The 144,179-nt window shown below is 42.6% G+C and overlaps 2 protein-coding genes across 4 annotated transcripts; one reads left to right on the top strand and one right to left on the bottom strand.

The window, feature by feature from the left end:
* Nucleotides 1–30,291: 30,291 nt before the first annotated feature.
* HMGCLL1 (3-hydroxymethyl-3-methylglutaryl-CoA lyase like 1) lies at nucleotides 30,292–95,897 on the top strand. 3 transcript variants are annotated; one of them, XM_056856492.1, is made up of 9 exons: nucleotides 30,292–30,393; nucleotides 43,660–43,737; nucleotides 46,280–46,387; nucleotides 55,201–55,296; nucleotides 59,693–59,841; nucleotides 68,509–68,572; nucleotides 71,655–71,843; nucleotides 91,759–91,884; nucleotides 95,771–95,897. In XM_056856492.1, exons 1-9 carry the CDS (start codon nucleotides 30,292–30,294, stop codon nucleotides 95,870–95,872), a joined length of 1,014 nt encoding a protein of 337 aa, XP_056712470.1. In that variant the 3' UTR covers nucleotides 95,873–95,897. The 3 variants fall into 3 exon arrangements, with proteins under 3 accessions (XP_056712470.1, XP_056712471.1, XP_056712472.1); XM_056856493.1 differs by lacking the exon at nucleotides 46,280–46,387; XM_056856494.1 differs by lacking the exons at nucleotides 30,292–30,393; nucleotides 43,660–43,737 and having other exon boundaries at nucleotides 46,325–46,391.
* A 12,662-nt stretch (nucleotides 95,898–108,559) lies between these two features.
* Nucleotides 108,560–132,413, bottom strand: GFRAL (GDNF family receptor alpha like). The gene is made up of 9 exons (XM_056856169.1): nucleotides 132,299–132,413; nucleotides 126,519–126,668; nucleotides 125,271–125,378; nucleotides 121,148–121,213; nucleotides 118,535–118,862; nucleotides 117,054–117,304; nucleotides 114,163–114,258; nucleotides 109,250–109,331; nucleotides 108,560–108,704 (listed from the first exon to the last, which is right to left on the bottom strand). Exons 1-9 carry the CDS (start codon nucleotides 132,411–132,413, stop codon nucleotides 108,560–108,562), a joined length of 1,341 nt encoding a protein of 446 aa, XP_056712147.1.
* Between the last annotated feature and the right edge of the window lie 11,766 nt (nucleotides 132,414–144,179).

Below are 144,179 nucleotides of genomic sequence, written 5' to 3'. Positions count from 1 at the left end.
GTGTTTCCATTTATCATGGCATAATTGAGGGCTAACTAGAGAACTCCAGACAATGTTTCTCTTGTCTCTCTTTCCTGAGTACCACAAGAGAAGTTTACATTAGTTGTCTCTCTCTAGTGCATTTTTTTGTCCCTCTTCCAAATTGCTCGGAGCATCATACAAAGTTCTCCCTTCCTCACTTTGTACTCACCACAGCCCTATGAGGTAGGTTAGACTGAGACAATGTCTTCCCTAAGGTCACCCCCATTATAGCCCTACACTGTTACCATGGCACCACACCGGCTCTCTGCCTTATCCTAAGTTCCCAATGGGCCTAATTTCCAGTGGGCCTAATTTCCATGTAACTGCATTAAGCCTCTGCTACAACGTCTGGGAGATTTCTGGGGCAGGAAAGGATTTTGGGGGTGGGGGTGGGCACAAGCATGTTGGCATCATATGACATCACTTCCAGCAAAAAGTGACACCATTACATTGGTGGTGACACTGTAAGGGCGAAAACGCATGGTCACTTTATCCTCCTTTAATCCCTGTTTCAGCCAGGGTTCAACCAGGATCGAACGCATGCGTTTTGCCTAATGTGCGTTCGATCCTGGCTAAAACAGGGATTAAAGGAGGATAAAGTGACCATGCGTTTTCGCGCTGAGTCACCAAAACTCTATGGTTCAATCTAATTTCTCCCAGTTTTTTTCCTGCCAGCCTTTGAGATGCTGGCGGGCAACAGGGAAGATTGCTGGGAGGTTTCCCATTCCCACCATAGTGGGAGACCTGGCAAGCCTAGGCAGGACCTGGGGAGGGTGATGTGTGACCCAGAAATGACATCTCTTATGGACAATAGGAATCTCTATGATAATAACCATAGAGATTGGGGGGGATAACTACAGCATAACCCTAAAGTTGCTTCACTTCCGGGTCAGATACAATCTCCTCCTTTCTCCAGTAGAGGCAGGAAAGTGAGTACACTAGTTGGGGAATGCCCATTGGAAGCAGACACTTTGTAAGCCTACCATGCACAGGAATTGTGCCTTATTCATCTACCTTCACCATTTCATATTTTGTCCAGGAGGGGAAAGGAGGAGAAGATTCCAATGCTTTCTATCCCACCATTGCAAAGAAGTGGCAACAACTTTCTCCAGAGCAGTTGCTGTTGGTCCAAAAGACAAATGGTTCCCTATCCCAAGATAGTCATAATGACCATGAGACTGATGGAGGGGAAGGCAGAGTAGTTGCTTCTTTTCCTTCTCTCCCTTGGAAAGAGTGCAGGAAAGCAAAGGTTATGGTCTCATGGAAGTAAGGCTCATTGAACCTTACTTCTAGGTAAGAATGCACAAGATCAGGATATATCCACTACCTCCCCCCTACTGAGACCAGCACTATTTTTGGAGCTACCAAATGTGAAGATTGTGGTGCGCATGAAATTGTGCTTATATCCCAACACAATGTAACCGACAGAAGTGAACATTTTTGTCAATACAAAATGAAAGCCATCCTTTACAGACATTAAAGCTCTAGCTCTGTATTATTTTTTTTAACAATTTCTGCCTTTGGGGAACCAATTCCTTATTATTTTTTCTGTTGAAGGATTATGCATTACAAAGCATTCTAGGACATCATCATGGGCTAGACCTTTTGAAACTCCCTTTAGCTCAATTGACTTGAGATTGAGCCAAATAACACAACAAACACTCTCCTGAGCTACATATTGCAAGAGAAGTCTGTTAGTAGTGAACATGCTGTCTTTTGGGGAAACTTCTGATCTTCTTATAGAGGATCCTCTTGTAAGGTTCTCTGGAACATAGTTTGAAAACCACTGCATAGTTTGAAGAACAACAAATGTGTGTGTTCTTCATTGGATTCTCCTTTAAATGGCCTTGGTTGCATATTCTGCTGAGTGTCCCCCAGAAGCTGCATTTTTGGGAGAGCAGTTTTGGTCTGTAGCACTCAACAGGACTGGAGGAAGAAATTTCCTCCATGGGTGGAAATCATTCCATCTGTGGAAACACTCCCGTGATTCCGAGGCACAGTTTCAGAACTTTTCAGGCAGGCAAATTTACATATTTAAATTTGGAAGGTTTGAATCGATGAACATAAGAACATAAGAAAAGCCCTGCTGGATCGGACCAAGGCCCATCAAGTCTTGCAGTCTGTTTACACAGTGGCCAACCAGGTGCCTCTAGGAAGCCCCCAAACAAGACGACTGCAGCAGCCCCATCCGGCCTGTGTTCCACAGCACCTAAGATAATAGGCCTGCTCCTCTGATCCTGGAGAGGATAGGTATGCATCATGACTAGTATCCATTTTAACTAGTAGCCATGAATACCCCTTTCCTCCATGAACATGTCCACTCCCCTCTTAAAGCCCTCCAAGTTGGTAGCCATCACCACATTTTGGGGCAGGGAGTTCCCCAATTTAACTATGCGTTGTGTGAAAAAATACTTCCTTTTATCTGTTTTGAATCTCTCACCCTCCAGCTTCAGCAGATGACCCCGCATTTTAGTATTATGGGAGAGGAAGAAAAACTTCTCCCTGTCCACTCTCTCCAAACCATGCATAATTTCATAGACCTCAATCATGTCTCCCCTCAGCCACCTTCTTTCCAAGCTAAACAGCCCAAAGTAAAAACTTCAGCACTATATTGATAACTTTTTCATCCAAATTTGAAATAAAAATACTAAGTTCTCCAGTCCTGTGGAAGTTTACAGGTCATCCCTGTTCATTTGTATCCTGATTATGAATGTGCAGAAATAAAAACATGGCGGATTGTCCTGTATGTGTTTTGTGTTTTGTTAGGCTGCTACAATTCTGAAATGAAGATAAGATTGAAATGAACAACAAAGTAAATACCATATTAGTTCATGGGTCTATCAGCTGCAACCCTTAGGGGCAAAGTTTCCTTGGGAACTATCTTAATTCTTTGAAAATACCTTGCAGCCATGATGTTTCCTTGTGCTCCTGAGGTGGATTGACTCATATAAACTCAGGTTGCTTCTACTTAGCAATGGAATCAGCATATTTATATTTGTGTGCCAGGCATAAAACAATCCCTGAGGCACCATTTTGGAGATGTACTCTTGTTAGACTGTGTGCATGTCTGGACACCCACCTTTGGATTTTGGTTTGTTTTACACCACTAGTGCTATTTATTTTCCAGAGGGGGTTAGTCAGGATTGCTGAGCTAGACGTGGATAACGTTTATATGGGGATTGTCACATAACACATTGTAAACTTTTGTAGCTGACTGTTGGGACATTTCAAGAGGATGGAAAGATGGGATGTACTGGAATAGTGTTTTGCAAGATGGACAGGAAAGAGGGAATGGAGTAGCATTAACAAAAAGGAGCAATTAACCGTGAATACAATCCTAAACATACTTGAGGATGTCCTACCGAGAGCAAAAGATATTGCTTAGAATTGAGCCTGGGGAATATTTACTGCAAATTAAATGTAAAATAAATGTTTAGATATTAATGGCATTTACAAAATCATGCTGTTTTCACATAAGGACCACTTTTAGACAATCTTTAAAAGCATTTGAGTTTAGGTTGTGTTGAGATAGTATCACTTTATTTACATAATACACAAATACGCAGCAAAACCAGTGGGTTGGATCCAAATGATCTGTTTCATTAATAGTTGAGGCTTCGAAACAAGGATCCTTCTGCTGGCAGAATATACATTAATTATTTAGAAAATTTCTATACCATCTCTCCAGAGAACGGCTCTCCAGAGAACTGCTCAAGGCAGCTCACAAAGTAAAATTAACAAAAATATAAATAATAAAAAATATTAACAATTGAAATACATATTCAAAAAGCAAACCCAGTACTAAAAATCCACCTAAATGCATACAAACAGCATAGAACAGCTTTAGGAGATCTCATAAAACAGTTCTCAGGCTAGAAGCATACAATAAAAATGATTTTAAAAATCAATTCTTTAATTCAAAGCCTGGGTAAAAAGAAACATTTTGGCCTGGCACCTAAAAGAAAGTCAGGCAAGCCTCAAGGGGAAGGACATTCCGCAGGCAAGGTTTCACCACAGACAAGCCCAGTCTCTGGTCACCATCTGCCTCACCTCAGTAGCAAAGCAAGTCCTGTGAGGAAGATCTTAGTGGACTGGACTTTACAGGAGGAGATAGTCCTCTAAGAACTCTGGCCCCAAGCCATCTGGGGCCTTAAAGTTAAGAACCAGTAGGACCTTCCCCTATTGGTGAATTTAGGGCAGAATCAGGGGGCATGGCACCATGACAAGCAGCACTGCCACACAGCACTAAGGAACCTTTTCCCATTGCCATGTCTAGGTCTGGGGGGGAGGGGAGGTGCTGCACCAGGCTGCAGCCTGAGCCCTAATGATGGTAGCTTGAATGAGGGTGGATTTCACTCAGTGTAATGGGAGGGCAAACTTATTTGCCTAGGATGCTAAAAAAACCATTGGGCCAGCCCTGGTGCCCCCTACTCCCAACTTGGCCAGCGTGTTGAGAAGGATACCATGATCAATGACATCAAAAGCTGCTGAGAGGTTCCGGAGAATAACAGGGATGCACTCCACCTGTCATTCCGCCAGCAATTCAGGGAGACCAAGACCATTCCCATCCCAAACGCAGATCTGAATGTGGATTGAAATGGGTATAGTTTTCCCCAAAACCACTTGAAGCTGTCTAGCCACTACATGCTTGAGCACCTATATCCCACCATGCCCCTGACAATAGTCTAGCTGCTGCATTTTTGAAAAGCTTTTATTTTCTATTCCTGTTCTAATTATGACCAACATGGATTTTTCCTTTTTCACAGCAGCCGCACAGCTGGTTGACATTTTCATAGAGCTATCCATTACCACTCCAGGATCCCTTTCTTGGTCTGTCACTGCAAGGTCAGATGCTGTCAATGTATATGTGAAGTTGGATTTTTTGCCCCAATATTCATACTTAACACTTGCTCACATTGAATCTCATTTGCCATTTTAAATGCCCATTCCCCCAGTTTGGAGAGATCCTTTTGCAGCTTTTTGCAGTCTGTTTTGTCTTAACTACCCTAAATAATTTGGAACCATCCACAAACTTGGGTACCTCACTACTCACTCCTAACTCCAGGTCATTTATGAACCAAGCTGAAAAACACCAGTCCCAGTACAGATCCCTGAGGGACCCTGCTGTTCACATTCCTCCATTGGGAGAACTGACCATTTATTCCTACTCTTCTTTCTGGTTTTAAAGCCAATTTCCAATCCATAGGAGGACTTGTCCTCTTATGACATGTCTATGAAATTTGCTCAGGAATCTTTGTTGAGGGACTTCGTCAAAAGCTTTTTGGATATCCAAAATAATCAGTGTCTACTGGCTCATTCCTGTTTACACATTTATTGACATTTCCAAAGAACTCTAAAAGGTTAGTGAGACAGGACTTACCTTTGCAGAAGCCGTGTTGGTTTTTATTCAGCAGAGCTTGTCCTTCTATATGCTTGACAATTTTACCTTTAATAATGCTTTCCATCAATTTACCTGGAACGGATGTTAAACTAACCAGTCTGTAATTTCCTGGATCCCCCCTGCATCCTTTTTTTAAAAAATGGGAGTTACGTTGGTTACTCTCCAGTCCTCTGAAACAGGCAGATCTTAGAATCATGTTACATATCTTAGTTAGAAAGCAATTTCACATTGGAGTTCTTTAAGAACTCTAGGACGGATACCATCTGGTCCCCATGATTTGTAAGTTTTGCAATTTGTCTGTAGTTCTAGAACTTATTTGGCACCTCCACATCCTCCCTTCCTGAAAACATCCATTCAGGAACAGGCATCTGCCATGTATCTTCAGCAGGGAAGACAGATGAGAAAAATTAATTTAACTTCTCAGCAATTACCTTGTCCTCATTTAGTGCTCCTTCAATTCCATTGATACCAATGGTCCAACTGCTTCCTTAGTCAGTTTCCTGCTTCTGATGTATTTAAAGAATTATTTATTGTTGGTCTCGATGCTTTTAGTGATATGTTCCTCAAAATCCTTCATTGCATCCCTAATTGTGTGCTTGCATATCCTTTGTTCACGTTTGTGTTTGCTTTTGTTTACCTCCTTTGGGCAAGCCTTCCAGTTTCTGAAGGAAGCATTTTCTCTCTCTAATAACGTCCTTCACCCTGCTCCTTAGTCATGCTGGTGACCTCCTGGACTTTGTGGTATAGCTGTGGTATAAATTCTAACTGGGCCTTTAGTATTTGTGTAACCCCTGCAAGACTTTTCAAGAGATTTGACCCTCTTGGATGTTCCTTTAAACTTCCTTTTTACCAGATTCCTCATTTTAGAGAAGTTTCCCCTTTTGATGTCAAATATAACTATGTTGGAATTCCCTGGCACTTTCCACATACATATGAATTAAATTTGATGACAATAAAGTCACTGATACCTATCAGTTCAACCACATCCACATCTTGCACTAGGTCCTGGGCAACACCACTGAGGATTAAGTCCATGATCACATTCCCTCATAACCAGCTGTTCTAGGACAAAGTCATTTAGGGCATCTAGAAATTTTACCTCTTTATCATGACTGAAACAATGCATTTATCCAGTCAATATCAGGGTAGATAAAGTCAACTATTGTTGCAACTCCCTCTCCTTTGGGTGAAATCAGGGGAGTTCATTCTCTACCTCAAGATCACCATGAGCGTTTTGGCCAATGGGCCTATAGCACATACCCAGTACTAAATTACTTTTGGGGCTTTGTATTGTTGCCCTAGGGCTGTTGAAATTTTTTTTTTTGGTAAAATTCGGATTCGGCAAAATTTGGCCCGTTTTGATTCGGGAAATGCCAAAGTCCAAACTCCTCCAATTCGGATCCGTGGAATTCGGCACGCAATTTGAAGTTCGGGAAAAAATTCGGCCGTTTAAAGCCATTAAAAACACATTCACGCCTTTCCGCAGCTCCAGGGGGGGCATTTTTGGAGGTAGAGGTCCCAAAGTTTCAGCGTAGCTTGAGGGGACCCTTCTTGCAAGAACCCCCAAGTTTTGTAAAGATTGGGTCAGGGCCCCCCGAGATATGGGGCCCGGAAGGGGTCCACCCCAATCTGCCCATTGCAATAAAGCCATTACAAACAAATTCTCCCTTTCCGCGGCTCTGGGGGGGCATGTTTGGAGGTAGAGGTCCCAAACTTTCAGTGTAGCTTGAGGGGACCCTTCTTGCAAAACCCCCCAAGTTTTGTGAAGATTGGGTAAGGGCCCCCCGAGTTATGGGGCATGGAAGGGGTCCCCCCATCTGCCCATTGGAATAAAGCCATTAAAAGGGATGTACTAAAATGAATGACAAGTCACCCCATTGGAATCAATAGGAGAGCCTGCCCAGCCCATTGAAGATAATGGGAGAGGGGAATGTTGGTTGACTTGCATTGACTCCACTGAAATACATTACAGGGGATGTACTAAAACGAATGACAGGCTAGCCCATTCGAAACAACAGGAGAGGCTGCACAGCCCATTGGAAACAATAGGAACCAGCCAGAGAGAGACTCACTGACCCACAGTTAACTCCACACGAAGTTGGCAACTGGTGAAAACAGTAGAAAGCACAGTCCCACACAGAGGCAATCAAGCCCACCCCCCAGCAGAACAAGTAAACCCACCCCCTTTGGCTTCCCCCCTCACACACACGCGCACACACACACACACACAATTCCCCCCCCCCCACATACACACACACAGGAAAAAAATTATAGAGAAAAGCCCCCAAATGGGTCTTACTGTGGATGTCTTCTTCTCTTCTATCAGGAGCAGGGACTGGGAGTCAGGACTCAGGAGTAATCCAATACAATTCTAGCACACTCACACTCACGTACTCTCTGGCCGGGAGGTTTTGGCTTAGATTTGCCACTCTCTAGATGCACATTAAGGATTACCTGCTCCCATTCATTCCAATGGGTGGATGGGGGGGACCCCATAACTCGGGATTAATTGCCTTTTAGTCAGACTCCCGGGCCGGGGTAATGGTACAGCCCAACACGAATGTGTTTTTAAAGGGTGTAATGGGCAGATGGGTGGGGGGAGCACTTCTGAGCCCCATAACCCGGGACCCCCTGCCCTAATCGTCACCAAACTTGGGGGTTCTTGCAAGAAGGGTCACCTCAAGCTACGCTGAAAGTTTGGGGCCTCTACCTCCAAAAATGCCCCTGCGTAGCCGCGGAAAGGTGTGGATGTGTTTTTAATGCCTTTATTCCAATTGGCGATTTTGGGGGGGACCCCTTCCGGGCCCCATATCTTGGGACCCTCTGACCCAATCTTTACAAAACTTGGGGGTTCTTGCAAGAAGGGTCCCCTCAAGCTACTCTGAAATTCTGGGACCTCTATCTCCAAACATGCTCCCCCAGAGCCGCGGAAAGGCGTGATAATGTTTTTAATGCCTTTATTCCAATTGGCGATTTTGGGAGGGACCCCTTCCAGGCCCCGTATCTCGGGCCCCCTGACCCAATCTTTACAAAACTTGGGGGTTCTTGCAAGAAGGGTCCCCTCAAGCGACGCTGAAATCTTGGGATCTCTACCTCCAAACATGCCCCCCCAGAGCCGCGGAAAGCCGTGAATGTGTTTTTTTAATACGTATTTTTTATTGAATTTTAATAATAAATGGGATACAGAAGGAAAGGGGCAAGGGAATAAAAAAGAAAAAAGTATATACATATATATATATATATATATATATATATATATATAGATATAGGTAGATAAATATATAGATATTATACATAATTAATATATCTAGTACCGCCCCCTTATAGGGTGTCAGAATACATTAGCTTATTCGTTAGCTGTGTTTGATCTCAAATATGAATCTGCTGAGTCTTATAAGGTTTTGTTGTCATCTTTTAGTTTTAATATATTCGTAGAAGGATTTCCATTTGTCTCTTTGGTTTTTGAGTTTCTTTCTATAGTGTTTCAGTTAATTGTGCCATTGTTATATATTCGTACGCTTTGTCAATCCAAATCTCGATTTGTGGTATTCTATTTGTTTTCCATAGCGATGCTAGAGCTATCCTTGCAGCTGTAACTAAATATTTTAACGTATCTTGTTGGTCCTTGTCGATGCTATCTGGGGTTTTATTCAATAGATATAATTTGGGGTCGTATACTATCTTATGGTCGAAAATGCCTTCTATGTTCTTATGTATTTTCTTCCAAAATGTGAATGTGTTTTTAATGGCTTTAAACGGCCGAATGCTGCTAGTTGCTTACTAACTGATGGTTATACTGATGATTCAGAGCCCCTGAATTTGCCGAATTTATTCGGCGATCGCCCTGAACTTGCCGAATTCGGCTCGTTGTTTTCCTGCCTTTTTTTAATTTGGTTCCATCCGAACTAGAAATCGCCAAATCGGGGAAAATTCGGTTGTTTTTTGGTTCGGGACGAACTTAATCGACAGTGCTATGTTGCCCACAGTGATTCTGTGAAGTTGGCCTTTTTAAAGCTTTCTAGATTGTTAGACACTATGCCATTTGTGATGTACCCAGCAACATCCCCTCCAGTACATCCTTCCCTGTCATTACTATAGAATTTGTATCCAGGAATGATTGAATCCTACTGGTTCTTTCCCTTCCACTGTGGCCTGATCACTCTTTTCAAGGAATAGCCATAGCTGACTTATCAGTTAAAGCGGATAAAAAGCACAACATGCCACAAGAAAGATCTGGGTCTCCAACTGTAGGCCAGAATCTAGCAGCTCAATTGACTGAGTTCACTGGTTTGGGCCTGCACATGATAACCCTATATCCATAATAATAATAGTTTATTAATATGGTCACTGACCAGCAAAAAGCTTATATCCATACTTGGACATATTATATGGATTTCTTGTGATCTATACACTGGAGCAAGCTCAGAATTAGATGTAGGATCACAATATGGTATTATGCTGAAAGTGAATCCTCAGACTTGTGACATGCCACTTCTGAATCAGGGCCTCTGCAGAATTACTTTTTCAAGTATGTTTCAAAAGGGACAGCTAACCCATTCAAAAATCGGGCTGTTGATGCTTATATTACTCTTGTTTTATTTTAGGATTTATTGTACTTGAAAAATATCTTTGTGGCATTCTATTTTTCAAAGGGGTGACAGCTTTAACATATTTTGCAGTGTTTTGTTATCAATTACTGAACAGATTCAATTATGATTTGGGGGGTAGTAGGATTATGCTTGCAGATGGTTTCTGCTACTGACTGGAATGTTAAGGGGGCGGGGAGACTGTCATTAGATATAATACTCATTCCCATGACTTGTAGGGTTTTAACTCTGTCAAAATATCTTATTGAAACAAATGTTTCTGTTCACATACCCTTTTGAGAGGAACTGTTTCAACTGTATACAAATTAATTATCAGGCCTTTTTGAAAAATAAGCTTCTAATGGGACAGGAGCATTTTTCCATGGAAACATAGCTGGTTATTGCAGTGCCAGGGAAACTTTCTGCAGAATATAGAATGGCATACATAACACGTTTGGAAAAAAAATGTCATTTGATGTTATATGAGTGTGATTATTTACATATATATTATAGCCACTCTTCAGAAGCCGAACAAATATTCTTTAGTATATTAATGTGGTTACTTTGAACGAAAGCCCATTCAGTGACTGCATTTATCTTTAATTAAAGGCAATGGTGGGCCGGCACAGATGTTAAAAGGGCTTTGCTCAGAACAGTGTGTTGACATCAGATGAAAAAGGGAGGCCACCTGCTAGCTGCACTCTTGGCATTTCACATGATTTGCATTCCTGTGGCCTGTTGCTCTGCGTGATCACTCTCAGCACTTCACAGCCCCCATGAGCTGTTTAATATCATGGATACCTTCCAGTCAAGGCAGGCCATCTCGCCTGCTAATGTCGTCCCTTGCAAGGAAGAAAGGCCAGTCACATTTCTATGGGGAAACAGCAATGTTTTCACTTAGTTTGTGCTCCTTCAAAGAGAAGGAAATACTTGGATAAAAGGCTGGATTAAGATAAAAATAAATCCATTATTGCCTAAGAGCATTAAATGGAGCATCTTTTCCTCCCCACCCCTCAACCGGAAAGACAGTGCTTACCATTTGAATCTTAGCATGGATAATACAAGTCAGATTGGAAGTTGCTCTCTGAGCCATTCCAAACAAACACAGAGGATCCCCACATTTGCCAACTGTAGCCTTGTTGCTGTGCTTATAAGGATCCCTCTTGATATGATGTTAACTGGAAACATTTTTAACTATTTTATAAGCCACTTTGAATCACAAGGAAAGATGGTATATAAATGTTTTAATAAATAAAAAATATTCCTATATTACTCTTCTTGTAAGTCAGGTACTGACAGAAGTGGTACTACTCAACAAACTCTGGTTTATTAAATTCTGATATAACAACAACCACTATGAGTATAAACTCTGGTTTACAAACCAAAAACATTCTCTAGTTTGAAATCTGTTCATTGGACCATCATAGTTCAGATGTCAAACTAAATATGGTCTGATTAAGCTATTGTTTATATACCATGGTTTATTGCAATGTCTGAATGCAGCCTTAGTCATTATCCTTTATCAGATCTGGGAATATTACAGAACCAAGTTAAGAGGAAACAGCTCCTTTCTATTTCAGTAACATATGAATTAGGTCTAACTCTAAAGAATCTATAGCCTGTCCATTTCCCCTCTTCCTCTTACTTTCCTACCTTTATTCACTTTCCTATGCTAGAGAGAAAGACACAGAGAGAGACAGTGAGAGAGATCCCTCACTATGCAAGAAAAAATGGCGAGACAGACTTTTCATAGTTTATTATAGTCCTCAAAAGCGTGAAGTCTGACTACTCAAGACATTGAAATAGTCCAGCCATAAGAGTTCTTTCCCACATACGAGACAGACTGTTCTCATTAAAGATGTAAAATTATTTTAAAACAAGAATATTGGTGTAAATTTTCCAAACACTTTGCTCTCCAGCTTCACTCACAGTAGTTACCATGAACAGAGTGAAGTGTGTTCTTAAATAGGTTGGAATTTTGAACTCGCGTAATTTTTTACCCAGTGAAAAGAGACAAAACCCTTAAGGAAAACCTCCAGTTTGATTTTTGACTGCTATTTTGAGTAAGGAGAGAACTTTTACTAATAAAAGGAGACACTATGATACAGTGCTAAAACACTTCCAGATGAGATCATAACAGTCGGTAAGAAATACTAGTTTTCAGTAGGGTGTGAGGGACAGATGGAATGTGACTATGCTGTGTTGTTCATGGACATGTCTTGGAATAGGGGTAGACTTGGAGGAAGGAAATTGAGGTGTGGGGAAGCTGGGAAATTCTGTTACTTTTCCTACCAATAAAAAGTCCTATGAAAACAACAGGGCTTTCAAGCTGCAATGCAGACTTCTGTCCCATGCCAACATGAGGGGTTATTTTCCGCTTTCAAGTCTCCAGTAATTTTTTCTGTAATTTCAGTGGTATCCCATTAAAGAAATTAGGGAATGTTTGAGAAGGGCCACTCTTTTTAATTTTGGAGCCATATGCTGTGAAGGTGCAAGGTATGGAAAGTGCCCTGAAGGGAGAAGTTTTACCTTTCTGATTTTTTCTTCCCTCAGGTATATTGACGAATTATAATTTATGTGGTAGGTGTTTTGTTAATATTCATTTATTTGAATTAGCTTAGCGTGCTATGTTGAATGTACAAAGAAAAATAAATCCAGGAAGAGAAGCCTTGAACACAAAAGTCTGCCTAATACTGAATCAGACCACTGGTCCATCAAGGTCACTATTGTTTATTCAGTGTCCAGTGGCTTTCCAAGTCTCAGGGAAAGGTCTTTCACATCACAGCCTGTTCCTTTTAACTGGAGATGCTAGGGACTGTACCCGGGACCTTCTGCATTCAAGGCAGATGCACTACCGCTGAGCCATGACCCCTCCCCTTGATCCATCTAACTGCTCTTAAGCTCCTTTTCCACCTATATATGGATGTTTCTGTATGTACATGTTCCTAAACTGGATCAGGAATTTTAGGCCTTCAGACAGAAAAGTGAGTCTAACTGATGTGTACATCATGAAGTAAATTTCTTTTATATGAGTATCTAGACAACAGGCTCTTTTTAAAAAGGTTCTTGTATTGTCCTGGCATTCTAACTCTGGGAAATAGTTTCTTCCTTTCCTTATGATAAAGTAACACATACAGGCCCATCAGTGAACCAGAACTGGAGTCAGTAGTTCAGTGTTTGTGTGTGCATGTATCATATTCTGGTGACACCATCTTGCTGCTATGGTCCTCAGATCCATGTAGGTGTTCTGTGATTATACTTGACAGATCCCAAGGTTCTCCTTCCTGTTCCAGTGTAAATATTTAGAGTAATATAAAATTTTGGAGAGTTTAAAAATGCAGGCAGAAGTGGAGCTGAGAAGGTGCATATTTAGTATGTACTCTTGAGTATTTCATTTTAAAAATCACAGCAAGGGTTGTGATGAGCAATGAGAGCTGGAGGACCCAATGCACACACACTTAAGTTCCTTATTTATTTAAATTACTCTTTTACATACCTTGTCCAGCTGACTTCCAATATACAGCCTCAAGAAAATGGTGAATAACAGACTGGATTCTATTTCTAGAGGACAGGAAGATTAGAAAAGGCTGGTTTGGGTCATGGATTTCATTATTTTTTATGGACAAAAAAATCCTAGGACAGGGCTAAAAATGAAAATATAACGATTCATCTATTAAAAGTGTGGGACCAATTAAAATGGATACTTAGCCCTTCTCCACCTGGTTTAATGTCACTGACAGAAGCGTATATGGACTTTTTGAGCAGGATCAACAATGACTTCCTAATCTACAAAGACCTGACTAAAAAAGATGGACAAACCAAGTCCCTGCAAGAATTACACGAGAATTTTAAGATTTCTTGGTACGCCTGTCATCAAGTTATTTTGAACTAATGATCACCAAATCACAAGACCATATTTTATCAAAAATATATTGATCACTTTTGACTTCTGAAACATGTTACGAAATGGACTTATTGCCAATCTCCCAGACTGGTCATGGCAACCCAAACAGATCAGTGCAGCCGCTGTTCCAAAGCACGCGCCTAGCCCCGAGCCACGGGGAAGGCTCCCGCGCCCTGCCAATGAAACTGACATGCATCCGCAAGACAGGCAGGCGAGGACCGAGGCCAGGGCAACCGCTCTCCAGCGAGCCAGAGAGACTCTATTTTCCTGAGTACATCATTCCTGCAGACGCCATCTCGAAGCAAGCGGCAGCACATGTAGCAGTCATCAGCATTCCCCCCCACCCCTTGCTTCATCAGCATGAATGATAGGATCAGAAGAGTTCGAGATAGCACCTGAGACTCGCTCCCCTCCAGCTATGCAGAGTGAGGCGTTCCGGACGCAGCAATTAGCGCCTTTATGCAAGATCGTTAATCCAATCTTCCAGAGATTCTCGGCCATCCCAAAGTTGCACAATTCCATGGAAATAGTATAGTTTTACTAAATTGGCCATTGCCCAACCCCGATAGCCAGACATTAATCTTTTGTCACCTTTTGTCACAAGGGAACCACGGAGGGGTAATTCAATCACCCGCCCCCAGAAAATAGTATATCTGGGGTCCCCACAACCCATAATGTTACCTTAGGTCTTTCCCTGGCACATTTACCGTCACTCTGTTGGTTTAGGTTTTGCGCAGCCTGACCACGCTCCCTCCTGCCTCGCTGGTCGAGCCCCCGGGAACCCCTATTCCTCGCCCCTCTCTATTTCTCTGTATTTTAGTCTACTGGAACTCCGGACAACTCCAGAAAAGGTATCGTATAGCCTGTCAACGAACTCCTGCCAAATCGGCGGTCCTTATCTCTCCTCCCTTTGATTCTTAGATTCTCTGTGTATGTTTGTGTTGCACCATTGAATGCTTGAAAACATAAACTCTCTTAATTTGGAATCCTTTTGTCTCTGTCATTACTCTATGGTCACTGAAACGGGCTCTGGTATACATAGGCTGCATCTCGCTATATAAATAAATATTGTAATTTGCCACTTGCTCAGCTAATTTCCCCATTTAAAGAGCATTTCGGCTAACAAACATCTCCAGAACAAGTCAAGACATGTATGATCAAATGGATGCAAAATATGTATGACTTAATCATATACTAGGGTTAGATATAAACATGATTTAACAAGCTACTTTGATAGATTTGATGTATAATTGTAGACTTAATTTTATAGATGGTGACACTGTATAGGTTTTACCTGAAATACATGTCTGTAATAGCTTTTTAGAAGACTGATGTAGTACAGAATCGAAATGAAGCATTATTCAATCTCAATTTTAGTTAAATATTGTATCTTTATAAGATACTGTGGGGTGAGAATCAATGGATGGACCATCCTGGGCACGGACACAAAATTCAAATGTTAAGTCTTTTCTACCTGTCTTTCCCCCTTTTTCTTTCTGTATCCTTTTACAAAAAAATAACAAATAAAAAAAAGAAAATGGTGAGTGGATAAAGTAAAATTATTTTGATATATATAACATTTTGATCTACTGTTCTCTTTAGTTTGGAGGCCTAATAATGCCTGATCAGCTAGATTAGAGTTGCCAAACTCCAGGTGGTGTCTGGATATCTCCCGCTATTACAGCTGATCTCCAGATGACAGAGATTAGGTCACCTGGAGAAAATGGCCACTTTGGCAATTGGACTCTATGGCATTGAAGTCCCTCCCCTCTCCAAACCCCACCCTCCCCAGAATCTCCAGGTATTTCACAACCTGAAGCTGGCAACTCTAAGGTAGATGCATGTATATGTTAAAACATTCATGCGCACAAATGGATGGCAAGGATTTACGGAATAGTTGCAAGCCTCGTGCTGTCCTATTGGATGAAGTCACTGGATAATTTTTCTGTTTCTTGCATGCTTTCATACTGTTTTGCAGATTTTAGGAAACTATGTTTATCTACAGTTACTAAGCAGTGTGCTTTTCAAAGATCAGAGGAAGCTTAGTTGTGAAGAAAGCAAAACTGTGGTGTCCATCTTTCTCTTGCTATTACTTCAGCTCATATTCAAAGATGGATTAATTCTTTCAATATAAATATTGGTTACCTTCTCACTCCATTTCCCAGCAATACTTTGCCATATCATGAATGGCCTTATCACTTTTTAAATGGAATTGTGTTGTTTAAGTGCATTGTCCCAGGATTGCTCTCTTAAGGACAAAGGTAGATGACATGGCATTCCCAACTTTGCCATGGGGAGGCACCACCATTTTAAGCATGGGAGTTCCCCCTTTCAAAAATACTATGGGGGCCCAATAGTGCAAGGCAGATGGTGCAGATGCTATTTCTTGCCCCTCAGCTACTGGGTGCCAGATGGCCAGATCAAGAAGCAATAGGTTAATTCCTGATATGGCAAGCCACTGTTGGTAAATGCAGAAGAAGTGCAGTAGGACAGCTCTTCCCAATACACGTTCCCTTGTTTACAATGTGCAGATATACGTCTGAGTTATTGATGTATTTCTAGAGGTGTGCATTCTAGAGGTGTCCAAACCAACCTACCCCTAAAACCTTTTCTGTATTTTCTTTGGTGGGGGGACCAGTACAAAAATGACAGCAATAAAAGGGAGTCAATAAAGTGGATCATGTGTAATGCAGAATTCCCCCCCCCAAAAGGTGCACAACTCTACATGTTTCTACTGTCTGAAGAAATGAGAAAAGCTTCTTGATATTTGTTTTCAAGTTACACATCCCCAGACATAAATTTCTCAGGATTTTTTGTTTGTGAAACACAAGAATCACACAATTTAATTATAAAGTAGAGGATGTATTGTATGGATCTTATGGCAAGAGTTTTCAATTTTTCATCACTTAATTTCCTGTGGTAAATGAATTTGAAAATCAATGATCTGAATCACTCAAATATCTCAATTATGTAGCTTGCTGTAAGACATGCTGGGTATCACTCTGGTCCTTAAATAATCTTAAAATTATTGAGTACAAACATTAATGTGAAACTGCGATTAATCTGTGCATTTTAGCTGGTATTTGAACAACATAGCAGCAGGCCTTCTTTCCCATTGCCAGCATTATTTCAACATTGTGAGACCCTGCTGAACAGGGTTGTCAAAGTGTTATATCTCTGCAGGAAAGTTCCTTGTATCTCCTTCCACAGCAAGTGGGTCTGTCAAATATGAATAATGACACCAGGACAAATCCCGTCAACTTCCTTTTCCCCTCTCACAGACATGTTTCTTCTTTATTGAACGCCTTCAACAGTTCATCAAACTGCTTTCTAAACCTTCTTTATTTTTTTACTGAATTAAAAATGATACTGTTTTGTCTGTAAGGGTAATGAAAAAAGGGCTTTGGGGACCTAATCTGAGTAGGTGGCCCCTCTTCTCTTCACAGTGTCAGAAGATAGATGTCATGTGTTCTTTTAAAAACTGTCTGCGCAGGAATTGTCTTGATTAAGGTCTGGAAATATGAATCTTTACACTAATTTATAATTGAATTAATTTAAATTACAATTGAATTTAAAAATTTCAGTATACGAGATCATCTAGAATATAACACATGCTGGCTCTAAAATGGACTTATACACAAACAATGCATAGGTTTTTTATATATATAACAAAAAAGAGAAAAATTATAATATACATAAAGCAGGAAAAAAGAAAACATATAAAATACAAAAATACACAAAAAAGAGCACATTATAAAACCATCAGAGTTAGATTGTATAATATAAATTGCAAAATATACAGTGCTCTAATACCCTCCACCCCCTAAACAGTGTTCCCACCACCATTGGACTTCCGGAGAAGTGTTTTGACAGTATCTAAAATTACTATTATTATCTCCATTGTATATATAAAAAAACATTAATCTATAATTCATTAACTATGCTTGTAAAATTCATTTTCGCCAATTTATCCCAATATGCGGCGGCCTTTAACCATGACAAACAATGCATAGTGACCCCATTAGCCTATACTTGAAGTTGGGATTTTTTTGTCAAAATGTGCATCACCGTAAACTTACTAATATTCAACTTCATCTTTCACATTGCTACCCACTCAAGCAATTTGTGGAGATCCTCCTGGAGCTCTTCACAGTCATCCTTGGTTTTCACCATCCTGAATAATTGTTTTTTGTGTTATCTGGCCACTACAATACTCACCCCCTAGTTCTACATCATTTATGAACAAAGTAAATAGTACTGACACAAATACTGATCATTGTGAAACCCTACTGCTTACTTCCGCCCATTGTGAGAACTGTCCATTTGTTCTTACTCTTTCCTTCCTGTAATTTAACCAATTTTTAATTGGTTAGAGAACCTGTCCTCTTAGCCCATGACTCCTGTGTTTACTCTGGTCTTTGGTGAGGTAGCATGTCAAAAGCCTTATGAAAGACAAAATATATAATGTCTAACAGGTCATCATTGTCTACATGCTTGTTCACTTTCTCAAAGAACTCCAAAAGATTGGTGTGGCAGGACTTCCTTTTGTATAAACCCTACTGATTTCCCCTCAGCAGGCTTTGTTCCTCTATGTCAGGGGTGGGGAATTTTTTTCCTGCCAAGGGCCATTTGCACATTTATAACATCATTCGGGGGCCATACCAGGTGTAGATCTCCTGGTGGGGGGGGGGAAAGGCTAGGGTTGCCAGGTCTCAGGCCACCACCTGGAGGCTGGCAACCCCAGGGGAGGCCACGCAGAGAAGTCCTGGAGGGCTCCCCCGGTCCTCCCCCCCTCCCAGCCGGGAGGGCAGCCAGCGGTGGGCCCCGAGCGAATGAGGCGCCAGGGAGGTGCAGCCCGCGGTTGATCGGCAAGGGAGGAAGGTAGAAAAACAGAGAAAGAGGAAAAGGGAGAGAGGGAGAAAGAAATGGAAAGAGGGGGAGAAAGAAAGGATGGAAGGAGACTGACAAAGAGACAGAAAGAGGGAGAGAGAAAAGCCTTCCCCTCCACACATACCCCCGCCGGCCCCACATGACCTGGCCCCAGGCTGCATGCCCTCCCCGCCCCAGAGTCCACAAAAAGCCCCCTGAAGCCCCATCGGCTCCTGCACGCATGCTCTGCCACCGGGAGCCACGGGCCTCTTACCCAACAGCCGACAGGCAGCAAGAGGGGCTTACAGTGTGCCCCGGTGTTCCTGCATGCTGTGGCTATAGGGGGCAACCTTTCCCCTCCTTTTGCCGACCAACAGCCATCAGTCGGCGAGAGGAGGTCCAAAGGGCACTGCAGCACCCCTGCAAACCATGGCTCCAGGAACATCCTCAGGGAGGGCCGTCCTATGCCGCGCCTCCACGGTGGGGCCCCGGAGCTCCCGAGGGCCACAAAAAATGTCCTCGGGGGCCGCATACGGCCTCCGGGCTTGATGTTCCCCATCCCTGCTCTATGTGCCTAATAATTCTATTACTAATAGTTTGTGAGTCATATAGAGACAGCAGGAAGGCTGTGTACCTGTGGGCCTCGTTAGGGCATATAGTTAGGTTTATGTTCCAATTTGCTTCTCTAATTCTTTGCTGATGCTTTCCCCTGGAATTAGACTGTAGCTATAAACAAGGCAAGGCATTTTGAGGTAGTGGTAGTGTATATCCACTATACTATCCACCAAAGTAGAAATGAAATATCCCCGTTCATATAATGCAGAAGGGAAGTTTGGAAGTATTTTCTCTCATTTATTTCCATTCCTTCAAGTGAATGAGGAAACACAAGCAAATTCGCAGTTCTACCGGCTGAACTCAGGTGCTCCTTCACTATCAATAGAACCTCTGTTGGTGACCTCATGCAAGTTTTTGAACTTGGGAAAATAAATTCAGAGTGATTTATGATTACATGGTGAGTTCTTCAAAATTGTGTGTGTGTGTGTGGGGGGGTTGTGTGTATGTGTGGTTTATTGGTGTATTTTATTTTATGTTGTGAACTACCCTGAGCTCTGCTTTGGCAGGGGGATGGTAGAATATAAATAAATTGTTGTTGTTTTTGTTAGGTGCCATCTAGTCACAGCTGACTTATGGCGACCCCAGTGAGGAGCTTTCAAGGCAAGTGAGAAGCAGAGGTGGTTTGTCATTGCCCTCCTTTGCAGAGTCTTCCTTGGTGGTCTCCCTTCCAAGTAATGACCCTGCTTAGCTTCCAAGATCTGACAAAGTCTGGATATACCATGCCACCTTCCCTTCCATTGGGGAAGGGGGTTACAGTGTTAATTTGACTAAGTAATTGATTAAAAGGCATTGACTAAGTAATTGATTAAAAGGTATTGATGATTTAATCACAGGACAACCATGACTTAGAAGTCTTAGTTTTAGCTGTTGTGTATCTATAAGAATGTCATGCTAGCTAACAAAAAATATTAATACATAGCTTTAGATACCTACATTTGTAAATATTATCTTGAGAACTCTTACCCCCACCCCTTTTGGAAATTGGTTGGTGATCTCTTTGTAGACTTGATCTATATTATGTTCATCCCTGACATAAACAGCACATAATAAGGGATTTATTTTTTTCTATTCTTGTTTTGTCCAGTCATTATTTGTTCTTTAGAAAATGCCTCCAGTAAGTTCAGCCCTTCATGGCAGGCATTCAGGACATTTTAGTAAACACACAAATCTTTCTAACATATTAGATCCTGTAACTGTAGCTTGGATCCAGACTAACATATCCACAGGCACATGGACCTCTGCCCGCAAAATATGATTTTCTTCCCCTCCTACCTCAGTGGCATTTTGGGCTGTTGTGGGAGACAGAAAGTTGAAAATTTGCACTCCACAGATAGAAGTCCTTGCTTTTGTGGAAACATCTGTCAGTATCCAATGACTTACCCTATTAGTATGTCTCAACTGTGTGGTAAGTGATACTGAGGAATGTGAGGGTTTTGTGTGTGTGTGTGCTGAGGATTGTATTTAGTCTATAATACCTTGTGACAATACTCCCATTAATATTTGAATACCTTCAAAATAAATGACCTTATGAGGAATGAAACACAGTGTTCTTCCATCTGAGACTGGCACAACAACCCTGAACACACTTGCTTGGAAATTAGTCCCATTGAATGCAATGGGATTTAGGTCAGCAATCCCATGACCCAAATTGGCTCTGAATGTGAATTTAAATGCTGTTACAGCTGGCTCCATGGCTTACTGTTCCATTTCATGACCACATCAATCTTCAGAGCAAGATGAGGAAAGCAGAGAAAACGGGGAAGTTACCACATTTTGAGGAGATGTTTGACCACAAGATGGGACGATCAGACCACAGCTTTGTCGCACAGTCCTGCGTTGCACATCTTGAATTTGGCATGTGATCAGGTAGATGTTTTTGGATTATGTGAATTAGTTTTTTATTTTTTTTATTTTTTTAGCAAATGCATTTCACATCATGGCTTTAGGGATCTATGGCATGATAAAATTTTAATCCTGTTCCCACAAGTCATTCCCATGACTAAATTCATAATGTGGGAAGGATTGAGACGCATGTATAACTATGAATCAGATACAGCTATGCCAAGAATCTGGGAATGCTTCAGAATATTCATCAGACATGTATAAATTCTTCTCACATTATGATTTCAGCCATGGGAATAAGTTGTGGGAGCATGGAAGTCAGAACTAGGAAGTTAGAATCCAATTTTGTGAACTGCAGGAGATGTGGGTGGATGTCCTGGTGCTGTCAACAACAGCTAGAGACAGTGCAGCCTGCAGAGCATGTGGGTAGGCTGAAAGCTTCTCAGTTACTGGGTACAACTAATAGGAAAACTGCTAAGTACAAAATCCTTTTCAGGAGCTTTAAAGAAAAGACTCTGGGAACCACTGAGATAGATGTGCTATCTAGCAAAAATAAAACACAGCAATAGAAGAACTATCCTTGTCAATCAATGATACGTATCTGAAATATTTACAAATCACCACGGAGAGGAAAGTATATACAATTTGGAGAACACAATTTTAATTCTAAAGGTTTTTTTAAAAAACCACTTTAAGAGACACTTGTTATTCAAAAATAACTGAAGTACACATGCCCCCTTTGTTGGGTAAAAGGAATAGCAAGCTTTTATACTTATTTTTGTACAGCACAACAACTTACGGTAAAACACCACAATGAGAAATATAAAACCCTTTAAACCTAAAATTTATAGGCTGAAAAATATTTTTATAAATGTTTAGCATGCTGTAGATTGATTTTAAAGCAGTTAATTAAAAATTATGTTATTACAGCACTGTTCCATTAAACAAGGGGAAAACACCGTAAAATATAAAGCTTTACATTCAAATGTAAACTAAGCAAAAACTGAGAGGTCATTTGGAGATTTGGGCTGGGTTGTTCCCAGTATGTGGGTGATGCCCAATTCTGTTCAGTGCTTCCAACAGATCCCAGTGAGCCTGTGGAAACCATGAACTGGTGCCTGGAGGCAGTTTGGGGATGGATGTGCACTAATAAGCTGAAACCTAATCATGACAAAATGGAAGTGCTACATGTAGAAGGATTGCTTCCAGGCCCAATTTAGGGTGCTGGTATTAGAGCTGCCAGGTCTCCTGCTATGGTGGGAGATTTTCCACTGGCAACTCTCCCTTCTTGGAGCAGTGGTGGGCAGAGGGGCGAATTGCCGGGGGTTTGCCTGCCACCACCTGGCACCTTTATGCATCAAAATCAGTTTACGAATCCTCATTTATTATATACAGATGATTGCAAGTATTTTATTCATTGCAATAATGAAAAGCTAGTGGTAAATAATGGAAAAGGGAATACAGTGGGATTTAATTCTGAATAGAGCTACGGATTGCTCCCGGACTGTCTTGCTAGTCCACCCACAACTGCAACCTTCATTAGCTAAATCAGTAGAGAAATTAGCTAACTAGGGGCCAAGTTGTAACAGAGTGCAAATCTTAAAGAGTGGAGGTGAAAGTTTACATTTTAATGCTGTTTTAGTTCTTGTGTAATACTGAAATAGGGAATAAAATAGTATTAAAACTGGCTATTCCTTCCAATGGTGAATGGTAGTTTTTATTCCCCTTCAATCAATATTCATCAAGGGTGCTAACTCCCAACAACATAGATCATTTCAGTCTTGTTGAGCACAGGAAAGACTTTCAAATTCTAGAGCAGGAATGTAAAACATGAACTGTGAACTGAACAAAATCTTGGTCCCATTATCCTACAACATTATCCTCCACTTTTGTTTATGACAGCACTCAATAAGCAGATGTCTCATGCAAAAAACCTCCAGCCTGCCTGCAGCAAAAAAATAATAATTTGCCTGTACTCTTGAGTTATCCCCAGCCCATCAGCTAGCGACTGGCTTATTTCCTGAAGCATGGAAGTTCATATCCCTTGTATTTATTTTAAATCCTACATAATAGACCCATAGATATTTTCATTATTTATAGAACGGGTAGGGGTTTTTTGCGAACTTTGTTATATCATGCACAAAAAGGGGCCAGGTGTATTGTGCACTGTGCATAAAATTAAATTAAGTAAGGTTGTATGAAAAAATGATATCCTTAATTTGAACACTGATTTAAAAAAACACTCATATTTTACTTATTTGTCATGACTCCATGTGTTAGGAATAAAGGAATTACTTGCTTTGTTAACTGTATGAGAATATAATTCGCAGTTTGTTTTCAAAAGCTAAATCACTGTTTTCAGATATCATTCCTCAGGAAATGTGTTTTCAATTATCTCCCACCCCTTTCGTCTGAGACTAACCACACAACTTATTTTAACAAGTCATACTAATTTTCTCATGAAGATGTCTTCTTAAAAGCCCCCGATTCTACACTGCCAGTACATGACTTCTGAGGTACAATATACCATTTATTTCATTGCAAGCTAAAGTTCCATTTTGGACTCATGAAAAGTAGAAATCAGTATCAGTATGACTCAATAGATGTAAAATAAACTTGAACACATTTTTTCTTCTTCTACCTTGTTCATAACATGCACAGAATATTTTGGTTTAGGGATGGGTTCTGTCGAGGTACTGAAAACAAGAAGGTTCTGATTTGCAATTGATTTCCATATTAAGGAAGTCAGTTTTTTCTCTCCTTCCAGCAACATCTCTAAGCCTGGGGAGGCCAGCCTCCATACCTCTTTGGTTCTTTCCTACTTTTTCTGTTCTACTCTAAACTAAAGAAATTAGTCATCTATGATGTGTGTGTGTGTGTGTGTATGTGTAAAGTGCCGTCAATTCGCAGCCAACTTATGGCGACCCCTTTTTGGGGTTTTCATGGCAAGAGACTAACAGAGGTGGTTTGGCAGTGCCTTCCTCTGCACAGCAACCCTGGTATTCCTTGGTGGTCTCCCATCCAAATACTAACCAGGGCTGAACCTGCTTAGCTTCAAGATGCCCTCCTCCTTAGAGCGAGAAGGCCTGGTCTACAAAAAGAAGGTGGTAAAAGTGTTCTTGAACTGTACTGCTTTAGAATGTAGGTAGGATGGTAGCAATACTGAATAGTAGTCCTCAAGGTAAAAACAAAACACACACCCCTCCATCTCCACATTAAAAACTAGCTGTCAAAGAGAAGCGTTGCCTTCCCCCTTACCTTTTTCATGGCTTAAATGGTCAGCTCACCCTGTGTCTAGAGTAGGGAAGGGACAAAAAATTGACTGACGTCTGCAGAGACCATTTCTAATTAAAAGTTCCAGCTGTCTTGTGCCCATTTCTTGGGAAGAAACGCCAAGGGCGCAGCAGTGACCAGTACCTTAATTAGTACTTTGCTTTTTTGGTTCATTTCCTAGTTTCTGTAACACCTTTAGCATTGTTGTGATATGTATTCCCATGCCTCTGTGCTCTTAGTAGATGGGAGTGCTTTAATAAGGATTCCCTCCCTTTAAAGATATGAGACTGTGTAGAAATTTCTTACTGACATGCCTAGCTGATCATCCATTCCTGGATATCAAACACTTGGCTGACCTGGGGATAATGGGCAGGGAATCAAGAGCATAACAAACCCCATTTTCAGTGAGTCAGACAACTGATGGTGAAATGGGGGAAGGTAAGAAGTCTGGTTAAGGTTCCCTATCAGTGGGGGCCAATCAAACACCCCCTCCCCCGGACACACACACACACAGATACCCAGCAGCTTGGTTACTTACAGCCTAGAAACCAGGGAGGAGGAGGGCTGAGTAACTATAGTATCAGGATAACAATAGATACACTACAGACAAAGGGTGAAAATGCATGGTCGCTTTAGCCTCCTTTATTCTGTTTCAGCCAGGATCGAACGCATGCGTTTTGCCAAACGTGCATTCAATCCTGGTTGAATCCTGGCTGAAACAGGGAATAAAGGAGGCTAAAGCGACCATGCGTTTTCGCCCAAAGAGAGACTGTCACTCAGTAAGCTTTGTGGCCGATGGGGAATTTGAACCTGGGCCTTCGTTGTACAAATCTAGCATTTTAACCATGATGCTGAACTGGCTGTCACCTACTGAATGTCCAGAGAGGAGGAGGAGAAGAAGAGTTGGTTTTTATATGCTGACTTTCTCTACCTTAAGGGAGACCCAAACCGGCTTGCAATCACCTTCCCTTCCCCTCCCCACAACAGACACCCTGTGAGGTAGGTGGGGCTGAGAGAGCTCTTAATAGAACTGTAACTTGCCCAAGGGGAGGGGCTGTGACTTAGTGGTAGAGCATCTGCTTGGCATGCAGAAGGTCCCAGGTTCAATCCTTGGCATCTCCAGTTAAAGGGATTAGGCAAATAGGTGATGTGAAAGACTCCTGCCTGAGACCCTGGAAAGCTGCTGCTGGTCTGAGTAGACAATACTGACCTTGATGGACCAAGGCTCTGATTCAGTATAAGGCAGCTTCACATGTTCATGTGTTCAAGCTCACCTAGCTAGCTTCATGTGTAGGAGCGGGGAAACAAATCCAGTTCACCAGATTAGCCTCCACCGCTCATGTGGAGGAGTGGGGAATCAAACCTGGTTCTCCAGATCAGAGGCCACCACTCCAAACCACCACTCGTAACCACTACACCACTCTGGTGTATTGGAAGCCATTTTTCTCTGCACTGGTGAGGTGGTACTAAGAAAGAACACCAACATGAGTGACAAAATAAGAGTTCAACATCTGGAGAAGTCACTTGGCCTTTTTTCAGACAAAGTCTGATTCGGATGCCAGGTGAGGGGGAGCCAGAGTTTAGCCACTCTCGCTGTTAGTCATCCTTATACAAGAATCCAGTCTCTGAAATTAGCTAACAGAACACCAATTTACTGGCATGTCTTGCAGAATATGTTGAAGCACTGTCTTCTCATTCCCATCAATTTAGATCAACCAGACGTAACATATGCGAGGAATTATTTACATTTTTTCTCCAATAAAACTGAGTCAGTGATGATAGTTCTCTTTTCCCCACAGATTGCATGCAGTATTGGTAAGGCCTCTTGTTTTCTCTTTTTCTGTGGAGGCTGGACTGTGTTATCCTCCTTGTGCTTGCCAAGACTGTATCGCTTATTTTTGTTGCTTGAGACTGACCATATGTAGCTTTGATCCCTGCTTAGTAGGAACCTTGGCCATTTGCCTATTTTGGCATCTAATTTCCTTGCTTCATTTTCTCTTCACTGTCATCAGTACCCGCCCCCCACCCCTCCATGCAACAGTGCTTGCAAACAATAAATCTATTTTTACCCTGCTGTTCTTGGCTAGTGATTCGTAAGAACAGAGTGAAAAAAACACACCCACTGTTTTGATCATCCTGTCTGTAATTAATGTATGACAATGATTTCTACTTAAGAAATATCTAACTGTACAGAAACATCCCCGTCTACTATAATTCAAGAAGTGTTACACTACGTTGTATAATACAAACACACAAGAGGTGCTCATTCTACTTAATAGGATGAACTGATGGCATTATTTTTTAAAAAGCTATTCTGTTTTTCCCACATATCTTAAAACGATCTACAAGAAAGTGAGCCAAATCCTATTATTCGTTCCAGAAATGTATCAAACCCACAAATACTTAGACTTCCAGAAACCTGGTATGTCACTGGAAATAACAAAGTCCTCGCTTATGTTTTGGTGTATTATGTTTAGATAAAAATGGAATTGCAACCAATAAATTAGGCAAAATCAAATCAAGGAACAGAATCATGTTCTTAAACAGCTAGATTATATGAAGCCCATACGGACCTTTCAATAAGTGATAAAAGGGCTGACATTCGGGGGAACTTTCCAAATCATTTTGACAAAGGCTTTTAGAGGTTCAGCTCACATTTGATCTTTTTTGTGCCATGAAAATGGAAATCAATTATCTGACCCAAAGTATGTTCTGTCCAACTGGATAGAGGATTTATTTATTCATCTTGGGGTTTATACTCTGCTTTTTGCCCTAAAAAGGGACCCAAAACAGCTTATGCCATTCTCTTCTTTTTCATTTTATCATTACAATAATAGAAATAAATTATGCTGAGAGAGATAGACCGGCTCAAGGTCACTCAGTGAGCTTCTATGACAGAGCAGGGATTTGAATCTAGGTCTCCTGGATTCTCAACTGGCACTCTAACCACTATACCACATGGCTCTCAGCTTTCTTTATTTCATTTAAAATAAACAGGGAAAAAAGAACAAGGGGAATAAACTCACAATCCAGCAACTAAATATAATTAAAAAAAGGGGGGGAAGTATACCTAAAGTGGAAACAAAAATATAACAACAGTGGTGGTGGATCTATATATCAGTTTCTATAAATGGTTTCCAAATGTCTAAAAATAAGTCCATATGCAATTGCCGTCAATATGCCATGGATTCAAATATTAATGGAATTCTAAGTCCTCAATTCACTGATTTACCAGAGGCCTTTTAGCTGTAGTAAGGGCATGGAGGGTCAATTTTCATTGATCGTCAGTTAACCTTCAAAAGATGGGCAGGTAGTTTAAAAGTACACAAGCATCCTCAAAAATCAATAAACATTTTAATACAAAATTGATATGAGTGTGTGTTTATGGATGTTACAGCTATTTTACAGCTAAGATTGTTTCTATACTATATCCCATTTGTTAAAATGATGCTAAGGGTTTTGAATAATGCAATTTACATTGTATGTATAGGACTGCTTTTAAATTTCCTATTTTCCAGTACTTTCTTCTGTGTGAATTGAGATGTGCCATAGAACACATCCCACTTTCTCCTGTGGCTGTGCATTGGAGGGGTTTCTTTGTAGGCTTCACTCTGTGACCACCATGTACCTAGGGTTGGCAACCTCCAGGTACTAGCTGGAGATCTCCTGCTATTACAACTGATCTCCAGCCGATAGAGATCAGTTCACCTGGAGAAAATGGCTGTTTTGGCAATTGGACTCTTATGTCATTGAAGTCCCTCCCCTCTCCAAACCCTGCCCTCCTCAGGCTCCGCCCCAAAAACCTCCTCAGGCTTTGCTGATGGTGAAGAGGGACCTGGCAACCCCACGTGTACCCCACTGCCAGTAGAGACCTGGGAACTCTACCCTACTGGACTGCTGATAGGGTTGCCAAGTCCCTCTTCACAACTGGCGGGAGGTTTTGCACTGACTGGCTTCCCACACTATAAAGAATGTACTTCCCCCCTTCACCTTACCGCTTACAAGAAATGACATGCGCACTTGAATCTCACATAGACGCATTATTTCTAGGTAAGCATGAGCTACTCATTGGATTGCAATAGCAAGTTTATTGATTAATATTGTTTAAGTAATATTATAGCATGATTGTTTGTCAATTTCACAGCTGACGGTCTACGGACAACGTGCTGATTTTCCAAATGGACTTAAAAGCTTTATTGTTGCCTTGAATTGTGCTGAAGCTGAAGAAAGCCCTTGAAACGTGCACCAACGACTAGCCACACGTCCTCCTTTGTTTGCACTTTTTCGGACCTTATTTATTTGTGGACTACTTCGGGACTATTATACTATTTACCTGGGGACGGGAGGATCCCGCCCCAGCCAGGAGGTTCTTTGTTCGGTTTTTCTAGAGGTGGTTTGAATGTTACTATCAGTTTATGATGTTACGGTTCCTTATGTTTTCAGCATGAATTAATGCTCTGATATTATTACATATTCATTTGTTATTTTCCAGTGTGGAATTGTATTCTTGAGCCTCCGTGCTGCCAGTACCTGGAGGCTGGCAACCCTAACTGCTGAGAGTATAAAATGTGAGGTGACAGGATGGGAGGAAGGGCATTCCCTGTTGCCTGCCTCGCTCAGGCTGCCCCTCTGCATCCATTTACTCAGGAAGTAAATCCCAAAATGAGCCCAGACCGCCTTCCAAACTGACACTGGGCAGTTAAACTAATTCTGTACAGCCTTAGTAGAAAAGGGCAAGAGTCCAGTAGCACCTTAAAAACTAACAAAAATATTGTCGAAGGCTTTCACGGTCAGAGTTCATTGGTTCTTGTAGGTTATCCGGGCTGTGTGACCGTGGTCTTGGTATTTTCTTTCCTGACGTTTCGCCAGCAGCTGTGGCAGGCATCTTCAGAGGAGTAACACTGAAGATGCCTGCCACAGTGTCCTTCAGTGTCACTCCTCTGAAGATGCCTGCCATAGCTGCTGGCGAAACGTCAGGAAAGAAAATACCAAGACCACGGTCACACAGCCCGGATAACCTACAAGAATCAACTAACAAAAATATGTTCTGGCAGGGTATGAGCTTTCGTGAGCCACAGCTCACTTCTTCAGATAGTAGCACCTTAAGAGTCCAGTAGCACCTTAAAGACTAACAAAAATATTGTTCTGGTAGGGTATGAGCTTTCGTGAGCCACAGCTCACTTCTTCAGATACAGCCAGAATGATGAATCCATCTGTCTTTAAGTTGAGTGAATTCAGACCAGCATGGGTATGTAAATGTTAACAGTATGTCAATGTGACTAGCAGGCGTGATGGGATGAGGTGCGGTCTGCAGAAGAGTCTGTGATGTCCAGGGGAGAGATGGGGGTGGAGAAATCAGCATGGGTCGTGAGCCATGAATGCAAGGTCTTTATTCAGCCCAGGTCAAGGCATCGACTTTAGTTTGAATATCACCTGTAATCGAGCAGTTTCTCTGTACAGCCTTAGGCACGCCCGGGCCCGGGCCCGGGGGTCGGAAGCCCAACGCGTCCTCGCCGCGTGACCTGGCGGCGCAGAGGCCGAGCGTAGCATCACCACGCGGGAGGGATGCGGCGGCGGCCCGAGTCTCAGCATCCGCCCCAGCCAATCGAGCGGCGCCTCCCTCGCCCGGGGTTCCGCGCCCTCCCCCGCGCGCGCGCGCCGGCCTCGGAGGCTGCAGCCGCCGCGCGCCCCGTGGCTCCCGCGGCGACTTCGTAGCGCTGGCTGGTGGGAAGCGCGGTTGACCTGGCCGCCCCTGGGAGCGGGGGAGGGAGGCGCGCGCCATGGGCAACGTGCCGTCGGCGGTGAAGCACTGCCTCAGCCACCAGCACCTCCTCAAAGAGCAGCTGTGGGTCGGGGAGTCCGCGCTGCAGCCCCCCGCGCAGGTACGACCTCGCAGGGGCGGGGGCTCTGCGTCGGCAAGGGCGCCTGGCGGCTGGAAGAGGGGGCTCTCTGCCCGGGAGGGGGGTCGCGGATGCCACGCCCCTATCCCTGGGCTGGAGCGGAGGGATCTGGATGGTGACGTGTGAGGAGGGGGAGGGCTAGGTTCCTGTTTCATTAGGAGGGATGAGGTGGGGGGGGAGCAGCGTTGCTCAGCCCGAGTTCTCTCTCCTGTTTGACCGCTAAGGTGCAGGAGCTGTCGTTGGCTTTGCATGGGGTGATGGATACGCTCCCCCTTTAAGAGCAAGTCCTTTGCACAGTCTGGGGCTAGGGTTGCCTGGTCCCTCTTTGCAACTGGCGGGAGGTTTTTGGGGCGGAGCCTCCGGAGGGCGGGGTTTAGGGAGGGGAGGGGCTTCGATGGCGTAGAGTCCAGTTGCCAAAGCGGCCATTTTCTCCAGGTGAACTGATCTCTATCGGCTGGAGATCAGTTGTAATAGCAGGAGATCTCCAGCTAGTACCTGGAGGTTGGCAACCGTATGTGGGACTGACTTGCGGGCAAACGTGCCTAGGATTGGGTGCTGTCTGTCTCTTCCTCCTCTCTGCTTGCTGAAGTGTTATCAAGCTGACTACCTAAAGACCTTGCAGCCCCTTGTTCCAGCCCCTGTCCTCCCCCCTCCCCATTTCTGGCTGCTGAAGCAAAGCTGGACTGCCTAGCTAGGATGAGAGTTTGGATATGCCAGTAAGAATGTACTTGGAAGGGAGGGGAGAATGGCTGTAAGGATGCATAAAAGGGAAGCCTGGCCCATATTTTCCACTTTCATTCCCACACTCTTTGATATCCTCATAAAATCTGGGTACAGTTTTAATCTAAGGCTCTTAGATATTGCTTTTTCAGATAACTTTGTACGTATGAGTGTCTGAGCCCATCCCCCCCACCCCATTGTGCAGAATGATCTGAATTATAGTGGTGGGATAGTGCATGCATTTTGACACAGTGGCACAACCAGTGACCTGCCCTGAGTCCCAGCAAGAAAGGTGGACAGTAAATAAACAATGTTGCATATATGCATGCACAGGCTATTATCCACACACATGCATACACTGTATTATTCATTGTCTGCCTTTCTCTCTGAGACTCAGGGCAGATGACTGGTTGTGTCAGTTTTCATTCAGTTTGCTGCCTTGCCTTGATGTGTGTTCACATGCACATTATGAGAAGAGGGGAAACACAAAGATGGATATGCAAAAATGTATGCATGGGAAGTGCCAATAGAGTTTAAAACTATTCTTATGTGGGCTGTTAGGCCTTGTCCATGTTTACCACTTTCCAGCCCTAGTTAGATATAATCACTTGTGATAATTTGTGCTAATTATGAATAGGAATGCACGTTTGAATGTGCAGTAGAATTCATAGCATATCAAGTGATGGCAGGCTTATGCACCTGCATACTTGTTTCAAGTATAATTCTGATGTGCGTTCTATTTCTGTTCTTTTCTCTCTCTCCTTAGCTTGTTCAAGAAATAGTATAGCCAGATGCTGATTATTTCCCCCACCCCTTCATGGAAAGTAAATCAGATAGGACAGAGGGAAGGTTCTGGATAATGATCTGTACCAGCAGAACAACAATCTCCTCACTGGAAATTAAGCATGGTAGATTCGAGTGACATTCCTGCATGCCGCCCTCCATTTTTGTGGAGAGGCAGCTTGTTTAGGCAAGGATCTGTTCACCTTGGCAGCCTCGTTACTTCACTGCTTGCCTTGAAGACATTGGCATCTGTTGGCCCACCCATACTTCTGCAGATGCTGTAAGGTTTGAATCGAGAACAAAATACGGAGACGCTAGAATGGCCATCAGAAAGCGCTGACAGGATGGAATGCCATTCTCCTTCCACATGCTTCCTAAAGTCTTTCCAGCCACCCTATGTTCTCATATTGCATCAAACCATTCCACTAGGCAAATTTGAATACTGTATGCAATGATCCTAGGCAGGGTTATTCCAAACTATGTCCACTGAAATCAGTGTAACCCTCCCTAGGATTGCACTGTTGTTTTCTGCCCTAGCCAACTTTGTCATTCCATTGTATTATCTGTATGGTGGTGGTGGGGAATGGGTCTGATACTGAAGCATCCTAAAATTGTGAAATGTTTCAGCAGTGTGACGTGTCCTCTTTTTTCCCTTTCTAATTCCCCACAGTTCTGGTATTAAGAGCAGAGGAAGGGTATGCCACAATGCCTAAATTATTCTTCTCATCCCATATTATGTTCACCCACCTCTCTTGCAGTTGATCCTTTCCCAAGTTCTCTTTTGTTCTTTCACAGGAATAGCAGGGAACGGCATCAGACTGTTAGAAAGTTTGCTTGCTAAGCATTTGGGGTTTTAGCTGTTATTAATAGAGGTTAATAAACAAAGTACCGTGGATGTATGGCAGACACAAGCAATGTTAGGTTCTGTTGACTATTTCAGAAATATAGATAAACTATGGGTCATTTGAATTGTTTCACTATATTGGACCAATTTCCTGGACTTTCCCTTTGAATTTTGCAGATGCCTAACTAGAACTGGTTTCTGCTTCTTTGGCATTTTTGCTATCACAATTTCCAATTTATGTTTGGGGCCACACGAAAAGATGAAACACTGGGTGTTTTCCCACGCAACATTGAAGTCCCAGAACTGTATCACAGACCCGCAGTATTGCCTTAATAGACAATACTGACTTTGATAATTTGATTCATTATAGAACAACTTCATGTGTGTGTTCCAAAATTCCTTCACAGTATGTTTTACACAACTTGTGTTTGTCAGCATTCTTGGTATAACCCGCCATCACCCCCTCCTCCTCCGCAGGCCTAAGTGGGGCCTACGCATAATGGCGGTGGGGGGAACCCGCAGGCTGCGGCGATGGCAGCCCCCTCAGGCATTGCAGGCCCAGCCCTCCTCCGCCATCAGCTTGTTGCTGCCAGGTGCAACGAGGTGCTGAGCGACGTCCATTCCCCCCCACCACCTGTGATCACTGCAAGGCCCGTGTGTGTGTTTGTATGCTGTTTAAAATACTTTCTTCCACACTGTTCGTCTCCCCCTGCCACCATCGCCTTGTTCAGGGTCGCTCTATACAAGCCCCCACCCAAACTGCTTCTTTATTATGTGATCTTGCATCTCTTTTTAAAAAATTCTGAGTGCATTTTATTGATAAAACAATGTAAAAATAGAAATGAGTGGGTGAGAGAAAGACCCAGCGCTCCTTTGCACCACCCCCCGCTTTTTGGTTACTCAGTGGGAAATTGCCAAAAGAGGGGTGGATGTGGGACGCTGGGTCTTTCTCTTACCCACTCATTTCTGGTTGTATATACATCATTTTATCAAGGAAGTGATTCCCTGAAACAACAAAAAAAGGCGTGGGGGTAGGGATCTGGAGAATGGCGATCCTCACGCTGTTACAGAAATAAGCACCCGTTCTTCAGTCCCCATTGTCATTTGAGCTGGCTTCCAGGAGCTCTGGCGGGCTTCATGGGAGGGCTTGCAGGAAGGCTGGCTGGGGGAGGAGTGGGGTGGGAGGGGAAAGGAGGGGGCGGTGTGGGGGCATGGAAGGGGAAATGTGACGTTACCATTACAACAATTATTCACTGAATTTTACTCGATTTCCTTCGCTTTGGGGCCATAGCTAACTTTAAATTAGTGATAAAAGAGTTTCTGAAGCCTTGGTACATCATGAAGAACTCAAAAGAAGACCCAGGGCAGTTCTGCAGAGATTGCGCGGCTAAGAACCAAGCATAAATGGCCTTAGAGTTTCTTTCTCTGTCCAGTTTCTTTAGATATCCTTTGTGATGAGACACTGAAACCAATGTTGTCGTTTTGGAGTTAATGGGATCAGATTGTCAGTACCCAGATATAAAATATGGTGTGCATCACTACTTTAACATACGCTTCCTTTTTGGTATAGGAAACATTTGTTGAAAAAGCATTGGGTTACGAATTTATAACTTTAGGGTGGGCAGAAGAATGCAGCTTTTGTACTGCGTTGCTAAGAAAGGGGATCTGGAACATTTCAATGGCTTAGAAAAGAGTGATCAGATAGAAATAAGCTCACTTTTTACATGTGGACAGTTGATGATAAGTGAAGGTATAAGATAGTGAGTTTTATTGGGCTGGCATGGAAGGCTGGCTCTAAGAGAAGCAGATCTCTTAATATTTAGTGGCAAGGAACCATAGCCTTGGAAACAGCCTGCATAGTCAAGTAATGGGCTGTTAGTGCATTATGCAGTACACAACTTGGGTCTAGAGTCCCCACCCTGTGTCCTGGTAGTAGTCAGACATAGGCTGTGGGTTCCCCTCAGTTCCCATGCATGTGGTGCCCTATTCATATTGTGACTGTGGCACACGTGGAGAAGGGGCTTCAGCCCCCATGCCATTTTCCACCCTGACATACCCCTGGGGGAGGTGCTGTTTGGCCCATTGGGGAAACCTGAGCTTTGAACTAAGTGTGTATTTATCTGAGTATACCTGTGTGATATACACATTTGCAATATTCAGACTTTACATTTTGAGCATGCACTTAAAGCTTAGACAGATTTATCTAAAAACAAAAGCAGTGGATGAAGAGGCCCTTAGAAGAGTTGCAAAATATTTTGTTTGGTATGTGAGAAGGTGAAACTAAGATAAGACTGGAACATCAAAGGAAAACCTGCATCCTTTTATATATACATTCTTGATTGGTTTCAAACCTTGGAGGAGTTTTATCACTTTCATGTTCCAAATCTAGTAGTATTCAGATCAGCAATACCCTTTGGTGCATTCTATTATTTCAGATGTTTTTTGTCCTAATGGATTTTAGAAGCCGTTATTACTTGTAGTAATTAGTTTATTAGTATTGTGTATCCCAAAAAGCATGGTTTTAATTTGAGGTTACTACTACAAAGTCTTAGATCATTTGGACCATTTTATTGCTTTATATTTTCCATCAGGTTCTCATTCTCAAACCCACAATGTGCTGTTGGTTTACTTTGCATTACCAGTGTTCATATACCATTTATTCTGCATGGAATTCTTGTCCATACTTTTGACTTAAAAAAAATTGTGATAGTTCTCATGTATTCCACTGAGAATAAAATACCCCCTTCTCCAACTCCCATTGCTTATATTGAATGCTTTGAGATAAGAACAATTTGATTTCACTTTCTGTTTGTCAATAAGAAACTATACTAATGATGCTAACTGCCTTGCAGTGGGCTCTGTCACCTGGGATATCTTGGTTGTCTACATTATTATTATGCTACCAAGTGTTCCACAGAATCCCACTGCACATCAGGTGCCAATTGGTGACAGAATGTGTGGTGAAATGGTCATCTGTGCGAGCCTCTGACAAAATATTTTGAGGAAAAGGGATTTGAAAAAGAGATTCTGTCCAGCTGTTTCTGTGTAGCGGTTATCTCTCCACCCCCACCCCCCACCCAGAATCCCTCTGGTGGCAGAGTGAGAGGAAACTGTAGTTACAAAGAGCTGAAGGAAGGAAAGTGTGCAGAAAACAACCATGGGGAAGCTCTGTTGCCAATGGGTCTGCATTCACAACTGGCAACAAGAGCAATGTGGAGAATCCTTGCTGTGTGGAAGCAGTCAAAGCGACTTTGAATTCTACCAGCTTGCTCCATTTATGAACTACTCCTGTATCTTTGAATGGATGCTGAGACCCCAGTCCTATATTTTGTTGCCTTGTTCCAGAACATTGCATAATTGTAAAGGTCAAGGTAGTCCCCTGTACAAGCACCGGGTCATTACTGACCCATGGGATGACGTCACATCCTGATGTTTACTAGGCAGACTATGTTTATGGGTGGTTTGCCATTGCCTTCCCCAGTCATCTACATTTTACCCCCATCAAGCTGGGTGCTCATTTTATCGACCTCAGAAGGATGGAAGGCTGAGTAAACCTTGAGCCATCTACTTGAAACCAACTTCTGTTGGGATCGAACTCAGGTCGTGAGCAGAGCTTTTGACTGCAGTACTGCAGCTTAACACTCTGCGCCATGGGGCTCCTCACTGCATAATGGGTATCCCTTATTTGAGTAAAATGATTGGGGACTGATGCGTGCATGCTGTTGTGTCACTGGTGGCGCAGTCCTAAGCAGAATTACATCCCTCTAAGTCCATTGATGTCAGTGGGCTTAGAAGAGTATAACTCAGGTTAGGATTGCACTATTGATGATTCGGTGTTCTGTGTGTAAAGTGCTTCCTTCATGTTTATGTTATAGCAAGAAAGACTGCCAACAAAAACTTTAATGAAGAGACAGTTGTGTTCAGAACAAGACTGCTCCCCTGGTAAAGAGCTGGACCCCTGCAACTCCAGGGAGCATGCTCTCCTTAACCTTGATTCAATATATTTTATGTTACTCATTAGGCAGTGTTACATTTACAGGGATGTGAGATGAGGTGACATCTGTGCACGTAGTGACTGCTTCATACATCTGTTCACCCAGTCATGCAATATCATTGAATGATGAGCATGCATGTGTAAGTTTCCTCTTAGTGATGTACCACAATTCAGCTCAGACTCCACCCTGAATCATTGTGTAGAAGTTTGCTTCGTGGAAATTTGCTACATATTGCTTACACGTGTGCAACAATTTTCTGCCATAGTTTCAAGTCTAAACTAAGCCTAAAGAACCATAGCTCCATGCATGGATGGGCCTTTCCTTGATTATTGCTGGATGGAATGGGATCATCCACAAGCCCTCTTTGCCTAGGTGCATAGGTAGAGGGGCTGTGTTAGATTGTAGATGTTTCCATGCAGGGATGGTCTTGTGTAGTTTCCCCATTGCTGCTGCAGTGCCAATACAGCACAGTGGAAAAAGGACTTCCTCATGGCAGGTTTCCTTATCCCAGTCCCTTTGCAGTGGCTACAGCTGCACACATACCCTGTGGAACCACAGCTTTTTCCATTACAAAAATCAGCAATTTCATATTGTTATATCATTATAATGATAGCATGATATGTGCATCAGATTCTGCGAATCCTCAGCTTTCAGCCAGCATGATATAGTGATTAAGAGCAGTGGTTTGGAACGGTGGACTCTGATCTGGAGAACCAGGTTTAATTCCCCACGCCTCCACATGAGCAGTGGAGGCTAATCTGGTGAACTGGATTTGTTTCCCCACTCCTACATGCAAAGCAAGCTGGGTGACCTTGGGCAGTTACAGCTTTGTTAGAGCTCTCTCATCCTCACCTACCTCACAGGGTGTCTGTTGTGGGGAGGGGAAGGGAAGGTGGTTGTAAGCCAGTTTGAATCTCCCTTAAGTGGTAGAGAAAGTCAGCATATAAAAACCAACTCTTCTTATTCTAAGTAAACCTCGAGATCCTTTTTTGCAGTTAGAAGGTGAAAGCCATATCTCTGCAACAAAAGGTGGCAGACAATTACTTTTTCAAGAATGAAAGCTGGAAATTCATATTACCTGATAAACGGATTGTTTTATCATTATAATGATATAATGATATTCATTTGCCCATTAAATAAAAAGCCTCCTCGTGGTGATAGGAGGAAATGGCCATAGTAGGGATGGGGCAGGGAAAATGGCTGCCATTTGGGTGGGACTGGAAAAATCCAAACCTCCCACTCTCATGGCAGCAGCCATCCAGGCTTTACTGTGACTGGTCCCAAAACGTCACTGCAAAGTGTGTTTGGGAAAGAGGGGAGACAAGGTGGGGAACCCTCAGGAGGTGCGTGAATGCACCACAATGCTGTGAGGAAGGAGGAAAGAAAACCATTTCCCGTCAGCAAACCCGAGGCAAATAACCTGTGTGGAAATGACTGAGCAGCAATCTGGGTGGCATTTCCATAATCAGAACTAAGGTAAGTCTTCTGTTAATGTCTTTGAGTTCTATGTTCCACATGCCAGGAAGGTATTAGCAGCTTCTTATGAATGTGTATGTGTACGAAGTTTGTTTGCTTGGGTAATTTTGGGAAGTCTGTAATCCCATGATTAAAGGCTAGTGGCATTTTCTATTATGTATTTTCATCAATTTGTAACCTGGGGGTTGGGACATTTCCAAGCAGAAAGCATTTCAAGCTTCGGTAGTACTTTTTCTCCCTTCTTAATATGGGGCTGAGGATGAAAGGGGAGAATACAGCACTGCTTTCTGGGGTTTTTTTTGGGGGGGGACACTTTTCTGTTTGTTTTACATACTGTTTGTTCTTCTTTGGCAGCACCTGATGAATGGAAAACTTGAATGCTCCAGGCTCTTAGCCTTTTATGTAAACCATTTCCTTGTTGATATTCTGCACAATTCACCCATAGTATTCACCACTTGAGCCAATATCTAATTCAATAACCACTCATTACCCATAATGACCAGGCATAAATTCTGTTGCATCAAACTACAGAAGAAAAGTTAATGTAACTATAGGACAGCCTTTCCAGTGAGCCCCTTTGTATAGTTTTAACCATCATATTAAGACTTTGAAACAGTTCTCCAGACTTTGATGTGTATTTAAAGTTTAATTCTTAGTATTTTGGCTGAATGTATGGCTGTTACACTGTCAGGTTGTTTACTGGCCTTCTCTTCTACAGATTAAAAAAAATATATTTTTTAACGTTGAACATTGCTAAGTTTAAATTCTGTAAATAATTTTTAAAACTGTAAAAAAAAAACAAAGAAAAGCTGTTTTTCTGTCCCTTCATATACTACTATATTGACATGTAAGTCCTATCCTGGAATGGTAAGAAGTTCTAGGGCAGGGGTGTCAAACATAAGGCCCGAGGGGCGGATCCGGCCCCTTGAGAGCTCTTATCCGGCCTGCAAGCCACCTCCCACACACCCCATCACTTTCAATCTAGGCTGGCGAGGCATGGCATGGCCCAACCAAGTGACATTTATGTCATATCCGGCCCCCTAACAATTGAGTTCGACACCCTGTTCTAGGGTCTGTGTTACCAGTGCAGGGCAGAATGTCAATGCTACTTGGCTGGGTAGATTGGTCACGCACTTCACATCCATCAGTGAGAGTTTCACCAAAACGAAGGAGTAACTTTAAAGAACAATATAAGTGCCAAAAACAACAACAACAACAGCTGGCTTTGGGGACCTGGTATGTTGTATGCTGACACTATGTTCTAGAATCTCATGGATAGTGTTGCCAACCTCCAGTTGCTGGCTGGAGATCTCTTGGGATTACAACCAATCAGTTCCCCTGGAGAAAATGGCCACTTTGGAAAGTGGATTCTAAGGCACTGTTCCCCATTGAAGTCCCTCCTCTCCCCAAACCCCGCCCGCCTCAATACCCACCCTTAAAATATCAAAGTATTTCCCAACTCAGAGCTGGCAACCCTATCATGAAACACACACCAAGATGGAGGGATAGAACTTGAAAACTTGTCGCTTGTTTCGCGCAGCCGAACATTAGGAGCTGGTCAGATTTTTATACCGAACAAGGCATTTGTGAAATTCAGTACCATCACTGTCTGGGACCAGAGACTAGGGCAGCAAAATAATACATCCCTTGTAGAAATACCATTGTTTTTATTAATTCTATACATGGTACTTCAGTCACATCCATGGTGCAATCCTAAGCATCCTTCTGATATCAAGGACATAGAATGGTGTGACTCCTAAGGACTGTATTTCCAGAGAGCTAGTTTCAGTTCTGGGCTCCAGTAGTTGGGATCTGTGTAGCTACTTCTTTTCTTTCCCTACATCACTTGGCCCTGTGTAATTTCACTGGGAATTGGTGGAGAAACAATTAACAAGACAATGGCAGGGGACCACTGGGAGAAGATTCCCAAAGGAATTGAAAACTAAATCCTGCCCTTTGTGTAAAGCCCTGATTCTAAGCCATTTCTTTGAAAACAGATGTGGTGTTGATCAAAAGAGGAGGAGGCAGGCTTAATTTGTCACAGGTAACTGAAAGAAGAAAACCAAGGACTACTGAAGTGGTAACCATAATCAAACCACTTTCTAGCTATATGTGTATAACTGATCGATCACCATAAGGTGGTTTACAAAAGCTCATCCATAATATAATCACATGTCATTTGCCGTTTTCTGAAACATGGAGGACTGCAGCCGTATACAGCGGTACAGTTTGTGATCAGTCTACTTTACAAGGTTTGGCTTACATAGTATACAGTTATGACAATAAAAGTTTTATGTGCATTTTGAATGTATTCTGTTTAAGGTATGATTTGTTTAGCACATTTTAGATCCTCTTGTTTCTGTCACAGACATAGTCATATCATTAATGTGGCATTTGCTTTGTAAGAGCAATTACCTAATAATCATGGAAAACCTCAAATATATATGTATACTTTGTGAGGTGGTTTTCAATTTATAATAGGGTTTTTTTTTTAAGGAAGGCAGATTGGTTTTGTTATGCAGCAGATGTGAAAGTTTTGCCTTTACATTTTAAATAGGTTTATGTTCTCGGCAAGTGTGGGCCCAGCTTGGTCCAAGAAGGGTTTAGAGTGCCAGATGTTGCACGTGATTAGAGATGTTATACAGCTGTTTCCGATTTCTTTTTACAGCGCTCACATAAATGCACAGTAAATGTACTAAAATATTTTCACTGTACTTTAGCAATCATTGAAGGATGTTACTACATGGGACTTAATTTAATATGTGCAGGCAGTTTGTGGCAGGTAACACCAAGGGCACTAAATGTGAGAGAAAGCTACCAAAAAAGCAAAGGTACCTGTGCTGTGTTGCTCACTCAGCTGCAGAATTTCTCCCTCTCCTTTTTGTGATGTTACAAAAGATGCACCTTGGATGAAAGATGGCTTTGTGTTTAGTGGCGAACATACTGAGGTTCCCAGTCGGTGTGTTTTCCTTGAGAAATGAGTTTCTGACTCTTGCCTCAGCATCTGTGCGACTCCCAGCTTTTCAGTGCACAAATCTTCCCTGGTTCATTGCTAGTTTCATTGATCCATGAGAACTTGGTGAAATGAAGGCCATTATTGTGAGGGGAGGGGGCAGTCAGGCTTCTTGAGCTGCTTCCCTTGGGGCATTTCAGGTGTTGAAGCAAGAACCTTAAATTCAGCGCAGGGCAACTAGGGTAGGGCAACTGGTGTTAGAATTTAGCTTGTTGGCTTTGAATACTGAGTTATTGTGGATCATAGGCCTAATGCCTGATTATACTATCAGCCTAGTTAATCAAATTATAAAACCCTCAGTTACTGTTAGTCTGCTCTCCTCCCCAGGGTATCACTAGCAAATAAACCTAACTATCAAATTCCAGTTATACAGAAGCCAGGTTTTTGATAGTCAAAGGTAGGGCTGTTGATTCGGTTCAGGCTGAACCGAAAAACAGCCGAATTTCCCCCGATTCGGCTGTTTTCCGGTTCGGACGAACTGAACTCAAAAAAGGCGGGAAACGGGGGAGCCGAATTTGCCGACTTCGGGGGTTCGGTGAATAAATACGGCACATTCGGGGGGCCCCCGCGCCTTCACGGGGCTTCCATGAAGGCGCGGGGAGGGGGTCCTTTAAACAGGTCTGGGAGGCGCAGATCTGTTTAAAGGGCCCCTCGTGCAGAGAGCGCAGAGGGGCTTGACAACCCCCGGCCAGCCTTGCCGGGAGTCCCGGAAGGGCTGGGGGGGGTCTGGAAACCCTCTGCGCTGCCTGCGCAGAGAGCGCAGAGGGGCTTGACAACCCCCCGCCAGCCTTGCCGGGAGTCCCGGCAGGGCTGGGAGAGTGTCTGGAAACCCGCAGACAGCGCAGAGGGGATTGTTGGGGGGCCAGATCTGTTTAAAGCCCCCCCCCCCCCGCGCCTTTAGGTTTAAAGGGAATCCCCCTGAAGGCACGCTGGGGGGCGAATTTTCCGAATTTTCCCCCGAACTCCGGATCCCCCCTGAATTTCGGGGATCCGAAGCGGGGGAGTTCGGACTTTGGCACGGCCCGAATAAAAACGGGCTGAATTTTGCCGAAGCCGAACTATACCGATTTTTTTTTAACAGCCCTAGTCAAAGGTCCTGGCAAACAGCTAATTGTAGTGGTGGGCCACTTTAAGAACAGGTTGCAGGGCGAATGGGCCAAGGTCCCAAAGTGCAGCTCCCAAAGTAGCCTGCTGAAATACCTATTATCACAGCCCTCCACATTGCTCATTCCCATATGAATTGGTAACAAGGAACCAGATACTACGCCTAAAAGGACCAGATTTGGTCACCCTTTCTTGCTGGCTCCAAATCAAAGGTATTCAGCACATGATTCTAGAGAGAATTTTTAAAAGCATCTACAACTAAATTTGTTTCCTGGCTGTATCAATTTTATTTTATGGGAAGCCTTTAGAATTCTAAATGAAGCTTAATTTCTAAAGGAAGGGAGATGGCGCTCACACCTGCCTTCAACTTTTGCCATCTGCTCTGGAATTTCTGCTCTTTAACCCTAACTCTGTAGACGAAAATTGTATCAACTCTATGGGGAAGAAAAGGCACTCTAAACATACTCTGAGATAGTTTTGTTTGTTACTCTTTACATAATACTAGACATAGAATGTTTGCCTGTGATCAGGAAGACCCAGGGAGGTGTTATTTGCCTCTTTGGGGAAACATATGCAACCCATCAGTAAACACATGTTTCCCCAAAAGAGCAAATAGTGTTTGGCAGGGATGCTTCAAAATAGGAAAAAAATGCAGTGGGAAGTGGGGTTGCCAGCCTCCAGGTGGGGGCTGGAGATCTCCTGGAACAACAACTGATCTTCAGATTGCATTAATTGCTTATTTGTTTATTTAAAACATTTATTCCGCTTCTCTTGGAGAAAATGGCTGCTTTAGAAGGTGGACTGCATGACATTATACCCTCCCCTCCCTAACCCCCTCTCCCAGGCTCCCCCCCCAAATCTCTAGATAGTTACAAACCCAGAGTTCGCAACCCTAGTTGGAAAAGATAAGCCCCCTCTCCCCGCATAGCATTGGGCTCTATGCACCTGGGAATAGAATTTTGAATTGACATTGCAGCAAATATCTGATTGCCAGGACCCAGGGAGGATACAAGGAAAACATAATGTATAGTTAGTCCCTCAGTCATGACATTCAATGGGTAACTTTGGGTGTGACACTGTCTCTCAACCTAATGCACCTCACAGGGTTTTTGTAAGGCTCAAATGGGGTAGGTGAAGAGCTGTATATGCTACCCTGAGCTTCTTAGTGGAAAGGTGGGAAGATAGTGTAATAAAATGAATTGTTTCCTGTTCCTGAAAGCAGTTCTGGGTTTACTCACCCTGGAAGAAGTTTTAACACAGTTTTAATCCTGGTCTTTAATATGTTTCCAAATTTCTTCCCTGTCACATTTCAGGAATTGCTCACAAGTGGATTTCCTGAATTTGTTAAGATAGTAGAAGTTGGTCCAAGAGATGGATTACAGAATGAAAAGGTAATTTAATAATCATGGTTGTTGGAATCTGAGGTAGACCTTTTACGTGTCTATGTCTGGAAAGCAATGTTTGTCACTCCAGATAAGATTATAATTTTATATTAATAGATCTTTCTCTTTTTAATACAAATATACCATAATGGAAGATGATGGGAAGTAGGGGTGAGCAGATTCCTCTAGTCCCATCCCATTTAGCATTAGTCCCATATTCAGCCCAAGTATTTTGCTCCAGTGTCATCTGCCAAGTTGTACAAAATGTCAGGAAAGAGAATCCAAGGATGAAAAAGAGAATGCTTCTCCTCAATTCCACAGTGTCTTTGGTGACTGCACTCAAAAGGGGAAATTATGCAGTCCCATGGGTGCACACTTCTGCAACTCCAAGAACTGGGGATCCTGGAAAAGTACACCCAATGGTTACAACTTAAAAATCTCATCAATAAAATAATAGCTCCTTCAGAACTAGCCCTTTTGTGTACATTTGCTATGGTTAAAAGGCCTTTAATCGCTCTAGGGTGGCCAGGCTTTTAAAGGTGGTGGATGTAGCAAAAAAGAAGAAACTTGCAAGTCTTCCATGATAATGATCAGTTGGAGGGCTTCTCAGTTTTACCCACGTGAAATTGGAAAGACGTTGGGTTTTGTAATGCAGGAATCCAAACCATATGTCCACTGTATCATAGGATAAAAGGGCAAGATTCAAGTCCAGTAGCCCCTTAAAGGCCTACAAGATTTCCAGGGTGTACGTTTTCAGGAATCAAAGCACCTTTTGTCAGATATCTGAAAAGCTTGTTGGTCTTTCAGGTGCCATTGGACTCAAATCATGCTCTTCTGCTGCAGACCAACATGGCTACCGACCTGAAATTATAAGATAAAAGTGATTAAAAGGCATGCTGACAGATTTAAGTTTCAGTCCTAAAAAATTTGTCATTGGGCCATCTTCACGAGCATATTCAGCCATGTGAGAGCAACTTCTTCGTGGTGACAGTTCACATTTTATTTATTTGTTTTTTCAAATAGTTAAACACTGCCATTTTCAACAACTTTCAGGGCAGATAAAGGTATATAACACCACAATGAATTAAAAAAAACATTTTTTTAAAAAAAATCAAATAACTAGGTCACAGAAAATTAAGTTAAAATAAATCAGGCAGACATCAGATTTAGGGTTGCCAGGTCCCTCTTTGCTACTGGCAGGAGTTTTTTGGGGTGGAGCCTGAGGAGAGCGGGGTTTGGGGAGGGGAAGGACTTCAATGCCAAAGAGTCCAATTGCTAAAGCAGCCGTTTTCTCTAGGTGAACTGATCTCTATTGGCTAGAGATCAGTTGTAATAGCAGGAGATCTCCAGCTACTACCTGGAGGTTGGCAACCCTAATCAGGTTGCAAATATTCTCTGGAATAATATGGCCTTTACCTGTGGTCTGAAGACCCATAACAAAGAAACCAAGCAATCTTAACTGGGGAGGGAGCTTGATATAAGGTTTGCCGCTACTGAGACGGCATTTGTGACTAGTGACTGCAGCTCAGATGGTAAGGACACATACGACAGAGTCTCTAGGGAGAATTTAAGCTTTAAGAGGGTTCACGTAGGAGGAGATGATCCTTGATGTACCCTGGACCTGGGTGTAGCAGCTACGTGAATATTGTGGTCATGAGCATGGGCCTCACATACGAGTCTTGATCAGAAATCCTGCTGAGAGGATGGGGTGATGATCAGGTGGGAAAGATCTATGCAATTGGCCCCAACTATATAATTGTGGTATTCTCACATACTACAGTTATGTCAGATACCCTCATGAAGAAAGTTTCAGGGGGTAGCCATGTTGGTCTGCAGTAGAACAGATTCAAGTAAAGAAGCTTCTTAGAGGCCAGCAAGAATTTCAGGGTAAAAGCTTTAGAGAGTCAAAGCTCCCTTTGTCAGACACATGTCAAAATCTTATTCATGGAATTTGCTTCCCCCTCTTAAGAAAACCTTGTCCCTGAAGTCTTCAGAACTGTATGGTGGAACATTAGCCACTGTTGCTCTGTTGGTCACTTGGGAATTAATGGTGATTCCCATTGTGTTTTATATCGTTTCACATATAGAGTTTTACTAGTTTCAGTTAATTTTTTAAATAATTTGTAAGAATTTTTAAATGTGTATTTAAAAATTGTTTTCTGTTGACAAGATGTCTATTAATGTTGGTTGGATTTTATGGCTGCCTTGTGCTAATTGAGATGGTGTGCTCTGTCAAAGGAAAGCTTCTTCACTTAGCATAAAGGAGTCATAGGATCCAGCCCAATGTAAGCAAGTACATAAATAGAGTAGCTTTTACAGACTTCTGAGAAGATCCAACAGTTGTCTGTGAGAATCACAACTGGTTCTTGGGCCATTTTCCTGCCTGTGTCAGTTTTCTTATGCCTAAGAAAACAGCATCTGGTTACGAGTTTTATAATAATTTAAAACATCACTGGTAATTTTTTTTTGTTTTACAATGTTATAAATATCTTTTTTGTCCCAAATGTTCTTACCACATGGCATACAGAAAATATTTCCCCCCTGTTCACAGGCTATAGTTTCTACAGATGTCAAAATCGAGTTAATCGACCGACTTTCTAAAAGTGGTTTGCCTGTCATAGAAGTGACGAGCTTTGTTTCTTCAAAATGGGTACCTCAAGTAGGTAAATATTTAATAGCGGCATAATCACAATTACACTGAAAGCTGCAGTATTTTCACATCTTATGTCAAATCAATTCCCTTCCTGACCACCACTGTCCTACTCCCCTACCTAGCCTTGTTTTTCCTCTTTTCAGATACCACCTGTCTATGCCTGCCCTCTCCCCACTATCCACTGTCAGTTCCCATCTCCTCTTCTCTGTTTCCTCATCTTTTTGATACCTACCCAACTCAAATTGTAAGTCTTCCGGGTTAGAAGGCTGCTATTTCTGTTTTTATTCAGGGTTCTATCAATCCTAAATGTTAAATGGTAACGTAGTTAAACAAGAAGAAGAAGACCAAAACTTTGTTTGAGTCAGCTGGCCCAGTGAATTGGAATCAAATCTTACACTAAATGTTCACTATGTGGGAATACTTTTGTGGATATGAAATCCATCTGGCTTGAGTAAAGCTAGAACTGTACATAATGGTCCTCCTCAAAAAGTAATCCTCAATATCCCAATATTTATTTCAGATAATTTCCTGGACTAAATTAAACTTGGCAATTCTTTGAAAAGCAATAATGTTAATTGTGTGAAACAGAAATATTCTTGGTGCTACTCAGTGAAGATATTAAATATTAGTAGCGTTTATCCTGCCAGAGAGAAAATCTTTGTTAGCTTCCTGTGCTCATCCCTCATGAGATTAATCTGTAATATAAATAGTTGGTGTTTATCACAAGGCTGCCAAGAAAAGAAGAAGCTTTGAAAATGATAAATCTGGGTCTGTCAAGTACATTAATGATAAAGGGGAAAAAGGACCTCCCCCAGTTTTTGTGAATGGGAAACAAAATAGCAAATGAGAAAAACGTAGTATAAAATTATGCTTATGGGAGGGGGAATCATAACTTCACATATGTACTGTAATTGGGGATGACTAACCAAGAAATGGATATTCGGTTTATGGTGGACAGCTCTATGAAAACTTTGAATCAGTGTCTACTGGTACTGGGGGAAAAAAGAAAATTCCATGTCAGGGATGGTTGGGATTAAAATGGTTAAATTGATGGTTCATTTGTATTTGGAAAATGTGCAGTTCTAGTTGCCCCATCTGAAACAGGTTATTATAGAACTGAAAAGTTGCAGAAAAGGTCAACCAAAATAATCGAGGTTGGATTACCTTCCAAACTAGGAATGATTGAAATATTTATGGATTTTTAATTTAGAAAAAAAGATGACTAAGGGGAAATGGAGGGATATGATAGATGTATATAAAACTATTCATAGTGTGGAAAAAGTAGATAGATAAAGATTTTTCTCCTCCCATGCTACTAGTGAAATACTTCTATACCCAGTGAATTAGATCAACGGTACATTAAGTAGAAACCAAAGAAACTACTTCTTCACACAGTGAATTAACTTATTAACATATGGAATCACTTACCCAAGCTGTAGTGATGGCTACTAACTTATATGGATTTTAAAAGTGACTAGGGAAATCCATGAGGGATAGATCCATTGATGACGGAATGAAATTTCTATTGAGTAGTGGTTAGAGTGTCAGATTAGGATCTGGGAGAACCAGGTTCAGATCCCCACTCTGCCATAGAAGTTTGCTGGATGACTTTGGACCAGTCACACTCTGGCATCCTAACCTACCTCATAGGACTGTTGAGAGGATAAAACACAGGCGAGGAGAAGCAGCTTTGGTTCCCCATTGTGGACAAAGGAGGGGTATAAATGTTCATAAATAAATGTTGATAGTCTCCAAGAGCACAGAAGGCTTGCCTTCATACTTTGCTCCCAGAAGCATGTGATTGGTTTCCAAGCAGAAAAGAATATTGTTCTGATCCAGCAGGGCTCTTCTTATGTTCTTGAAGCCAGGATTGTAGGCTGGATTGGGTAGAGAAGGTCATAGTTTAATCATAAGATTGCACGTTTTGATTTTTTAATTGGTGCAATTGATCAGCTAAATCTTTTACTAGCAGGGTAACTCTATGGAGAGTTTCATGGGGCTTGGGAGGGGGGAAACTATTTTTAATTCCCCGCTGTGCTGCAGCAACTGCTCTGGAGGCAGCGTGGCTACGCCGTCTCCAAGAGCAACATAAGTACCTCCCCCTTTAGGATTGGGCTGCCCATCTATTAAGTAACTAACAAATCAGGGGTATTCAGGTTGTTAATCTGTTGATAAACTGATTTAAAATGGTTTGTGGTATTTTTACTCTCATGTAAACAGTCAGAAGCACCTTCCACTTTTAAAGAGACAGTTGTACTTAGGAATGCAATTGAGTACACGTTATATAGAGTGTATTAATAAACATTAATATTTGTGAATCCCTATAAACACGACAACGGTTACATGGAAAGAAAAATGATTCACATTGTTGAAAGGTACTTAAAATAACTTGTATCTTGCTTTTGAAATCTGAAATGACACCAAGCTAATCTCAAGACTTCCGAGACCATGAAATGGAACCAGGAGTAACCATTTCATTTTCATTGCTTATAGAAAAACATCCTGCACTGTACTATTGGATGCTGCCCTTGAAGACAGCTGTTTGGGCCAGTATCATGTATTCAGTTGATGTTCATGATAGCTATTAGAAAACAGCATTAAAATCCTGTGCCTGCTGACATCATGTTTATGGATAGCTCATTGTATGCAGTTGCTCTTGAGTTGAGGATTAGCTTCTTGCATATCTCCTAGAAGAAGAGTTGACGACTTTTCTACCACTTAAGGGAGACTCAAACTGACTTACAAACCTCTTCCCTTCCCCACAACAGACACCCTGTGAGGTAGGTGAGGCTGAGAGAGTGTGACTAGCCCAAGGTCACCCAGCTGGTTTCGTGTGTAGGACTGGGGAAACAAATCCAGTTCACCAGATTAGCCTCCAGAGCTCATGTGGAGGAGTGGGGAATCAAACCCAGTTTTCTAGACTCCACTGCTCCTAACCACCGCTCTTAAACACTACACCATGCTTGCTCTCACAAGAGTGTTTGTAGTGACACACACAGGGCATGTATGGTGACACAACTGACCACCTAATCATGGGCCATAACTTGGCACATGAAAGATTTTAGATGGTCACCAGGCAACCAATGGTCATGTGAATCGATCCTGAGGCAAACAAGAGGCCCAGGATATGGTCCAAAGATGTACCATACAGCAGCTTTAATGAAGCTAAGTGGGTCTGAGTCTCATCAGTGCTTGATTGGGAGACTCCTTGGGAACCCCCATGTATGCCCCCATTCAGTTCTGTGATAGAAAAAAGGTGAGATAGAAATGTAATAAATATATATACATTCATGGAGTGACTAACAAAGTGAGCCTAGTGTATGGGAGGAAATACCATACCACTTTCTCTCCATCAAGAGAGCTCCATCAAGTAGGGACATAAGATAAAACCTATATAATTTCTTATGCCTCTATTAAAACTTATCCTCGCTCATTGTACAGTGTAACATTGAGGTTTGGTGGTTATAGCACTGAAGGACCAAATTGTTCCATCTAGTAATGTACAAAGCAAGCATATACCACCATTTTCCTCCCCCCTTGATTCTTTTTAAAAAATGTGTTTTTAATTCCATCATTTTCCTGTGGGCAGCAAATTTGGCTTAGCCTTGTCAGATATGGAGGAGGGGGGGAGAAGAAACAATTCCTTTTTATTCTCATTTCAAGTCTGGATGTTTTGTTTTAATAGCTTAGTTGATGTTTAGATTAAATTCTGTTTATATGCTAAGGCCGTGTCACTTAGAGATGGAGTGCAGTCTTGCTTATGCCTTCTTAGTACTCCTTTCTTTATTTTCTTAGGTCATGGGAATAGAGCTGCTGGTTATGTTTCCAGCATGGATTCATTTTCTTTCTTTCTTTTTCTTTTCCTTCTTTTCTCCCCTTTTAGTATTTTAAAGCTCTTTTACCATTTCCCTTCTAACATTTTGTTTGGCAGAGGGCTTCTGACTGAAAGCAGCCAGAAGTAAAAAATTTTAAAAAAAAAAAAAATTCTGCAGTAGCAAAGGTGCCATATAAAACAGGATCCCACACCTATAATCGAAATCGCCAAGAATGATAAACAGCTGCCATTGAAATGCTTATTGCTTAAGTATCTTACTGCACTTTGAAAGTTAATTGCATAAATGTTAAAAGTACATGATAAAGTAAGACTCTGCTTACAAGAAAAATACCAAGGAGACAAATACATTATGTAAACATGATTTGCAATGATTGAGTTTCATAGAGCTTGAGTCGTACTTCCAGTGTAGCCTTTTAACGGTATTTTCAGTTCTGCGGTAACCATTAAAACCATAGACTTTTGTCACACTGATTTATCCTTACAGTAGATATTTGGTTTCATAGGCTTCCCTTGGTCTGGGAGGTTTGGGTGACATTTGTTGTTTAATACAGGAATTAAAATTTTTGGGACTGGAGTCCAAAAGGCAGGGCACAGTTAAGTGATTGTTTTATTGATGATGTTTTTAATACTGCTTTACAGCATTCAAGCAGGACTCCCCTCCTCAGGCATTTAATAAACATTCAATACAAATGGCCCTCACAAAGCATTCAAAAATGTATTTGTTAGTGGAAATGGAAGAAACTGACATCTGTGATGGACTGGTTAAAAGGATCTGGAATGTAGTGTAACCATCTTCTTATAAAAGAGAACGGAAGGAAAAACAATCAAGTAGAATTGCAAAGAACTGGATATTGTTTATCGACTATTAGAATACAATATTTTTTACTTATTTTTAACATTAAAATATTTATATGCTGCCTCTTCAAAAACCTCCTGAGGCAGTTCTGCACGCCCATATGTTTCTGTACAACAGAATGTATTATTTTCTCTGATATACAAATAAATAAATCATACACACAAACATTAGGAAGAACTTCCTGACAGATAGAGTGGTTCCTCAGTGGAACAGCCTTCCTCAAGAGGTAGTAGGCTCTCCTCCTCTGGAGGTTTTTCAGCACAGGCTGGATGCCCATCTGACAGCTGATTCGATGAGTCACTATGAAGCTAGGCAGATCATGAGAGAAAAGGCAGAAAGGGATAAGCCAGTGCTCGGTTCTTGTGGCTTTTTTCTTATATGCCCAGGTAATGCTGACTGCCACTTTGGGGTCAGGAAGGAATTTTCCTCCAGGTCATGTTGGTGCAGGGATTCTGGAGCTTTTTTTGCAGGGGGAGTGGGGCGGGGGAGGTGGCTGTGAATTTCCTGCACTGCGCAGGGGGTTGGAGTAGATAACCCTTGGGGTCCCTTCCAGCTCTATGTGTCTGTACACCCATTAGGTTTTTAAACAAAACAAAATACTTGGGTTCACATTCTAGCCTTAAAACATAGTAAGTGGTTTGTGCAGTGAAAATATATTTAATGTGTACAAGGTAGGAATGTGCATAGAGTAGAATCCATATTCGGTTAGATTTTTGCAATTGGGCTATGGATGGACCCCACCATGGGATAATTAAAATCAAACTGCAAACAGTCGTATTTTCAATGATAGGGGATTACCACACTTTGTATTCCCAGCGATGTATTAAGAGTTTGAAAATTATAAAAAACATTGCTTTAAAAGGGTTTTTGGATACCACGGTTTATAAATGGTTGGAAGACGTCTTCACAGCTAAAGGGGACAAACAAAGTGCGAACAGTATTTTTTATAACTTTCAAACTCTTAATACATCGCTGGGAATACAAGTGCGGTAACCCCCACTCTCTGGTAAATAGGTGGAGGATCTACCTCCTGAACGTTTTAGTATTTGGACCTTGTTTTTGACTGGTGGCCACTGCATTAAATTACCAGCCATTGGTAGTAATGAGAAATAATTAGTATATCTATGGGGGTTACCGCACTAGGTATTCCCAGCGATGTATCAAGAGTTTGGAAATGTTATAAAAAACATCGCTTTAAAAGGGTTTTTGGATGCCACAGCTAAAAAATGGTTGGAAGACATCTTCACAGCTAAAGGGGCCAAACAAAGTGCGAACAGTATTTTTTATAACGTTTTCAAACTCTTAATACATCGGTGGGAATACATAGAAAGTGTGAACAGTATTTTTTATAACATTTTCAAACTCTTAATACATTGCTGGGAATAAAAAGTGAGGTAACCCCTATAGGTTCACTGAGGGAATAAAGATTAGATGTGACAAGTAGGTTTGGCAGGCTGATCCTGACTACCAGAGGGAGGGTTGGGGAGTGGGGACACGGGAAGGTGTGATGTCACCAGCGTCACTATGTCGCTTCTGGATTGTACCACTCTAGCTCTGGGAATTTCTGGAAACTCAATGGTAAAGCATATCGGCACAAGATGTCAGCAGTTTTTAAAGAGAGTTTTCTCCCACCTCCTCTTGGAACCTGGTGGGCAAGGGCAGTAATTGGCGGGTGGCCTTTTGTCATAGCAGCCGGACTGGTAATCCAAATGGCCATCAAAATAGGTGCAATAGAATCTCAAGGCCTTGGCCTGGGTGGCCCAGGCTAGCCAGATCTTGTCAGATCTTGGAAGCCGGGTCAGCCTGAATAAGTGTTTGGATGGCAGACTGCCAAGGAATTCCAGGGTCGCTACACAGAGGCAGGCAGTGGCAAACCACCTCTGTTAGTATCTTGCCTTGAAAACCATATGGGGTTGCCATAAGTTGCCTGCAACTTGATGGCACTTTACACACACACGCACACACACACACACACATACAATTTAAAAATGCTATGAGCTCTAGGTTCTTGAGGTAGCTCAATGCAAAATATATGTTGTATACCACTGGAATAAATGTGTTCCTCTCTACAGGTGAATATAGCCAGTGTAGCTTTTCTAGGAGCTGTGTAGATTGACTGCCTTCTTGGAACTGCTCCATCCCTACTGGCCAGGGAAGTGATTCCGTGGGCATTGTTCTCTCCTTGTAGGCCTGTACAGTATCTCAGACTACTGCAAGAATCTTTTAAGAAGATCTGGTCCTGGACCATATCAAAGGAGGAAGCTGTAACAGTGCTTTTGGTTGGGGGGGCTGTCCAGCTTCAGATGACCTCTCGTTCTAGTATTATAAGAGGGAGAAAAGCTTTTCCCTGTCCACTCTCTCCCTAACATGCATAATTTTATAGACTTCTATCATGTCTCCCCTTAACCGCCTTCTTTCCAAGCTAAACAGCCCTAAGCGTTTTAACTGCTCCTCATAGGGCAGTTGATCTTGTCCCCTGATCATTTGGTTGCTCTTTTCTGCACCTTTTCTGTAGATACATGTGACTTCATAAAAAGTCATGTGGAGAATGGGAAGAGGAAAGGACAGAGAGAGAGAGAGGTGGGGTCAGAGGGCAGCTCCTAGGTTAAGACAAAGAGAGGGACATCCCATTCAAGGAGATAAAACGTATACACACTTAGAGTGTTGAACAGCCCCACCCCCCAATGTCCAGGCATGCTGAGTCACTCACTCCAATGTAGTAGGCGTAGAAAATGAGCAACATGGAAGGCCATGCAGAGGGCAGCCTTGCCCACTTCTACCCCATTTGCTGCTACTTCCACAGCAAGGTTCTCATTTTGTGTCTCTGTCGAATGTCCCATTGTGAGCTGTGTGTGTGAAGTGCCGTCAAGTTGCGGCCGATTTATGGCGACCCCTTATGGGGTTTTCAAGGCAAGAGACTAACAGAGGTGGTTTGCCAGTTCCTTCCTCTGTACAGCATCCCTGGTATTCCTTGGTGGTCTCCCATCCAAATACTAACAAGGGCAGACCCTGCTTACCTTCTGAGATCTGAAGAGATCAGGCTAGACTGGGCCATCCAGGTCAGGGCATTGTGAGCTACGCGTGACTATAATGTGAGTACATAGGTTAGCTCTCATCTCAGCTCTGCATAATACAGATATGACCAAATGATTTCTAGTTCCTCACATGTGTGCAAATGCTACAGTGGGAGTTTTAAAGTGGAAATGGCACAGCAAGCATCCATGTGTTTTTTATCCATAGGCACTTGTGTTGTGGTGTACAACTTACAATGTAAAACCTCTTTTTTGGTAAATAGAAAAAAATGAAGCTGTTTAGACTTGCCATGAGTTATATAAATGTGCCTCCTTACTATTGTGACTCATTATTCAAAGTCTCTAATAAACTAAGCTAATGCTTTTTAGTGAAACAGGAACTGTTTGCACTGTTGAATTTATCCATTCTTGCCCCCTCCCAAAGTTAATTAGTAAAGCAAGAATTTTAAAAAGTGCTGTCAAGTCACTTCCGACTTAGGGCAACCCTATGAATCAATGTCCTCCAAAACATCCTATCTTTAACAGCCTTGCTCAGGCCTTGCAAACTAAGGGCTTTCTTTATAGAGTCAATCCATTTCTTGCTGGGTCTTCCTCTTTTCCTGCTGCCTGCAAATTTTCCTAGCCTAACTGTCTTTTCCAGTGACTCTTGTCTTCTCATAATGTGACCAAAGTATGATAGCCTCAGTGTAGTCATTTTAGCTTCTAGGGTCAGTTCAGGCTTGATTTCATCTATAACCCACTGATTTTTGTGTTTTTTTGGCCGTCCACGATATCTATAACACTCTCCTCCAACACCACGTCTCAAAGGAATCTACTTTCTTCCTACCATCTTTCTTCATTGTTCAGCTTTCACACCCATACATAGTAATAGGGAATACGACGGCATGAATTAACTTGATCTTGGTTGCTAGTGACACACCTGTATTCCCTGAAAAATGAAAATAGGGCTGTTTTGCTGTTGTGTCTAACATTAGAAAAATACAAGGGTGTCATACTGTAAATATTTGTTGCTAATTAATAATCATCAGGTAAATGTCTGGTACAGATCTGTGGCATTAAGTAACTAAACCAGCTTTTCCCTCTCTCTCTCTTTAAGATGGCAGATCACACAGAAGTAATGAGAGGAATAGAATGTTACCCTGGAGTCCGATATCCAGTACTCACTCCTAATCTTCAAGGTTTCCATTCTGCTGTATGTATGTTACTTGCAGTATCAATCCACATATTAAAGATCGTGTTTGTTACGGCTAGAAAATACCATGTGAAGCTCCATCTAGTTACTTTTGTCAGAAATGAGATGGCCTAGTTTAAACTCTGTGAGTTTTTGTGGGCCAAGCTAAGCAAATTCGCAAATCTGTTTTAAATTTATGTGCTTCCCTTTTATCCCTGCCTGCGCTTTCTTGCCCTCCCCTCTCTTTGTTGTCTCCCTTGTGGCAAATTTTAGATTTCATGCTGCATACCTATTCTCTAGTGACAGAGGAGCATGCCTATTGTTTTGGGTGTGGTGGAACACAGGCAGGATGGTGCTGCTGCAGTCGTTTTGTTTGTGGCTTCCTAGAGGCACCTGGTTGGCCACTGTGTGAACAGACTACTGGACTTGATGGGCCTTGGTCTGATCCAGCAGGGCCTTTCTTATGCTCTTATGTTCTAGATGGTAAGCTCCTAGGTTTGCCAGGTCCCTCTTCACCACCGGCGGGAGGTTTTGGGGGGCGGAGCCTGAGGAGGGCGGGGTTTGGGGAGGGGAGGGACTTCAATGCCATAGAGTTCCATTGCCACAGCGGCCATTTTCTCCAGGGGAACTGATCTCTATTGGCTGGAGATCAATTGTAATAGCAGGAGATCTCCAGCTAGTACCTGGAGGTTGGCAATCCTATAAGCTCCTAATGGAAGGGACCTCTTTTCGTATCTTGCAAAGCGCCCTATATACGTAAATAATATCAATGGATGATAACAATCGCACAATGTTTCACCAATCTAGTGTAAGGTGTCAGTCCCTATTTCAAAAATATGGAACAGGAGGGGGAAAAAGAATTGTGTAATGGCTTGTTTATGTTTTCAGTCTGCATTGGAATACATTTCTTTAGGCATAGGTGGAAGCTATACATCTGAGATCTGATTAGTGAGCGAAGAGAGAATTTAATTAATCCTGACAATTACCTTTTTTTCTCTGGAAGCCTTAGTGACTATGGAAAGTGCATGGCTTCAGTCCCAGAACCTTCATTTGTTTCCATGTGGGAAACTCATCATACTTAAAAGGAGTCCCATTTATTTCAATGACAAAGGTTGGCTTGAATAAACTTTCAGATAATTTCAGGGTTAGAAGTGCACTAATGTTCTTAGGGTAAATCCTATTAAATTTATCGAGAAAGAGGCCCATCGCAAAGCAAACAGGAATACATTATTTCTTTCTCAGCGTGATATTTGATAACCAGCACAATGATTTAATTTAGTTTATTCTCTGCCCTAACCAACCTATAAAACTAGCAAATTCATCCCAATACAACTCTTAGTCTCTAGAGTGCCACTCGACTCCTGTTTTATTTTTCATATAAATCACATAAAGAACTTTGCCAGGGAAAATGGAGGCGATCTGCTCAGGAGCTTGCCTTGTGTGTCATCAAGGGGGTTCATGAAGGAGACGCTCTTGTGGAGGTTTGCAGCATGCCTAATGAGTAGGGATACCAACATCCAGGTACTAGCTGGAGATCTTCTGCTGTTATAACTGTTCTCCAGCCATTAGAGATCAGTTCACCTGGAGAAAATGGCTGCTTTGGCAATTGGACTCTATGGCATTGAAGTCCCTCCCTTCCCCAAACCCCACCCTCCTCAGGCTCTGCCCCAGAAACCTCCCACCAGTGGTGAAGAGGGACCTACTAATGAAAATAAGCATTCTGGTACTGCCCCTTATTTACTTGTGGTGACCAGAATGTAGATAGACTATCTGCCTGCTTACATTCCTCACTCACATTCATAGTGGAGTGTGTGGCCAGCATGCTTATGCTAGGTAGATATGCCATTTATATTGTGGTACAGCATGGAATCTTTGTAAGGGAAATGGTTTTCTTATGGCCAGAGGTTTAGTCCCTAAATTTAACCAGTGTCTGGAAGCAGTACACAGCTAATTTGTCTCGCACATGAATGCATGAAACTGTCATACACTGAGTCAGACCATTGATCTGTCAAGGGTCAGAAGTATCTGCTCTGGCAGATGGTATAATCTAAGGGCAGCTGTTCTCCAGGGGCATAGGCCCTACCTTCCTAATCCTTTTAGCTGGAGATTCTGGGACTGAATCTGAGACATTCTGCATGCCAAAGAGATGCCCTACCACTGAGCCATGGCCATCTCTAACCAATACTGTAATCAGCTTTCGCATAACTCAATACACCTTTTGCCTTAGTATTAAAATTAGGATACATTCATGTACAAGCTAGGAACCCTTTTAGAACCTTTTAAAGTTTTTTGAAAGTGTCAATAAGTGTCATGGGATAAGAGGACAAATCCTCTTATGGATTGAGAGCTGGCTGAAAAATAGGAAGTAGAGAGTAGGAATCAATGGTCAGTTCTCACAATGGAGGGATGTGAGCAGTGGGGTCCCTCAGGGATCTGTGTTGGGACCGGTGCTTTTCAACCTGTTCATCAGTGACCGGGAGTTGAGGGTGAACAGTGAGGTGGCCAAGTTTCCGGATGACACCAAATTGTTTAGGGTGGTTAAAACAAAATCGGACTGTGAAGAGCTCTGAAAGGGTCCCTTCAAACTGATCTCTAGTATCAGAGGAGCATGCCTACTGTATTAGGTGCTGTGAAACACAGGCACGATGCTGCTGCTGCAGTTGTCTGGTTTGTGGGATTCCTAGAGGCACCTGGTCGGCCACTGCGTGAACAGACTGCTGGACTTGATGGGCCTTGGTCTGATCCAGCATGGCCTTATGTTCTTGAGACTTGCAGGGGCTGGGAGTATTTTACTTCTTGCCCAGTCACTCGCTAGCCAGCCTACCTGCTTGCCCACTGCACTGCCACCACTCCTTCCCCACCTGCCTACCTGGTGGCAGGGGGTGGTGGCCGTTCCTACACTTCCTTCCCTGCCTGCCCCCTCCCATGGTGGAGCAATGATGGTAGAGGGGCTGGCAGCAGTGGCTTCAGCAGTGAAGTGGGTGAACAGTGGAGGCTCTTGCTCCTCTTCCCCTGCCAGCCTGCAGCTCTGCCACCTCAGTGGTGGATGGATGGCAGGGCACCCCCCACAGAGGAGTGGTGGTAATGGCAGGGCTAGTGCCGGTGAGGGGGGGCATCAGTCACTCCCACTTTTCCCCCTACACCTGACAGCCCAGCCAGGAGAGGCAGGGGCAGTGTGCCTGGCAGCAGTGGGGGGGAGGCGATGGCAGCGCTCTACTCCTCTCCTTTGCCAATCTGTTGGCTTAGGAGAGGTGGCAGCAGTGGGGCCAGCAACAGCAGTGGGCTCTCCAGTGGCTCCTTTCAGCTGACTCCTCCCTGCTAGCAGTGGGGGCTGTCACTCCCCCTCACTTGGCTACTCAGATGGCTGGCGTGGTGGTGGCTTCCCCTACTCCTCCCCAACCTGGCTCAAGAGGTGGTGGCAGTAGCTCTGGCTTTCCCTCTCTTCCCTGTCTGTTTGCCTGGCCACCTGCCTGCATTGGGCAGTGGTGGGTTCACCTCTTGCTCCCTCCTCTGCCCACTTTCAATCCACAGCGATGCTCCGTTACATTGTCTGCACAAGTGCAGACAAACCTTCCTTTCCTTTCCCTTCTCCCTCCCTCAATTTTCTGCAGACCATCTGATCCTTGCCCCAGTGTTTGAAACTATTATCTGCCAGGTTCAGCATTAGCTATGGGACTGGAGAAGAAGGATCCTGTTCAGTTCCTGAAAAGAATGAATATAATGATACAGTCAAATAGAAGTAGAAACTATAATCATAATTAGAGACATAGGATCATAGAGTTGGAAGGGGCCTCCAAGGTCATCTGGTCCAACCCCTTGCACAATGTAAGAAAATCACAACTACCTCCCCCTCTTCCCCAGTGACCCCTGCTGTATTCCCAGAGGAAGGCAAAAAAAAACCTCCAGGATCCCTGGCCAATCTGGTCTGGAGGAAAATTCCTTCCTGACTTTAAAGTCACAATTGGCATTAAACTGAGCCAAAAACTGACACAACCCCTCTCATGATCTGCCTAAATTAACAGAATTAGATGTTATGAGGGATTCAGGGCTCTGATTATCCATTGTCATGTCACCCACTCACCAATAATTCTTTGCCTAGAAATGTCTTGTTAAAGAAATTTGTGGCTTGCATATCTCTTACCTTTCAAGTGGTAGCCTATGAACCAGAGTGAGGGGCAGGCACATATTGAATATCATGATGTCTCATCACACTTTTACTAAGTTTTACATATATAGAAGATATATGAAGATATAGATATAGATTTCTAGTAGCTGTGTGCCCCCTATAATGTCTAGCTAGGCCATGAACCTCCCTTCATCGGATGTAATATCATTTGAAATTGATGGAATTGCTTCCATGGTAAATGCAGTTGGGGTGAACTGAATATCTCTTTTGTTGCTAATGTGTTTATTTCAGATTGCTGCAGGGGCAACAGAAGTGTCAGTCTTTGGTGCAGCATCTGAGTCGTTCAGCAAAATGAATATTAACTGCACCATAGAACAAAGCATGGACAAATTTGAAGATGTTGTTAAATCAGCGAGGAGTATGGATATACCAGTGCGAGGGTAATTATAGACTTAGCTAATATAACCATTTCTGAATGATAGCTCTAATTTCATAATGAAAGGGATCTGTCACATATGACATATGAAACAGATTACAGCTGTTTCACTTTACCACTCCATTGCTAATCCATTGGTGGTTTGCTGGAAGTGTCCAAAGTGGATCTGTTTTACCACAGCATGCCCCATTGTAAGCCTCATCATAAGTTGAATGGGATCTTGCAGTCTTCAGACATGGCCATGGCCATGTGCTGGGTTGTTTAGTCCTCAATCACAAGTATTAGCATACGTAAGACTGGAATCTTACCTTCTGGTCTGTTAATTCCTGTATACTGTTGACCATAATAGTATTCTAGCAAATCCAAAATGGATCATAGAATCATAGAGTTGGAAGGGACCACCAGGGTCATCTAGTCCAACCCCCGGCACAATGCAAGAAATTCACAACTACCTCCCCTCCCACACCCCCAGTGACCCCTACCCCATGCCCAGAAGATGGCAACAAAAACCCTCCAGGATCCCTGGCCAATATGGCCTGGTGTAAAGTTGCTTCCTGACCCCAAAGTGGCACTCAGCACTACCCTGGGCTTGCTAGAAAGGGCCATGATGCAACCCTTCCTGCCCTCCCTCTCATGATCTGCCTAAGTTCACAGAATCAGCATTGCTGACAGATCTAGCCTCTGCTTAAAATAGGGTTGCTAACCTCCAGGTAATCAGTACAGGAGCGAAAAACACATATAGGTGCAAAGAATGTTTATATGCTACTGTGTCTAATATAATACGCACTCATAAATACACAATATGAACCACACAAACAATATTACCATGCACCAACATACAAAACCATCTCAAGAATGGTGGTAACCAGGAACAGTTCAATTCAAAAGTGCAATGTCTCTCAAAGTCTTTACATAATTCTTCTGTATTCGTCTCATGCAGGTAAGTGAGCAATAATAACAGGTATTAAATATGCAGGGAGGAATAACTTCATGGAGGATACGGCCGTTTCAAATTCTTTGCAATTGAATTCTTCATCAGTCCTTCAAGCATGTTCCTCTTATATTGCACATCTTAGTAATAAATTTCAAAGTGCTGTATACAAATCAGTTCAGTTCCCACGAAGGGTAACATTCACAAATTTGCTGGAGGTGTTTGCTGGAAGTGCGCGGTGTTGGCACTGGAAGGAGCCACTTCGCTGCTTTTCCTCTTGTCCATGGGGTTCGGGCTGCATGCTGCACACTTCCATCCAATGTATACAGGGTTGCCTTTGCCAGTTGCAGGCAGTGTTGGCTGGAAGTGCCCGGCGTCGGTGTGGGAAGTGGCCAAACTGGAGGTAGGAAGCACAGCAGCATTTTTTGTAAAGGCAGCAGCACCAAGAGAACTAAAAAGAAGAAGAAAGGAATGTGCTAAAGATAAATTGATGAAGTTGCCCAATCCATTTTGATAAAATATATGTTTTGTGTTAAACTATGTAGTTGGAAGAAACTTTTTTTTTTTTGGCCATAAAAGCACTTGCAGTTGTTGCCCCTGAAGGCTGAGCAACTTGGGAAATGGAAGCAGTTTTTTTTTCTTCAGTACTCATTTGAATTTCACATTTTCTTTCTATTTGGGGGGTGGGTGGGAGGAGTAAGTACAAGACAAGTTGGTAGATTTGCCTTTTCTGCCCAGTTACTAAGCAAACCATTGGTAGTGTGCAAAATGCTCTTGAAGTCTTTCTTTTCTCCTGACTATACATGACCAATAGGTAAGTGTTGAATGCTACACTGAAAATATATTGCAAAAGTTTGTATCTTCCCTGGACTATTAAATTGTGATTTTTGGGGTGGGGGGTATAATTTTTGTAGATTTTCTCAGTGGAAGCTTTTCCTCAGGGTGGGAATTGCTGCTTGAATCCCCCGCCCCGCCCTTCAGCAAACGTTGAAGTTTCCACTGAGAAAATGAAGTGCAGATATACACACATATACTTATTTACAGTTCTTGGAAATGAAAATGTATAACAGATTCCCTCCCCCTAGCCAGGTTATCGCATCGCCATCAGTAACTCATACCACTCAACAGGCAACAAAGGAATTCCTTGAAACAGAGCAAGTATTTATTGTATGCCAACATGTTCAAAGGTACCTGTGTTACCCTAGCATGATGGTATAGAAAATGCTCTACCACCAAGATATGCATCAACCACATTTTTCATTTTCTTTGGCCCGCAGCCATGCAGTTGCCAGTAGAAATGTTAATGTCTAGCAATGGCAACACTTGATGCTGAACAAACAAGCCATAAATGCAAGGCCTATATGACATGATGATGTCATCCTTTCAATTATTTTTCAAGAGGTTGCAAAGTGTTCGTTGGAAAGGTACTGTAGTCCGGCACGGCTACCTGCCACTGGTTACCATGGCAGCATTTCAGAAAGAGCCTTGAAATCCTGATTCAGTACCATTTTTGTTCTACAGGTAGCCAATCCATTTTAGCTTCCTGGTGGCATCACTTTTCATTGGCAGTAGAATGCCAGCTTGAAAAACACAACAACTGGTGTTGAAGCCATATCTGATTGCAACAGTAACAGCAGTGAATCATTATGGGGGTTTAGATGGTGTTTTTGGTGACTCCTTGAAAGCCCCCTTCTTGAGCCAAAACAGTTTCTTCCTAAACATTGGGCTCAGACATTATCTAAAGTGTATATTAAGGAAAAAATTCTACATTGTTTTGTGCACATACATTGTACATTATGGGCATACATCTTATTTTCAAGTTTTAAAATAAGTGATGATCCTTCACTGTACATAATCTCTTATTTCTCTCTTTGCACTTTTGGTGCATACACAGTGGGCCAGGGCAGTCTGGATGATGGGAGGTCTTTTGTACTTTCCCCATATTTTCCATCCAGCTTTCTCTTATGCTCAAATTATATGATCTATGGATCCATGATCTATGGAACTTGCATAAGATGACTTACAGCACATTCCTGAGCTTTTGGTGGCCCGGGTGGTGTGGCCAAGGCACTGCTGCAGCGCCTCCGAAGCCATTCCCCAGCCGTTGAAAGGCTTTAAAAAGCCTTTTAAAGAGTGTTGTGTTTTTTTAAAAGGGGGGGCATTTTGCCCCATTGAAAACAGCGAGGCTGCTCCAGCTTTTTGCAATAAGGCAAAAAAAAAAAAAGCTGTTATTTTAGTCAGCGCACCTGGGGCAAAAGGGGTCAGGAAGCTGCCTACTGGCAGCTCCGCCCCCCAGCGTGCTTTGGGAATGCCCTCTGGGATGCCAGCACAGGGCTTTGTGTCAGTGGGACACCGGCAGAAGGCCCAGACAGCATCCCTGGATAGGGAGGATGGCATCTGAGTCCCCCCGCCAGCATCTGTGCCACCCTGGACTACATAAGTGGCATGGGCGCTGGCGCAGGGGGGCACAAATGTCCTTTCAGGTCAGGAATGGGCTGTTAGTGGAGGAGGATGGTTTTGTAGGAGTTATTCACAGATTCCTTGTTACCATGGCTGTCTTGGTGAACTGCCTGCATATGCCCCTGTGCATGTACCATGGAGGTAAAGGGAGTTATGGGGCTCTATGGCTCTCTGTCTACCCAAGGGTGTTGTAGCCATGCAGGGAAGAATTATACTCATATTGGCCTGGATCCTGTCTAGAATTTTCATGGATGGAAGAGGGGCAATTTTTACTAATTATCTCTCTCCTGGAAGAGATTCTGATTTCCCCAAGCTATTTGTGGGATCTCTTGTCCCTCAGGAGCACTGTTTTGGGGGGGGGGGTATTTGCAGCTGCTGTGAGAAGGGGGAAGTGCCAAAAATTGCCCCCTCCTTCTTGTGCTCACAAGGTGGGGACCCAACCATTGCTTTTTCCAAGGGATTATTTTTCTGTGAAGTTACATATATCTACAGGAACTTAGAACTTCAATTCTACCCTTTTATTTTTGCACAGAAACCTGGTTTCAGAAATAATCTTGACCTTCAGTTTCCGTGTATGAATATGTTTTCCTGGCAATCTGGAAAGTACGTAGTAAATATAAACCCATGGCAAGTGACGAATCCTATGAAAAATGCACTCAAAACTTCAGTGAAGATTTGAGCTTCACTTTGTAGTGAAGCTACATGTAATAAAGGAAATTTAGAATATTTATGCTATCAAAAGCCTAACAGAGTACACAGACATTTTAAGTGTCTACTGAAAATTTTCAATTGCTTGTTGGAAAAAAAAAAAGGAAATTGTACGCTCCCTTAAAGATTTCCACTACTTATTCATATCATAAGGGTGTTTTTATAATTTGTTTTTTGGATGAACCCCATACATTTACAAAATCCCCATCAGAATTTAGTGGCAAATCAGCTTTATTTTTTTTAAAGTCTGATGTCATCTAATTACTGTCGCACCTGTTGTACTTATTACATTTTACTGAAATTTCTCAATTTGAGATACTGCTGTTCAAAGATATAATTCAAGTTGCAAAGAAAATGTAAGTATATTTTTTCATTTACTGAGTACTAACTAGATTAGTTCCCAGGGGGGAGACCTTGGATATATAAGTGCAGTTAGCTACTTGTCTAGGAAATGTGAATGTATTACAAGGAGAAAAGGTTACATAAATATATGATAGTTATACTAGGGCTGGTATAGCACAGGTGGATAAAGTGTTGCATTTAGATGTGGGAGACTTGAGTCCAATTCCCCACTTAACTAGGAGGCTTACTGTGTGGTCTTGGCAAGTCATATATTATACATAGAGACACAACCTCACAAGGCATTATGAGGATAAATTAGATGAAAAAAATAGGGAGCACAATTTTTTTTTCTGAGTTCTGAATCCTAGGAAGTCCTTAGGCCCTTGCAGATTGATTCATTGGGATCATGTGGATTACTTTCTGTTACCGTAAACTGAGAAACAAAGAAGAATTTGGGGGACAATTTCTTTTTATCATAGACTTCTCAGATATGCTAAAAGTGGCCAGCCTTTACTGCAGACTACATATGCATGGGGTTTATTAGTTACTTGTTCCCTAGATTTACATAGGGTAAGAGGAGTGGTGGACCTTGGTGCTTCCTGCATCACAGGTAGAAGGTAGTGAATAAACCAGGGCAGGTTGATGTTTTTAAAACCAAGAACAAGAAAAGATTTATTTGAGCCATGTTTCCCAGTTTTGAAAACCAGGTATTTCCCGGACAAGTATGCATTCTTGTTAAAGTATGTTGGTTTGTAACTCAATGGAGCCTTTTTACAACCTAGGAGCATAATCATAATATTTTGTCATGCAATCCATAGGAACTGCAGGATTGTATCTATTTACAGTCAAGTGACAGATTTCTGTTCGGCTCCCTCTGTATGTGCAAAGTTAATGAGCAAGATCACTTACTTGATGATTAAGGCTTCAGTCCTGTATACTTATTCGAAATAAATCCCAGTGAACAAGGTGAGACTTACACATGGGTCAATGAGCATAGAATGGTAAATTCCAGAACTTTCTCGAGGCACGAGCTGGACAAAAAAAGTATTTATGAGATGAAAGTTAAGTTCCATTACAGTCTGTATGGTATCTGTAGTTTGTCTGCATATTCATAGTTCAAGAACAGAACACGTTGCAGAATAAAAGATGTGTATGCCATGGAGGTTCCTGGTGAGATACAAGATGACACCTTTTTGATACTAACTCGTGATGATTATGTAGTGCCTTTGGGAAGTTATTATATACAAATACATCAGTGGTCTTCATCCTGTGGGTCCCATCCATTCTGGCTCTCTTTGCACACATGCTGAAGAGCAGAAAAGTGGTGTGGTGAAGTTACTCAATGGTGGAGAGCATTGCTTTTTAGTACCGATAGGTTCAGAGACTCCCTCTCCACACTATAAATTCAAAAAATATGATGTAGATTAATAATCTTATTTAAAATTTTAAAATCTGATCTTATTTTATAAATTAGCTTTTGTCTGCACTCAAATGAACCAGAAAGATTCTATGTCCTGTGGCCACTAGTTCTACCAACTGAAATGGGAACTAGTAAATAGCAGGAGAATGAGTGTGTAAGCCCATTTACAATCCTGGGGAGTCAAGTTAGGAGTGAATGGCTCCTTCACCTGTTTTCACTTCTTGTGAACAACGTTTGGGGTTTGCCAGGACCAAGTATGCAATCACATGGCCACTTCTTTGGAGGTAGGTCCCATGGAAACACTGTGGGATTTACTTCCAAGTAGGCAAGGATATGATCAATCTGTTGTTTGGGAACTTCTGGAATTTATTATCTGTTCTAACTGTGATCTCTGTTGATAGTCAAATTCAGTTGATTGCTTTATTTCTACAACTCAGTTGCATACAAACATAGATGAAAACCAATCAAAATAGGTGAGATGAGAGCCAAAGTTATTTCTACCTCCTTAGAAGTGATGGAATTTTTTTTTTCAAAGAAATTGTTATACAAAATGGCCATTGTTCAGCAGACATTTGCTGGTCCTTGGATGCCAATGAAATAATGGGATATAAGTATCTTGACTGCATGTTTTGTTGAGGCCAGCGTGTCTTACTGATTTAACAACTAGCCCAACGGGGGATTTTCCTCTATGATCTTCCAGGCCCCACTGATTATAGTTTAATGATTCTCTTCATTTGCTTTTGTATTCCTTATCTTTTCTCCCTTCCTTTTCTTCTTCTGGCAACTTATGTAATGAGAGCTGTCTGCCTACTGATTTTTTAATACTGAAATTGACTCCACACAATCTAGAGTTTGTATATTTTAATTCTAGTTGGGAGTCTCTGCATGAACATTCTAGACCTTTATAAATCATTCCACCATTTCCCCACTCCTGACTGTAAACATTTGGCTGCTTTACAACGTAGGGATATATCAACAGCTATAATAAGAACGTTCCTCAGGGATGGACATCTCTACTTTTCACATGGAACTTCCAATTAAAATAAATAGCTCTGCAACGAACAGTGTAAATTGTATGAAAACTTATAATGTAATAATAAACAGGAAGCGGCGGCATCTGCCTGTGACAAGGTTCTCAGGAGGCTCTTTGCATTCAGCTGTGCTAGCAGCTGTGTATACATGGCTTTGTAATCATCTCTGACAGATTCTTACAAGAGGCGGACTCCTGTGCAAGACTTTGGTTTTGGCTTGGATTGATTTTACTTTTGCTGAATGTTGACTGAGATAAATTGCCCCGCTACTCCGTATGTGACTCACATCCTGGTTGTAAGTTCTCCTTACAAGGCCCATGTCACAATAAAACATCATGTTCAGGTCCCTGTAGCTTTCCAACCCCAGCAGTCCACCTAGAGCTCTGATCTTTTGTCTCTACTCGAGATGAGCAACAGTTTTGTCTTCTTTTTGCTTTAAATTATTCGAACTCTTCCTTTTAAAAGGCAGAGGATATTTTTATTTGCCCATTAATACCCAAGTTTAACTGATACATACTCATTATCATACCACCCTTATTAGGCATTTTTTTACAAAAACTAAACACTGAGATGCCAGAAGACTGGAGGTGGGCAAATGTTGTTACCATTTTCAAGAAGGGGAAATAGGAGGATCCAGGTAACTATCGACCAGTCAACTTGATGTCTATACCTTTTTTTTGAGAAAGTTACTATGTAAAGATTCCAATCAGATAAAGGTATAAAACAAACCATCCATCATGGTAACCCTGGCACTTTTGTAAGAGGAGGCTAATTATGCAATTCTTCAGCTCAGCTTTAAAAAAAGCTACAATATTATAAGATATGAGGTTAAAAAATCAGGAATCTTGGTCCTACATGACAATATCTCTTCTGATGAGAAAGATTACCCATAAGTCCCACTGAATTCAAGGGGATGTACTTTGTGGGAAAGCATTAGGGTTGCCAGCTCCGGGTTGGGAAATAGCTGGAGATTTTGGGGGCAGAGCCTGAGGAGGGTGGGGTTTGGGGAGAGGAGGGACTTCAGTGCCATAGAGTTCAATTACCAAAGTGGTAATTTTCCTCAGGTCAACTGATCTCTATCAGCTGGAGATCAGTTGTAACGGGAGATCTCCAGCTACTACCTGACGGTTAGCAATCAAAATTAACACCTCTGTACCATTACCTAGGGTTAGAAAAAAAGTACAGGAACAAGCTACTAACAATGCAAGATAACAATGGTGTATTGGATGTAACCAAGTGCTACAAAGCCCAACAAATACACACAATAAATTATATAGTCCAATTACAGTAACAATCCAATGTTGAAGTCTTCTGTCGAAGAAGGGTTGAAAGGGATACGATCGTTTCAATTCTTCCTCAGTCCCGTTTAAATCTTGGTGTCAAAATATGTACTTATTCCAATTTAAGCTTCTGTAGTGTTAACTGTGAAATTGCCTGTGCAACCGTGGTAACTGAATATCCTAATGTTGGAATTAATGAAATAGAGAGAGAGAGAGAGAGAGAGATGGTTGCTATTTTAATCCCGAAAGGGGAATGATTAAGATTTTCATGGAAATTATAGAAGCTACAGAAGCTTAAATTGGAATAAGTACATATTTTGACACCATATTTTGCTTGCACTTGCATACTGATATCTGAGGATTCTGCTATATAGATTAAACTAGTTTTTGTTTATTTTTCCTAAGTTAATTGTACATCCAGTTATTTGAAGAACATTTGTGGCTATGAGAGGGTGTATCTATGCAGGTTACACACATATCTGCGTTCTTTCTTGTTTAGGTATGTGTCATGTGCACTGGGGTGTCCTTATGAAGGAAATATTGCACCAGCTAAAGTGGCAGAAGTAAGGCTATTTATTTATTTATTACAAAACGTTGCCTAGAAACATACATGTCTGAAATCTATCTTTGTTTTGTGTGTAGCTTCTCATTTTTCTGAAATATCTCGATACTTGGGGAAGGTCTGTTTCCTCATGAAGACCGAGCTGAAGATTTATAGCACAATACCTGTTTGCTTACAAATGTTATACACTGAGAATGGGTGAGCAGGAAAGCTCCTTGCTGGCAGTTCTGGTCAGTAGTAGGGACACTTGAACACCTGCCAGTTCTGTTCTCTTCCTACTCACCAGCGGTGATCAGGCAGCTGATTAACAGAAGGGCTGTTTAGGTGTTCACAACCTGTCCATGTGTATTTGCAGGAGCAGACTTCTGATGGCTGCAAATAGCCAACTCCCAGTTGATGAATAAGGTTGCCAGGTCCCTCTTCGCCACAGGCAGGAGGTTTTTGTGGCAGAGCCTGAGGAGGGTGGGGTTTGGGGAGGGGAGGGACTTCAATGCCATAGAGTCCAATTGCCAAACTGGCCATTTTCTCCAGGTGAACTGATCTCTATCAGCTGGAGATCCGTTGTAATAGCAGGAGATCTCCAGCTACTACCTGGACGTTGGCAACCCTAATCAGGTTGCAAATATTCTCTGGTATAATATGGCTTTTACCTGTGGTCTTGAAGACCCATAACAAAGAAACCAAGCAATCTTCTACTACCTGGAGGTTGGCAACCCTATGAGGGATCAGTTGGGAGTCAGCTTCTGATCTCCTGCTGGAGAAATTTTGCTCTGTACCCAGCAAAGTTTTTAAGGAGGGGGAGAGAATCAGGAGCAGGCTCTAGGCCTACCAGGTCCCCCTTTTTCTTTGGCAGGAGGTTTTTGGAGTGGAGGTGTCGTGCGAGCCCGGAAGTGCTGCATTGCAATGGGCCGGTTTCCACTCAAACTCCCAGTTTGAGTGGTACAGGCCTGTTGCAATGCAGCACTTCCAGGTGTAAAACGTATCACAAGGGGAGTTTGAGTGGAAAACAGCCCCTTGTGATGCGTTTTACACCCGGAAGGGCCGCATTGCAACAGGCCTTTACCACTCAAACTGGGAGTTTGAGTGGAAACCGGCCCTTTGGTTGGTTTTGGTTTTGGAGTGGAGTTGGTTGGTTTCCCCACTCCTACACATGAAACCAGCTGGGTGACCTTCGGCTAGCCATTGTTCTCTTAGAGCTCTCTCGGCCTCATCTACCTCACAAGGTGTCTGTTTTAGGGAGAGGAAGGGAAGGACATTGTAAGCCGGTTTGATTCTCCTTAATAAAACAGTAGAAAAAATTGGCATATAAAAACCAACTCTTCTTCTAAGTAGTGAATCAGAATTGAATTTGAATGTTACAGGAATCTACATTGAATCTACATAGAGGATTGAGAGGTGAGGAAGCAGTAGGGTGGAGTTTGCTAAGCAGGACCAATTTGGGAAAAGAAACTAGCAGCAGCTGCTAATGATGTGCTAAAAATCCAGGCAATGTGTATTGTTCCTCTTGGTTACTGCAACTGCAACACTATGGTTTGTTTCTACTTAGTATTTTATTTCCTTGAAAATCTTCCATCTTAGCCCGCCTCTCTGTTTACCTGGAGTTTATTGTAATACTTCTCCTTGAGCAAACACATGTCTTACTACTTTGTATTTCCTAAATATAGTAATTCTCTGATTCAGTTGGTTTTCATGTCAAGCTCTGTATGACATAGCTTTAGATATATTGGTGATGACAGGTTTAACTGTGTAGCTCCCACTTTCCTATTGCAATACCATATTGCAGTTTAATGTAAAAAAAAAACCAAAACCCTCTAAGTGAGGTTAAGACCAGTTCCCTCCTCCCCTTGTCAACAGGACTCTTTTGAACATTTCAGTAGGAGCCCAACTTCTTTTTTCCTGTATTCTTCCAGCCAATGCTACTTTCTGCAGCCGGGGCTATCAAACTTTATCCTAGTGTGCCTCTGAAGGTCATAAATACTAAATAAAGGACCATGTTAGAAATAAAATTATTGTGCATGTCATATTCTTTCCTCCCTCTGCTCCATGACAGACGTTTACCTGGGTAAGAAGATATAAAACTTGGATCAGTTACATCAAACTGAAATAAATAGCGACAGCCATAGGGTTCATAGCTTCCTTTGTGGACTTGGAACAAAACAGTTTAACCTTCCTTGGGTCCTTTGTCATCTGTTCTTTAAATAAGAGGCATAATAAGATCACTCCAGGACAACAGAGACTGGTAACTCCACAGTCTGTCAACCTTCATCATACATGTGCACAGCTGGCCTCCTAGTAAACCCCTTGGATTCCTTTAGCAGTCTGGTGCTGCTAAATTCAGCAGGAGTACTGCAGTATGTTCAAAAGCCTTTTGTGGCTATTTGCACTTTGAATTCATACTGTGATAGGGTGTAGAGTTTGGCTATTCGACCAGTCAAAGAGAAAAGATTTGGTCACTTGAATGGCCAGAGATCTGTCAGGTACTTCCAAAGTTTTCAAACAATAAAAAGAAATACTTTAATCATTAACAAGTTGATTCTAATGCCAATGACCAAAAACAAATTACTTAACTGTGATTAAGAATGTTAATTTCATTGTTTCATGTTAACATTTTTTAAACATTGCATCTTGTAATAATGTTGACTAATGTTTTCATAAATATAAATGGTTTGTTGAACAGCACACTTAGTTTTTATTCTGGAACTCCAAGAACAGCCTGAAGTTCCCTTTTTTAAACAAAATGTTCAACAAAAGACAAGCTTAAAATCATAAAGAATACAGTCACATATAAGGTTATACCTCAAAGAACCAAGAAAAGAAGACTGATTATTTAACTTTAGAGTCTAGTTGTAGAAATTGTCAAGAGATAAAGTTTAGTTTGGGGGGGGGGAGAACCCTTCAATGTCAACATGAAAAGGAGATGAATTGGTGGGGGATGGCATACCTTTGTATTCCTGGAAATTAATCATCAGCATAGTTGAATTCTTAATGGTTAATAATCATAAATACTTTTCTGTTTTATATTTTCATTGGGAGGAGTTTTGTTTTGCTTGTGTCTGATACTCTCAATTTCCCCCTCTCATCAGGTTTCTAAAAGGCTATACAGCATGGGCTGCTATGAGATATCGCTGGGAGATACAATTGGTGTAGGGACACCAGGTAGCATGAAAAGAATGCTGGACTCGGTCGTGATAGAAATCCCTGTGAATGCCATTGCGGTGCATTGTCATGACACATACGGCCAGGCTTTAGCCAATATCCTTACAGCTATGCAGGTAATTTCCAGCCTTTACACACTACAGTGCTTCTGAAAGCTTTACAGATCTAAGATTTTTTTTTTTCAGTTTGTGAACCAGGGGAAAACAAATGCAACCATGTGATTAGCTTAACAGCCCATTCCTGAGCTGCACTGGCGACTCAACCCAAAGGCCTTTGGAGGCCGACGAAGGCCTCTGCCGGTGCAGGGGCCCAAAATGCCAGTGCCCAGAAGGGTTTTTGGCACTGGGCAGAGGTTTTGGCGGCGCCGAAACCTCCTTAGGAGGCAACGCTGCTGGGTTGCTTCCTAAGCCCGGCGCCAGCATTCCGCTCAGGAATGCACTTTAAGAGTTGCAATGGGAATGAGATGCTTCCCTAGGATTAGGGCTGTATCAAAGGATTCTAGGAGTGGCATGAGAGAGGGGATGGCACTGGTGTGGGACATCACCATATTGTAAACCTCTGATCAGCTTCTTTCAGATTCTACCAGGACTCGTATGTATGTAGCTACTCAACAGTAGGACTTACACTGCTGTTTGTAATATATTGAGTAAGGATGAATATCAAGCTTGCATACAATAGCTGTATGTTAGTAACAAAATCCTGTAGTTCATGAACCTGGTAGATATGTTAATGGGCAACGTATGACTTTAGAAATGGTTAATGCCAGTTATGAGCCCAGGTTGTCCCTTGCAGAGTACTCTGTACCTAATGGGTAAGACTGTGGCTGAATGGTGGAGCTCCTGTTTGGCATGCAGAAGATCCCAGATAGTTTAAAAAATCAGTAGTAGGTGATGTGAAAGACCTCTGCCTGGGATTCTGGAGAGCTGCTGCCCGTCACAGTAGACAGTGTTGGCCTTGACACGTCAAGGGTCTGACTCAGTACAGGCAGCTTCATCTATTCATGTATTCCTGTTTCTAAATATTGGATAGCTGCTTGGCAATGAAGGTCAGGAATACTGATGGTAGTAATGATTGAATCCAGAACTCAAACATTCTCCTTTATAATATAGCAGAATTACAATCTATACGAAATGGACTAGGTGTTTAGAGCCAGAGCAAGATCTGCCAGTGGTCTATAAAAATCAGTGCAACCGCTAAATATTCCATTTCTACCTTGCTTTGTTGCCAAATGGACCTACAAGGCAGCTTACGGCTACATAACTAGGCTGTCACAAAACAGAAACAAAAAGGTTAATGTACAGATATACCAGAGCCACTGTTAAGGTAACAACCACCTTTACAGCCCAATCCTCCTTTGGGACTTTTGAAGTAATACTTCATTTGACCTTGCATAGCATGTAGGAGAGTCAGCAATGCACAATCTCTATAGAAGCTCCAAGTTTGCCCTCCAAGTGCTGTAAAAAGGAGAGGGTTTCTACAGTTTGTAGGAGCAAAACTGGGGGATTTATTATAATTGTACAATCAGAACAGAGCCTACCAAGATGACTACTGGCCTCAGTAGTGAAGAATGAGCTTTGCATATGGTCCTGTTTTCCATTTCAGACATCTCCAGTTAAAAGTTTTTTTTGTTGGAAAGCACCTGGAGAGAAACTGTCAGACGAAACAATGCTGAGTTAGATACTCCAGTGGTCTGACTCAGTATAAGACTGCTTCAGATGTTCAGATGTTTTTATTTATTTCCTTTATTTATAGCCCTGTTCTGGATGACATCGGGCAGGCCCGATTCAGATATATTTAGGTGTGCACTTAAGCAGCTCTAAGCATTTAGTTAGCTTTCCTGTATCGGATCATTTAATTTCTGGCAAGAGGTACACCTCAACCACATTTCTCATTTGTTATGGGTATACTATACAAGTGATACTTTAGAGAAGAGTTGCTTCTATTTTAAACCTTTATTACAGTTAACTGTTTTGCATATTTAACATTGACTAACTCAACAGAAAAGCTATACCATCCATGGTTGCTACGTAGATAATTAAAGGAGAGAAATTACATGAGTCCATAAAAGTATCTTGGGAGGGAAGGCGGCATAACATCGCCCAATCTCGTCAGATCGCAGAAGCTAAGCAGGGTCAGTACTTCAATGGAAGACCACCAAGGAAGACTCTGAAGATGAAGGCAATGGCCAACCACCTCTTCTGAATCACTTGCCTTGAAAGCCCCTTCTGGGGTCGCCATGAGTTGGCTGCTACTTGATGGCACTTTACACACACATAAAAGTATCTGATCCAAAGATAAACAAGTCACAAGTGAGGATCCCCTTCTAAGAAGACGCTCACAGCCAATTTAGCTTCCCACATTTATAGGTTTTTAAAATAATCTCCTAACAATAGTTAGATGTTCTACTTAAGTAGGCTATATATTCTTGGCTAATTAAGCCTCTCATAACTTCAAACATCATCCAAATTTATCTGTACTTGAATGTCTTCTTAAAATATATAAAAACTGTTAAGTTCATTCTTGCTAATTTTTATCTTATTGTCTATTTAAAAATAGTGATTACAGGTTTCTCATACATATGGTCACGTCTTGAGACAACAAGAGTCACTGGAAAAGACAGTCACGCTAGGAAAAGTTGAGGGCAGCAGGAAAAGAGGGAGACCCAACAAGAGTCTCCTGGGCCTCAACACATAGTATGTATTGATATGGGTTAGACGGTTTCGAATTTGCAAAAGGCCATATTATTGTGTTACTCCTTTGTTTCATGCCCCTCTTCAAGGCTATTCTATTCAATGGACTTAGAAAGTTGTAGCACTGCTCAGGCTTGCACTGTAAGGCTTTTTCAGTCTTAACAATTATTATTATTTGATTAGTGAGGCCTACTGAACACATGAACATGTGAAGCTGCCTTATACTGAATCAGACAATTGGTCCATCTAGGTTAGTAATGCCTATTCATGCTGGCAACAGCTCTACAGAGTGCTGAGGTCTTTCACATCACCAACTACCTGATCCTTTTTAACAGGAGATGTTGGGGATTGAACCTAGGATCATCTGCATGCTAAGCAGATATTCTGCCACTGAGCCATGTGCAGGATGGTTACAACTCCCAAGAAAGGCAATGTTATATGGATTTATACTAGGAGGGAGAAGAAGGGGGGAAATAAAGCAAATTATTCATGAATGACATATATTTAAGTTTACAAAGTTTCACTGTTTTAAAAAAGATTTTTATTTCATTTCAGTGAAAATACAAACAGAAATTAGAATACAAAAAAAACCCCAGAAAAAATACTATGCCGAACAAACATGAAACAAAAAATAGAGGAAACAAGCAACTTCTGGGTGAACATATAGAATTTTGATAGCAATGATTTCCCTTTATTATACGCTATTCTGGCTTCCTAATAGTAAATATACTACTTTTAACTTACTCCTTCATTCTATATGGTAACTAAGTTTCACTGTTGATAGATGGGATTGATTATGGGCCTGGCATATGTGATCAGGGTGGTTTTGGCAGTAAAGAGTAAAGGAAGCAAATGCCAGTTGACAGTCTGGTAATGGGCACATAAAATGTGGTTCACTGGCAGAGCAAGGAAACTCAGAAAGTAATGTGAAGCTTGATACTTGACAACAGAAGTGGGGGTGGATTTTATGCGGAGAATTAAAGATGGTGTTGACAAGCTTAAATTTGGCACGATACTCTTCATCCAAAGACATTATGCAGCAGCAGCTACAGAGCTTTCTGCTCTCCGGACAGCTCTCCCTAGCATTTGGTTTTAGCTGTTGGACGAAACTTTGGCTCAGACTCAAAACTGAGTGATCTTTCTCGACAGTTTTTCTTCTTCTGGAATTTAGCCTTCCACAAGTATATATCAGATGCCCCGTGGAGAGTTGCCGTGTCAACTAGGGATAAGATCTGTGCAATGTTTAGAGACTTTAAAGTCTAGAAGCTTTAACTCCATTGAAGAAAAAAGGCTCACACTAGGAATGCATCTGGCCCAGCCATTTTGTACCACTCTCTCTCTAATGGTTTCCTCTGGGCTTTGTTAAATTGCTTTCTACTGGAGGTAATTTGTATTTCAGTTTTTCTAATTAAATATATATAACACCACCACTGTGGTTTTTTCTGCTCCTAATAGCCAACCAGTATTCAGTGTCACATATATCATTGCCTGCTTTTCATTAACATGAGAAGTCAGTGTTTGCTTTTGGCTCCTCAGGAGTCAAGCATTTAACACCTCCTTAGCTGTCAAAGCTGAACATATAAATTTTGGGTGCATTTGCCATGACAAGAACCTGTACCATCATGGTCTTCAAGAACAACAACAAGAAGAGTTGGTTTTTATATGCTGAATTTCTCTACCTTTTAAGGAGTCTCAAACCGGCTTACAATCTCCTTCCCTTCCTCTCCCCACAACAGACACTTTGTGAGGTAGGTGGGGCTGAGAGAGTTCAGAGAGAACTGTGACGAGCCCAAGGTCTGGCTTCACGTGTAGGAGTAGGGAAACAAACCCGGTTCACCAGATTAGAGTCCACCGCTCTTAACCACTACACCATCCTGGCACACTGGCTCACTATCTGGTTGCTTGGAGAAGACGCAAAAAAGAAACACCCTTGAGGACCATTTCTGGCAAAATTTCTTCTTGTAAACATTCTGTGATCCTCATCATTCCTCTTTTACAGACTGCAAGAGGAGCAGGAGGTGCTCTTTGGGTTTGAGTATCTTGCTTGGTTGAACTATTTCTGTCAAAGTTAGGGAATTCAATTTTCTTATAGCCCAACCGGTATATGATGCAACTTTAAACAACTGCTTCATGTTTGTCTCTCTATTGTCAAGCTAAATGGCTCTTTCCAATCCTTTCTCCGTAGTGTTTGGAAGCTGTACACATGCTTTCCCTTTTTTGTTGAGGCCAGTGGTCTCCACTAGGAAGCACAGTGATCAGCCCTGCTCTAGAAGAACATTCCCAATTTTCTCGGCTTTACTTTACATGTCATGCATTCTAAATTCTATCCACCCCCACCCTTTAAACTTCTGGGCTGTGTTCCTCTGGATTCTGTTGGGTTTGCCAGTGTCCTCTTTTTAAAAAGTGATGGCCAAAACTGCAGACACCTCCCCATCCCGGGCCAGTTCAAGTTAAGACAAACTGCAGCTGCGAAAAGCTTTCAGGAGGGATCTGTCTCATACACAGCGACTCGTTAAGCCTTAATTTATGCATGCTATGTCATGTTTTCTACTTACACTTTGGCTCTGCTGGCCACCTCAAATCCCCTCTTTTGCTTAATGTTGACTGTTTTAGTGCATAAGTGGAGTGGAGATTAGACTGGTAGCTCCACAGGGAAAGGGGAAAATATAACAAACAGATGCTTCTCTGAACTTTTTACATGACTCTTAAGCGATCTTTCTCTCTTTCAGTGTTGTTTCCCTTGGATCTTTCCAAATGATTTTCTCTCTGTGTGTGTGTCTATGAGAGAGAGAGAGAGAGAGAGAGAGAGAGAGAGAGAGAGAGAGAGAGAGAGAGAGAAATAAAATGGGCAGTTGTTATCCTTATGCTGCACAGGGCCCAGATATCTTTTCTCAAACGCCAGTTTAGGGAATATCACATTTTTTAGAACATTCCAACACCAATATATTCTTTCTGGGAAAATGTCTCTTGCAGTTAGCTCTGCCGTTGCAACTGAGAGTGCTATGTGGAATTTTTCAAGTGTGGTGGGCATCTGTTGGAAAGTTCCTGTGAGATTATTAGTTAAGAATGCCAAAATGCAGCCCTCCCCTACCCACAGGCTTCACATTTATGGACTTTAAATTTAGGGGCTGGGAATCTTTACAGTTCAAATCCCTCACTGTATTACATCAAAATGGCAAGTCCTTCTTCCATGGTGAGAGCCAGCATGGTGTAGTGGTTAAGAGCAGTGGTTTGAAGCGGTGGACTCTGATCTGGAGAACCAGGTTTGATTCCCCACTCCTCCACATGAGTGGCGGACTCTAATCTGGAGAACCGGGTTGGTTCCCCTACTCCTCCACATGAAACCAGCTGTGTGACCTTGGGCTAGTCACAGCTCTCTCAGCCTCACCTACCTCACAGGGTGTCTGTTGTGGAGAGGGGAAGGGAAGGTGATTGTAAGCCGGTTTCATTCTTCCTTAAGTGGTAGAGAAAGTCAGCATATAAAAACCAACTCTTCTCCTTCTCCTTCCTTCTTCTTTCTTTATATTTAAAGTTTCCCTGTTCTAGTGCTGAAGTGCACGTCTACAAGCGGAAATACTTCTTCAGTACATTGGTCTCCCTTCCAGAAAGGCTACATCCCTTCTATTAAGTTGGAGTTCTTGCACAATCAAGTAGTGTGACTGTAGTGAAAAGTGAAGGAGCTTTGTTGCCTGAAAAGGGTCCCAGACACTCTTTCAGTAGTCATGTGCCTATTCAACTGCAGTGGGTGCCTCTTTATAGATGATCTAGTATTATCTGACTGTGCCTTGTTTAACTTGAGTATTCAAATGACTAAGGAGGCAGTATCATCTAATCCTGAAGTGGACTGGGCAATAATCCAGGCTCTTTCCTTTGTGTGTGTGTGTGTTTTGTCAGAAACAGATATTCATTTTCAGGACTAGAAACAAATTGGTTCCAAATGTAGAGAATGCAGGAAGCCTTTTTCTGATGGTTTCTTCTGTTTATAGAATCACATTTTCAGGTTCTTTTCTTTACAATTTATATTTTTAGAAGTATATTTTGAGAGGAGATCTTCACAATTTTTGGTGCCTATATTGCTGTAATGGGTAGTTGAAGCCCTTCAATGCATAAGGTTGCCAGCTCCAGGTTGGGAAATACCTGGAGATTTTGGGGGTGGAGCCTGAGGAGGGCAGGATTTGGAGAGGGGAGGGACTTCAATGCCATAGAGTCCAATTGCCAAAGCAGCCTTTTTCTCCAGGGGAACTGCTCTCTGTTGCCTGGAGATCAGCTGTAATAGCAGGAGATCTCCAGCCACCGCCTGGAGATTGGCAACCCTATCACAGGTTTTCCAGTTCCCCATGCTGTAAATGTGTAGAACATTTATTTTGCACAATTACCAGAAACGAAAAGAAAAACAAGTTTCAGAGGTCCTTTTAAGTAGTGCCGCACAAGATGGGAAGGAAGCCCTCTTCCCCCATGTCTGACACAGCTAGCCCTGGCCAGCTGGCACTCCAGGTAAGACCCGCTGGGCCACATCTTTATGCCACCCATGACAGGCTGTGTTGCTGCAGGCTGCTCATCACCCTTGGCCCTTCTTCCTTGCCAAGCACAAACACTCTCCCCCTGCTACTTACTTATAGTGCTGCCTGGGCATGCAGAAACAGCCTTCGGTGTCTTTTTCACCAGTTGTAAACAGGGAGTCAGTTTTTCAGTGGACTGTTCATCAACCCATTTATGGGTGTCTGGCTCGTTTCTTCACCATATCCTGCTGCACCATGCTATTAGCTTCTCACACATGTATGTTCTCACGCTACCCAGTTGATCCCCTGAATACAACTGATCATCACAGTCAAACATAGTAAAATTGACTAGGGGCATGCACTTCAAAATGTTCATTTTCATTTTTTTTCATTATTCCAGAAAGGGCATAGTTATTGCAATTTTTGGAGTACAAGAACCATTCCAGGAATCTGCTTTGGGGTATTTGTTCAGATTTGGGAATAGCAGGTATCGGTAGATATGAACTCTATCTGGAGGCCAGGTCTACTGCTACTGTTTTGAATGGGCAGTAGATCTGGTGTGCATATTTCCAATGGCAACCGAAATAACATTTCCCCAATGGGAAAAAAATCCTGAAATTTCAGGGTATTCATTTCAGGAATCCAAAAATTTCAGGAGTGCCTTTTTTCTGTTTTGGATATCCCTGAACTGAAGTGAAACACCAAATTTCATATAATTTCAGATCAGAAATATTTTAATGCACACCTCTCAATTCAACTGATCAAACACGTTACGTGTGAAATTTGTGGCATCCCTAGTGCTACATGAGTGATTTCTAGCATCATTTTCCTGTTTGACAAATGATGTTCCCTGCTTGTCATATGTTAAGTGCTTGAACTAATATTCTTGTCTTGCAGTGTCACATGAGTGCTCTGCAATCCTGCACAACATTTGAAGGTTGTTTTTTTAAAGTACGGTGGCTGGGTAGTAGCCATTTATTTATTTTATTTATTTAATTCATTTGTACCCCACCTTTCTCCCCAATGGGAACCCAAAGCAGCTTACATCACTCTCTGCTTATCCATTCTATCTTTACAACAACCCTGTGAGGTAGGTTAGGCTGAGAGAGTATGACATTTTTTTTTTAAGCAGTACAGTGGCTGGGCAATATCCATTCAGCTAGCCACATGGGCAATGTGTGAGCAAAGATTTATTCTTGGCAAACAAATCTTTTACCCTAAAATTATCTGCTGTGTTATCTAGTTCTTTCCCTTCATAATCTAATAATTTTCAATTGATCATTTGTATAGTACAGAATACTATGGATCAGAAAAATAAATAATTAGAACTGCTTTTACTCAAAAAAAATTTTTTCATAGAATTGTAGAGTTGGAAGGGACGTCCAGGATCATTTATTCCAACCCCCTACACAATGTAGGAAATTCACTCCCCCAGTGACCCCTACTCCATGCCCAGAAGATGGCAACAAAAACTTTCCAGGATCCCTGGCCAATCTGACATAGGGGAAAATTGGTTCCTGATCCCAAAGTGGCAATCAGCATTACCCTGGGCATGTAAAAAAGGGCTATGAGAGTCAAACACACAACCCTTCCTGCCCTCCCTCTCATGATCTGCCTAAGTTCACAGAATCAGCATTGCTGACAGATGACCATCTAGTCTCTGCTTAAAAATCTCCAAAGAGATTTCTCCATCTCCCGAGGAACCCTGTTCCACTGAGGAACTGCTCTGTCAGGAAGTTCTTCCTGATGTTTAGCCAAATCTCTTTTGATTTAATTTCAACCTGTTGGTTCTGGTCCGGCCTTCTGGGGCAGCAGAAAACAACTCCACACCATCCTCTATATGACAGCAAGTACATGAAGATGGTTGTCATATCACATCTTAGTCGTCTCCTCTCCAGGCTAAACATACTGTGCACCTTCAACCTTTCCTCATAGGACTTAGTCTCCAGTTTTTTTTTCCTTTGGTGTTGCTGGCTGTATCCTTAAGCTTCAGGATAGGCCATAAATGCAAAAGAAGCCCAGAACAAGAGTATCATATCCCATCATATCCATTCTCTTCTGAGAAAACTGAGCCCCCAAAGCCATACCAGGCAGGTCTTAAGAGTGCTTCTGAAATAGTACAATCAGGTGGAACTGAACACTTTTAAGTTCCATTGATTTATCTCTCTTCCCTGAAATCAGTGGGATTTAAATAGGGCCAAACATTGTTGCATCCCAGATTAGCAAAGCAGATGCGATAGTATTAGCCAGTAAAGGTTCTCAGAGCAGGGTGATGCACATTTCATTTTAGCGCTGATGGAATAATTGTACATTTTATTACTAAATGCATGCCACACTGTATAAGAGAAACAAATGTCACTTTTTAAAAAAGTAAATAAAAAGCCACCTGACCATTATAGGTAAAAGGTTTAATACCACACAGAATATTAAAAATAGCTAAGCATTTGTTCTCTCGGTATCCAAACAAAACCTGGTCTGCAGTTAATCTAAATAAAGAATTCTGTCATAAATACATTTGGGGCTCAGCCATGACTTTGTGAACACAATATATCAGTGGAAGAAAAATCAACTGGTTGTAGCTTTAGAAAATATTTGAGAAGTTGTCCATCTGAGGTCCCTGGTAATTAGAGGCTAGTCTGTGGAGATTGACAGGGTAAATTACTGGCTAATGTTTACACAACAAAACATATGCCCAGTACAATATCCTACACTGATGTTAGTGAAACCAGAGTCCGGAAATGTACAGTGGAAACAAGACCTGGTACTTTTCTTGCGCCAACACAAACAGCAATTACAGCGCAGTGTGAGAGGTGTCATAAGGAATACCACTGCGTATCAGTAGTTCAACAAAGTCAGCACTTTTGTGTAATTGCAGGGGAAAGGGCTGAAAAACATTACAGATCTCAGCAAGAAATGGCCCTTTATACTTTTAAACTGATCCTTGATAAAACAATGCCGAGGTCATGAGAAGGCTACTTTGCCAATTTTGCTCTCACCGTGGGATCCGTGGACATCTGGCTGAGCTGCGGAAGCTGGAAAACGTCTTTAATATTCTCCTGACAGTAAAAACGGACATGTGGAAAACATTCTAACCTGTTAATCTGTGGTGCTCCTGAAAAAAGAAAGAAAGGAAAACGAAGGACATTTGGCTTTATACTTTGTGATGATAAATAGAAGTCTTCGGTTCCAGCACTAAATGGCATGAAGCAAAGAATGCAAACCCGTTCCCCAAATATAGCTGGAGAAGAATATGCACCTGTGTATCTCTTATGATGCTATAAATGCCCGGGGTTGCTTTTAATTTTGACAACCTGTATTTCAAAATAATGCAGTTAATATAGTTTGCAAACTAACATGGAATATAGGTATAGGTTCACTCATCCAAGAAGTTGCTCTAAATGTATTTGGAGAAGGCTTTTGAAAGTATGTATTGTTCTTCTTAGTGACTTTTCTGTTCCTCTACAAAAAATCATACAGAGCGAGCTGATTATTTTGAAATTGTCATTCTAAATGTCACCATAGTGTGAGGAGCCCTTTAAAAAGATAAAGGTCCCCTGTGCAAGCACCAGGTCATTCCTGACCCTTGGGCTGATATCACATCCCGACGTTTACTAGGCAGACTTTGTTTACAGGGTGGTTTGCCAGTGCCTTTCCCAGTCATCTTCCCTTTACCCCCAGCAAGCTGGGTCCTCATTTTACCGACCTCGGAAGGATGGAAGGCTGAGTCAGCCTTGAGCCGGCTACCTGAAACTGACTCCCGTCGGGATCGAACTCAGGTCATGAACAGAGCTTGGACTGCAGTACTGCAGCTTACCACTCTGCGCCACGGAACACTTAAGCACATTGAAATCAAGGGGAGCCTAGCAGTACAATCCTAAACAGACTCTTCTAAGCCCGTTGACTTTTCTTGACTTAGAAAGATGTAACTCTGCTTAGGAATGCCCTGTAAGTCTGTGTTGGATTGGGGCCTTAGATTTTATGGCTACAATCCATCACTGGGTTAAATATGCCGTGACAGGTTGTAGACTCATAGGGTTGGCTCCTACCAGATTTTTACTTAATATTACCTGATTCTTCTCTCATTGTAATCCTTGTCCATTGTGTGTTTAATCCAGGTTTATAACCCCAATTAAAAAACTGGAATTTGAAAATGTCCACTTGCTTCAGTATAGCATAGTGGTTATGAGTGGTGGACTCTAATCTGGAGAACCTGGTTTGATTCTCCTCTCCTCCACATGAGCGGTGGACTCTAATCTGGTGAGCCAGGTTTGTTTCCCCAATCCTCCTCATGAAACCTGCTGGGTGACCTTGGGCCAGTCACAGCTCTCTCAGAACTCTCTTAGCCCCACCTACCTCTCAAGGTGTCTGTTGTGGGGAAGGTAAGGTGATTGTAAGCCGCTTTGGGACTCCTTAAAGGTAGAGAAAAGTGGGGTATAAAATCTAATGCCTCCTCCTCCTCTTCCTCCTCCTCTTTCTTCCATGTCCTTTACCAACATCATGGTTTGTTGTTACATGAATGGAGTTGGGGAAGTCTTGGGGTCTTGTTAAAACTTGGGGTCCAGTTAAAACTTAGCACTCATGAGAGACCATTATTATGTCAGAACCACAAACTATGTTCTATCCAAACCAAAAAACCTGGTTTGCAATCTGGGTTTGGTTTTGATAAAATAACACATTATGTTCTGCTGCAAAAGTGGAACTGTTTAATTTTTGAGCTGCATTCAAGGGAAGAATGGAGGAAGGAGGGAGGGTCCAAGCCCCAGAATTCCCCAGACTCGATCTTGTGGAAACAAATCAGTTTCTTACAATGTCTAAACCAAGCCCAGAACTTAATTTGCAAGCAGAATAGAAAACCCCAGCAGTATCAGTAATAAGGAAAATATTTGAAAATAAGCAGGGTTTCACCAGCTGACAAATGTTAGACAATGTGGCAGAAGGGCTGTGGCTTAGTGGAAGAAGGTCCCAAGTTCAATCCCTGCCATCTCCAGCTAAAGGGATCAGGTGGTAGGTGATGTGAAAAACCTCTGCCTGAGATCCTGGAGAGCCACTGCCTGTCTGAGTAGACAGCACTGATCTTGATGGACCGATTCATTGTAAGGCAGCTTGATGTTCAATAAGCCCTAGCCATTCTCATTTCAATAAAAGAAGGAATAGACTTCATTCCCAAATACGAATATGGAAGAATAAGAAGAGTTGGTTTTTATACCCTGCTTTTTTCCACCTTAAGGAGTCTCAAAGTGGTTTACAATCCCAATTCCGTCCTCTCCCCAACAACAGGCACTTTGTGAGGTAGGCAGGGCTGAGAGAGTTCTGAGAGAACTATGACAGGCCCAAAGTCACGCAGCAGGCTTCATGCGGAGGAGTGGGGAATCAAACTTGCTTCTCCAGATTAGAGTCCACCCCCTTAACCACTACACCACACTGGTAATGTGAAACAAACTTATTCCGATTACAGATTTGTTTAGATCATTTGCTAGGTAATTTTTAAAGTAAAACCCAAGTATGTATGCTGAAAAATGGTGAGGAACATGCAGACTGAAGCATATGACCTAGTCCTTTGCACACAGATCTGTTGCATGCGCAGGCTACTCTGTTCCTTTTGCTTATTCAGACTGGGCTCCTCATTGATAAGAAGCTCTAGGGGTACAGAAAATTTGTACGGGGACAACGGAGCTCTCATGACTGTAAACAATTACAGAAACAGAATGTTTTGCTGAAGAAATCCTGTCTGATGCTTTGCTATCTGGAATGGTATTTATCTTCATTTAGTCTTGCAAGTGAGAGGAGAAATGTTACAGTACTTAAGGTAAATTCCCTGGATTATTTTACCATACACAGCAAATAGAAATTATATAGCAGAGTAGCAAATAATTTGAATGCATCCATGGGATATAGAAAGAAATTTTTAAAAATCACAATGTAGCTTTCAACCTGCATTATATTGACATCCACCTAAAACAAAAATAGGAAAAGAAGTAAAAATGATGGATTTGTGGATTAGCTTGGAAGTTCAAGGGCAATGTAAGCCATGAGATGTATTGTTATACCATCTGTGTCACAGCAAAAAAATATCAGCAGGTTTTTACCAGAGTCCTTTTAGAGGTGTTTGGTATGTATTTTTGTTACCAGGCAAGTGATTTTGAAAAATACCAGCATTTTAAAAATAATAAAGATGACTTAGTCCAGGATGCTAAATGAATACTTGTATATCAATAGCCCTGAAAGGAAAAGCAGAGACTTTTTGGCTGTAGCCTCAGCTGTGGGAAGAGACTTTTGAGAAGGCATGCCAAAATAATCTTTCTTTTGGGGGTGGGGGGAATGAAGTGTCATCTATTTAACTGAGATATAGAGGTTAGGTTACTGTTGTTAGAGCCTTGCTGTAGGTAGACTGTCTTTAAATTATGTTTTGGCACCATGCCACCAAGGTTAAGCCCTTGCAAATCCCATTGATTTCAATAGGGTTAGAGATTTCAGTAGGAATTGAGCATGTGCTTAAGTGCCCTGTTGCAGAATGAATGGGATGTAAATGTGCTTAACTTTAGAATGGGTCATGCTGTTTGATTTCAGGCATTTCAAAATGCTTAATTCTTTGTAGGTGCAACAGTCTCGCAAATCATGCCTCAGTAATTCCCATTTGACAGTTGGAGAGCAGAATCCGACCATTAAGATTTTATTCACTTGTTTAGACCCCACTTTTCTCCCCAATGGCGACCAAAAGCTACTTACAGCATCGTTCTCCTCACCTCCCAATTTTATCCTCACAACAACAGTTACCTCCTTGGAGGTAAATTAAGCTTAGGGAGGGACTGGTCCAGGGTCACCCAGTGAGTTCTCATGGCAGAGCAGCCTTTCAAGCCTGAGTCTCCACATTTGTAGTCCAGCACTCTGAACACTACAACATGCTGAGATTTGTTTATGTCACCCAGCGAATCATAATTGAGATACGGGGTCAATAGGTTCTCTTGGTTTCAGCTTAGTACTATGTTCACCATGGGCATACCTTTAGTTGTTAGTTGTATTTCACATCTCCAGGAACCTGCTCACAGAGAAAAGCAATGCAATAAAAATAAATAAAAACAACACCATCGATATTAAAACAAACCAGGGGCATCAAAACAGTATGAAATAACATTCAGCAACCTAAAATCAATATATCTAATTCTGGATGTTGCCAAATCTGTGTATACTTAAATCTGGAGATTGGAGCTATGAACAGACAAAGCAGATCTTTCAACAAATCTGAAAAATGTCCCGGGTTTGCAGAAAAACCTGAAAATTATATATATATAATTTTAAACCCACCCACATGGAGAGGGGCTGTGGCTCAGTGGTAGAGCCTCTGCTTGGCATGCAGAAGGTCCCAGGTTCAATCCCTGGCATCTCCAGTTAAGAGGACTAGGCAAGTAGGTGATGTGAAAGACCCCTGCCTGAGACCCTGGAGAGCTGCTGCCAGTCTGAGTAGACAATACTGACTTTGATGGACCAAGGGTCTGATTCAGTATAAGGCAGCCTCCCCACCAAAGTGATTAGAATTTCAGACTAGGATCTGGGAGATCCAGGTTCAAATCCCGACTCTGCCATGGAAGCTCACTGGATGACTTTGGGCAATCTCTCCAATGTCCCCTGAGAGGGCATTTATTTCTTAAAGCTACAGGTGCAGCTTCTATTATTTTGGGGGGTTTATCCCCCCCTCCCATGTATTACTACATTACTACTGGGGCTTTCCTCAAGTTTGTAGAAAGATCTGGCTTGTCTATCCACAGCTCCAGATTTAAGTATCCACAGATATCTGGCTGTCTCTATCTTACAGAGAGATGAGCTAGGGCACTGAGGGTACTGGCAGCATCTATCCATTTCATATATCAGTGGTTTCAAGCATACTCCTATTCATGGGGAACATATAGCATATGAAGTGGTGCAGACATTTTGGTTTCTTTTTTATCTTAGATATTGTCATCAGTTTTGGTTCGGCTCATTTTCATTTCTGGCCTTTGGGTTGTTTTATGCCATTTATGCACCGTTTATGTTATATAGAGCAACCCAGGCTGTGACTCTGTGGTATATATTATAAAATTTGTACAGTAGTCTAATTCAAAGGCAAAATTAATTATAAAACAGTTTGGGTTGCTTTGTTTTTGATGCTATCACACTTTAAGGAGCTGAAGGTGCCATCCTTTTTGTACTGTTTATGTTATATGGCATTTGATGTTTGTAAATGTTGGAAAACTGATGTTGCAAATGTTGGGGAAAGACATTAATTTTAAAGAGAAAAATTTGGAGTGAAAAAAGAGAAACATTCAAAAATCAAGACTTGTGGGTTCGTTATGGGTTATAAGGTTGTGAAATCAAAATGGGGATATTCAAATAGAATCAGACAGCTTTCAAAATGTGGTCTCATTTTTAACACTTAATGGGTTTTGAAGATCATAGGATGAGTCCACAAGTGAGAGAACATATGCTATGTGAGTATGAAAATGTTTTCCATGTTTGCACATAGATACATGTTCTACAAAAAGGCTACAACTGCAGCTTGCAAATAATTCTATTTCTCTATTATAAAGGCAACACAATGTTGTTTTGTTTTGGCTAGCTGAGAGAGGGCAATCATGTCATATTAACACATCTCATGCAGCACTGTTTCCTTCTGCTTACTTTAACCTTTAAAGTTTTAGATAAAATGTTACCATGTCCAAATTTTACTAGTAACTCAAATAGAAAGTGGCACTTTTTAAGGCAACAGCGCCTCCAAGTGGTCAGTGAAACAATAGTTTTGACTTAAAAAAAAGATATTCTTTCAGAGAGGTAAACCTTATATACACACTTCGATTTATTAAACAGTAGCAGCTCTTTCAAATTGTCAGGCCGCACCTGGAGTACTGTGTGCGGTTCTGGAGGCCTCACTTCAAAAAGGATGTGGACAGAATGGAGCAGGTGCAGAGGAGAGCGACGAGGATGATCAGGGGCCTGGAGACCAAGCCCTGTGAGGAAAGGCTGGGGGACTTGGAAATTTTCAGTCTGGAGAAGAGGAGGTGGGGGAGACATGACTGCTCTCTTTAAGTATTTGAAGGGCTGTCACTTAGAGGAGGGCAGGGATCTGTTCCTGTTGGCAGTAGAGGATAGGACTTGCAGTAATAGGTTTAAATTACAGGTAGAAAGGTATCGCCTGGATATTAGGAAAAAACTTTTTACAGAGAGAGTAGTTCAACAGTGGAGTTGGCTGCCTAGGGAGGTGGTGAGCTCCCCCTCACTGGCAGTGTTTAAGCAGAGACTAGACAAACACTTGTCAGGGTTGCTCTAAGCTGATCTTGTATTGAGCAGGGGGTTGGACTAGATGGCCTGTATGACCCCTTCCAACTCTATGATTCTATATGTTTGATTCATAGTTTTAAACATTTTCTTATACTTTTTTTTACAGTTCTAAAACATTGGTTTATTCAGGTTGCAATAGTGATATGATAATTCTTACATCCAGAGGGCAAGTTACTGAACAGTTAAAATACAGTCTTGATAATATTTACCATTCAAGGAGCAGGTTTCATTCTGGCAGAGGGCCTGACAGAGACATGACTCTGGAGCATAAGAAGATTTTAGCCATGCAATGTTTCTCGTGCCCTGTTTCTCAGTTAAAACTGGGCCCTCAGCGGCTTCATAGACAGCCTTAGCATGCCAGAAATCCATAATCAGGTGACTGCCAGCATGGTGAAGTGGTTAAGCGTGGCAGACTCTAATCTGGAGAACCAGGTTTGGTTCCCTGTTCCTCCACATGAGCAGCCGACTCTAATCTGGAGAACCAGATTAGATTCCCCACTCCTCCACATGCAGCCTGCTGGGTGACCTTGGGCAAGTCACAGTGTTCTCAGAACTCTCTTAGCCTCATCTACCTCACAAGGTGCCTGATGTGGGGGTGGGGAGGAAAGTGATTGTAAGCTGCTTTGAGACTCCCTTCAGTAGAAAAAAAGCGGGGTATAAAAACCAACTCCTCTTCTTCTGCTGCTGGGTTGGCACACTAATATGGCACATGTAGCTAGCTGCATTGCGCACATAGCAGTACTAGGTCCACGTAAAATTATATGCTTCCGTTTGTCTTATCTGGCAGTGCTGCATTTTTAATTTGGGCCCACTTCCTTGCATTCCGGAGGCTTTGGACTTGTGTTTCTCAGCCAGCAGTTCACCTCAACTTGTGGCACACCATTTTTGAAATGGGAATTGCAACAGGAGACTGTTGTAAAGAATTGAGGGTGCCATTCAAAGGACAATCCCTGAGGTATGCCTAAAATCACTCTTTGGATCCCTGCATATAACTATCTCCTGTGTCTCTGTATTACATATTTATCCTGCTCTTCCCCCCAGGAACTCAGGGTGACATGCCTGTTTTATCTTTTCTTCATTTTATCCTTACAGTAACCCTGTGAGGTTTGATACGGTCTCCCCAGTCCTAAGAACGACTCCATATGTAGGGTTGCTAGACCTTAAGCATTGGGGAGGGGGGAAGAGATGGGAAACCGGCATCGTGCAATGCTGTGACATCACTTCTGGCTGCATACCTGAAAGTGAAGTTATTGCATGATGTTGTTCCCCCTTCCATATTTGCTCTCGTTGCTCCATTGAGTGGCAGCAGGAGCCCAGAGAACAAGGGAAAGATTTTACCCATCATGACAAGCAACTTGGCAGCCTACATACATAAACACGTGATGTCAAGTTGCAACCAACTTATGACGACTGTAGCAAGGGGCTTTCAAGGCAAAATGAGCAGCAGAAGTGGTTTGCCATTGCCTTTCCCTTCAGAGCCTTCCTCAGCGGTCTCCCATACAAGTACCGGCCCTGCTTAGCTTTCAAGATTTGATGAGATCAGGTTATAGTATACCATACTTATTCCCCATCTCCTGGCAGCCTAACGGCACTGGAATCAACAATTCAAGTTTTCCTGCTTTTGCCCTGTAAAGCAAATAGATTCAGCAACAGATGGAGTACTAACAGCCAAATAAAAACTCATCCATCATACTGGGCCATATTTACCCATTTGTCTAGCATCTGATCGTGTTGTTTATGTAGCACATTCACAGCTTTGGGATACCTTTCATTGGTGCATTTAATCACAGCTTCCTCTAACATATTGAGTAGTAACAGGCAAGGCTATGTCAATTTGATATGTGAATATTTGCAAGTGGAAGATTGTAATCATTACTCAAAATGCATGCAAGGGAGAATATAAGCAAGTTTCTTCCTGAGCATAAATCAGCAAATATTTGTTTGCTTGTTTGTTTGTTTATTAAAGTAACAAGGTGGAGGGGAAAACAGAAAAAAGGTAATATAAAATCACATACATTTCTTCCTTGGCGCCCAGATTGTGTTACAGTAAACTCACTAATACATTACAAACTAGCAAAAAAAAATAGTATTTAATATTTCCCACATTTAATTAGCAAATATTACTGATAAATGCAGTCCAAATTTCAATATTACTAAATACATCAGAGTCCACATTATGTAAGCTGGTGCTTTATAGCTACATTAAATTCAACTTGAGTCTTGCAGAGCAGCTTTATGGTCTCACAACTTTTTTATCATCACTCTTCTTTATTCAGAGATTTGGCCATGTAAACCCCCAAGGTTGGGGGTTGTTGTTTGTTTGTTTGTTTTAAAGAGAGTATCCTGTGATTTGAACTGTGATTTGAACTGTGAAGACCTGGGTTCAAATCCTCTGCTCAGTTATGACAATGAAGTGATCTTGAGCCCATCTTTCTCTTTTTATTGTTCTGTCTCACTTCTCTCATAAAGCAGGCTGTGTGCTTGTGCGTTAAATGCCATCAAGTCACTTCCAACTTACGGTGACCCTATGAATCAATGACTTCCAAAAGCAAGCCCTAAATGGGTTTAATATCTCAGTAGACATATTTGCCCTGTCATTTCCCATCAATGTTCAAGAGCTAGTAGGCCAGACCTGCGCAAGTAGTAACCCACCAAACTGAATGCCACCTGAATACCATGCTGCAGTCTTCAAGGAGTGCAACCTGGTTTTCTTGTCTGCCTAGACCTGTATGAAAAGGGGTAGGGGTGAGGGGTCCTCTTGACCATCATCTGGCAGACCAACACACACAGAGCTGGGCTGTCTGGCATGGTATGCTAAAGGCCTGTTGTCGGCAATTTATTTTCAGGGTTAGCTTTGAGTAAAAATTCATTTTGCACACTGTTTTCAGACACTGAAAGGAGTCCATGCAATGAAAGAGCTGTTAGTGCCAACAAACCCATGTCACGGGATTTCTTGGGGGGAGGGGGTTTGCCAAATGCCAGACCAGACCAGCTGGATGCAGCCGATCAAGATAACCTCTTTTAAAAACACTTGGAACAGCATTTTCACACAAGAGAAAAACATAGTTCATGATTACAGGCCAGGACACATTTAGTTACACATACACCCAGGTGATTTCTCCCCCCACCCCCTGCTTTCAAGACTATACGTTGAAATCAATAGGCTTAGTCGGAGTAACTTTGCTTGGATTGCACTGTTAAAGGATTATTTTTGCTACAGTGTGGCAAGATGCTTTGGGTTCTCTCGGGGGCTACCGTAAATTGGCAGGGGCAGGTTAGGAGCTTGGTATACATACAAGGGAGGTCACAAATTATTGTCTCAAATGCAACGCCGCACAAAACACAGGGATAAAGCTCTAAGAGCAAATGCAGACAAATTGGTTGAAATGTATATTTCTTTTGAAGAAAAGTAGCCCATGGAGTGAAGAAAATGTGTCCAGCTTAGACTTAGTCACACTGCATGTGCATTTTAATTGTGAATTATCAGTCTGATGGAAACATGATCCCCTGCTGGTGCTGTGATTGCTTTCTAGATGGGGGTTAGTGTGGTGGATTCTGCTGTTGCTGGTTTAGGAGGCTGCCCATATGCGAAAGGTGCCACAGGAAATGTAGCCACAGAAGATGTGATATACATGCTTAATGGTTTAGGAATCAACACGGTAAGCAATTTTTTTCATGTTTCTTTATAAGATTTTGCACGTTGCTAACATTTCTAAATTGGACGGGAGAAGGGAGTACCATAGGGGTAAGTACATGGTTCTATAACACATTCACAGATTAATTGTTTTGTGACATGCAAGATGTTTGCTGGAGAATTATTCTGCCCTGATGCTATGCTGATTGTCGTCTGTGAAACGTTAGGCTCTTTGGCATACACAATTTTGACAAAAGGTTTGCAGGTATTTGTAACTAGAAATGTTCTTGTTTGGCAATCCACTATTGCTAGTGGGAGATGTTCCGTCTTTCTCAGGACATATTGTACAATTTTACATGTAATTCTAGGGATTTGCTTGTGCAGTTTGAGTTCTGTATCCATGAACAAATGATCTGTGCATGAGTGAAACCCTCAGCTCCAAGGATATGAATATGCATAGCTGGCTGATATACAGTCTATCTAGCCCAGGGCTCTCAGTTCTACCTGATAGTGGCTATTTAAAATTCTAGGCAGGTTTATTTCCTAGACCTACTCTTGCAGTCCTGCAAAGGATGTGGTCTAGCACTTGACTATAGCTCTTGACTATATATTGGTGCTTTCAATGTGCAAAAGAAGGGGGGACATTGACCAAGGTATGGGCCAACTGAGTTGCCTTTCAGACATTCTTACAGCTGCATGATAGCCCAATGAGGAGGAGGAGGAGGAGGAGGAGGAGGAGAAGAAGAGTTGGTTTTTATACCCCAGTTTTCTCTACCTTTTAAGGAGGCTCAAACCAGCCTTCCTCTCCCCACAACAGACACCTTGTGAGGTAGGTATGGTCGAGAGAGTTCGGAGAGAACTGACTAGCTCAGGGTCACCCAGCAGGCTTCATGTAGAGGAGTAAGAAAACCAATCTGGTTCACCAGATTAGAGTCTGTCACTCATGTGAAGGAGTAGGGAATCGAACCCAGTTCTCCAGATTAGAGTCTATCGCTCTTAACCACTACATGTGGCGCTCACACATGTTGAAAGATGACAGTATAAATGTTCTTGAGTGTGCTGACTGAAGCCATCATTTCCAGAATTTTTTAATTTCACTATCACGGCGATGTTCCTTTCCTAGAGTTGATGTTCCTGTTTGCCAGCATCTTTCTATTGATAGTAGGTAGCACTTACTACAATTAAACATAGTTTCATGTTTACCTTAGGCCTGAATAATCTCCTGGTTTCCTTTATGCTCCCGGTTTCATGTTCTTCCTTTGTTGACTAAAGTCGTTTAAAGCGGAACTCAATGGCTGAAATCCATTTTGAGTATTCATTTGGATGGTATGCAATGCCTGTTTAGCAATGGGTTTCAGATATAATTAATCAAGGGATGGCAATCAGCTGAAGGAAAGCTGATTTTGAGCCAAATATAGTGTAGCATTCTGGCAGACAAGATCTTAGTGCCACAGAATTATAACATCAGTAAAGCTTCACACAAAACGAATGTTTACAGAATTGGTATGCCGCAGTCAACAGGATTCAGAATCATGAAGTACTAATCACTTAGTACACTTCAGTCATAAAAACATTTTCCAAATAAATCCTATTTATCTATATCAAAATTCAAATTCAAAACCTTTAATGGCATATAATATCAACCAACACAGTATAGCGATTAAAATATTGAACATCAAATACAGGCAAAATTAGGAACGGCAATTTATCCCCAGTTCCCTTTTTGGCGAATCCTTATAGCATTATTAAGAAATTTGGCAACCTCCTCAGTTATATCAGGAGAAGTATCTTTCAATATATGATGTTCTTTAGCTTGATCAGAAAGGGCCAATCAGATTTGTGAAGAAGGAATCAATATATTTAAGCCGTATATCTGAATAAAATGGGCAGTGAAAAAGGATATGCCAAATTGATTCAACTTTTTTCAGTTTATTTATCTATATAATTAACATGAAATTTAGTCTCCCTGGTTTCAGTGGAACTTACTTTCAAGTGCGTATAGAAGCACAGCCCTAATTCAAAATAAGTGGATGCTGCCCTCTTTGTTTTGTTTCTTAACCCTTTCTTCCTCCAAGAAACTCATACTGATGTAAATGGTTCTCCCGACCCTAATTCCCACAACAACCCTGTGAATTAGGTGCAATGTCACTGCTAAGAGTTTCAGAACCCCCATTTCCACCATCTGAGGGTAACTGCAACTTCTCACTGACTCTGTATATTCTGTGAATAGCACCCCCCATCGTACTTGTAGCTCAGTGCTTCCTAAACATGGCTTTTCTGATTTAAACTCAGAGAACTGTTATACCTGAAGCGGGGCAGGTAGGGCAAATATGTAAGACTGTTGGCCTCAGAGGATTCCCCCCTGGGCAGCTGGTGACTAATCGTTCTGCATGTGTCTCCTAGTTGGATGGAGACACCTAGAACAATGAACAGAGCAGCCACAGGCAGCCACCTCTGAGGCAAAGACAATTCTGCTGCATCTCCATGTGGAGAGTGATTAAAGTCCCAGTCAAGTTGGTTATGGAAATGGGGCAGCGTTAACACCGTCACCTCTTGGGTTGATTAAAACCAGTGTAGTAAAGCATGCAGAGATGCAACAGGGAGTCTCCTCTTTCCTTGGAGCTAACTAAAGCCTTAGTTGATTTCTTGTGGTACGCTAGACAGTTGCTTCAGCCCAGTACTTGTGAGATGAGAGTGGCTAAAAAGCAGACCTACAAATCAGAACGTTCCTGAATTTGAATCGTGCCTCTGCTTTGATCTGTCTAGGTTGCCTAGGACGATACTATCATATTTATAAGGTGGATCTAGGCCAAGGTTGTTTGAAAACAGGGGTTTTGAGGCTTGTTAGAGCCTGATTAACAGAGTCAACTGTACAGCAATAACATGGCTATCACAGCATTCATTTTAAGAAAATGAGCAGAGACTGGAGGCAGAGAGGAAGATCAAAAAGAAACTTAACTTTATTGAATAATATTCCCTTTCCATGAGGAACAAATCTGTCTGGTACTATTTCCTACAAAAAGCCCTTGGAGCTGGCTGCTAGTGTGCTTAGCAGACCGGTTGGAACTTACCTGCCTCTCTCTCATAGAGGAGAGAACCATGGGGAGGGGCTGTGGCTCAGTGGTAGAGCATCTGCTTGGCATGCAGAAGGTCCCCGGTTCAATCCCCGGCATCTCCAGTTAAAGGGACTAGGCAGGTAGGTGATGTGAAAGACCCCTGCCTGAGACCCTGGAGAGCCGCTGCCAGTCTGAGTAGACAATACTGACTTTGATGGACCAAGTGTCTGGTTCAGTATAAGGCAGATTCCTGTGTTCATGTTTATCTGCCTCGAGCTGCATCAGGGAAGTGAGACCAAGGACAGGAATGAAGGATGCCAGGGAAGGGAAGCAATGCCATTACCTGTAACAATGAGAGTCATTGAAAGAAAGGACATTTCACCTTTGAAATGAAGGCCAACACAGTGCCCCCCAGTGTCCCAAGCATGCAGATGTGTCCATTTCCTGCAGTCCAAAATCCAGCATTGGATTCTTCTCATCTTCAGTATGTTTAGTCCCTTTTCCAAAGCGATGTTCCAACCTCTCTGCCTTTGAGCTTTTTTCCCCCTTATGGTCCCCAAGAAACCCACCTGATGCCCAGGTATTTGGAGAGGCAGCATGCCTGTTTTCTAAAAGCATTCTGGAAGAAAAGGTTAACTGCTCCCTTTCCACTCTCCCCATCTCCAAGCAAACTGAGCAGAAGCAAAATCTCAGGAGGTCTGATCTTGGATCTCCTGTGTGTTGTATTGTTTGGCTTCAGATTATTGCAGTGTATGATGACTGTGATGCTAATAAAGTTGGTCGTTGATAAAGAATTATCTGAATGAATACCTATGATAAGAATACCACACTCTTTCTCTTTTTTTGTCTTCTTAGGGTGTGAATCTTAACAAGGTTATGGAAGCTGGAAACTTCATCTGCACAGCCTTAAACAAGAAAACAAATTCTAAAGTTGTTCAAGCATCCTTCAGTGGCTGACATGTATGAGACTTATGGCTTGTTTACGAATGTTATGCATATCTGCCTGTCAATATGCGCTTTCTATTTATAGCTGCATAAAGCAACCCTATTGCAAACAAAATCTTTTGAGTAGGCGAAAAATGGGCAGCAGTTGGGGATATAAAAACAGAATGGAAGATGTTAGGACTGATGGCAAAATTAAACTCTCTTGCCATTTGTTTAGGCTTTCAGAGATTTCCCTGTTGAAACCAACCATAGCCTTAATTTGGCCCAAGCCAGCTTTTGATCCACTGGAGGGGTAAGAAGACACTTTGCCTCTCTGCCTACCCAGCATGCCTATACCATCTGTGACACCCATGCTGGAGTGTTTCAGTTGAGTGTATGCATGTAATTCCAACACACCAAGGACAGGCCATTCTGTTAATTCTTGGAGTTTTATCATGGGAATTGATGGCATTTAAGCCCATCCATGTTGGATTTTACACAGTACAGCCTATTCGAATGTTATATCCAGAGCATCAGAGATGGAACAGGCAAACTGAGGGAAAGGCACGTGTTTTATTTTTTACCCAAAACAGAATCAGATAAAAGTGTCATATGATCCAGATCATTATACTTGCTATAAAAGATCAACCCTCCTCTGCTGGAATGCACCTGCCTGTGCTTCCTAGTACAGTTTAATAGCATATATATTTTTAAAAACCCACCAAGAAGGATTTATGTGATAAAATGTTAAATAAATAAGTAAATAATCTATTTTAGATTTAGACTTTCAGCAGTTTTGCCTAAGAACCAATTCACATTTCTTATTCAGAATGCAGTTCTTATTCATTACCACCCCCACCCCCCAGATGTGTAAAAGTCACACTATGGTGAATTTGTACAGCTGAAAATGAATTGGATGGAGGAACAACAAGGCATGGCAAAGCAGAAAAAGAATAGCCATTATAGCATGTGCTCCTTACATCTGAAATCCAGTCAATTCTCTGATCCTGTGCGGCGGACCGTGCATTTGAAATTACTTGGGGGAAATATGCTGGTTTTGCTGGTTTTATGGTAGGAAGGAGGCTCTTTCCTACCATACCTTTAACTGGGATTTTAAACCACTTTCGACACACTTGACTGTAGAGAGTTCCAAAGATAGTGAGTACATTGTTATTGCTTAATCAAGCCGGCTTTCAAGGCCATATAAATATCCACAGCAGTCTATGAGCGCCGTCCTTGTGTGTGGCCTTGCTTTTATAGGTTTTTATTCCTCCCGATTATTTCTTTTCATTTGCCAAGTCAATTATGTTAGGAGCAGGGAGCCAAACCCAGATTTGCTACGAGTAGCATTTTTGAGAATTTTCTTCCCCCCTTATAGTTGACATCTGTTAAGTATATGAATGACTTTATCTTGTTCCAAGAATCTGTAGGGAATGGCAGCTCGCCATGTTTTGCAAATTTATGGAGCCCTCCTATAGTTGCTACATACATTATATTCATAGCCATCTACTTTTATCCTGGGAGTTATTTTAAAAAATGTGAGCCGTATGGTTGGGAGGGTGGCTCTAATGAAGCCCTGCCACTGCACAGTTTCCATCTTCTTCTGGAGGCGTTTGCTGGGTCGCTGCGCAAGCATCAGTGGAAGAGCGGAAGCTGAGCTGTCGGACCGCTCTGTCACACATCTGAAACAAAGGGGAAGCTTTCAGTCAGGCCAATAAGAGTAAACTGGTTATAACTGAGCAGTTTCCCCCCCACACACCCATTTGAATTTTTATCCTGCAGTTCCCAGAATATTTTTTTCCCTGAGCCTGCAGTTGTGAAGGTGCGTAAAAAAGTGCCGCTTTTACTACTTGAATGAGCCCCATGGCACAGAGTGGTAAGCTGCAGTACTGCAGTCAAAAGCTCTGCTCACGACCTGAGTTCGATCCCGACGGAAGTTGGTTTCAGGTAGCCGGCTCAAGGTTGACTCAGCTTTCCATCCTTCCGAGGTTGGTAAAATGAGTACCCAGCTTGCTGGGGGTAAAGGGAAGATGACAGGGGAAGGCACTGGCAAACCACCCCGTAAACATAGTCTGCCTAGAAAATATTGGGATGTGACGTCACCCCATGGGTCAGGAATGACCCAGTGCTTGCACAGGGGACCTTTACCTTTACTTGACTACTTTAGGTGGAAGTCTTCACGGCTTCTTCTGTGGTGTTGAATTTTGTAGGTTGATGCTATAGTGGAATAGATGGCGCATAATCAAAAGCACTGCACAACCATGCATAAATCTATGAAGGCTAATTTAAAACAGTATCTTCTTTGTTTATCCATGCTTTTCAGGGGATCAAGGGAAAATAATTTAATCCTTGAATTCCTCACCATCAAAGTTAGTGCTTTATCTGCATAGAGTTTTGTTCACAATTCATCATCTTTCCTCATTTAGTTGTTTTTTTTTCTGAAATTGGTATTTTCCAGTAAATTACATTTAGTTCACACATAGCCCCAATGTATAAAATTTACACATGGTGGGGCACAAAGGTGAGCTTCCTCATCCTCCCCAACCACACGTAGAGTCTTCAGTGAGAGCTGGTCTGCTATAGTGTTTACTTTATCAGACTAGAACCAGGTTCAAATCCCCACTCTGCCATGAAGCTTGCTGGGTGACCTTGGGCCAGTGACTTTCTCTCAGCTGTCCTTACCTCGCAGGGTCATTATGAGGAAAAAATGGGCTGAGGAGAGCCATGTATGCTGCACAGAAGAGGAGTGAAATCAAAATTAAGAGACTGTTAGGCTAGTCTGTGGCCATGAGCCCCAACCTCCTCAAGTGATCAATTTGCTGCAAAAAGGGTGTGCAGGTATATCGGAAACAGCACTTTCACACAACCTAAATAATGCACTTTCAATCCACTTTCAGTGCACCTTAACGATCGTTTACAAGTGGATTTTGCCAGTTCACACAGTAAAATCCACCTTCAAAGTGCATTGAAAGTGGATTGAAAGTACATTATTTGGGCTGTGCGAAAGTGCCCTTAGGTGCAGATTCACCGTGAATATTCTGGTGCCCCTTGGGGCAGAAGTCCAAGCCTTACTCCAATATTTCATAGCATGAAAATCTACACACATAAAGCCTTCAGTGGCCTGCACTCCATTCCTTTTCTTTTATCCCTTAGAAGCTCCTTGATCAATTGATCTTGAGCAGCATATATCTAGTGTTGGAGGGATATAAGGATTGAAACAAATCTTGCCACTGACAATGTAGCCTTGGGGTCCCTACCGCTTAGTAAAAATGGCATTATGTCAGTCACAGAGGCATTGGATTTGTATATTAAAAGGGGGGAAATGTAATGCAATCGAAGTTCCTGGTAAAAGCGGCATTCCAAAAGGGCATGGGCTAATGAGTCAATAGAGCCAGAAGAGCAAGGGCAGATCCTGTCTGAGTATGGTATATTCAGAATTCTGCCCTGCATTACCATAGAAGGGTTAGCATTCAATCTAGCCAAGCAAAAAGCTCTACAGGGACGAGGAGTTGTCAGATAATATGTATAGGCAGGCAGACCACGTGGAGGGGGTATTCCGAAGAACTGGGATGAACAAGCGCGGCAAGCACGAAAAGTAGTGCTGTTATAATCGAGCTCTTTAATGCGCTTTTTAATTTTGGTAAAAGCTTCAGTTTTCCCAAGATCTAATAACATATCCTGCGAGAAGCCCAACAACGACAGTTTCTCATCTAAGATTTTTTGCCATGAGGATTTAAAAGGGTCATGCTTCAGAGAAGCTAGGAACACCTCAGTGCTAAAGCACAATTTAAGGTGTAGTTTAAAGGCGGCCAACCACGCCCTAGCTTCAAGTAACATTTGGCCAAACTCGGAACTAAGAGTAACGCCAGCAACACATCGAGGGGCATTTAGGAGTTTTCGCAAGAACTGAAGCAGTGGACGATCTATAGATTCATTGATGACTGTTATCCAGATGGCAACACCAAAGAGGATAATTGGGGTAATTTTCAGGTTAAAAATCTGAATAGCCCCTGGAATATATTTGCCACCTTTGGTGTGAAAAAAAGTTGACAATAGCACCAACCCCAGGTTTAATTTTGTTGGACACTGCTTTTTGATGGGCATTCCAATTTAGGTTATGGGAAAACAGAATGCCAAGGTAAACAAACTCCTTGACTTGGTCAACCACAAAGCCATCTAATACCCAGCGAAAAAGAGGCATTTTTCTCCTCTTAATGAAGATCATAATCTTTGATTTATGATGGTTTATTTTAAGACCTTCCCTAGAGCAGTACTCAGAAAAAGTTTGCAAAGACCTTTTCAAACCAATTCTTGTGCAGGACAGGAGAACTGCATCGTCAGCATAGAGTAGAATTGGGGTGGGATGAAGTGGCCTGCACTATAAAACAAATGATATAACATTTTGGTTGTGTTTCTTGAGCTGAGAAAGTCACTGAGATAAAGGGAATGGACTGCTGGCATGGCAGTGGAACTAGCTTCTGCGAGTTTGGCAGCATCGCTCGCAATTCCCTTCTTGATACCACTGCCTTTTCTCAGTCACAAGCACTGAGCCAAGTTTGCTCAGTGTCAAAACAGGATGGAAAAGCTGCTGGCTGCCCTCAATGGAGCTTAGTCATCATGCCGGATTTTTTTCCTCCATTGTACCCCTGGCCATTTGCTTACTCAGAGACACTGAAAACAATGCACACATTTCCTTGGGCTGGTTCTCAGGTCACTCTTGCCCATCTTTTAATTCTTCTTATCTCCCTCAAACACTTACAATCAGTTTGTGTTTTTCCTCCATCCAGTTTTCTCCCATCTTCCTTTTGCCTTTCAGGGCTGGGCACTTCCACACCATCGGTCCATCCCCTGGTGGTGGTGGAAAGTGCCATCAAGTCACAGCCGACTCATGGCGACTCTGTAGGGTTTTCAAGCCAGGAGATGTTCAGGTGTGGGTTTTTTGTTGGCTGTCTCTGAATTGGGACCCTGGACTTCCTTGGTGGTCTCCCATCCAAGTACTAACCAGGGCTGACCCTTCTTAGCTTCTGAGATCTGACAAGATCAGGTTAGCCTGGGATGTCCAGATCAGGGCATCCATCCCCTACTGCAGCCAGTTTAGCCAAATCAGCACCAATGCTGTGGCTATTTGATAGCGTGAGTGAATTCAAATCTGCTGCAATACTGTTCCTTTTGCCTCCTTTCTTTCTGGTAAGAGGTGAATGCTTTACAGGAGCATAGTTCTCAATCCATCCTTCGCCATGACATAAAACCACCTTACTATGGGCATTGCTATTCAAGAAACAAAGTCAAAAGCCTTTTTAGCAAACAGAGATCTGAACCTTGGTCTACTCCAATAATGTACCACACTAACTCATGCTGATTCTCTGAATGTATCTGTTATGCTCCCTTCTTCCAGTGTATCATTCTCCTCTAAAGAGGGAGGAGAGCACCACTGCATGCTATATTAGTCAGCCTGATATAGAATCATAGAATCGGAAAGGGCCATACAGGCCATCTAGTCCAACCCCCTGCTTAATGCAGGATCAGCCTAGAGCATCCCTGACAAATGCTTGCCCAGCCTCTGCTTAAAGACTGCCAGTGAGGGGGAGCTCACCACCTCCCTAGGTAGCTGATTCCACTGGTGAACAACTCTTACTGTAATTCCCCCCCCTAATATCCAGTCGGTACCTTTCCACCCATAATTTAAATCAATTATTGCAAGTTCTACCCTCTGCTGCCAACAGGAACAGCTCCCTGCCCTTTATATATTACAGCCTAGTACATTTATCAGCAACCGGTGACCACTCTATGCATCAATCATTAGCAAATAACAGCCGCCTTTCCATCGAGTGTTGACATTATTAGGCTATAACCTGTGCCAACTGCATTTACTTCTAACTCCCCCTTTTTATCAGAAGTTCCAATCAGCTTTTATGAGTAATGTCTCTCAATTGATAAATCTTGGTAACGCTGGAGACCAACAATGAAATCCTGAGTGGAGTTACTTTATTCTAAGTCCATTGTAGGCTACAGGCTTAGAAAGGTGCCACTTAGTTTAGGATTACATTGAAAGTCCTCTCGTTTGTCTTGGACAGTTCCGGTTAGGATAAGCAAACCTATTTCAGAGCAAGCTACCAGACTGCTATGTTCAAAGATTTGTTTAAAGCCCCTTTCCTGTCTTACAGATAGATCCCAAACCATTACCATTGCTTATTTAAAATGACTAGCACTCTTATTTTAATTAGACTTTGTCAGTTATTAATCTTAAGAGAAAATGGACTTTTAGAAATACAAGTTCATACCCAGTCCTGCGAGTGCTCTGTGTCTGAGGAACCTGCATATTTTATGCTGGACTGGGAAATAAGCATTCAAATGAGTTCTTCACAAGTGATTCACACACAGTTCCTTAATTCATATGAGGGTTGTTCATGGACAACATTATGAGAAGAATGGTGCAGATATTCTGCCCAGTACAGATTCTGTACTGCCATTTATTACAAGCACCAGGGTTTCTGTACACACATGGAGTTCCTCCATCAGCAAAGATTTCAGTAGATAGAGTAACTGCAATCCATGTGATGGTCACCTCTAGGCTGGATTGCTGTAGCTTGCTCAACGTAGGGCTGCCCTTGAGACTACTCCGGAAACTCCAGCTGGTGCAAAATGCCATGGCGAGGTTTCTTAGAGGGAACTTGCTGCGAGAACATATTCAGCCAGTGCTGAGGCAGCTGCACTGGCTCCAGCTGGAGTATCGGATCAGGTTCAAGGTGCTGGTTTTGACCTTTAAAGTCTTACACAGTCTGGGACTTTCGTACCTGTGGGATCACCTCTCCTGGTATACCTCCCAGAGAGCATTATGCTCTACGAATAATAACTTGCTTGTGGTCCCCGGCCTTAAGAGTCCTCGACGAGGGCCAGGGCTTTTTCGCCTCTGGCCCTGACCTGGTGGAATTCTCTTCCCAGTAACATTAGGGCCCTGTGGGACCTTAAAGAGTTCTGTAGGGTCTGTCAGATGGAATTATTCCACCAGGCCTACAACTGAGGACTGCCACAAGTTGTTCATCGGTGCTGGCCTCCCTATCCCCCCCACACACACTTTCTCTTTTATCTTGTGGGGGTTTTGACTGCTCGGCTGAGTCTTCAGTGGCTATTATTATTACTTGAATGAGTCCCATTTTGATATATTTATTTATTTATATGTGGATTAATATGGTTATGTTGTTTTTAAATTCGATTGTAAGATTTTATAGTTTTGTTGTATTGTTATTGCTAAATTGTTGTTATCTGCCCTGAGCCTGGCTTGGCTGGGAATGAGGGTGGGCTATAAATTTAAATAAATAAATAATAATAAATAATGTAACAACTGGATTGTGCACTCCGTTGAAGTGAATTGTGAAGCTTGGAGTCAAGTACAAGCAGGACTTTGCATTGTTAGCTGAACAATTGGACAGCCTACATTGTAAGACTCCCAGCCCATTCCTGAGGGGGAGGGCTGCACCGGTGGCTGGTGGCACCGCAGCCGCGCTGCCTCCAAAGGAGGTTTGCCCCCCCCCCGAAGCCGAAACCTTGCCCTTACTTGCAAGCCCTGTGGAACCGTTCCATAGGGTTCCACAGGGCTATGCCACCTCAAAAGGTGGCGTAAGTGCAAGTAAGGGCAAAGGGGGCATTCCCGGGCCAAAAGGGCTTAGGAGGCCACCTAAACATGGCTCCTCTCCTGGACCAGCCCAGGAACACCCCCGGAATGCCTCTGGGAGGATAGTGCACAGAGGTGCACCGTTCAGATGCCGGTGTGAGGCTCTGCCAGCATCCCTGGGTTGCACTGCCACGGCAGCGCTGGGAGGATGGCGTGCACGCCCCCTGCCAGCATCCGTGCCCCCCTGGGCAGCGTAAGTGGCATGGGCACTGGTACAGGGGGCCCGGATGCCAGTGCAGCCTCCTGGCCTCCTAAGGACTTTTGTCCTTTCGGCTCAGGAATGGGCTGTCCAACATTTGCCAGGAACAAAAAGTAGAACAGAAGATTTTTTTAAAAAAAACAACAGACAGGCTTAACTATCTGTGAACTCTAGGCTTCCCTTCTTGTCTCCCCTAGAAGTCCTTCCAGTCCAGGCCTCCGTTTGACCCTTAAATCAGGAACTCCTCTCATGTTCTTCAGGTTACAAGAAAAGACCAACTAGTTACTGGCTTCAGAGCTATGTCTTGTGTTGATTGCAATTTTGACATATCAACTAATTGCAGTGACATTAAAATGTAACATGGTGTAGAATTTGGAAAATTAAAACAGATGGAATAGGATGAAATCAGCCGTTTAAAATCATTACCCTGAAAATTCCACTTGTACCTTGGATTGTTTAGCTTGTAAGCTCTTCAGGGCAAAGTAAAGGGTTTCCCATGTATGTTCTTTGTTATGTGTTTACATTGATTTACAGCATTGCCATCTCACCCTCCAAGCCACTCCTGATGCATGCGCAGAGGGAACAGAAGCATGTGAAGAGTAAATAGAAATCTGAAATATATACTGTATATCTGTCATGAGCTACTTTTTGTTTGTATTGCTACTTGACTTTATTTTCCGGTTATTAATAACTACCATAAACCAAACTTGAAATAAATGGCAGCTGGATTCAGGAACATTATAGCTTCCTGGGCAGTTTAATATGATGTGTACCATCTCTAGAAATGAATAAATATTTATTACCATTAGTGTGTCAGACTGTTAGTTTAAGTAGGATGTGAAAATGGATGTAGAAATCTTGCAGCCTAATCTGTTCTCCATTCTAAGTAAGGCTTGTGTAACTGGGAAGGAACTGTGGCTCAGTGGTAGAGCATCTGCTTTGGATGCAGAAAGTCCTAGCTTCAATTGCTGGCATCTCCCATTACAAAGATCAGGGAGGAGGTGATGTGAAATACTTTCCCCTGAGAATGTGGAGATCTGCAATCAGTCAGAATAGACTTTGGTTGGACTCGATGGTAAAGCACCTGATTTGCATGCACAAGGTCCTGTGTTCAATCCCTGGCACATTTGGTTAAACAAAAGGATGTGAAAGACCTTTGCCTGGGACCCTGGAGAGCTGCTACCAGTTGGAGGAGACAAGAGTGATTTTAATAGACCATTATCATCATAATATATTCATGTGACTTGGCTTTAATTTTCATTACAGTGCCGAGCACTTAGCTTGCCATCAAAATAATTGGAAACAATTTGAAGGATGTTCTCCCCACCCCGATATTTGGAGAACTTCAGATCTTGCATACATCTCTCACTTCTCTTTCCCTCCATCTTCAAAAGCAGCCCCTGCCTGCCAGCCATCGCTGTATCTTCTAACCTGGGCACCTCAATTGCATATGCTGATTTTAAAAAAGGTTGCACATCCAGGTTCTGCAGTACTTTGACTGCAGGACAGGTATGAAAACCTGACTGGGGGGTGGGGAGAATGAATATTAATATGGTGATTTAAAATACAGGAACACAGCAAGATGGACGCAGAAGCTGTTTTCTGAGCTTTCCAAACTGTGTTTGATTTTCTTCTCTGATGAAAAGGAAGAAGAGTTGATTTTTATATGCTGACTTTCTCTACCACTTAAGGAAGAATCAAACCGGCTTACAAACACCTTCCCTTCCCCTCCCCATAACAGACACCCTGGGAGGTAGGTGGGGCTGAGAGAGCTGTGACTAGTCCAAGGTCATCCAGCTGGCTTCATGTGTAGGAGTGGGGAAACCAACCTGGTTCTCCAGATTAGCATCCACTGCTCAATGTGGAGGAGTGGTGAATCAAACCCGGTTCTCCAGTTTAGAGTACACCACTCCTAACCACTGCTCTTAACCACTGCACCATGCTGCCTTTGCCTATTTGGCAGAGACCCCCCCTTATTTATTTTTTTACACATCTTTAATTGCTGGCGTTCCTGCTCTCCCAAAACCCCACTCCACTGACACCATCCATAACCCAGAGATAATGACTCACACAGTGCAGGAGCAGTTGTGGGGTTGTGCCTAATGTTTGATGAGGAAACCTGGTTTGGTAGCAGCGGCAGTGGCTGCACCCCCCACCCCTCACTTGCTTGCCCACTCCCTCTTCTCAGCACTGGGGTTTGTTTCACAAGAAAATTCCATCTGTCAGCAGGGCACTGCCCACCTGCTCCTTGGTTGCGACCGTTTTTCCTTTTCTACACTTCACATGCTAGCCACTAAGGCTGAATGCTGCAGGCAATGCTTTAGACTTAGGGTTGCCAGCTCCAGGTTGGGAAATACCTGGTGGAGATTTTGGGGGGCAGAGCCTGAGGACGGCAGGGTTTGGGGAGGGACTTCAGTGCCATAGAGTCCAATTGCTAAAGCGGCCATTTTCTCCAGGTAAACTGATCTCTATTGGCTGGAGATCAGTTGTAACAGCAGGAGATCACCAGCTGGTACCTGGAGGTTGGCAACCCTATTTAGACTGCCTATCACACAGTGGAGTCTTTAGCATAAAGACTAGATGAATCCCTAGAGTATTGTTCTCTGGGGGTCACTGTTTGTCTCCCACTACTGATTTTCTTGAGGGCAGGAGTTTGGGGCTGGGCAAATGGGAACCCTAGCTGCTGCCCACTCGTGGGCTTTTCCAGCAGGTGTTCTTTGGTTCCTCTTCAAGCTTTAAATGGTGTTACTGACGTTGCCGTGAGATGATGCCAAAAATTGAAGAAGGGATACGGCCATTTCGAATTCTTTGGCTTTACATTTCTTTATCAGTCCCTCAAAAATCAGTCATCATGTAATATCTCCAGCTTACATATTTCATGTTTGCTAAAAATTATCCTACGTGGGAACTGGTTAAAATTCGAAATGGCCATATCCCTTCTTCAATTTTTGGCATCATCTCATGGCAACGTCAGTAACACCATTTAAAGCTTGAAGAGGAATCAAAGACTTCCTTGTGAATATAACCTAAGGACTATATCTATACTTTGAATTTTCAAGTCTGGTTTGTTCCAACTTGATTGTTGTAATATACATTGTACATAGTAGGATAGATAATTTAAGGTTGTTTGTTCAATAAGAATATAGTTGTGACTCTATGTTGTATGTTGTAGCAATTTATATAAATATTTTCACTTTGTTATATTCATTCGCTGCTGTGCTGATTTCCAAACCCTTCAGGTATACGCACAGTGGTGTCTTTTTCCTTTCAACCTCCTGGTGGTGGCTGGAGATCTGCTATTACAACTGATCTCCAGGCGATAGAAATCAGTTCCCCCGGAGACAATGGCCCCTTTGGCAATTGGACTCTATGTCATTGAAGTCCCACCCTTCTCAGGCTCCACCCCCAAAATCTCCAGGTATTTCCCAACCCAGAGCTGGCAACCCTACTAATGACTGTTTTTTTGTTGTTGTTGTTGTTTTTTAAAGAATTACATTTTTGGTATCATTTTTATTGGGGACCAGTTATCTGGGAGAATGATGGGTTTCTAAATGTTTTGAATAAATAAATATCTGGCTCTATGCTAGTATCAGGATAAGATTATTTCAAAGACAGGATAAGAATCCCTGGATAAGAATTGTGCAACAGGAATACATAGCAATGTAGATTGTGTCACCTAGGATTTAATTTCCAAAAGGAAAAAGATTCTAATAAAATGGGAATATAATTAACATTTATTTTATTTTATTTTATTATGCTATTTATAGTCTGCCTTTCTCACTGAGATTCAAGGCAGATTACAAAATGTAAATCAATACAATACACCCAGTAAACAATACAGTAAGGTTTGGATTGCAGAAATCTGAATCCAACCAGAAACCTGAAACAGCTGAAACAAAGCAGAAGCATGAACATGCCACATTGAACAATATATCAAATAAATTAACATTACATTGGGTATGCCACAATTCATAGTTAACGTGCGAGGTGATGCTTATTTTATTATAGAACTGGGCTGCTCTTGGAGGGTTTAGTTCGTGCAGCAAATTTTTTAAAAGCACTTCTTTATTTGGTTAGTATCTAATACAGGTGTATCCTGTACATTCAGTTACAAACTCCCAGGGTAGTATGTGTCATTAAAACCAATCAAGAATGAAAAAGAGTAGCATAAAATCACCAGTACAATACCATAAAATCACAAACACAATCAAAATCATAGTGGTGGGAAAATTAGTAAAGTAAGAACATTTTTGGAGAAACAAGCAAGAATGTCTCAGCACAACTGACCCTTCTTACTTCTAACTCATTTTTTTAGGGTCATCTCATTTTGGGGATACTCTCAACATGACAGGCCTGACACAGAAAAATGATTTGGGTAACAGTACCACTCCCAGTTGTGTCAAGAGCACAACTCTTAAATGGGGGGCAGATATGGGACAATTTTTTTCACAATGTAGGGGTGGGGGAGGCAACTGCAGAGGAGAAATGGCAAACAGAGCAGGATGCTTAAGCTTGACCCCCCCACTTGTGTCTTCCTCTTACAAATTTATCCTAGGCCATTGTCCTCCAGCTGGAGGAGAGGGGGACGATCCCATTTGCAGGGAAGAATTGGTAGGGAAACTCATGTTTCAGAACATGACTTTACCAAGAGAACATGGAGTTCCACCCTTAGACAGCTCCCCAGCAATACATCATGCACAAGGTCTCTTTCAACACACGTCACGATATTGCAGCAAATAGTACATGGTGACATAGTGCTCTCAAGATGCTGTCCCGTGTAGTGCGTTGCCCAGCGCTTGCTGAAGTGGCAGAAGAGTATCATGTTAATCATTTTTTTTCAAGAGGTCTTTCATGGTAGAGGTGTAAGGGGCTGGCTATGAGAAGAGCCTGGAAGATCATTATCCATGCAGTTGACGATCCATGGTTGCTGAGGAATCATAAGCCTCTCTGATAGATGAGCAGGTGATGGGGTCTTTGTCTGCTTTGCGAAAGCTCTGAAAACAAACATATATTGAATGATCAGGTTCTTCTTGCCAAACATCATTTTCAATATCCAGAATACGTGAGTTATTCTGGTGGCTAAGGGGAAATCAATAGCCTTTCTCATTTATTGTGTAATCTTGAGATATGATCCAGGTAATGTTTATGTTCCACTGGCTGATCATTTCCCTGGTTGAAATCAACGGGATGTGGACTGGACCATGTCATTTGTTTCTCAGAAGCCAAAGACTTTAAAGAGAAGAATTTAAAGTCATCTATTCCTACCATGCTCCAGTTTTATTTTTCTGGAATTTAATATTATGATTTGACACAACACATGACATGCCTCTATATGCCTCGTTGCATTTCTCACTCTCTTCTATATAACATTCCTTACATATTTCTGTTCATGTTGGAAATCATGACCTTGGAACCACAGAGAAGATGACTGAAGGTTTGAGCAGCTGCACACTCTGGAAAAAGCACCTCTTATCCACCCCACGCATCCCATGTCATGCCCTTCAGGCATCCAGAAGGCAAAGAATACTGAAGACATTACCTGGTCTTAAGAAAAGCCAGCAGGACTAATCCCAGGATAAGAATTGTGCAACAGGAATACATAGCAATGTAGATTGTGTCACCTAGGATTTAATTTCCAAAAGGAAAAAAAGAAAAGGAAATAAGATATTACTCAAAGAGAATTTCTTTAGAGGGAAACAACAGCAACATTCCACATATGGCATGATCCAGACAATATTTATTGGTACAGTCAGACCAGTAAAAACTATACAACAATAAACCTCGCTTGAACAATATAAAAAAGCATTTTTTTTTTAAAAAAAGAGATAGTTATGTCACGGTTCATGCTGTTGATGTGACTAGGCTCTTAGAAAAGACCATTTCCTGAGAAATAATATATTATCTTATTCAGCCAGTCACCAAAGCAAGACTCAATGATTTACTTACTTTTAAAAAGCAAGTCTTTTTCTTGAAGTGAGCCAAATAAATTTATAAACAGTGGGTTTCATTTTACCATTTATTTCACATAAAATATCTGCATGTGAATATTTACACACTCTTAAAAACATGTCATAAAGTACAAACATTATGATTCTTATACATGTTCATTTATGCAAGCAATCTTAAACAACCTTAAGCATTTTCTATGTTTCTTTATATTTCTCTACATGAGAGTTCAAACCTTGAACTTGTAACTCCATTTCATTCAGGAATAAAACAGTTACAGAAATCCTGTAAAATATGATTAGTACAATGGAAAAAGACCTGTTATAGTTAAAAGCATCTTAACTCAGAGTACCTGAAATATAAAACATAAGTTGTAGTAAACCAAGTACAACCTTATATTATTTCTAAATCTCTCCAGCTCATGTGATTAGCTTAGGGAGATTTGTAAAGGTTTAAACATAAATTAGGACCTTTATTCATTCTCACGATATGCAAACCTTTTCTGTAAGGACATAGAATTTTCCCAATATTTCTATGTTCTTGCAATATCTTTGATACCAAAGGTCAGAGAATCTCTGATTCCTAATTCATATAAGAGCTGAAGTCTAAAAGCTCTTTAAGTATTTCATGCTAGTTTAGGTTCATGTTCTGTATCAGAGAAAGCTGCTTCATGCCAATCTGAAGTCAGTATCCTGCAAGACTATCAGTCAGTTAGTAACTTGTAGCTATGTGTAGCTTTAATATTCAAGAGTTTTTACTTACAACTCTGAAGTCTCTCTATATGCCAATATTAGAGAGAACCTTGTATGAACCTCTAGTTCAGTGCAAGAGTTAGTAGGAATTCTAAGAGTCTCCATCCTATTCATAGGAAGGAATAGTCTGCAAGCATCCATTTCAGACATCTAGCCTTAGCAAGTCATCCTGAAATGAATCTCCTCCAAAAAGGAGTCTTTTCCAATCTCACAAGAAGTCTTGTGAAATATCACGCAAGATATAAAATAATAGAATGAGCTATGGCCAGACAACCAGTGTTGCCCTCCAATACCTCAATTCTTACATCTCAAGCAAGAGATGAGGAAAGCTAATGGCCAGACAACCAGTGTTGCCCTCCACTAACACTCCTAGGTTTTACATCTTGGAGATGTGGAGAGAGTGAGGTCAGACAGCCGAAGCCGTCCTCCGTCAACCCTCTCAGGTTTCTGCCTGTTTGGCTCTGCCTTATATCCTCTCCAGATCAGTGGTTATCTGATCTAAGATTAGATACTTCTGCACCTCTAGAGCATAGGATAGAGCACCAGCTGTCCTTATCAACTGGAGTACTTCTTTTCTGCATCTATGGAATGGAGGGTTTGTCCTTGACAATGCTTCAATACTGCATCCTTGGCAGGTGTATTCCTCTAGGTCAGCAGCTGGAGAAAAGGCTGTAGGAACCCATTACACTATTACATCATACAGCTCACAGCCTATATTCCACACTTATCTTATCTGACCTTAAGAAGAGCTCTTCTTGCTCCTAAACAAGAAAGACCTTCTAGTTAGTGAACTAAGTTGCACTAGCTTAACTTATACGAGGAAGAGAATCCCTTTACCTCTGATAAGAAGTGCTATTTTCCCATACACATTCAGATGGCATGCAACAATACACAGCTTCATGACCTTGTTGCACACTTTGCAATAATGCAAAGAGTACTGAGAACAAGTATTGAATAGCCTTAAATAGAACATCACAGCATGACATTATTATTTACATTTTCTACATTTGAGATTTATATGGTATTCTATGGGCATGTTCTATGGGCATGTGGCTATTTGTGTCCTAGCCCACGACAGTTATATAAATTTTAAGAACACTTTACATAAAAGTGAATGGAGTAGAAAAAAGTGCAATAAGTACCAATAACATCATTCTAGCAAAAGTCTACGAAGCTTCATAGAGACAGCACAAAATTTGGCAACCTGAGTTGTAACCTGAGGGTTCTCGCATGCTTTTATCTTCAGTTGATTTCAGAACGCAAGATGCTTCGTAGCGCTACTGTAAGCAGAATTAGACCCTTCTAAGTTCACTGAAGTCATGATAGCATTGCAGTGTGGGTCTCTCCCAATGCAATCAAGAGTCATTAATATTGGCTGGATCATGCCTGGTGTTGCAAGGAGCTGCAGAAATACATTCCTCAGAAGATCCCAGTGGCTGCACTTGCACATAGTACCCAAGCTGATGACCTCCTGAATCTGCAAATTACTTTTAAGGCATTTGTAGAGGGTTTTGTTAGCCCTGGGGGTGTGGCAGAGTTATTGGAATGGGGAGAAGGAATTCTCTGATTATTATTCCATTGGGATCCATCAGCAAGCCAGTGTGAGAATTTTTGACAACAGGCACAGTACTTAATGTGGTACTGAAGCATAATAAGCAAGTAATTGGTATAAGTAAGTTGTTGGAGCAGAATTGGTGGGGAAACTCACATTTCAGAACATTAGCTATTACATAAAGTTGGGAATTATATACTTAAAATTCAATGACTAGAAAAATGACTGTTAATGTTTCTTGGCACCACCAGAAGCTATTTCCATTTCCTCTGCACTTGTAAACAATGGCATTTTAGAACTAATTAAAGTCTGTGAGGCCAAGAACATCATCTCAATTCCAACAATTTGGAGAATAATCCATGCCAACTACATAGTTATCATCCTTTTGGATATAATACGAATTTTGAACTGAACAGTGATCTTTGTATAACAGGTAGTTCACATCAATTTTGACAATGTAGGGTCAATATAGAATTCATAAGCTAATATGATACTACTGCCTTTTCCATTGACTGTCTTGTGTGCATGGAATTCCTCTGCACATGAACTTCTCCCATTTTTTTCAGTTGTGGGGAGGGGGGGAAGAAGAGACAGTCAAAAGAATCACAATGGGTAGTTGTGTTAGTCTGTCACTAGCGGTAGAAAAGAGCAAGAGTCCAGCAGCACCTTAAAGACTAACAAAATTTCTGGCAGGGTATGAGCTTTTGTGAGCTGCGGCTCACGAAAACTCATACCCTGCCAGAAATTTTGTTAGTCTTTAAGGTGCTGCTGGATTCTTGATCTTTTCTACAGCTAGTCAAAAGAATGTACACGAGGGTTTCTTTTTTTAAAAAAACTAAAATGTATGGTCTGGCATGGAACTGGAAGGGGACGTGTTCCACATGCTCAGCTGAGCTAACCTGATCTTGAGAATTCAATGGATATAGATGTGCGTACATAATGAGTTGCACCTTCAGCTAAGTTGGATCCTATGACTCGCTTCTGCTTTCTTTAGGGGAGAAAGACTTCCTCCCATAGAGAATGACTATGATGAAGAAAGACCTCTGATGGAGAGACATCTTTCTTTGTTGAAGGAAATCTCTCTGTGTTGGAGGAAGACTTGATGGAAGGGAGTCATAGGATTCAGCCTAGCTGAAAGGTAGGATCCAACCTATACGGTTTTGTTTCAGAAAGATGCGAGTTACACATTTTGCTACAACACATGCAATGCAACATACAATATCCACAAATACCAAAAAATCATCATTAACAGGATACTCATTCATAACCAGTACCACAAGTATCCCAGTAAAACACACAGTTTGAAACGTAATTCCTACCAGTAGCTGAGTTCAAAAATCTGCCTTGTACATTCTGCCTTGTATATCATCAAGACATTGCTAAGCTTTCTATCAATTAAATGGTAATGGAATTAAATGCCTTCTGAAATGAAACATCCTCGCTTGACAAAGGCACAAGATCAATGAAGTAGCCAGGGGGAAGCATTCCAAGATGCCTGACTTGTCATTACAGATGCAGATCTTTTAGAATTTCCCTAGGGAGGATTTAAATGTTTTGCATCTGAAAAATTAGGCATGATATTTTAAAACACAGAAATGGAATTTTAAAACAAACAGGCAATATTGCAAACTGGTAGGCTACATTTCTTGGATTATCCCCCCCCCCCTTTACTGTGTTTAACTTTCCTACTTGTTTGTAGCAGGTTGCCTGAATCTTGCTATCCCTTTTCTTTAGAAATACTCCACTGGTCATTATGTATCACCAGTTCCCCCGCCTTTTTAGTTTCAAACACTTTTTCTGGAAGGAGAATTCCATGTAAGTTCACTTCCAGCGTTCTGAAAATAATTTGGTCCAGTAAATGTTCCATTGTTTTCCATCAAAAAAAGAGGGGATTTTTGCACGGTAATTAGCAGAGCAGTCCAGGCTGAATTGCCCCGGATATTGGAACAAGGAACAATGCAAAACAACAGAGGCGCGTTAGCGATGCATATGCTAATGGCTATGCAAACAGGAACAAAGGAGCAGGCGAGTGGGGGAGTGGAACTTCTCCTTTTGCATCGGGACCGTGAAAAGGCATTTTTAAAGTAGCATTTTTAAAAAGAGCTCTGAGTGAGCATCAAAACTGACCATGCAAAAATGGCCAGAGAATTTAACACACAAATGACCTTAATTGTATATTAAAAAAAATTAAATCAGGCCTACCAACAAACATGGACTTCTTGTGTGTTGCAGAAGGTTTTGTTTCAGGTAGATCAGTAAGTAATGGGTAATTCTCAGCCTTTCTGCCTGCTATCTGACCTGTAAAAAGGAGAGGATACAGGCAGAGTTGTTAGTTGCTAATTCTAATCATTTATTCATTTCTTTACCAGTGAAAGCTCCCCAAGTAGCTTATAGGTGAAATATCACAGAAAAAAATTACAATACAATAAAATATCACCCTAAAAACAGCCATTAAATAACACAAGCATTCTCGACTGTATTGTTAAGAAGAAATCACATTTCTACATTACTTGGGCACACACTGAATTCATAACATTGGATGAGCTGCCGTCCTTTGATTTACCGAGAAGAAAATGTTGTTATGTGACAGGAGGGTCAAATAAGAACAGCTTTTGTTCTATCAATTGGGTTAACGTAATTCTCAAACAGGAAATGGTTTGTGCAGGTTTAGAGGCCTGAAGGAAATAGCAAGTGCTAATGAGATGTGATTGGATTATTATTGCGGTACTCATCATAGAAAGTTGTCCTTTTACGTTTGTCAGTATTAACATTATTAAGTGCTTCCTTCTTTCATATGTCCATTTCCTTCTGTCATGGGTCAGCCTGCTGGGGCTTCCTCAGACGATGAAGACCTTGAAGCTCAAGGCTATGAAAGAGAGCAGCAGCGGCAGGCTGAGCAGCCACAGGCAGAGCAGCCTCAGGCAGACAGGTCTGCAGCCACTCAGCACAGGAGACTCACCTGTGTCAGAGGTGCAGCCACAGGCAGTGCCATCAGAGAGCCCCTCAAAGCTGCTGGAGCAGAGATGCAGGAGTCTCAGGGCACAGCTACATGAGTGAAGAAGGAGTGCGAGACTGCAGGCCCAGGCATGGAATGCTGAGATGGGATAATAAGCAAGATCTGGTTTCCCCCAGGCTTACTCAAGCCATCAAGTAGGCTTGGCTGTTGTGCAAGCAAGTCATCACTAACCTCCCTGTGGATCGGCCTTGTCTCCTTGCTATACTGTGGATTCCTAGTATCCTGACTTCTTGGAATGACCCTGACTCACGCCTTGAACTGCCCTTGTCTGTATTAGTATCTTGGACTCTGCTTGAATTGTGAATGGCCTTGGACTGCTTCCCAGACTACTCTTCAAGCCTCTGGCCCTTGCTCTCTGTCTGCAGCACGACACCTTCTTTGATTTGACACTGCTATTCACAGCACAGCAACACTTTTCTAAGCCCATTGATTTCAATAGAGTTAGAAGGGTGTACCTCTGCTTAGGACTGCATTGTCAGTCTTTTTGGTGGATGTCCTACCTGATAGCATTCTCAAACTCTTATTTTTTTAAGTAAGAAGTTAGTGAAGATCTTTACTCAAAAGGACACTGCACTTCTCGGCCTGTCCTTTTATCTGTAATTATTAGAGCCTCTTCATTTATTACATATTTCTTCAGCAAAGTTAATTCCAGTAGGCAAACACGTCTTCATTCTTGTTTGTAAACTTTTAAATGCTGTAAGTGGAGCAGGCTAATGGGTATACTGAGTTGTAGAACTAAAAACACCTGCTCCTCCACAGCTTTCTTGCAAGTGTTAAGACATATAAGTAGAATCAACAGCTGCATTTACAAATGGTCGACTCTGAGAAGGCAGGAAGCCAGTTTCCCCAAATTGTGACACACAGCTCCAACAACTTCGTCTCCACCCCTTTCCTGAGAGTTACAGCATCCAAACTTGGTGGACCAGAACCATAATGGAGTTAACAACAACAAAAAACAATAATAGGAAACATGGAGTTGGTTTGTATTTTTAAAAGAAAGAATAAGATTTTAACATAGAGAGTGGATAATGGATACCGAAGACTTTTTCTCCCTCTCTCAAAATACCTGAACTCAGGAGTGCGTAATGCAATTGATTGGCAATAGATTCAGAACAGGCAAAATAAAGCAGTTTTCATAAAATAGTTTATCATAGACTCGTCACTAGATGTAGTCATGGCCAGAAGCACAGGATAGCTTTTAAAAGGGTGTTAAAAACATTCATGAAAGATAAGGCTATCAGAAGCTATTAGCCATTAGCTAAACAGAACATCTGTGTTCAGAGGCACTATTACCGATGTATCTAACTCTCAAAATGGTCTCATCTGCAGATACTTAAATCTGTGGAACTGGGCCATATAGAGAAAAGGAACAGCTATCTTCAAACCAAGGGGAACCCGCAGGTTTTCAGAAAAATACAAAATTTTAAAAAGAAAAAATTGGGGGCTTCAAAAAATCCTTAAATTGGAAACACTCAGAGAATGCCATTTCAAGGGCTACCTAGCAAATACATGATGAGACTCAAAGCAGGGGTGGCATGCTGTCAGAGTCCTAAGAATGGCTGTAAAGGGGGCGAGGAAAAGTGTTGTCCTTAGCTTGCCTCAGGATGGTTGCAAAGTTTGGACTCCCTCTCACTGTTTGAAACTGTCTTTTGGCAATCCAATTGCCAACTCCATGTTGAGGAAAACCTAGTGGAGCCAGGGGAGGGCGGGGTTTGAGAGGGGAGGGACCTTAGCAGGGTGCAATGCCAACGAGTCCAGCCTCCAAAGTGGCCATTTTCTCCAGGGAAACTGATCTCTACTGTCTGAAAATCAGTTGCACTAGCGGGAGGTCTTCAGGCTCCACCTGGAGGTTAGCAGCCCTATTTGGCAAGCAAAAAATAACCTGCGGCATTGGGTTGCCGGGACCATAAGTTCCCTCTGAATACTAGTTACTGAGGAGGTGAAGCAACCTAGAAGGCTTTGGCCTCTGTGCCCCTCCTTGTAGGCCTTACAAAGAATGTGGCCATCCACTTTAGGAAACAGGATGCTGGCCTAGATGGAACCACTTGTTTCCGGGCTGTTCTTATATTACACTTACTAAAGCAGGAATGGCTTTGGAGGATATGATGAAACAGCTTGCACGAAGCTTGTTCTGCAGGTGATCTCATGTCACAAGTGCACTCCACAGGACGGAGGATTCCCCACATGTCTACATAAGCTTTTTTGCAGCCATCACTGTCAGAGCAATTAAAATCCTTTGTGTCCAAATATTCCATGCAGGCATTATTTTCAAGGCACGATTGGGAGATACCGTTTAAACACTCGGATGTAAACGCTTTGTATTTCTTCCTGTAGAAACATAAAAGAGGACCATTTTCTCTGCTGTTCCTGATTGCTGAAAAATGCAGCAAAAATGGAAAGTTAGATTAGCAAACAGGTTTTTAAGAACATAGGAAATGGGGTGGGAACATAACTTGGCCATGATTCAGCCAACATGGCGAACAGGGACGTTTTAGCCTGGGACTTAAAGGTTAACATGATAGGTGCTGGGTGGGCTCCAAGGAGGAGGGTATGCCACTAATGGGATGCCAATACTGATAAAGCCCTGTCTCTGGTTGCTACTTGCCTACCCTCCACTGGTTGGGACTCAGAGAGTTCGGATGAAGATCTAAATGAATACAAGAGAAGACAGTCTTTCTGATATCCTGACACCATGCCTTTTAGTGCTTTAAAGGTGAGCACCATTGCCTTGAATTGTTTCCAGTAACAGGCAGCCAATACAGAACTTTCAGCACACAGGAGACACAATCCCTGTAGTAATGTGGTTTCCATAGTTTAGACTAGCTGAAGCTTGGAGTAGTTAAAAGTAGCCCCATGTAAAGCACATTATAAAAATCTAACTTGGATGTGAATAGAGGGCATAAATCACAGCCCTTATACAAGATCTGGTGAAGCACAGTCAAATTTTGGAAATAGGTTAAAAATCCCTTGCAAACAGAAAATCAACACAACAAGCAAAGAGAGGGGGTAGAACCTTTTCTCTCTGCTTGCTAGTTTTCTGTTTGCACGGAGACTGTTATGTGAAGAAACATGCAAAGCTGGAATCTCCCACCTGCAGTCTGAGGGGATGTGGTCCCTTCTACACCCTCTTTTCTCAGTTACCTCATTCTCCTGCATGCCAAAGCAGACCTCAGGTCTCTGGAGAAGTTGATGCTTACCGTTCCCTTTCATAAAGCAGGTCCCTATTAGCTCGCTTGCGAGATTTATTTGCCACACAGTTAAGTATGCAATTTAAACGTTTCACATACACAACAGAAACTCATCTTGAGCTTCCAAGGAGGGTTCGGATGAAGGCCACCATAAGGCAAGGCAGGGTATAAATGTTTTAATAAATAAATAAATCACAGGGGAAATATTTTAAAAAGAAAAGATGAAATGGTTTTTGATTATTGCATACTGTTTGGAAAGCAACAGATTTTGTGGATTTAAGGAACATTTTGAAATGCCAAGGAAATATATGCAATCACCCAGGATGTTTTTTGACTAACTGCACATGTACAAAAGTGTTGCTTTACTTACTGGCAGAGACTGTGGCCTTGGCATGTTTGAAACATGCTGAGACATGAAGGAGCTCGAGCTAAGTCAGTGCACAGTTTGCCATGAAGCAGTTCTTGGGAGTGAAGACATTTCTCATCCAACTCTTCGCAGTCACAAAACGTCAACTTCTGGGCAACATTCAACGGCATATTTCGGTAGAAGTTCCCTAGTGCTCTTTTGCATTGATTCACGTGGCATGGAGTTCCACTTGCTTGGCAATTGAGAAGGTAGTTAGAGAACTGCCTGTTACAGACTGTGTCACTAAGACATTCTGCTTGTACGTGGAGGCAGGAGTGCTGTGGTTTGTATTCTAACAACAACAACAACAAAATGATCACAAAGATGTCTTAGAAAAAGGAAAAAAACTGGAAAAGGAGGAGCAGGCTGGCGAGGAGGACAGCCAACATGGTATAGTGGTTAAGCACGGTGGTTTGGAGCAATGGACTCTAATCTGGAGAGCCGGGTTTGATTCCCCACTCCTCCACATGAGCGGCGGACAAGAACCTGGTGAACTGAGTTGGTTTCCCCACTCCTACACATGAAGCCAGCTGGGTGACCTTGGGATAGTCACAACTCTTAGAGCTCTCTCATCCCCATCTACCTCACAGGGTGTCTGTTGTGGGGGTGGGGTGGGGAGGGAAGGTGTTTGTAAGCCGGTTTGATTCTTCCTTAAGTGGTAGAGAAAGTCGGCATATAAAAAACCAACTCTTCTTGTTTTCTGACTCTGACACTGGGGCCAGTTCAGTCTACAACATGCAACCAGTTATTATTTGCAGGCACACAGCAGTCATTCTCTCATAGTTTGGCATGCAGGGAGAGGCATTCCTCTATAGTTAGTCAAGGGGTACAAATATAATTTGTTAAGAACAGGATATGGACTGAAGGTAGAAAGCGGAGCTGAACACACGAGCTGGAGGGTGTAGACATCTTGCTCCCTTTCTGCTGTCAATGCTACTTGGAGAATATTCATGAAAATCCCCTTCTCAGGGCGATTCAACATCAGAACACCTCCAAATCAGCAAGGGCAGCATGGGAGAAGATATGCAGCCCCCTTGCCTATGTCACTGCAGTGCAAGGTGGGCTCCAAGGAGAGCTGGAGAAGTGCTGCCTCTGAATCCTGCCTTGCTCCAAGTAGGGCTGGCACAGAAAAAAGGTGCAAGATGCCTCGAGGTGCCCAACCACTGTTCGGTAACTGCTTAGGCGCAGACAGAGGCTCAGGAATCTCCTAGGCTGCTTTGCATCCTGGTGTCAGGTTCCCAAATTTTGACATATCAAATGTTGCCAAAATTGGATGAAAGCTCAAAATGCACTGAAGCTAATAAGTAGACTTCTAACCTTCCCTGCTTGCAGCATTGAAATTTCTTGCCGTATTTTTCAGACTAGCACAGTCCAGATATTTAACCTTTGTATTAACTTATGAAACCCTCATTTATAATAAAATAAAGGTGATTTGGGATGCGAAGAGAATGAACTTCCAACATATGTCAAATGAATTTAAAATCTAATGAGTTGCTATTTTTTTGGCACAATTTGTTTAACCCAGGCCGATGATTTATAGTTTTGTATGGTATTTGTTTTGTATGGGTATTTTCTTTAATGAAAAGCTCCATTTTAATACGAAGCCACATTAGTGTCAGAACACAGAGATGTCACGCAAAATTGCTGCACAACGGAAATGAACATAAGAAAGGCCCTGCTGGATCAGACCAAGGCCCATCGCAGTCTGTTCACACAGTGGCCAACCAGGTGCCTCTAGGAAGGCCACAAACAAGACGACTGCAGCAGCCCCATCCTGCCTGTGTCCCACCGCACCCAAAATAATAGGCATCTAGGTATCCTCTGATACTAGAGAGTACAGGTATGCAGCATGACTAGTATCCATTCTAACTAATAGCCATGAATACCTCTCTCCTCCATGAATATGTCCACTCCCCTCTTAAAGCCCTCCAAGCTGGCAGCCATCACCACATCCTGGGGCAGGGAGTTCCACAATTTAACTATGTGTTGTGTGAAAAAATATTTCCTTTTATCTGTTTTGAATCTCTCGCCCTCCAGCTTTAGCAGATGACCCCATGTTCTAGTATTATGGGAGAGGGAGAAAAACCTCTCCCTGTCCACTCTCTCCAAACCATGCATAATTTTATAGACCTCTATCAGGTCTCCCCTCAGCCGCCTTTTTTCCAAGCTAAACATCCCTAAATGGTTAGGGAAAAAATGTGGAGAAGGCATAGACTGCTTACAGCTGGGGAAGATTCACTGATACAACCTATTATTCTTTGGACACCACAAAATCCACACCCTTTGTGTAGCTCTGTGCACAGAATACACTGCAATTGTTAGTGGTATCATTTGGTCCACTTGCAGGTTTCTTCTGAAGCTGCATTGGTTCAAGCACCTACATGTATCTACAGTATCACAATGCTATCCTAATACAGAGTTAGATATGTTTGGGCTTAGCATGGGTTTAGCGAGACTTACGACTGCACAGAACAGAGCTGCTGGATATTAATTGTGATCTGTCTGGGCATCACAACCTGGAAACCCATACACAAAATGAACAACCTTCGGGGGGGGGGGGGTAACATTGACACTTACCAGCATTAGAAAGAGTGGACAACTTCCACTCTGCTTCTGTGTTTCTATGATCTGCAATAAAAAAATGTATGCAGAAATGTTAAATTATTTATGTATTTCAAGGACTTCTGACCCGCCTCTCCAAAATCAGCTCAAGGTGTTTAACAGCAAGAATAAAATCAATGAGAAAGCAAGAATTAAATTGGCAATAAAAGTTAAATAATAAAACTAACACAATAAAACCAGTAGTAAAATCATCTACCCCTGCATATCAAACCAGCAAACAGCTTGTATCCATTGTAATATATAGATAAGCCCCTAGATTCCTTTGCAAACTGAACAAGTGTGAGTATGCAATTTGCATTTTATTGAAATAAAAACACATGGAATTAAAGTAACATCTAGAAAGACCCTCAGTTATTTGTAACCTGTCTTGAGTTGCATAATTTTAATGTGAAGTATTTTAATACATAAAAAGAAATAAAAGCAGGCCCAGTAACACAAGACTCTTTGAAGGCATCTACCTTTCCATGCTCACGTATAAGAAGGGGGTGAAAAATGTGAGCTCTAGACATATGTCGGTGGTTTCAGTCTACCCCCAGATCTGCTCTTTCTCTCTCTGTCAGTCTACCCCTAGATCTGTTCTGGAATGAGCCTTAATGGAGGATAGAGGTGGTTGGAAGCAGTGGTGGTGGCCGCACCATTTCCCTCTTAGGAGAATCAAGTCAGCTCCCAAGTCTACCGACCAAGGCAAGAGAAACTCTTGATAAGTACATGAAGATGTTATCTGTTAAGAAATTGATTATTATCCTTGAGTGTCATCAGTGTTGCAAGTGACAAAGGTACCTCTATTTGCTTTGGCTCTCCCCAGTTTGCTGCCATGCCCTCCACCCACCCAATCCCACCAATTGTCACATATAACCAATTTAATTGTAAATTTGAATGTTGGACTCTCTGAGATCAATTTGGCTGCTTATCAAATATGACTACAACCCTATACACAGGGACAGTTGCAATGAAATGTGGACAGGATCAGGTGGATCCTCTCACCAAAAGCAATGAACCCAACTAAGTTCAATATACTTTTGAAAGATTGTGTTAGATACATGACGATTCGTTTATTTATTTATTTCATCAATCTTATAACCCACCCTCCCTGGCGACAGCCAGGCTCAGGGCATCTCACGTAGTAATAAATAGATCATAAAAATTCATAAACTTATAAAACAATAAATTAAAAACAGTCCTATCAAAGATAATAAAAATTACATATCTCCAATGGTGCTAGGGTTGCCAGGTCCCTCTTTGCCTCCAGCGGGAGGTTTTTTGGGTAGAGCCTGAGGAGAGCGGGGTTTGGGGAGAGGAGGGACTTCAATGCCACAGAGTCCAATTGCCAAAGAGGCCATTTAATCCAGGTGAACTGATCGCTATCGGCTGGAGATCCATTGTAATAACAGAAGATCTCCAGCTAGTACCTGGAGGTTATACAAATAACGCACTCTACTGTTACCACCACCTACTTCCCCGTTGTCCGAAGAACATGAAATTGACTAGAACGCAACTATATGCTTCACATGAACTTTTGCATATTTATTAGTATTAAGTTCATTGTTTCTACTAATTTGCTTTGTAACCTCGGTTGCTTAGCTTTGCTTGTTTATCTTGTTACACTCGTGTAATACATTGATTGCACTTTGATATTTTTGCTTGTTTACTTTTGCCTACTACTGTCTTATTTGACCAGTACCTGGAGGTTGGCAACCCTAAACGGTGCATTTAGTTGTGCTATAGGCCACAGCAGGGACAGCAGTAGTTCACGTAAGATGCAGAGCCTGCAGATGGAATGAAAGCATTCAGGCAGAGTGGTGTAGGGTAGGGAAGCCAGCACTGATACAGGAAACCGTAGCTGGCCTCAACCATAGGCATGGTGCAATTGTTCTGTCTTACAGGCCCTGCGGAACTCCATAAGGTCCCGCAGGGCCCTGGTCTCATTAGAGAGACTCACCAGGCAGGGGCCAGGGCAGAAAAAGCCCTGGTCTGGGCTAGCCGGACACTCTTTGGACCAGGGGCCACCAATAACTTAGTGCTTGATGATCTTAACATTCTCTGGGGAGCATACCAGGAGAGGCAGTCTCGCAGATACGAGGAACCATGGAATTTAAAAGTCATGACATGCATGACAGATGATGGCATAAAAAGGAGCTAGACAATTTCATGGACTCTAGGTAATTTCAGCCCTGACCTGGATGGCCCAGACTATCCTGATCTCATCAGATCTTAGATGCTAAGCAGGGTCAGCCCTGGTTAATACTTTGATGGGTGACCACCAAGGTAGTTCAGATTGCTATATATAGGCAGACCATGGCAAACCACCTATGTTTGTCTCTTGCTTTAAAAACCCTATGCCACAAATTGGCTGTGACTTAGGGTTGCCAAGTCTCTCTTCACCACCGACGGGAGGTTTTTTGGGGAGGAGCCTAAGGAGGGCGGGGTTTGGGGAGGGGAAGGACTTCAATGCCATAGAGTCCAATTGCCAAAGTGGCCATTTTCTCCAGGTGAACTGATCTCTATCAGCTAGAGATCAGTCGTAATAGCAGGAGACCTCCAGCTACTATTTGGAGGTTGGCATCCCTACTGTGACTTCGTGGCACTTTTCACCACCACCAGGTAATTTCAATGGCTATTGGTTGTGACGGCAAAATACAAACTCCACTGCTTCTGAAATATCACATGGTAGGGATCAACAGCAGGGAATCCTTTTCTTTCTGAGCCCTTCTTGCAGGCCTTCTGGGGCCATTTGCTTGGCCACCAGTGTGGGAAACAAGATACTGCACTAAATAGATCTTTGATCTGATTTGGCTTCTCTGTATTTTTGGGAAGTGACTTTGGCCCCTTTCAAACTGCCCTTATAATCTGTTTGAGCAGTCGGTTGCTAATGGATTTTTTTTTGTAATTTCAGACACAACCATTTTGGCTCCCAGCTGCTAATGGATTTTTAAAAATCTTTTCAGACAAAGCTGCTTGCCTTTTGTTGGCATCCTGGGGCTTAGATATTTTTTATGAAAACTGCTTTCTCCCATTTTCAGTTCTTCCTTGCACTTCTGAATCGCCCCAGTGTGCTGTTTGAACTGTCTGGAGCGCTTCCCAAAGAACCAGTAATTTTTCCCGCCTTTTTCAGCACCATATTCTTTTTCAATAGCTACAGGCATGCCAATGGTGCTGCTATAGCACTAAAGCATTATTGCTCAAACAGTAGAACATTTTTTTAAAAACTGAAAAAGGACACAGCACAGATAAAGGCAGGGGGAAATAGTGGCACTGTTTGAAACAGCCAGAGTGCTTCAAAGCGCTTTAGAGACGGCTCGTAGACTGCAACAAGCTGTATGAAGCACCCCTCCCTTTATCACTTTACTTGGATTCAGGCTAACAACGAATGACTTTTGGTTTAGAATGGTAATCTGAAAGAGGCCTCTGTGTAACTGTGAGCTCCATCCTCCCTTTGGTACAAGGTATAACAGCAACCCTAATATAATTTGTATTATCATTAACACTGGGACCAAAAAAGAAACAAGCTGAGAGTGCTTGGCGTTTCACAATGACTGGATCTCTGATTCAAGCCAGAGACTGAAGGGGATCCAGCCACTGCTGTCCTTTGAAAAATGATAGGGTGATGGAAGAGATTTTTCTATGAACAGAGAGCAATACCACTGCTCTGTGTTGAGAAACTTTAGTAGCCAAGAACACTTGGGGGGTGGGGGGAGGAAGGAGATCCTTGGATGGGAAAGTGTTGTTTAACAAATAGGCTGTTGTTTAACATATATGACTGTTGATCATTTACCTATATCAAAGCTTGGAGGTCTCTCAATTGCATAGGTGTCCTTATTAAAGGATGAGGCTTGATATTCTGGTGTTTGCTGTAAGCACGAGTTATTAAAGATATTTTTCCATATGCCAGTGCATCTTTCACGCCTCGGTTCTGGACACTTGCAGTCCCCCAGGATGGTTTTCTTTAGCTCCTGCCAGGCTTTAAAGCATTGGTGTCCCTCTGTTTGGCAGTTACATGCGGATTCCTTGGCTCTGCACTTCTTCTGAAAATGTCTGTACAGCAAGAAGCAGGTATTGTTTTCCTGGCAGATTTCCTTAGCAGTAATGCAGTCCTTTTCAGATAGGCCCGGGTGTGCAATCTCTTTCCATTTTGTCAGCTGCGGGAATTTAATCTGAATATCTGGGGCTGATGAAGGAGCTGGCTGCCCTGTAGAAAGAAATGTTAACCGCATAACAAGCAGGAGTGAAGGTACAGGGAAGAACGGGTTTCAAATTCTTACTTTGAACTGGGCCCTTCAAAAATGGGAGGCTGAGATTTGGGCATGCACCTGTCCAGTGTGCCAGTGGAAACCCTGAGGGACTCAGGTTAGATGCTACATTACACGCAGATGTGTGCCCCCCCCCTTTTCCACAAGGCAACACATTTTCTCTATTGACTTGCGTGCACCAACGTACAAAAGCAGAAAAAGTAATCAAACATTCAGGAACGGACATGGTTTTACTGAAGGCAACTTAAAACTTTTTTTTCCCCACTCCAGGTAGTAGCTTCAGCAACAATATCTTTATTTGCTCAAAATGGCAAGCAAATATTTCTGAACAATGGTGAGTATCTCTGGTTTATGGCCTTTATGTCATATATCCCCAGATGGATTCCGTCAGTTACTCAGATGACATCAGGATTACATCCCGGTGGGATGTGGCAAGAAGTTAACAGGAAATGAAACCAGTAGAAATGGGGACAAAATTGACACACTAAACTATTGACAAACAATTAATAACAGTTAACAAAATCAAATCAAGTTTTTTTAATTGAAAATGAAAGTGATGCATTATAAATACTCCTGGGCAGAGTATTTGTTCATATTACTTAGGCTGTTACCACACTAGGTATTCCCAGCGATGTATGAAGAGTTTGAAACTGTTATTAAAAAATACTGTTCGCACTTTGTTTGGCCCCTTTAGCTGTGAAGACGTCTTCCAACCATTTTTTAGCCATGGCATCCAAAATACCTTTTAAAGTGATGTTTTTTATAACATTTCCAAACTCTTAATACATCGCTGGAAATACCTAGTGCGGTAACAGCCTTACTTGTACCTTTCTGAACCAAACAAGTTTTATTTAATTATTTATTTACATTCTTTTGTAGTCTGCCTTTCTCCCTGAGACCCAAGGTTGCCTGCTTATAAAGGCCCTGGAATCTCTATTAGAGATGGATCCATAAAAACAGATAATCCTATTTCACTCATGAACTTCTTAAGGCCCATTGTTTCGGGAGGTGTGGAACACATATTCAATGCCATAATTACAATCCAGGAATTTGTACCATGGATGGAAATCATGAGTTACCTTGATTGCCGAAACATTCTTTGTCAAGCGACATTTGGATATCGCAGCCATCTTTTGTGCAATTGCAGTCTTTAAATTCTGGTAATTCGGAAACCAAGAACTTGATGACTGCATAACAGGTCTCTGATTCCTGCACTGCACAGCTGTTATCTGGATTTCACAGTTTAAAAAACACAGTAATTGTTAATATGAACATATGAAGCTACCTTACACATCAACCCACTGAGCTCAGTATTGCCAAATGACTGGCAGCAATTTTCTAGGCTCTTAGGGCAAGGAAGGTCTTTTTCGGCCCTGTTACCTAGAACATATAACTGGAGATGCTGGGGATAGAACCTCAGACATTCTCCATGCAAGGTCTGTGTCCTATTACTGAGAAACAGAACTTCCCACTTGCTTACTCAGAATTAGAGTTGTGTATTATTATTATTCTGTCTTTTTCACATTTGGGTTTAATAGACCCGAATTTTTTCATAAAATCTGAAAAAAGCTGAATCCCCATACCAATATGGGGTGTGTTTGTTTTCATTTGCTTTTTTCAAAAATAAAATATTTTGGGCCTTTTAAACACCATGGGAAACCTTTGTGGGGTTTATTAAGGTTGACCCACCAAATTTGCAGGATAGGTTCAGATGACTCTTCTTAGAAGAGCCCACAATTCTGAGTAAAGAAGCTGTCTGTCCTGAATCTATTGCCCACCAGCTTCATTGGGTGCTCCCAAGTTCTAATATTAAAGGAGAGAGAGAAATTCTCTCTATCCATTCATTGCACTCCATGTATAATTTTGTAAACCTCTATCATGTCCTCCCTTAGCTGCTTCTTTCTAAGCTTCAAGCTTAATAACGTTAATAACAGTAATAACATTGATCCTAGACCTTTACCATCCTTGCATATTAAAAGTATTCAGAGACCCCTGCTGATATCCTAGATAGTTCAGAATCAGATACCTGCTCTGTCTTTCTGGCCTTATGTAACAGATGGAGGGTGGTGGATAGGAGAAAGAGCTGCAGGGATTCAGAATTCAATAATGTATTAAGACACAAAACACACAAGGCTGTAATATGCTCTGTTCACGGTTAGGCCAGGCACTAAGTGGAATAGGCCTGTTTTATGAGAATCATGAGGTTTATTCATAGTGTTGATTCAGCTGCTCGGCTAAAATGCCAGGAATTCAGTCATGCCAGGGTAGTACTTTTATAATGTATGACTGTCCCTTTTATTGTTGGGTAGGGGAACATTTGGTAAAACGGACTCACTCAACTAGAAGGTATGAGATGTTCTTTCTGTTTCTCAATCTATGTATGCTATATGTTTGTGGATTTACCATGGATTTGTATTAACTGCAAAGTGGTTACATACCTTTGACTAAATGGATGTGATTGACACATTTTGGTTTATAATCAGTTCCCAAAAAGAACGTTGGTAGTTGTTTCAAGCAGTGCCATTTTTAACATAAAGGGCAGGATCCACTGGAAGCATTCACAGAAGGGGTTGACAGATTGGATCTTTCCCCGCATTCCCATTCACCAAGCAGCCTGTCATTTGTCCCAAAGTTCTTCTTTGAATTTTGGGAGAGGCTGCGAAGCAAAAATGCACAACAGGGTGCTGCGACAATGATAGGGTATTGGGCAAAATTGCCTCTTTCTCCACAATCAGCAGAAGGTGGTTTTACTTGATTACCCATTGTCACTGGGGCCTTTTCTCCCATGGTTCATTTTGTATCTCAAGTTCTCCAGTTGCTCAGAAAGGAGTTTTGGGACAAACAGCAGACTGCTGGGGGAAGACAGGGAAAGATCAGCTCCACCAATAACTTCCATGTATTCTTCTGGAGGCTCCAGCTCATAGTCCTGATGAAAATTATTCAGTGGGAGAGCCAGCGTGGCATAGTGGTTAAGAGGTGCAGACTCTGGATAACCGGGTTCGATTCCCCACTCCTCCACATGATGCCTGCTGGGTGACCTTGGGCCAGTCACAGTTCTCTGAGAACTCGCTCAGCCCTATGGGGAGGCAGGCAATGGCAAACCACCACCAAATGTCTCTTGCCTTGAAAACCCTACAGGGTCATCATAAAGTCAGCTGTGACTTGACGGTACACACACACAAATTAATCAATGCCCCATTACCTTATGGGAAGATGTACCTTATCTGAAGACTTAAAAGCCACTTCTGTAAAATACATAGGAACAGAACCTCAGGGTCTAATCCTAATGGCACTTGATTTTTTTTGCTTTTTTAATTTGCTTCGTTGTTTTCATTTATGACAAGGAAAGTATATGTTATGGCCTTATGATGGGTTGGATCCAATGACTACTTTCTGCTACCTTCCTCTGACAGAGAAAGTCTTCCTCCAACAGATTTCCTTCTTTAGAGGAAGTCTTTTGCCATGAGAAGAACACTTAGTGGAAGGGAGCCATTGGTTCCACCTAATCATTGGATACAGCCTATTATCATGAAAATCTTGGTTTCAGTGTATTACAAATGAAGACCAGTGCTTCTACAAAACAATGTTGGACTCCACAGATTTCCTGTAACTATACATAATACATTAGTTTCATAATTACAGCCAGTTCCCATACACTAAAGCATTATCTGATGGAAAGGAAATCCCTTTCCCACTAAAAAGAGATCATGATTTTCACTGAAATGAGTATATTCATCTCGAGTTGAAGTAACTCCTCCTGCCATGCCCTCCAAATATCCTAGCCAAACATAAAGGAATGCAGCAGAATATTTTTACTAATCATTTGTCAATATTTTTCAGAGAAGTTACCCAAATAATTTACATTTGACTGAGTTCCAAACAAAATGTAGATAATCTCCTCCAGGGGCTCAACAGTCCTAACAATGGTCAGAATTTAAATTACAAATCCATTTCAACTGAAAAAGGTTTCTAAAACATTTTCCTTTAGAGTAATGCTAATAGCACTTTAGATTTCACTGGGATTTAGGAGTAAGAATATTTACAATCAAGTAGAAGGAGGAGGAAATCCAGAGAGACTAAAAGAAAGGGGGTTTATTGGTGAGATGTTAGAATAGCAAAACCCACATAAGTATTGAATAGCAGCATTTGTGTTTACAAGCTCTAGAATTGAATCACTTACATGTAACATCATCAGCTGTCTTCCAACATTATTCGAAGTCTACCTGTATACCTTTCTTTCCTACTTTTTAGGATTTTTTTCAGACTTTTTAGGATTTTTTAAAATCACAAATAGTACTTAACAAGTATTTTCTTGCTCCATACCTTCTCGTATCTTTGGAGTTACACTTGCTCTTTTTGGAATGAACAAAATAAGGACTATTCCTCAACCTCTTAGCAAAGGTTCCAGGATTTCTACATCTTGCCCCCAATGCCAGTCCATGACAACTGGACCTTTGAGCCTTGAGTCTGCCTTGCCACTTCCTTTCTTGCCATCTCAAGCTTCCTAACCAGGATCACCTCTGTCCTTTCCAAGATTCAATTTCAGCTTGTTCCTCCCCCTATCAGTTGATCACAGCTTCAAAGCACTGTCCAAGGATATCCACAGCAACTGCTTGAGGCTTGGATAAGTTAATATAACACTTGTCATCTACCACATACTGGTAACAACCAACCCCCAAAGCTATGGAAGATCTCACTTAGTAGTTATCACATCAGTGTCGGAGCACAGGCCAAAGAATGGATGTTGAGAGGAACTTCACAATTTGGGACCCAAACAGCTGAATCAGAATCTCCAATGAAAACCCTTGGTGTCCTGAAGCCAACAAAGCACCATCCACATAAGCTCCACCATTTCCAAATATCCCAGCAGAACAGTCTACAGTGTTAAATGCTGCTGAGAATTGCTATTGCAAACCTCCCCAAGAACTGAAGATGTTTCATCCCCCCAAGCTGGGTTTGATGCCAGATTGAAATGGCTGAAGGGAAATGGTTTCAATGAAAGGAGAAATTAATAATATTGGCTACAGATCATCCTGCATCCTCCCACTCCACTAAGCAAAGTTTGAAGCCTTCTTCCAACCTAAGGAGCCTTTCTTCAACTGAAGTGACTCTTCTGTTGGAGGAACAGCCTCTTAAATCAGAGGAAGGAATATTTCAGCCTCAAGCAGGATGCCACCCAATGTTATTTTCTCTTGACAACATATTATCCCAATTTCCTGTCTCCCTCAGTCAGGGGGTTCAATCCAAAACAACTGATACACATCTGATGTATCGTATTAAAGTGCTTAGAGCTGCTTAGCTTGGAAAGAAGGCAATTAAGGGGAGACTTGATAGAGGTCCATAAAATTATGCATGGTATGGAGAAAGTGGACAGGGAGACGCTTTTCTCCCTCTCATAATACTAGAACACGGGGTCATCTGCTGAAGGTGGAGGGTGAGAGATTCAAAACAGATAAAATGAAGTATTTCTTCACACAACACATAGTTAAATTGTGGAACTCCCTGCCCCAGGATGTGTTGATGGCTGCCAACTTGGAGGGCTTTAAAAGGGGAGTAGACATGTTCATGGAGGATCTTAGCTTGCGAAGGCCCGTCCCGTAGGCCCCGCCTCTTGGCCCAGCGTCCTGGCCGGCTCTCACCCGCAGGTGCTTCCTTAGCCTCAGAACGGGAGTGGAGGAAGGGCATCCCCTCCTCTATTCCCTAGGCTGGTCCCAGCTTCAGAGCCAATGCTCCCCAGCAGCCAGCCTCCTCCTCGGCCTCCGCGCTCCTGCGGGCTTATATGGGCCAGGCCCCCCATGGCTCTGCCCCCTCCCGAGCCCTTCCAGGGCTCCAAAAGGCCTCCCTGGTGGCGTCTGTGCCCCTCCCTCTATCTCAGCTGAGCTGCAACTGCGGCTCAGCTGTTCGTCGGCTCCCTCCGCCCCGCCTCCCCAGCTGGCACACGCCCTCTTCCGACGGGTGAGGCTGTGGTCGAGCGGGTTGCCGCAGCGCGGTTCCCTCCGGCGGCGTCTCTTGCGCCCCGCCACCTCTGGGTGGTGTTGCCGCAGCGCCTGTCTCCACCCTTCCCGGCCGTGACGCCGGGTCCTCCCGGGCTGCCCCAGCTTGTGGAGCAGTCGGCTTCGTCCCCTCGGCTGGGGGCTGCTGGGGTTCCTGCCTGGTAAGTGGCCTGTCGGGCAGTCCCGCCGTCGGGGCTTGCCTGAGTGTGGGACACAGCTACTAATAAAAATGGATGCTAGTCATGATGCATAACTATTCTCTCCAGGATCAGAGGAGCATGCCTAATATATTAGGTACTGTGGAACACCGGCAGGATAATGCTGCTGCAGTTGTCTTGTTTGTGGCCTTCCTAGAGGCACCTGGTTGGCCACTGTGTGAACAGACTGCTGGACTTGATGGGCCTTGGTCTGATCCAGCAGGGCTTTTCTTATGTTCTTATGATGTGGATGTGTCTGACACCTTTAACCTGTCTTCCTAGTTTGATCAGATAAGAGGGATATTCACAGAAAAGAACCTTTTCTTTTATATACTGTGAGCCACAGTATATCAACGAAATGGATTCTTTAGGGGTCAGGGATCTAGAATCAACAGAGCATGAGGAGGGAGCTGGACAAGTCTCCTGATGCAATGGAGGCAGATTTTAAACACCTACTTAGCCACCAGCATCTACGATGGGCTCTGCTTGATTTGTCATGCATTTTCCACTAATGATACAACTGCAGCCTTCCATACCTTTTAAAGTCCCACCTGTGCTTCCAGCTAAATGCTGACGAGTCTTTACTTTAATTCTAATCCCCCTTACTAGACCACCAGAGAAAAGTGTATGTCTGCTCACATAAAGAAATACATGGCTTTTCATAGCTACCTGGAATGCTACAAAAACTTTCAATAGGTTTCCAGATACTTTCACATTCAGGGATTGTGTTACATTTCTCTCTCAAGTGTTGACACCTTGATGTCTGGAAAGTAGATGCCGTCATGGAATATAGCACCAGCACTACAGAAAACATAGAACAATGATACAGGTTAAGAGTTGGTTATGGTGTTTTCTTGTTATAAACTAACAAAAAATATGTTATATCAACTTATTTATTTCATACCCCATCTTTCTCCCCAAAGGGGACCCAAAGCAGCTCACATCATTCTCCTCTCCTTTATTTTATCCTCACAGCAGCCCTGAGATAGGCTAGGCTGAGAGTGTGTGACTGGGCCAAGGCCACCCAGCAAGTTTCCATGGCAGAGTGGGCATTCGAGCCTGGGTCTCCCAGATCTTACTGCGACACTCTAACCACTACACCACACTGTCTCTGTTGCATGGTAAAGAAAAAAAAGATGCATTTATCATTTGTGTCAACATCAGCTGAATTCAAAATACATCAAACCACAAGCAGTGTGGCTCAGACATTCAGAACTGCCATTTCTAAATAGGCCCAGCTCTCTTCATCGTCACTTTTGATTATGGTTCTCCATTCTGTTTTTTTTTTATAACCAATTAATCTTCTTGGCAATTGCTTCAATCTATTTTAATTAACTTTCCTTTACTGATCTAAACAGGTCCTGTAGTAAAATTACATTCAATTTGATGACTCTTACAATTATACATCAGTGCAGTCCATCTCGTATATGGGAGCATGTAGGGTCTGGGTTTTTGTTGTTGTTCTTCCACACGTCCTACATCATTTGCAGAGAACACAAGTTCTAAAATGAGATTTGCTGGCACTCAAGCCCACCGGCAATTACTATCCCCCCTCACCAGGCACAAATGTTAGATATATGAGGACTGGTTGTAAATAACTGCCTTATAATTTTACTCCCTCAAAAGTCAGATTTGATACAATCCAGTATACAGTTAAAGGTAAAGGTCCCCCTCTGCAAGCACTGGGTCATTCCTGATCTATGGGGTGACGTCACATCCCGACGTTTACTAGGCAGACTTTGTTTACGGGGTGGTTTGCCACTGCCTTCCCCATCCCCAGTCATCTTTCCTTTACCCCCAGCAGGCTGGGTATTCATTTTACCGACCTCGGAAGGATGGAAGGCTGAGTCAACCTTGAGCCGGCTACCTGAAACCAACTTCCGTCAGGATCGAACTTAGGTCGTGAGCAAAGCTTGGACTGCAGTACTGCAGTTTACCACTCTGCGCCACAGGGCTACATTATACAGTTGGGTACTCTTAAATTTCTAACTGTTGAGGATCTCTAACTGTTGATTGTACTAAAAGCATGACATTTCTCTAGCAAAAAGGATGTCAACTCTATCAAACATCATTCTAAGGCACTGGACACAAGTAGAAACTGGACATCAGACTTGGGGCTCAGCATTAAAGATGCAGCTGTGAACTTTCCGCAGAGACAGAAAGGAAAAACTTAATTTTCCTTTGTGAACAGTTTTATGCTGTTTGCCCCAGAACGTTCCTTTGGTGTCCTGCATTTAAAAGGGGGTTTGAATCCCAGATCCAGCCAAGCATAGTTGCTGCTGCAATAATAACAGATAGCTAATTCTAATTTCCTTCATCTCAACTGAACTTTTCTAACTTCAAAACCTGATAAAATTGTCTTTTAAGAGTTCCCCACAGTAAATAGTAGGCTGTATTCTACCACCTTTTTCACTGGCAAAAGAGGGAGGAGGCCACCAAAAATGAGCATCACAGAACCCATGTGGACAAAAGCCATATGGGATGGCCAATGCAGTGTGGGGAAACAAGGGAATCTGAGTGGAGGAGCTGGTGGGACCCAACCGAATGGCTCGGATCCTAAGCAGCGCAGGTGGAATTGCACTAGAAGAATGCAAATTTTCTGCCTCCCTCTCACCCTTTTTTGCTGCCTACTTATGCTCCTGTGGTACGGTGGAGTCAAAGGATCACTGTGGGACCAAATAGGGAGTCAGCAGCAGCAGGGAAATTGGCAAAAAAAAAAAAAAAGCCCTTCCCTCCTCTGAAAACAACAAATCCATTCCATTGGGAGAGCTACTGATGTACTGGTGGAATAACACCATAGGATCCAAGCCAATGAAACAGTAAATAGCCTTTTAGACTACATAACATGCAGTGCTTTAGCACCTATGGTTTGGCCACGTAAAGTGGATGTACTGGTTTTTCCCAGAAGATTTGTTCAGCTATTAGCTGAGTGGAAATATCAGGAACAAAAAGGGGAAAACATTAAATATAGGGATTGTACGGCAACAGGACGCCAACATATCTGCAACTCCCTTGTAAGTGTGATTAGCTAATCTTCCTTTTTTTCCATTCCAAGCCAAAGGGAAATGTCAATAAAAGTTATAATAACTCTTCTTGTGGCAATACGTGCACTTAGGCTTTTTACTTAGCAAACAACAGCCATATGTTTAGACAAAACCTGCTACTTTCATGCCAACTTGATAGCTAGCTTTTCATATCAGTGTCGGCGTGAGGTCGATCTGGCATGGTCTTATTTATGAGCTGTAGTGTTTTACTAGCCTCAATGCCCTGGCCAGATGTCACCTCCTGTAGGAAAACACCGCCTTACAGGTAGCACCGGGGTGCAAAGCCAGCAGCAGCTCATCAGCACCTTGCTATTTCCAGCCATGGCAGGGACACAGGAAAAGTGTTCTGCTCCCCCATTATCTCTAGGAATGAGAAAGCCAGATGACTCATGAAGTATCCATAGGTTAGAGCGTTGAAGGGATTACAGAGAGCGCCAGTAACCTTGGACACAAAGCCCTGCCGATGAGACAGAATGGCTTGAACCGGACTACCAATTTTGTTTCCCAGCACATGATTCAGGTTTGAACTAAAATGGAAGCAAGTTCCAATGTGCAATAGGTCACAAAGACTTGGTTGCCACCCAATGCCTCTGTCAGTCACAGGGATCCTTCAGACAGCCTCTCTCTGCTCCATTTGCATCACACAGTCGTAACTGCAATTGCTTTTTTAATTGGGAGGGAAATTATCGGAATCTACCCCATGAAAACGTGCTTACTTACAGACACTTGAGAAAAAGAAAACACTGCTTTTCTGAGAACCAGTCTTTACTCATCCTCAGACTGGATCCCAATAAACATGTGTATCAATATAATTTGATTTTTTGTTGTTTATGGTTTTTAACCATTCTAGTTCTATTTATTGTATTGGGCTATTTTGTCTGTATTTTTTTTAACATAATCATAAGCCACCTTGAAGATTTTGTGAAAGGTAAGATGAAAACATTTTAATAAATAAAGCAGAGCCTTTCTCTCTCTCTCTGCCATTCTGCCTTAAAACACTATTTCTTGTTAACTGTGGATATAGCCTGGCCAAAGTTTACCACATATAATGGCAGTGCTAACTATCTACTTCAAAAAGTCTCCTAGTGAAATAAATGAGATTCAGAAGTTCTTAGCTAATGCTGGAGATTAAAGTCCTCTTTGCATTCTAGAAGAGAGACTGTACAGGGCACTTTCACACATGCCAAATAATGCACTTTCAATCCACTTTGCAAGTGGATTTTACTGTGTGAAACAGTGAAATCCACTTGCAAACGATCATTAAAGTGCATTATTCATCATGTGCGAAAGCACCCTTTGAGAAGATAAGCAGGGCAGATGGGCAAATACATATGTGAAGTTTTGAAAATGTGGTTAGGAATAGCAATATGGCGGACGTTGTACAAGGATTGCATGGTTGAGCCTCAAACGGCAGCTCATTTGTCAGCTCGCCTTAAACACGTTGCAGGATCCCAGACTTCCTTTCCCTCACCTGCAACAAGCAGATCATAATACTGGCCCACAGAGTCTTGAAAGGACGACTTAAATAATATGTTTGAACCAGTCCTTAGAAGGCATACTCCCCAAACGCTCCATATTTCTATTTAGACAAAGAATGCTAGAGCCACTTACTTGAGTGATAAATTTAGGGAACGAATAGCACAAATGAAAAAAGAAGCATACATCTTTGAAAAGCGCAAAAGCCATTTCCAGAGAAGCTGGGGAGAATCATTTGTAAGAGACAGGTGTGCACATGAAGTCTATACTGTTTGCAGGGTCAAAAGAAATGAGTAGCAGAGAGACAGACAGACATAGGCAGATTTGTAAGAGACAGGTGCGCACATGAAGTCTATACTGTTTGCAGGGTCAAAAGAGATGAGCAGCAGAGAGACAGACAGACATAGGCAGATTTGTAAGAGACAGGTGTGCACATGAAGTCTATACTGTTTGCAGGGTCAAAAGAGATGAGCAGCAGAGAGACAGACAGACATAGGCAGATTTGTAAGAGACAGGTGTGCACATGAAGTCTATACTGTTTGCAGGGTCAAAAGAGATGAGCAGCAGAGAGACAGACAGGCATAGGCAGATTTGTAAGAGACAGGTGTGCACATGAAGTCTATACTGGTTGCAGGGTCAAAAGAGATGAGCAGCAGAGAGACAGACAGGCATAGGCAGATTTGTAAGAGACAGGTGTGCACATGAAGTCTATACTGGTTGCAGGGTCAAAAGAGATGAGCAGCAGAGAGACAGACAGACATAGGCAGATTTGTAAGAGACAGGTGTGCTCATGAAGTCTATACTGGTTGCAGGGTCAAAAGAGATGAGCATCAGAGAGACAGACAGGCATAGGTAGATTTGTAAGAGACAGGTGTGCACATGAAGTCTATACTGTTTGCAGGGTCAAAAGAGATGAGCAGCAGAGAGACAGACAGACATAGGCAGATTTGTAAGAGACAGGTGTGCACATGAAGTCTATACTGTTTACAGGGTCAAAAGAGATGAGCAGCAGAGAGACAGACAGGCATAGGTAGATTTGTAAGAGACATGTGTGCACATGAAGTCTATACTGTTTGCAGGGTCAAAAGAGATGAACAGCAGAGAGACAGACAGACATAGGCAGATTTGTAAGAGACAGGTGTGCACATGAAGTCTATACTGTTTGCAGGGTCAAAAGAGATGAGCAGCAGAGAGACAGACAGGCATAGGTAGATTTGTAAGTGACAGGTGTGCACATGAAGTCTATACTGTTTGCAGGGTCACAAGAGATGAGCAGCAGAGAGACAGACAGGCATAGGTAGATTTGTAAGAGACATGTGTGCACATGAAGTCTATACTGGTTGCAGGGTCAAAAGAGATGAGCAGCAGAGAGACAGACAGACATAGGCAGATTTGTAAGAGACAGGTGTGCACATGAAGTCTATACTGTTTGCAGGGTCAAAAGAGATGAGCAGCAGAGAGACAGACAGACATAGGCAGATTTGTAAGAGACAGGTGTGCACATGAAGTCTATACTGTTTGCAGGGTCAAAAGAGATGAGCAGCAGAGAGACAGACAGGCATAGGTAGATTTGTAAGAGACATGTGTGCACATGAAGTCTATACTGGTTGCAGGGTCAAAAGAGATGAGCAGCAGAGAGACAGACAGGCATAGGTAGCTAGACCTCAGTCTAAAGGCGTCCAGGAGGACAGCCAACCAGGAACACAGATGCAGCTTCCCCGCTAGCAAAAATTTAAACCAAGTTTGTATTTTGAAGAAGGCAGAGGTCTTGCTGAGAGTGACGAAGGCTGAAAAACTTGCCATTCCCTAGCACACACGGAGAAGCAGGAAAAGAACGCAGACCCCTCCCGGCAGATGTGAGCAGAATGCCCACCACTGTCGCCCCACGTCCTCGGCAAGGGAAGCCGCCCCGGAGGAGCGAGCGGAGGAGAGCTCCGGGCGTTGGGTTCGTTGCTGCTGCGGCTGCGGCTGCTGCCCAGCGCGCTGGCGTGGCGGACAAGCGGCGGCGGCGGCTGCGATTGCCCCGCGAGCGAGAGGCGCTCCGGCCCCAAGCAGGCGCTCGGAGGGGCTGCACGCCCAAGGGCCGCGGAACTTACCCGCCAGCAGCACGGAGCTCATGGTGGCTTCGGAGGCGGACGCGGCGCGCGACTCCAGCTCCACGTTGCGCCGGGCAGCCGCCGGCCGGCAGAGGCTCCGCCCGACTCTCCGCTGCGCCGCGTCCCAAGGGAGGAGGGGGGCCGCCCTCCGCGATGCGCGCTCGGTCCGGGCGGCTGGGAAAACGAGGGCCGTTTATTCCTGGGAGGTTTTGCATCGGAGTTGCCACTCTTTAGATGCACTTTCCCCCCATTCATATTCGGCCATTTTTTCATGGAAGGTTTTGCCTTGGAGTGGCCGCTCTTTAGATCCACTTTCCCCCCCATCCAGATTCTCCAAACTCAACAATAAGCCGCCATTCAGAGTTTTGAGAATTCAGAAATGGGAAATGGGCATCTAAAGAGTGGCAAATCCAATGCAAAACTGGTTCTTGTAGGTTATCCGGGCTGTGTGACCGTGGTCTTGGTATTTTCTTTCCTGACGTTTCGCCAGCAGCTGTGGCTGGCATCTTCAGAGGAGTACCACTGAAGGACAGTGTCTCTCAGTGTCAAGTGTGTAGGAAGAGTAATATATAGTCAGAAAGGGGTTAGGTTGAGCTGAAACATTGTCCTGCAAAAAGTATCAAAGGTAATGTGCTAACCATTGTCCTGTAAGTATCAAGATAATGTGCTAATGAGGGTGTGGTATGTTAAAAGGGAACCATTGTATCCTGAAGTGATCTGTTAATGTGTAAAATCCAAAGCTAATCTGCATGGCTATGCAAAACCTTCCATGGAGGAGTTCCGAGGCCTGCGTTTATGAACAACCAGCGCTTGACGCACTCCCTGCCCCAGGAGGTGGTGATGGCTGCTCTTATGAATGCCTAGGTGACACACAAGGCCGGAGACAGACCACAACCGCTTTATTCAGCTAGCAGGGCACAGAGAACAACCTAGCTGCAAAACACCCCCACTAATCTACAGTTCCCAACCGCCTGGAGCCACCCCCCCCCCAAGTCTGTGGTTGGATGGCCAACATCCACAGTCCAAGAGGAAAAAACAGTGGCGGACCTACATTTTTGGGGCCCTGAAGCTTGAACTGTTATGTCGCGACCGGCAACAGTAGGGCAACATCCAACAAGGTCCAAAGGGCTTTGCTGCCCTTGCAAGGACCTCGAGGCTCAAATGGTGAGATGGAGTCCTTGAAAATGGGCCGTGCAGTGATGAAATAAAACGACAGAACTATTAAGCCATGCACCAACAAAGGATCTGACAATCCAGCTGTCCAAATGTAGGCTGTGAATAGATTCTGGTGAGCTCAGTGAGCCCTTACAGCTGGGGGTTCGAGCACAGCGAGCCCCTGAGAAAATTGTGAAATTTGACCAATGACAGGGACATTTTGAGGCCATATGAAATGGGTATTAGAGCATATTCTACAGTCAATATTAAGTACTTCAACTCATCAGCTTATGAGCCTATCACTTAAAAAACTTCATCGATTTTGTTGAGAAATTCACTCATTAAAAAAAGTGGCTTTAGGGGGCCCCCTCCGGGATTAGGGGCCCTGAAGCTTAAGCTTTGTTAGTTTCATAGTAGATCTGCCTCTGGGGAAAAAGCAGACCACAGAGCCTGGAGCAGAGCCTCAAGCTCAACACAGTTCAACACAGTAGAGTTCAACAGTTCAGTGCTTCAATAGTTGGATTCTTCAGCATCGTCCTTGCACCAACTAAGTACATTACAGTAGGGCTGTCAAAAAAAAATTCGGTACAGTTCGGATTCGGCCGAATTTGGCCCTTGTGGGTTCGGTACGTGCCGAAGTCCGAACTCCCCCACTTCGGATCCGTTCAATTCGGCGGGAATTCAAAGTTCGGAAACAAATTCGGCCGAATAAAGCCATTAAAAACACAACCGCGCCTTTCCGTGGCTCTGGGGGGGGGGCATTTTTGGGCTTAGAGGTCCCAAACTTTTGGCAGAGCTTCAAAGGACGTTTATTGAAAGACTCCCCAAGTTTTGTAAAGATTGGGTCAGGGGGGGGGCTGAGATATGGGCCCTGAAAGGGGTCCCCCCACCCTTAATGTTGTGCATCTCTCAGCAGAGCTTGCTGCCCACGCACAAAGCTCCCAGCCCCAACAACAGCTGAGAAATTAGCAAAACAACTGCAAACACAACCTTGTTAAACAACACCTTTGCAACACACAACTGAAACCTCCCCCCTCAAACCAGGGAGCGAGAGACTCGAGGGGGAACACACACCCCAGGCAGAACCGACGAAAGCCCCCTTTGGCTTCCCCCCACCCACAGAAACTGCTCCCTCCCCACACACACACAGACTCTGCTTTCCCCCACATACACACACATACACAGGAGAAAAATTATAGATTAAAGCCCTCAAAGGGGTCTTACTGTGGCTGTCTTCTGTTCCATCAGGACGGGCTGTAATCCAAGATGATTCCAATTAGGCACGGAACGTTTTGCTCTGGAGAGATGCACACAGGATCGGATCGGCTGCCCCATTCATCCCAATAGGGGAAAGGGGAAAGGGGAAAGCCCATATCTCGGGATCCCCTGACCCAATGTTCACAAAACTTGGGGGGTTCCTTAAGAAGCTTAATCTAAAGTTCCAGTGAAAGTTTTGTGTCTGCACCCCCAAAAATGCGCCCCCTGCAGCCATGGAAAGAGAAAAGGGGGGGAGACGATATTTCTGCCCCCACTGAACCCATCTTTACAAAACTTGGGTAGTATCTTAAGAATAATTCACTGAAGCTATGCTAAAAGTTTGGGGGCTATATCCCCAAAAAAGCGCCCCCTGCAGCCACATAAATGGAAAAGGGGGGGAGGGAAAAGGGGGGAGCCCATATCTCGGGACCCCCTGACCCAATGTTTACAAAACTTGGGGGGTACCTTAAGAAGCTTCATCTGAAGTTCCAGTGAAAGTTTTGTGTGTGCACCCCCAAAAATGCGCCCCCTGCAGCCACAGAAAGGAGCGAATGTGCACAAGCACCCCACACACACACACGAGGATTTCGCTCTCTCTCTCTCTCTCCCTGGCCGGGCCGCACATCAGCTGATTCCTCCAGTACTCAATCCTGACTGATTGGCCAGAAGAAGACCCAGCTTGCCCACCGATTGGCCGGGGGAGGAGAATGCTGCTTACTGACGGTTATGCTGCTTACTGACGGCCGAATTGGCCGAATTTATTCGCGAACTCGCTGAATTCGCCCCCCCCCGGTTGCCCGCCAGTTTTGAGTTCGGATCCGTCCGAACAGAAAAGCACCGAATCAGGGGAAATTAGGTTGATTTTCAGTTCGGACCGAACCGAATTGACAGCCCTACATTACAGTTGCCAACTTGGAAGACTTTAAGAGGGGAGTGGACATGTTCAAGGAGGAGAGGGCTATTCATAGCTACTAGTCATGATGCACACCTATTCTCTCCAGGATCAGAGGAGCATGCCTAATATATTAGGTGCTTTAGAACACCGGCAGGATAATGTCTTGTTAGTGGCTTCCTAAAGGCACCTGGTTGGCCACTGTGTGAACAGACTGCTGGGCTTGATGGGCCTTGGTCTGATCCAACAGGGCTTTTCTTATGTTCTTATGATGTGGATGTGTCTGACACAGGATTCACCTTGATGGACCTTGGTCTGATCCAGCATGGCCTTTCTGATGGTCTTATGCCATCTTCTCCAAGAACACCACGTTTGAGGAGGAAACAATAGCGAAGGCAGTGCTTGATTTTGAGCCTGGTGAAGAGAATCCAGGCCTTGAGCATGAAAACAGGCAAGCACATGGTTGCTGCTTCCGAAGCTCAAGGACTTCAGAAGACCTGAAGTCACATTCAAGCCTTGGGTCATTTTCCAAACGAGAGCTGAAGCATATGAGGAAAGCAATCCCTCATCCCCATTGCTTTCAATGAGAGAATACATTTATGAAAGTGACCTCCCCACCACCAGCACCACCAAAGGGGTTCATCCAAGGAAGCCTCCTTCTTAAATGTCAGATGGGAGGAGGTGTCCTCCTGAAAATATTCACTTGCTGAATGAATGCAGGCTGGCACAATCTAGCAAGTGACTGCTCCTCTCCCACGTCTGGGAGTCTGAAACAGAGGCTGGAATTTTCCTTCCCAAACAGAGTGCCTGGTGAGATGAGTGAAACTCTTCTCCCTCAGCCTTATTTTGCTGTACTGGCATTTGCTGTCCTGGCCTTTTCTTCTAGCCCTGCTCTGCTACTGGAACTGTTTGTGGGGAGGGGGGGAGGCTGAAAAAATAGTGAAAGTGTCAGGGCTAATAACCACTGGAGAGCAGCTTGTGTAGGGAGAAAGGTGCATCTGCCTAGTGGTTTTATGTCAAATTGCACTCATGGATAGATCATGACATGATTGTTCTCTTTAAGTATTTGAAGGGCTGTCACTTAGAGGAGGGCAGGGAGCTGTTCCTCTTGGCAGCAGAGGATAGGACTCGCAATAATGGGTTTAAATTGTGAGCGGAAAGGTATCGGCTGGATATTAAGAGGGAGGAAATTGTCAGTAAGAGTTGTTTGACAGTGAAATCAGCTGCCTAGGGAGGTGGTGGGCTAGATGGTGGGCATGGTATTTTGTCCTCTTCCTCTGCTGTATACTGGAAAGAAAACTGTAGCCTCCCTGGCATCTGCTGGAAGTATGAGATAGAGCTGCGTATCATGATGAGTGACGAGGGGATGTAGCCAGAGATTAGCATTCCTGAAGCAATGATCAAAGAGCCAATGTGTGCAGAAGAAGAAAGGGGAAGAAGTAAAACAAAGGAAATCGAGGTGGTAAGAAGGGGTTGTGGTTATGGTGGGAATGTTTCAATGGCAGAAATAAATGCTGGGTTTAGAAATAAAAGTTGGCCAGTTCTTATATTTGAAAATGACCAGGAGTAGATAGGCAGCTGATCTCCAGGAGCATCACATAGATATGAAATTGTTATTCTCAGGTCTGCATAAGAGATACAAAAGGGGGAACTGTTTTTTGGAGCCACACAAGGTCTCCAAGAATGCCCCCTAGGCTTAAGCCTGCAGTCAGTTTAAGGAGAGCTGACACTGGCACCGAGGCAGGCTAGCTGCCTATCTGTCCCTGTGTTTACCACAGTATCCTCCTGTCACCGTGGATGGAAATGGAGGTGCTGGAAATTAGCATTCCATCTTCTCCTTCCCTGAAGTTTTTATGATCAATGATGACAGGAAGTGAAGGGAGACTTTGGTCAAGGGAATCCATGAAGAAATAATAGTGGCACCATTGCTTGTAAAGAAGGGGGAGGGGTTGCCAGTATATAGCAGAGGAAGAGGACAAAATACCATGCAGGTCCAGCTGGAGACTTCATTGACAGCCCAAACAAGAGGAAAGGTCAGATGGGGAACTAAGAGAGGAGAGTGCAGTGTCAACAGGAAAGACACAGGGAATTCCATTTGGGACTGGCAAGTGATGAAAAGCCTTGGATAGAATATGGGGAAGTGGGTAACAAGTGAAACAAGCAGGTCGTAGAGTTGGAAGGGGTCTGATAGACCATCTAGCCCAACCCCATCCCTGCTCAGTTCTGTCAATGGGGCACTTATTGATATGGATCCTGCTCCGTTTGACAGGAACTCCTCCTAATGCAGGAAAATGGCATCCTAGAACTGTGGTGTTGTTTTCTGCTATAGTACTAATATGCCACTTATGTTGTGAGCAAAATGGATTCTTGTGAGGAATTCTAATCTCCCTGCCCCTCTTCAAGGAAAGAGACTAGCATAGCACAGAATGGCCCAGGAGTCCCAAAGGAATCTCCCTTGTCAGGACTGTGGTCAGATCCCTGAGCAGGCACAACAGAATGCAAGGATATCTGTATTCATGGTGGGGCCTGCAGGTTTGTTTGATCCTGTGAACTGTTGGTCCTCTTCCAGTGACCTGCTTATTTTGCTTACTGTAGCGCCATATGCTACAGATCCCACACAGTTTATTTCA

The sequence above is a fragment of the Euleptes europaea genome, chromosome 10 (genome assembly GCF_029931775.1).
Source record: "Euleptes europaea isolate rEulEur1 chromosome 10, rEulEur1.hap1, whole genome shotgun sequence".
In the NCBI taxonomy this organism is placed as follows: Eukaryota; Metazoa; Chordata; class Lepidosauria; order Squamata; family Sphaerodactylidae; genus Euleptes; species Euleptes europaea.
Note: the sequence above shows the minus strand (reverse complement) of the source record. Positions and strands in the feature narration are given on the sequence as shown.

What these genes read in the sequence shown, in the direction of transcription:
- HMGCLL1 (XM_056856492.1), top strand. Translation starts at nt 30,292, where the DNA reads ATGGGCAACGTGCCGTCGGCGGTGAAGCACTGCCTCAGCCACCAGCAC. An exon ending in ATGGATTACAGAATGAAAAG is followed by an intron (nt 43,738 to 46,279) that starts GTAATTTAATAA and finishes CCCTGTTCACAG; the next exon opens with GCTATAGTTTCTACAGATGT. An exon ending in ATATCCTTACAGCTATGCAG is followed by an intron (nt 71,844 to 91,758) that starts GTAATTTCCAGC and finishes ATTGCTTTCTAG; the next exon opens with ATGGGGGTTAGTGTGGTGGA.
- GFRAL (XM_056856169.1), bottom strand. Translation starts at nt 132,413, where the DNA reads ATGACGGCATCTACTTTCCAGACATCAAGGTGTCAACACTTGAGAGAG. An exon ending in TGAAAAGGACTGCATTACTG is followed by an intron (nt 121,214 to 125,270) that starts CTAAGGAAATCT and finishes ATTTCTGCATAC; the next exon opens with ATTTTTTTATTGCAGATCAT. An exon ending in CCAAAGCCATTCCTGCTTTA is followed by an intron (nt 114,259 to 117,053) that starts GTAAGTGTAATA and finishes TCCTTTTTACAG; the next exon opens with GTCAGATAGCAGGCAGAAAG.